The 144179-nt window shown below is 43.7% G+C and overlaps 2 protein-coding genes and 1 long non-coding RNA gene across 6 annotated transcripts; 1 reads left to right on the forward strand and 2 right to left on the reverse strand.

Moving 5' to 3' along the window:
- Positions 1 to 4912: 4912 nt before the first annotated feature.
- LOC141107161 (uncharacterized) lies at positions 4913 to 11989 on the reverse strand. Its single transcript, XR_012235801.1, has 2 exons — positions 11752 to 11989; positions 4913 to 6320 (listed from the first exon to the last, which is right to left on the reverse strand). It is a non-coding gene; the product is annotated as an uncharacterized lncRNA (long non-coding RNA).
- Positions 11990 to 17429: 5440 nt separating this feature from the next.
- On the forward strand, positions 17430 to 112674 carry MAP3K10 (mitogen-activated protein kinase kinase kinase 10). Of its 4 annotated transcripts, none has more exons than XM_073598493.1 (12): positions 17430 to 17548; positions 17647 to 17731; positions 19226 to 20300; positions 57896 to 58076; positions 62875 to 63023; positions 67407 to 67582; positions 69038 to 69278; positions 84619 to 84741; positions 88333 to 88471; positions 98564 to 98676; positions 106072 to 106794; positions 111760 to 112674. In XM_073598493.1, the coding sequence occupies exons 3-12, from the start codon at positions 19559 to 19561 to the stop codon at positions 112152 to 112154; spliced, it is 2982 nt and encodes a 993-aa protein (XP_073454594.1). In that variant the 5' UTR covers positions 17430 to 17548; positions 17647 to 17731; positions 19226 to 19558; the 3' UTR covers positions 112155 to 112674. The 4 variants fall into 4 exon arrangements, with proteins under 4 accessions (XP_073454594.1, XP_073454593.1, XP_073454595.1 ...); XM_073598494.1 differs by having other exon boundaries at positions 17485 to 17502; XM_073598492.1 differs by having other exon boundaries at positions 17437 to 17731.
- Positions 112675 to 133337: 20663 nt separating this feature from the next.
- On the reverse strand, positions 133338 to 140724 carry TTC9B (tetratricopeptide repeat domain 9B; the record flags this gene model as incomplete). The annotated part of the gene is given in 2 exon segments (XM_073598497.1): positions 133338 to 134307; positions 140542 to 140724. Coding segments are annotated over 2 exon segments (278 nt in total), but the record flags the coding sequence as incomplete, so codon positions are not given.
- Between the last annotated feature and the right edge of the window lie 3455 nt (positions 140725 to 144179).

The raw sequence follows: 144179 nt of genomic DNA on the forward strand, positions 1-144179 counted from the left end.
ATGATATTAGGTAAAAAAGAAGGATGAAAGCCATAATTTGCCCAGAAGGGTGACTGGTTGGTAGAACTGTGCACAGAGTTATTATATGCAAATTCCGCACAAGGTAATAATGAAATCCATTCATCTTGAGAAAACCAACAAAAACATAGTAGATATTGCTCTAACGTTTGGTTTGTCCTTTCGGTTTGACCATTACTTTGTAGATGGTAGGCTGTGGACAAGCATATCTTGATTGACAGTAATTTGCATAGGTTTTTCCAAAACCTAGAGGTGAATTGCACACCTCTGTCTGACACTATGTTGTCTGGTATGCCGTGTAATCAGACAATTTCCTTTATAAAGATCTTTGCTGTGTCCATGGCAGAGGGTGTGCCCATCATTGGCAAGAAGTGCGCCATTTTGGACAGGCGGTCCACCACTACCAGGATAGTTGTGAAATCCTCTGAGGAGGGCAAATCCACTATGAAGTCCATGGAAATCTTTTTCCATGGTTGTTCCGGGACTGGCAATGGTCTTAACAGGCTCCAAGATCTGGTGTTGGACCCCTTATTCCGCTGGCAGGTTGTACAAGAGTTGACGTATTCCTTACAGTCAGATCTCAGAGTGGGCCACCATAAGTACCACTGGATAAGTTCGGTCGTCTTTCGGACCCCAAAGTGGCCAGCCAGCCAGTTTTTAACACTTGTAGCCTGGCTTGCTGTGGGACGAAAATCCTGTCTTGGTGCCATAGGAGCCCCTCCTGACTTCTTAGGGAAGAGACTTCTGCTTCTGTACACTGAGTGGAGGCCTGCTCAATTGAGGATCTTAAATCAGGCTGGATCAAGAGGAAATTTTGAGGGGACAAAATTGTACTGGGTGTGATCTCTTCAGGAGTGTCCGGGGACATTCGGGACAAGGCATCCGCTTTTCTGTTTTTTGACCCTGGGCGATAGGTTATGTGGAAATTGAACCTTGAAAAAAATAGGGCCCATCGAGCCTGTCGGGGTCTTAACCATTTGGCTGTGCGGAGGTACTCTAAATTCTTATGGTCCGTAAAAATTAAGATGGGATGAGTGGCACCTTCCAGGAGATATGTCCATTCCTCTAGAGCAGTTTTATTTGCTAAGAGTTCCCGGTCCCCCACATCGTAGTTCCTCTCTGGAGGGTACATCTTCCGCGAAGAGAAAACAACGGGGTGCAGTAATGCTTTGGGGCCCTGACGTTAGGATAGTACCGCCCCTGTGGCCACTTCCAAAACATCAACTTCCAAGATGTAAGGCATGGTGGGATCAGGATGCTGTAAGATTGATGCAGAGGTAAAGAAGGTTTTTAGTTGGTCAAAGGCGGTCTGTGCTGCTACGGACCACTGGAATTTGGTATGTTGGCGGGTTATCTGAGTAATAGGTGCTACAATGGTGGAAAAATTCTTTATAAATCTCCTGTAAAAATTTGCAAAACCGATGAACCTCTGAACACCCTTCTTGTCAGATGGAACTGGCCAATCAAGGATAGCCTTCAATTTTTGTGGGTCCATAGCTATCCCACCTGTGGTGATGATGAGTCCCAGGAATTGGATTGACCCCTTTTCGAAGTCGCATTTTCGGCCCTAACAAATAACCTGTGTGTTCTGAGAATGCACAGCACTTTCTTAACATGCGTTCTGTGAAGTTCCAGAGTGGCTGAGAATGTCGTTGAGATAGACGACCACGAAGTGATCTAAGTATTCCCGGAAAATGTCATTTATAAAGTGCTGAAATGTAGCTGGGGCATTGCATAATCCAAACAGCATTACTAAATATTCGAAATGTCCAAATCTTGTTCTGAACGCTGTTTTCCACTCGTCCCCCTCCCGGATACGGACGAGGTTGCAGGCTCCATGTAGGTCAAGTTTGGTAAAGATATGGGCTGTACGGAAGCTCTGGAAGAGTTCGGGGATGAGAGGAAGCGTATAGCGATTTTTAAGGGTAATTTTATTTAGTTCCCTGTAATCTACACAGCGGCTGAAGGCGAGCCCTGATCAGAGGAAGTGGGTGATTCTGGCAGGAGCTGCAGGCGCCCCTTTAACTGAAGGTATCCCTCCTGAAGCTTCTGGATGACTTGGGTAAGGGCTATGATTTTTTAAAATACAGCTTCCATCGGGGAGCCACCTCCGTCAGCCTCTGGCTTGTTTATACTGTCAGGAGCTTGGTAGGAGGCCGAGATGCTGAGAGGGCTCTCTTTGCGGCCGAGCGCACAACCTTGAAGATGACACAGGTATGCGGTGCCCACGGAAGCACGGGTTGCCTGGTTGGTGAAGCTGGTTGCCAGAAACTTGGTAGGACAGGCAACGTTACTGGAAGCAGGCGTGCTTAGGAGGTCCAGTGGATGGGGACCAGTGGAATGTTCAGGTAGCAAAAAAAGAAAAACAGAAGGATAGAAAAGTTCCTCTTCCATTTTTTTTTTGGATCTGGATGGACTCGGAAGCTCCATAAGCATAGGCTTACCTGGAGCTTACCTGGAGCTTCTGATCGGATGCACCTATCATTTTTTCAACCCGTGTGAAAGGCCCCTTAACCACTTTATGCATGCGCTATAGCTGAAAGATGGCTACAGCGCGGGCTTCCAGTGCCAGGAGGGCACCAATAGACATCCTCCTATGATTTTGCTGCTCATGCGCCACTTGCGGCGCGTGGGCGGCACACTCTGTGATCGTTGAGACCTTTGGACTCGGCTGATCACAGAGCAGGGTAAAGGGCCAATCATATGATCACATGATCAGCTGGCTGCCAATGACAGTTGATCACGAAAGAAAACAAAAGCTGGTTATCGCCTTTTTTTCTCCTCACGATCAGCGCGAGGAGAGAAGACAGAAGCCGGTTCTGTTACAGGGACACCGGTCCTTTCAGCACCCATCAGTGCAAACCGGTACCCCCTATCAGTTCCCACCAGTGCCACCTATAAGTGCCCTGCTAATCACTGCCCACCAGTGCCTCATTATCGGTGTCACCTATCAGTGCTGCCTACCAGTGCTGCCTATCAGTGCCGCCTACCAGTGCCCTTCAGTGCAGCCTATCAGTGCCACCTATCAATACAGCCTCATAAATGCCCATCAGTGCTGCCTCATCAGTGCCCATCAGTGCCTATCAGTGGCCATCAGTGCAGCCTATCAGTGCTGCCTATCAGGGCCATCTCTCAGTGCCCTTCAGTGCAGCCTATCAGTGCCACCTATCAATACAGCCTCATAAATGCCCATCAGTGCCGCCTCATCAGTGCCCATCAGTGCCTATCAGTGGCCATCAGTGCAGCCTATCAGTGTCCATCAGAGAAGGAGAAAAATTACCTGTTTGCAAAATTTTATAACAAACTATTAAAAATGTTTTTTTTTTTTTTCAAAATTTTTGATCTTTTTTTGTTTCTTTAGCAAAAAATAAAAAACCCAGTGAGAATTAAATACCACCAAAAGCAGGCTCTATTTATGTGAAAAAAAAGATAAAATTGTAGTTTGGGTACAGTGTTGCATGACTGCATCATTTTCATTCAAATTGTATCAATTCAATTGAGCTGAAAGCTGAAAATTGGCCTGGGCAGGAAGGGGGTATAAGTGCCCAGTAAGCAAGTGGTTAACATTGGCAAAAATGTGTGCTCTGCATCCCTTCTGGCTGTAATAACTTGATTAAAGAGCACTCCATATGAGAATGCCGAGGATCTGATGCCGCTGCTGAACAGGTAGGCTGAGTTTAGTAACTATACCGTCTGGTCACACAAGAGTTAATGGTACGTAGAAGTGCTTGGGTGTAGCTATGGTGACCTGAAGACTGGCGGAATGTGGAGGAACCTGCTCCTACCAATAGCAACAGACTATGGTTCCTGTCTGACCGAAACTAGGTCCCTTTAGCGTGGAACTGAGCATGACAAAAATACTTTGCAACGTGGCAGTGGATTAAGAAGTTTACTGTTGCCCTTTCTTGGGCTAGATAAGCTGTGGGAAAAATAAGCCTCTGTGGAATTTATTGATGTTGTTTAGTCATATGTGTAAAATAGGTTACAGTAGCCTTACTATTCTTTAAATACACTTAATGTCAAAGAGTATCTTAAAGGGGCTGAACATGAAATATATTATTATATTATTATATAGGATTTATATAGCGCCAACAGTTTGCACAGCGCTTTACAACCTGAGGGCAGACAGTACAGTCACAATACAATTCAATACAGGAGGAATCAGAGAGCCTTGCTCGGTAGAGCCTACAATCTAGGAGGGGGGATAAGTATATTTTAAAAGTGGGCATCAGATATATTTTTTTAAAGTGAAATTTGCATGAAATATAGGGGTTGATTTACTAAAACGGGAGAATGCAAAATCTGGTGCCGCTCTGCATAGAAACCAATCGGCTTCCAGGTTTTTTCTGTCAAAACTTAATTGAACAAGCTGAAGTTAGAAGCTGTTTGGCTACCGTGCACAGCTGCACCAGAGTTTGCACTCCAACATGACTGGTGTGCAGTCATGTTGGAACAGGAAGGAGCCATCCACAAACTGTTCCCAAATTGTCCAAAATGTCTTGGTATGCTGATGCCTTAAGAGTTCCCTTCACTGGAATTAAGACATTAAGCCCCTGAAAAACAACCCCACACCATAACCCCCCTCCACCAAACTATTTGGGCCAGTGCACAAAGCCTCACCTCAACCCGATAGAAAACCTTTGGGATGAATTAGAGCAGAGACTGTGAACCAGGCCTTCTAGTCCACATTAGTGCCTGACCTCACAAATGCGCTTCTAGAAGAATGGTCAAACATTCCCTTAGATACACTCCTAAACCTTGTGGACAGCCTTCCTATTGTAGCAAGGCCTAATGGTGACCTCCAGAGTCAGGAAGAGCTGACATTCCTTCTTTGTAGAATGGGTTACCAGGTATGGTGGGTGTGATGCAAGTAGTAATGATGGGCGCCAGTCACTTTTTGAATGCGAACAAGAGATTTATTGTCTCTTAACAGAACTGTGGGAGAGAGGGTTAGGGCCAGGGCACCCTTGAGTAGATGCAATGTTAATTGGCAGACTTCGAGGCTTCTATAGGTAGACAGTTATACAGTGGAAGGCCTCCAGCCAGATAACACTTCTGTATAGGTAGGACCGCTGTCTCCTAAGGCAACTAATGTGGCAACAGTCAATAAAAGTAGATGTACATAATTTTTGTGAACACAGAATAGTCCTTTACTTATCTCACAGTATGTCACTGTAGATCTTCACTTACTGAGCTCCCAGTCTCTCACTAGACTTCCAGATCCCAGTCATCACTGGATACCCTGAGCTCTTCCACAGCTATCCCGCTGTATACTCCTCAAGCGTCACCCCCCCTATCCTGCTGGGTCCCTGGCTTGGCACTCACTGATGCTTTCCCACTTCTTCACTGTCCCCGGTTGGTGAGAAGACTGCTCGAGCTTACTCACTGTAGTCTTTGGTAGTAAGATGGATGGTGCCTTAGTGGCGACAGCTTCCCTTCTACCTACGACCACAATGGGTTCCCCGTCCGGCTGAACCTTCTCAACTCGGTTGGACTCCAATCCTGCTTCTCCTGCTCCTGGATAGGTCTCAGGCAGCCTAGCAGCCAGGTGTCCCCGGGATAGGCCTCAGGCTTCCGGCCTAGCAGCCCTGGACGACATAACGCACGTCCACCCAGACAGCCCTCCAGGTTGCACAGAACACCGATCACCTGACTCCACCCAATAAATAGGCTCTCCCAGCAGGCCAAGGGACTAAAGAAACCCCTGCCAATTGGCTGAGACACCCCATCCATTCGTGATCTGACCTTGCTAACCACCTGTCATTCTAATGTCACCAGACACGGTGCCACCTAGTGACAGAAGAGAAAGGTGCAGCAATTCCAGAATTAGAGAGGAATCAGTTGATCTTCTAACAATTAACCAGGAAAATTACTACCTGGCAAATTTATGTAGCAAGGTCCCAGGCCTCCTTTCGTCTAATGAGGACCTCCAGGGCCAGAGATAGCTGACATCCTTCTATACATGGTGGGTTGCATGGCATAGTGGGTCTAATGCAAGGTAGATCGATTGGGCGCCAGACACTTCTTGAATGCGAAAGAGATTTTATTTCTCTTAACAGAACTTTGGGAGAGGGTTAGGGCCAGGACACCCTTAGGTAGTTGCAAGATTAATTGGCAGACTCAGAGACTTCAACAGGCCATGCAGGGAAAGGCATCAAGCAAGGTACCACATCTGCCCGTGTAGGAATGCTGTCTCGAGTCCTCTAAGACCTTACAGCTCACAGTGCAGTGTTCTTAGTGTTGTCGTCAGGTTGGATCCCTGTCTCTCCTTATCCAAGGAAGATGCACCAACACAGCAACACCTGAAAGAGAATAAACAGCAATGCAAATGCATCCTATTCTATTGTAACATGGTGCAATAAATACATACGTGATTGAATAATTTTCAATTGTCCTCAGCCAAAGACAGCTTAGCAGTGTAAATACACCCTCTAAAATATCTGTGGTATATACATATTGAAAGCAGACCCCATTCTCAGCCGAGAATGCCACCTCCTTTCCTAATCAAAAATAAATTTTACTTAGCACATTCTATTAAATGCTCATTATGCGCATAAAGTTCACTCAGGTCAGCGCCACTCACGCCACCTGGTGACCAACACTAGGAACAGTTCTGATGCATGGGTTAGTCCGTTATTCACATGATTGATAGGAATTTGCCTCGTTATCACAACCTATTCTAACTAACTACACACCCAGTGTCCATGACGTGTCACAGTCCATCAATTTCACTCGGGGTGGACAATACTTCCCAGCAGTTTTCCTTCTTCTTTAGAGACAACTCCTGGGACAAGAAGACACAGCTGCATTTCAGGCAACAAGCAGCCAGGCCATGGTGCAAGGGACTGCACTTCGGGACATAGGTCCCCTTGCAGAGGGATCCTCAGTCTGTCCACATGACAGCCAGGGACAAAGAAGATTTTATTCATTACTTGAGAAACAACAAGGCCAAGGGATTTAAGAAAACCCCTGCCCATTGGCTGGGATACCCCATATACCCAAAATCTGACCTTGCATTATCCTTCTCATATCTAATGCCACCAAGTACCCGGGCCACATACCACGTACCAAGTACCAGTGGCAAAAGAGAGAAGTGCAGCCATTACAGACTTAAGCCTTGTACACACGGTACGATTGTTGGCCAACCGAGCGTCTGATTTTTGTCAAAAGGGTGTGTGCCAGAATCTTGTTTTGCATACTAATGTTACACAATTGTCGTGCCACAAACACGAACGTAGTGACGTACTACGAAGAATTTCAGCTCTCGAGCGCCACCCTTTAAGCCCTTTCTGCTAATTTTGTGTTTGGTGAGCATTGATTCCGAGCATGCGTGTTTGTATATTTGACTTTTGTGTAACGGATTTGTGTACTGACCGTACAAAAATCAGACATAGAGCCGCTGTCCGCCAAAAAATTTTCTAGCCTGCCATCCAACATTTATTGTCCAAAAATTTAACAAAAATTGTCAAAAGGAGCGTACTAACGGTAAGAATTTAGGACAACAGTCTGTCAACAGACAATCCCCTTCCAACAATCGAACCGTGTGTACGAGGCTTTAGAGTGAAATCAATTGATCCTCAACAATTAGCCAAGGCAGCTATACCTGGCAGGTAAATTTAGGAGCAACCCTGCCTAAACACCAGGGTGCTACATTTCATTTGTTAGTAACCCTGCCTAAACACACTGCCTAAATACCTCTGCAATGTATGAAGGGACTCTGATGTAAGGGGGACTTGGATGGGGACTCTTTTATTCAATTATAAAAACTGATTTTTTTCGATATGCAAATTTTTGTAAAATATACAATGTGGCCTTCAAATTGGAAGTTTTGAAGACCCCTGGCCTATGCAAAAAAAAAATATATATTTAAAACTGACCTTCAAGTGGGACTATATTCACCTTACCTACAGCACTGTGGCATCCAAAAGCTTCTGACATCTTTCCAAATCCTCTCCTGGGTTTCGGATCTTTGGCCATTTAGATTGGCTGTGTTGGGTTGATACATCCAGGTACTCAGCAGATGCTGGGATTGTACTATGAGCTGCACATGCTCAGCTCAATGTACATTGTCAAAAAGATTACAAACAGACAAGTAAGATACTTTATTGCAGAAGAGACACAATTGGGTTGATTTACTAAAGGCAAGTACTTTGCACTTTGCATGTGCAGTTGCTCCAGAGCTTAGTAAATGAGGTAAAGCTTCACTTTGCAAAGAATACCCAATCACATGCAGGCCAGGGTCCCCATAGATCCCCCTTTAGAGCAGGGTCCCCATATATCCCTCTTTAGAGCAGGGTCCTCATAAATCCCCCTTTGGAGCAGGCCAGGGTCCTCATAGATCCACCTTTAGAGCAGGGTCCCCATAGACCCCCCTTTAGAGCAGGCTAGAGTCCCCATAGATCCACCTTTAGAGCAGGCTAGAGTCCCCATAGATCCACCTTTAGAGCAGGGTCCCCATAGATCCCCCTTTAGAGCAGGCTAGAGTCCCCATAGATCCGCTTTTAGAGCAGGGTTCCCATAGACCCCCCTTTAGAGCAGGGCCCCCCATAGATCTCCCTTACATTATGACCTGGTTCTTCTAATGTAGCTATAGGAATAGGACACATACACGACTCACGACCAGGAAGCTGGGGGCCGGGGCACAGAGACCAGGCATGGGCAGGTTTAGAGGAGGAAGTTCAAATCTCCTCCTCTAAAGGTCAGGGCCTGGGGGTGGGGCAAGCACCTTATTGGTTGATAGGATGCAGGCGATCCTACCATCCAGCGGGCAGGGGCAGGGGAGGTGGATCAATGGATGCTGTGACTGTCAGACAGCATATTCATCTGTCCTGCTTCTCTGACCAACTCCCCGCAGCCCAATGCAAAACGGGTGGATTGGGCAGCTGCGGACCCTGCAAGGAGCGCCCACGGACACCAGTGTCTGTGTACAGACACCTTGCCAATCCCTGATGATGGAAGTCAGCAGAGCTTCCCTCATTTACTAAGCTCTGAAGCAACTGCAGTCTATTTGTCTTTAGTAAATAAATCAATCAACCCCTTTATGTCCCATTCCCTGCAGAAAGCATCTTCTGTCGAGCAATTGCAATGGGCACGGGTGAACTCGCCAACTGGTATGGCCCTGATGGTGTGGAAGCATGGAAAGCATGCAAAGTGGCATTACCAGATTGCTACTGCAAAGTACACCAGATTATTATTATATTATATTAGTAAATGCTATGGGGGCCACAGGAGGTCATTACAAGAGGTAGGTGAGAGCAGCAATGAGGGTGGAGGGGGATGTAGAGGAGAATGTTCAACTTGTAAGGATGGAAGGGGAGAGGATGTGTGCTGTGTAGCTGGCCAAACACTATACAATCCCATCATACAATCTCTGTACACTCTCCTTTATGCTGAACATACACCATACAATCTGATTGTACAATCTGGACACACACTATACAACAGTGGCGGCTGGCGGTTAATTTTTTGGGTGGGGGTGGCAAACAAACCTTGTCCCCTCACTCACAACACCCCCCCATGTTGCTCGATCGATCCCCTGTTCGATTGCCCACTCGCTCACCCACCAGGCCGCCCGCCAGCCCCGCACTTACCCCATCCAGGTCATGGCTTTGGCTGCTTCCCCCCTGCATCTACTCCTGAGTCCCAGTGGTCACTTCTCCTCCCGGCAAATCGGGTCTTAGGACTCCCAGGCAATCAGGTCTCAGGACTCCCGGCCAATTGGGCCATGGGACCCGCTTCCTGATTCTCCGGGAGGAGTAGCAGGAAGACATTAGCGAATATAAATTAACTATTGTCACACAAGTGGGTGGGCTCAGGGCGCAGTGCTCTGCGCCCTGAGCCCACCCTTTTTGAAGCCAATTAGAGCCTCAGGCTCTAATCATGTGCTTAAAAATAAAAAAAACATTGAAATCCATGCGTCCGGTGCCCTGCATAGAGATTAGGGGCGGGGTGCATAGATTACATATAGCCACTGCTATACAATCTTATGGTACAGTTTCTGCATAACCGCCTGTAGATTTACCAAAACTATATTTGTATCCAATCTGGCAGGCCTTTGCACTACCGTTGAAGGTAGATCTAAAGGAGATTGTACAATCGAATTGTATGGTTTATGGCCAGCTTTAGGGGGAACAAGAATGACAAGCATGGTGCAGTGTAGGGATTAATAGAACACAGGACAAGTAGGGGTAAGGGCAAGGAGGAGAAGGCAAATGACAGAGTTTGGTGTATTTTGTCATATGATTCCTCTATGGCAGTGGTCTTCAAACTGCGGCCTGGGGGCCAGATGTGGCCCTTTGCTTGCCTTTAACAGGCCCTTGGGACACTATTCCTCCCACTGATACAAGTCACTATTCCTTCTGCACCAACAATGGGGCATAATTCTTGTCACTGATACCAACAATAGGGCACTATTCCGACCACTGAGCCCAACAATGTGGCACTATTCTTTCCACTGATACCAATGATGGGACTCAATTCTACCTACTGACACCAATGATGGGCCACTATTCTTCCCACTGAGCCCAACAATGGAGCGCTAATTCTTCCATATGATACAAGGCACTATTCCTTCTACACCAACAAAGGGGCATCATTTTTGTCACTGATACCAACAATAGGGCACTATTCCTACCACTGAGCCCAACAATGGGGCACTATTCTTCCCACTGAGCCTAACAGTGGGGCACTATTCCTACCACTGAGCCCAACAATGATGGGACTCTATTCCTCCCACTGACACCAACTGCAGGGCCCTATTTTTCCCACTGGCACCTATGATGGGGCACTATTTCTTCCCCTGATACCAACAATGGGGCACTATTCTTCCACTAATACCAATGATGGGGCATTATTTACTCCCATTGACGCAGGACATTTTATATGCACAAACCCCCTCAAACTCTAAAGGACAGTAAACTGGCCCTTTATCCTGAAAGTTTAGAGACCCCTGCTCTATGGTGTACATGGTGTAAAAGCTGATTATATACCAAAGCTCCTCACACACCTTACAATCCAATTGTACAATCCTCTTTAAATTTATCATCAAGTATGTAATGCAAGGTCCTGCCTCACTGTATACAGATTAATTGGATGGTTTAGGTAGGTCCTCGTGTTACTTAGTTTTGGTAGATTTGACCACTTGAGCTCCAGTAGGTTTAACCCCCGCTCCATGACCAGGACATTTTTTGCTAATGGTAATTGCGCGGTCATACAACGCTGTACCCGAATGACATTTATTTTTTTTACACAAATGGTGGTATTTGATCACCTGTTTTTTTTTTTTGTTTTTTTTATAGACCAACAATTTTGAAAAAAACAAACAATATTTTTTACTTTCTGCTATAAAACACATCCAATAAAAAAAACAATCAAACAATTTCTTCATAAATTTAGGCCAAAATGAATTCTGCTACAGCTATAAAAAAATTCCTAATAAGTGTACATTGAGTGGTTTGTGTGAAAGTTAAAGCGTCAGTAACAATCTATGGTATATATACTGGATTTTTCATTTTTTTGTACTAGTAATGGTGGTGATCAGCGACTTATAGTGGGACTGGTTTTGAGATCTTAGCGCATGTGTAGAGGTGCGTTTTTTTTTTCTAGCCATGGGCATTGTGTGTTTCTTTTGTGCATTTTCAATGCGTTGTTTTTTCTAAAATATGGCGTGCATAAAGTTAACCACCATTGATCAAGACATGTTAAAGCAGAACCAAAATTCTCAAAATAACTCACCTCCTCATTCCAGCAATGTAACGGCCCTTGCTGGCCGCTGTCATCTTCTCATTGGCTACTTCTGGGTGCCAGGTTTTCAGGCCTCCATAATTTCTGGCACCATCCGATTGTGCTGGGAATGCAGTGTGCATTAAATAGCAGACTGCAGGAGTGCCATTAATTGTTCCCTGCAGGAAACTGAATGAGCTGCTGTGACCGCGCAATCGTGAGCTACACCACCCGCAATAGTGTGAACCTAGCCAAATACGTGCTGCCAACTTTGCCATGCATTTTAATCTGCTGCTATTAACTTTTATGGGCCTCCCAATGCATTAACCACTTCAGCTCCGGAAGGTTTTTGCGATACGGCACTGCGTTACTTTAACTGACAATTGCCCGGACGTGCGAAGCTATACCCAAATTAAATATTTGTCCTTTTTTCCCCCCACAAATAGAGTTTTCTTTTGGTGGCACCTCTGATCAAATTATTCTTATTTATCGCGCTATAAACAAAAAAAGCCTGACAATTTTGAGAAAAAAACAATATTTTTTACTTTCTGCTATAAAACATACCCAATTAAAAAAAATGTAAGAAATCTAATTTCTTCATCAGTTTAAGCCAATATGTGTTCTGCTACATATTTTTGGTAAAAGAAAAACCTCAATAAGCGTATTTATTGATTTGCGCAAAAGTTATAGCATCTACAAACTGTGGGATTTTTTTTTTTTCTTTCAATTTTTTTTTTTTTTTACTAGCAATGGCGGCGATCAGCGACTTTTAATGGGACTGCGATATTGTGGTGGACAAATCGGACACCTAACTGACACTTTTGACACTTTTTGGGGACCAGTGACACAAATACAGTGATCAATGCTAAAAAATATGCACTGCGCCCCAAGCCCACCCACTTGTGACATTAGCGAATCAACATTAGCTATTGTCTTCCTGCTTCTCATCCCGACCAGATTGGCCTGGATGAGAAGCCAGGGAAGCCGCCCACGACCTGGCGGGGGGGTGGGGGGGTGTTCATTTGCCCCCCCCCCAAAAAAAGGGATGGAGCACCAGCCGATCTGGCGCGGAGCGGCCACCCTGCCGCATTATATCTGCATGGGGCGGTCGTGAAGAGCTTAAAGCACAGAAAAAATGGATGACATGTTTTTATGTTTTTCAAAATGCACTGCATTGCTGCCAGGAGATAGGAACAGGCACTATTTTTTATTGTAGGGAACTTGTTTTTGTTTTTGAGTGTTGCAACACATGCATTGCAATGCAACAGTGTGAATGGACCCAAAAGCAAGCTCTGCATTCAATCGGTCATCTTTACAATTATGTGACTTCTCTCCATTAAAAAAAAAAAAAAAATACAATACTGTTATTAATTTAAAAATAACAACAATAGTCATAATAATAATAATAATAATAATAATAACATTTAAATAATTATAATATACCTTAGATTTTAAGCTGCTTTTCAGGCAGTTCAATACATATATGTAAAGCGCTGCGTAAATTGATTGTTTCTATATAAGTACGTGTAATAAATAAAGAAATCAAATATAATGATAATGATGATGTTGGCCTGGATGCAGTTATCACTTCTGTCACTAGATGTCGCTCCTCCAGCAGCCTGTGCTCATCCACCTGTTCACAGAGCACAGAGCACTGAGCACAGCCCATCCAGCCTCCTCCATTGTTTGCATTCACCTGCTATGCATTGACACAGGATGGAGCTGCTCCATTCCCAGCCTGCCCATCACCACCCCCTGCACTCAGCAATCCCAGCCAAGACTACACCTCCCAGAAGGCTCTACTCTGCCAGGGGAGGACCCAGCTCACTGCCTGTTCCTGAGCAAAGGTTGTTCATTAGGGAAGCAGGTTGATGTTGGGGATATCCAGGGTTACATGAGATCAGATAGGAGGAGGGCAGGCTGACTACTAATCCACATTTCAGAGGAGGGCAGGGCTAATTGCATCTCTAATTAGACCTTTTTTTGGGCCATTGCAATTATCTGTCCTGATGATAGGGATGTTCCTTTCCATGACTGTCCAGCTCAGCCAGTTTCTGGCAGTTAACCCTTTACTGTAGGTACTCTGTGTTTGTGATCAGGACGGGTTTTGTCCCTGGACATTTTACTGTTAGGGCTCATTCACATGTGCTGCCCCTCTGAAAAATGTTCCGTGGTGGATTGCTTTTCAGAGGTCATTTGATACGCTGTAAATGCTGCCCCATCGCATGTATTGCATGCGACTGCAAAGCAGCTCCATGTTGCGTTTGGCGGCGGTATGAGACGCTGTTTACTTTTTGCCATAGCATATGTACAGACATTGAACGGTTGCATGCTCTGGCTCCGGGAGGAGGTTGGGGGGTAAAAACGCAGCTGAAATACCTGGTTCTGCCGCCCCCTAGCCACACATGTGAACAAAGCCTTAGGAAATCCTGATTTTTCTTACATCCGTCCATTATTATTATTACCTCCCCACAGGCAGCGGGGCTCAGGAGCGAGCCTGCATGAGTACCCCCCTTAGCAAGCAGCTTGCTATGGGGGGAGGAGCACAGGCAGGGGCCCCCGCAAGAGGAGTATCGGGGCTGCTCTGTTTAAAACCATTTCACACAGCAGGTAAGTATAACATGTTTGTTATCCTTTTTTTTTTTTTTTCTGACGGTTTACAGTCATTTTAAGGTAAAAAAACCTTCTGCCAGTGCGTCCAGGAGCAGCAGCGGTAAGTAAAAAAATACTTACCTGTGCCAGATCTCAATCCATTGCTGTGCCTGAGATCAGCAGCTCTCTCCCGCCTCATTGGACATGGAGGCAGCAGTGGGAGCCATTGGCTCCTGCTGCTGTCAATCACAGCCAGTGAGGAGGGGGCAGGGCTTAGCAGCTCTGTGTGTGTGCCCTTATGCATGCCCCTCTAGCAAGCGGCTTGCTATGGGGGCACTCAGCAGGGGGGAGGAACCAGGAGCGCCAGCGGAGGACCCCAGGAGAGGAGGATCGGGGCTGCTCTGTGCAAAACCATTACACAGAGCAGGTAAGTATAACATCTTATTTAAAAAAAAAAAAAAAATCCTTTACAATCACTTTAAAGTAGCAATTTTTTTCATTTTGGATACAGCAAGGGAGGGTTATAACCCGTCTTTTTTTTTTTTGCCCTGTGTCCTTATTGGGGAGATCTCCCTTCACTTCCTGTCACATAACCACAACAGGAAGTGAGAGGAAATCCCTCCAAAGTGAGGAAATCCTGGTTCTCACCAGAACTAGTGTCCCCATTGGAAAATAAACCTTCAATTCCTGTTCTGGTGTCAACCTAAAATTTGGGATTTTCTTTCACTTGCAATGATAACGGTAAACAGGACTAATAGAGAGGATGAATGCAATAATCGCATTTAAAATCCGAGAGGCTGATTATACCCAAGTTGATCGATCAACTTGGGTAGATTCAGCATGCCCATGCATGGCTCAAATTATGAGATTCAAACCATCTATGGCCGCCTTAAGGCCGCTTTCACACCTACGCATTTTTGCTGTGCTACAAAAAAAGCATGCCCTTAACCCTACATTCACACCTAGGCGCTTTTTGGTTCTTTATTTGTTTTGCAGAATTGCACTACGGTCCATTTAACATGGTTTGCTATGGATGTAGTTCATATCTGTGCGTTTTGCAGCGCTGCATTTTGGAAAGAGTCAGGGACTTGTTTTTTCCAGCTGCAGATTGCGTTTTGCATGTAATAGAGTTCAATAGAGCCACACCAGAAAGAAAAATGCAAGTGTTGCGTTTTTGATGCATTTTGCATTTTTATCACCTGTGTATGATAATCCACACCTACCCCTATTCTCATCAAATCGCAAAACTCAAACGCAGCCGCACAGATGTGAATTTAGAATCCAATGGGACTCTTCACACCACTGCGCTGCATTTGGGCTGTCTTTAGGAATCCATTGTCACCCGTAGCAGATCGCACGCCCAGTGCGTTTAGAATGTGGAGCGGGAAATACGCACAAAACGCAGGTTTCCAGCACTGTGTTCCAAACTTACTGGGTGTGCGCAGATCACAAACTTTTGCCTGCACCTGATCACATGGCACTGCAGTAAAATCAGGCCCTTGAGCCGTAGTTTTACTGCATCCCAACCTCCCACCTGAAGCCTACAATACAGTTGGAGGGGGCTGATTGCGTGCCCCAGCTGCGGTAAATTGAATGCGGTATGTCGAGTTGACAGGTGGCACCGCCTGTCAAAAGGCTCATGTACGTGTGCTTTGATCCCTGAAGGGCGATCTGTGTTCAGATTTCTCTTCAGAGAGCATTTGACAAGCGGTGAGAAGCCATTATATCACCGCCTGCTTTAACCCCTTGAACCCCACATTGCATGCAGTTGGGGGTGCTTGCAGAGCGGCACCATTCACTTGAATAGGTCACGTTCAGCGCGCGCTACACCCACCAAAAGTGTCAGGAAGTATAATTTCTGCTGCAGCGATGAAGCAAAGCATCAGCATGTGTACACCCCATCTGCTGCCTTCGCAGCTAAAGGAGAAGCAGTTGGGGCGTTTTAAAAACATGGCTCAACCACAGGATTTTTTCGCTCCTCATTCGCCAGTGTAATGAGCCCGAACTCCGTCATTCAAGGCAATGGGGCTGCACTTCAAATGGTTGGCTCATGGTTGCAGCACATTAGTCCTGTTAAAAAAAGGGGGCATTCAGGAAGCAGCACAATCGCCTCCTGAATGCCTGACAGCAGCTGCTTAGCTGCACTCTGAAATGCGACCCACTGCGGATCGCTTTTCAGAGAATGGGCAAGTGCAAACTTCGCCAAAAAGTCATCCACCGCAGCTGGCTTTTCGGAGGGGCAGTAGAGCCTTCTGCCCATGTGAATGGGCCCTAACACAGGCACTCTTATACTGAAATGCATTATTTTTTTATTATTATTATACAGGATTTATATAGCGCCAACAATGTGCACAGATTGCAAATTAAAGGGAGGCCGTACAGCTACAATACGGTTTAATACAAGAGAGATCAGAGGACCCTGCTCGCAAGAGCTTACAATCTAAAAGGGAGAGGCAAGTGACACAAAAGGTAATAAGCTCTCTGTATATAAATGAATGAAATATAGTTATATTTACTGTATATAACATATAATAAATATATTAAATATAATAATGTATAAAAATATAAAGTATTTAGAAATAAATGAAATATATTATTATTATACAGGATTTATATAGCGCCAACAGTTTGTGCAGCGCTTTACAACATGAGGGCAGACAGTACAGTTACAATACAAATCAATACAGGAGGGATCAGAGGGCCCTGCTCGTTAGAGCTTACAATATTTATATGTATATAAAGAATATTAAATAAATATATTAAATATAATAATAATAATAATAATATATAGTATTTAGAAATGAATGAAATATTTTAATAAAAAATATTAAAAATAAAGTATATTAACGTATATTATATTCTCGTAAGCTGCAATATTTATATACATGTATTATTATAATAATGAGCGATTACAGGGACGTGCAAGATCTGTACGTTTTATAACAAATGACAATGATCTCTGACATGTCACATTGACAGTGCTTGTTTTATTGAAAGCTTCCTGGGCCCACAGCGAGCACACACGGCACAGTCTGCTGGTCACAATGTGCAATTGTCTGGTTGCAGCACAGACCAAACTACAACTCCCACAATGCAGTGCGACAGAGGCAGGGAGGTGAGGGGGGTGGCTGTGTATCTGTTCTGCCTGGAACAGCTGACAGCCTGTGTAAGGTGAATGGAAACCATTACCCTGGGGAAAGGGGCTGAATTCCTGCAGGTGATGGAGGGGGACGTCTATCATCTGCACCTTGTCCTGGAGGGGGGACACACCATGATGCTGCATACCTTATGATAACTGTAATGATGTTTTCACAGGAAAGATACCGGCTGCTATTGCTGATCCTTCCATGCTGCATCTCTCTGTAAGCTGGGTGCAAGGCGCTCGGAATGGACCTAGCAGGTGAGCATTCATCACAATTCTGTATATTAATGTTACCTTTTAATTTATAGTAAAGACCGGGGATGAAAGTCATTTGTAGTCGTATTGTATTCTAAAAATACTATCCAATTGGAGATTTGTCTATATTAGCTACAGGAACCTGCATCTTATTTTCTCCTGAATATAATAGGACAAATAAGATAGCCTCTGGACTATAGGACTATCTCTCTCTCTCTCACTCTATATTAAATGCAATATCCATCCCAGATCCTATCTGGATAATAATATCTACTCTGGAGATCTCTGCGAAGCCAGATCAATAATATCTAGCCAGCAGATCACTGAGTATTAAATGTATGAAGCAGCACTGTCCTGATAATGTCCACTCAGCAGATATCTTTATTACATATAGAAGCTGTCAGATCTGGTCGTGAGAAAACTTTCCAATTAGAAAATCTCTATTAGATATCAAAACCAGCACTGGGTTATCCTGCCTTGGTAATGATGGCTAGTTACGGGTTCCTCCATGTTCTGGCAGATCTGGCCTTGTTAATGATGGTTGCTAGAAGTTCTTCCGTGTTCTGGCTAATCTGGTCTTGTTAATAATGGATGGCTAGAAGTTCTTCAGTGTTCTGACTGATCCAGTCTTGTTAATGGTGGTTAGTTAGACGTTCTGACTGATCCAGTCTTGTTAATGGTGGTTAGTTAGACATTCTTCCATGTACTGGCTGATCCAGTCTTGTTAATGGTGGTTAGTTAGATGTTCTTCCATGTACTGGCTGATCCAGACTTGTTAATTGTGGTTAGTTAGACGTCCTTCCTTGTTCTGGCTGATCTGGCCTTTTAATGGTGATTAGTTAGAAGTTCTTACATGTTTTGATTGATCCGGATTAATAGAGTGGCTGGACTGTAGCTATTGGTAGTAAAAAATCCCCTGGCATCAGTGCCCCTTTTATTGGGAAACATAGTGATAGTGTCAGTAGAGGGTATGGTTCCCTGTCATTGGGGTCAGTTGGTGTAATAGTGCCCCAAGGGCCAGATAAAGGCAAGCAAGGGGTCACATCTGGCCCCCGGGGCACAGTTTGGAGACCACTGCTCTAGATGATCCTATCTTGTTAATGATGATTAGTTAGAAGTTCTTCCATGTGCTGTACTGTTTACCTACCATTCAGGAGGACTTGTAGTTCTACATAGTCATATTTGTGACATCCCAAAGATCTCTGAATGTTCGGTATCTCACAAATGTAACTCGAAGCTGTGTGACAGGTAGACCCGCCAGTGTCACACACCAGCATCGTATTTCTTTAGATCAAATAAACAAAGACATGGCGTTAACTCTTTCACGAGGTTGATGTCACAACTGAAGAAGCCGTACACCGGCAAACATACAGGTAAACACAAGCACTCTGATATGAGTTGTGGACACACAAGAAAAAAAAAAAAATTCATTCATTTGAAGTTGTCTCTGATGGTTGTACTGAGGATTTACCTTATGATTTTCTTAATCCCTTACAGTTTCTGTTTGAAGCTCAAGGCTTTCTGCACCAGGATTTATAGACAGTTTGAGACACTTTTTTTTAAGTCCTCTTTCCAAGCTGACGCACCTGAAAAGTTTGGACAACGTGACCTGGCCTTGCTCAACTACGAAACCAATTTGCTAAGCAGAATGTTTCTGTTCGGCAGTGGGCGGTAAGATGACCGATGGAGACGTTTCATGGTATGTTCGGGAACCATTTTATGGACAGCTGGTCCTGGACGTCTTTAAATGTCTTTATGATGGATACATGGTTCTTGTCCATGCTTGGGATTACCATGGAGTAAACTAGTATCCTACCTTAAGCAGCAGGTATGGATGGCCTTCCAAAACCTGTGCCTATGTTGTGGCAAAACCCTAAAGACCCAAATGAAAATGGGATGTGGCATGAGGTACAGAGTTATGGGGTGTCCAACCCTTTGTGGACGGCCGTTTTTGACTACGAGGCAACAGCAGAAGAGGAATTGACGTTGCGGAGGGGGGACCTGGTGGAGATCCTCTCCAAGGACGCCACAGTCTCCGGAGATGAGGGTTGGTGGACAGGAAAGGTTAGAGACAAAGTGGGCATATTTCCCAGTAACTATGTGGTCAGTGACCTTAAGTATACCACTTTGAGAAATGCCCCAAGAGACTTCCCACACCCACTTCCAATAAAGTTTGAAGAGCTGGAACTCGAGGAGATCATTGGTGTAGGGGGTTTTGGGAAGGTCTACAAGGGAATATGGAGAGAAGAGGAGGTGGCAGTTAAGGCGGTACGTCATGACCCTGATGAAGATATCAATGTTACAGCTGAAAATGTCAGGCAAGAGGCCAAGCTGTTTTGCATGCTACGACACCCCAACATTATAGCTTTGAAAGGAGTGTGCTTGTCACCCCCTCATCTATGCCTAGTCATGGAGTTTGCCCGAGGGGGACCATTACACCGGGCTCTGGCAGGAAAAAAGGTCCCAGCTCATGTATTGGTCAACTGGGCAGTGCAGATTGCTCGAGGCATGAAGTATCTCCACGACGAAGCAATTGTACCTGTCATCCATAGAGACCTGAAGTCCAGCAACAGTAAGTATTCACTAAGAACAGTGTTTATTGGTGTATTAAACTGTATTTTACTTTAGTGCGAATACTGCTACTCCCTGTACTCAAAGACGCACAGTTTAACTATTCCTATTTAAATGGTTCTGGCTATAGGTCAGATCTTAAAGGGCAAGTTCATTTCATTAACCAAAAAAAAAATTCAGTTTCAAAGTTATACTTCAGAGATTCTCAACCAGGGTTCAGTGAAACCCTAGGGTTCCTTGAGAGGTTGGTAGGGGTTCCTTGAGCTGTGGCTGATTGATGTCCTATCTTATGGGGCCTCCATGGTTCCAGGTCTAACGCAACTTGGCAGAACCAGTGTGATGACATCAGTGAACATTCAGCTGGCTGTGGCATTCTGACCACCTATGTGAGAATTTAATCATTCCTATTGACCACCAATCCAAGGGACCTTCTTTCTACTGATCCCTGTTGAATTTTTTTTAGCAGGAGTTCCCTGAAACGTGAATATTATTTCAAGGGTTCTGTTGTAAGACGGTTGAGAAAGGCTGATCCACTTAGTCAATGTAACAATTATCCCTTGGTATATCATTTTGTAATAAATGCTTACCTAGTACAGTGATATAGGACTTACTGCTACTGTAGTCTTCGCTGAGGTTGGCTCACCACCTTTTGCGTTGCGGTAACGTTTGTTAAAACCTGCACTTTTATGTGCGTTACTGCAACACACGGTAATTGCTTCACCCCAATGCACGTATACAGTAACAAACACACCTGCACTACAACGCACAGATGTGAATGCTTTATGCGCAGTGATGCGTTATGTTGCATTGGGGCTGTGTTGGCAACCTATTCAGAGTAAATGGGCTGCTTTAAAACAATTTGCGTGAACATGCTAAGGATTAAAATAACCATTCTCAACCAGGGTTCCTTGAGCTCTGTCTGATTGACCTTCTATTTCATGAAGCCTGCTAAGTTGCAGGGCCAACATCACTTGGTAAAATCAGAGGCCTACTCCCAATGATCTTTAGCTGTCTGTAAGGGTGGCGTTCTGACTACACTGTAAGGGGGAGCATCTTCCCACTGACCCCGATAAATTGGTTTTAGCAGGGGTTCCCAGAGAGCTGAAAATGATTTTAAAGGTTCTTTTGGAATAGAAAGGAATGAGAGAGGATGGAGCAAAGCATTAAAGGAGAAGAGGGTAGGACGGGGTAAAATAGGACCTTGGTATGTAAAGCATAGCAGCCAATATCTGCCTGACCAAACCTTACCAAGCCTGCTGGTTCACTTGTTGGCACTGCTGTAAACTCAGTAATGTTGTTAGGCCCTGGTACATTTTTTAGGATTATAGTGGACCTTTTGTATCATAAGGCTCAATTCAGAAACTTTAGCACAGGGAAAGGGATCTTTATTTTTAGCCATGTGGCTGTTATTTTGCAAACCTCACTGAAGACGGCTAAAAATAACTGTTACATTTCTGAAAATAAGTATCCTTATCTTGATGTGTTATCCTTGCAGATTTAGTTTATAGTGTGATATCTGCTTTTTCTAACCTCCTTCTGAACATACTAGTTGCCTGGATGTAATACTGGTCCAAAAGCTTCAATACCTTCTGGGTTACTAATGTAGAAAAAAGCGCGCAGAAAGTGACGTTAGAATGAAATTACTATCCTTGCACACTTGCTTTCGGTCAGTGACTTCGAAAATCCTAAAGCCAGTAGCCATGATAGCCAAGCAACTGGCAAGTCCAGAGGGAGAGGCCATTGCAGCCTCTTTTCCTTTTCCTTTCCGTTTCCGTTGCTTATCCGTTGCTCATCCGTTGCTTTTCCGTTTGCTTTTTCTTTCCTTTTTCCTTTCCTTTCCTTTTTTCCAGCTGAGCAGGCCACAGACAGTTAGTAGCCCTTGTGGCAAAGGCCAGAACTCAGACTGCTTGTCTTGGCCTGGGAAAGACTTTTGTTGCTGCAGCTTTTTCTTTTCTGGAGGGACGGAGTCGTTTTATTGCCATGGACAGCACTGGTCCTTGATATTTGAGTATGGATACAGTCCAATGCTATAAACTATGCGCGCTCTGAAATAAAATGTTAACCCAGAGGTCAATTTCTGAGATTATTTACTGGCGTTGGTGTGACTTTAGACTTTTTTTTTGCCTTATACACGGTTGTGCTCTGAGTTTATTATAGCATGGAATGTATACAATGTTGGTTTCATTGTAATAAAACACACTACCGTGTATATTTTTTATTACCTATAGATGTCACGTTGGCTATCTTGGAGTGACATTCTCAGAATTCCAGCTTGTTGAATCTGAAGTCCAGGCCAATGATAGATATAAATGCCTTAATGCAGTTTGCTAAGCCTTTGAGAATAAGTAAACGTATTTTACATTTATCAATTACAATTATCAAAACTATCTTATGCTCCTCTCCTGTCATCTGCAGAAGGGGAGCTGACACCCTTGTATTCTTTAAAGAAGAACTAGACCTTTCAATCCTTTACAGCCAAGGAAGCTGCCATCTTGGCTTCTGTTTGATCTGCAGTTGCCATAGTACTGCACATGTGATCATTTATGACACCAGTCATTTGATGGCTTGATAGTTCAGGTGAGAGCACAAGCAACTGTGACAGTTATTATTCACAGTGTGTCCTAAACAGTGGCGGCTGGTGTTTTTTTTTTTTTTTTGAGGGGAGGGGGGGCGGCTTCAAACAGCCAACCCCCCCCCACCTCAGTTAGCTGCCAACTCCCCCCTCCCACGCTGTTGGCCGGGTCACCCCCCCCCCCCCCCAATACGCTATTGTCACACAACTGGGTAGGCTCAGGGCGCACCCTTTTTTTGAAGCCTATTAGACCCTCTGGCTCTAATCGTGCTTGGAAAAAAAAAAACATTGGAATCCATGCGTCCGGCACCACACATGTAGATTGGGGGGCCGGACGCATGGATAGGGGGGCGGCGCCCATGTGCACCTAATGGATGGGTCGCCACTGGTCCTAAATAGAACTGTTTTGGAAAGCGGTTAAATTGATGGGTTTAGTTCTGCTTTAAATTGAAGGTCTCATTCACAGGGGATTTTAGTGCCAGAGGTGCATCCTAAACAGTGGCGGCTGGTGTGGTGTGTTTTTTTTTTTTTTTTTTTTTTTGGGGGGGGGGGTGGCAAATGGCTGTTTTCTTAGGTGGATGCGGATAACTGCGGCCACTCAACTTGTATAGGGCAATGACAGGCTGACATTGCTGACCTCTCTTCTTTAGAAAATCATATTTGCCTGGCTCTAATGATCTGCTACATGTTTGTCTTCAAAGCATTTTGGGTCACTGCACTGGAACAAGTATAAAGCTAAAAATTTCTGACAGTTAGGCCTTGTTCCCACTTAGTTTAAATACTGATGCTGAACAAATACACCTATAGCGTTAATGCGTGGTGTAATGGTGCGTTTGACGTGTGCTAAAAATGCTTCCCAAACACCCTATGCACATTTAATTCCCAATAAAGGCCTGCTAAAGAAGTACCCTAAACACCTTTTTTTTCTTTTTTTTTTCCTTTCTGTGAACAAGGCCTAATGCACCGCAAATGTGCCACAAACGCACTGCAAACGTGTGCTGGCAAGCTACTATTGCATTGAATGGAAGGTGTTGAGATGCTTCATGTGACATCAGCTTCATGTGACATGTAGCTTAATATTTGAAGCGCAATGACGCAACGCAAGCACTTCATTGCGACCTTAGAAAGCATGTAGAGCTGCTGGAAGCTCAAGGCACATAACGCTGCCCCACCGGAACTCAGAGCAGGCATCCAATTTCACTGATCCAGAACTGCTGATGAGATGCTGCTCTACCGAACCGATATTTGAGAGTTTGGGTATAGCCTAAGCCAGCGCTACTCCACTGACCAAGTCCAACCCAGCCCAGCAGGGCTTACTGTTGTAGAGGTCGCTTCATGTTTTGATAAAGTGAACAGCTCTGTGAGATGACTAAATTATCAATTGCAAACTGCTTTACTAGGCACTTAAGGGGTGTTAACCACTTGACCAGGCCATTTTTTGTGATACGGCACTGCGTTACTTTAACTGACAATTGCACGGTCGTGCGACACTGTACCCAAAAAAAGATTATGTTCTTTTTACCCACAAATACAGCTTTCTTTTGGTGGTGTTTGATCACCTCTGCATTTTTTATTTTTTGCGCTATAAACAAAAAAAGGCCAACAATTTTGAAAAAAAAAAAAAAAACATTTTTTTTACTTTCTGCTATAAAACATATCCAGTAAATTTTTTTTTTAAAATATAAAAATTCTTCATCAATTTAGGTCAATATGTATTCTGTTATATATTTTTGGTAAAAAACAATAAGCGTCTATTGATTGTTTGTTTGTTTTTTGCGCAAAAGTTATTGCGTCTACAAACTATGGGATATATTTATGGATTTTTTTAGTTATTTTTTTTTTACTAGTAATGGTAGCGATCAGCGACTTATAGCGGGACTGTGATATTGTGGTGGACAAATCGGACCCTAACTGCCACTTTTTTTGGGAACTACTGACACTTATACTGTGATCAGTGCTAAAAATATGCATTGTCACTGTACTAATGACACTGGCTAAAAACGGGTTAACATCAGGGGCGATCAAAGGGTTAACTGTGTGCTTAGCCTGTTTTTTTTAGTATAGTGTGGGAGGTGCTTTTACTATGAGAAGACATGGATCCTTGTCCCTGCTTTGCAGGAACATAGAATTTATGCCTTCCCTACTTGTTTACATGGGCAGACTGCCGTTCTGCCTCTGCACAGAATGATCGGCAGGTGCTGGTGGACATCGAGTCACCGGTACCTGCTGATCGGCTCCTGCTTTGTATAATCACAGAAGGACTGAGCCGCCGTCGGCGGCGGCGTGCATTTGCGCCCGCAAGAGCCGGATCACCTATATACAGTATCTCACAAAAGCGAGATAAATTTTTGTAAATATTTTATTCTATCATTTCATGTGACAACACTGAAGAAATGACACTTTGCTTCAATGTAAAGTAGTGAGTGTAAAGCTTGTATAACAGTGTAAATTTGCTGTCCCCTCAAAATAACTCAACACACAGCTATAAATGTCTAAACCGCTGGCAACAAAAGTGAGTACACCCCTAAGTGAAAATGTCCAAATTGGGCCCAAAGTGTCAATATTTTGTGTGGCCACCATTATTTTCCAGCACTGCCTTAATCCTCTTGGGAATGGAGTTCACCAGAGATTCACAGGTTGTCACTGGAGTCCTCTTCCACTCCTCCATGACGACATCACGGAGCTGGTGGATATTAGAGACCTTGCGCTCCTCCACCTTCCGTTTGAGGATGTCCCACAGATGCTTAATAGGGTTTAAATCTGGAAACATGCTTGGCCAGTCCATCACCTTTTACTCTCAGCTTTTTTAGCAAGGCAGTGGGCGTCTTGGAGGTGTGTTTGGGGTTGTTATGATGTTGGAATACTGCCCTGCGGCCCAGTCTCCGAAGGGAGGGGATCATGCTCTGCTTCAGTATGTCTCAGTACATGTTGGCATTCATGGCTCCCTCAATAAAGTGTAGCTCCCCAGTGCCGGCAGCACTCATGCAGCCCCAGACCATGACACTCCCACCACCATGCTTGACTGTAGGCAAGACACACTTGTCTTTGTACTCCTCACCTGGTTTCCGTCACACATGCTTGTCACCATCTGAACCAAATAAGTTTATCTTGGTCTTAGATCACAGGACATGGTTCCAGTAATCCATGTCCTTTAGTCTGCTTGTCTTCTGCAAACTATTTGCGGGCTTTCTTGTGCATCATCTTTAGAAGAGGCTTCCCTCTGGGACGAAGACCATGCAGTCCAATTTGATGCAGTGTGCGGCGTATGGTCTGAGCACTGACAGGCTGACCCCCCCCATCCCTTCAACCTCTGTAGCAATGCTGGCTGCACTCATACGTCTATTTCCCGAAGACAACCTCTGGATATGACGCTGAGCACGTGCACTCAACTTCTTTGGTCAACCATGCCGAGGCCTGTTATGAGTAGAACCTGTCCTGTTAAACCGCCGTATGGGCTTGACCACCATGCTGCAGCTTAGTTTCAGGGTCTTGGCCTAGGCTATAAGAAGATTGCCATCTTTATGTAGCGCAACAATTCTTTTTTTCAGATCCTCGGAGAGTTCTTTCCCATGAGGTGCCATGTTGAACTTCCAGTGACCAGTATGATAGAGTGAGACCGATAACACCAAATTTAACACACCTGCTCCCCATTCACACCTGAGACCTTGTAACACTAATGGGTCACATAACACCAGGGAGGGAAAAGGGCTAATTGGGCCAAATTTGGACATTTTCACTTAGGGGTGTACTCACTTTTGTTATCAGTGGTTTAGATATTAATGGCTGTGTGAGTTAATTTGAAGGGACAGCAAATTTACACTGTTATACAAGCTGTACACTCACTACTTTACATTGTAGCAAAGTGTCATTTCTTCAGTGTTGTCACATGAAAAGATAGAATAAAATATTTACAAAAATATGAGGGGTGTACTCACTTTTGTGAGATACTGTATACATGATCTGGCGCACAGTAAAACTGCTATAGGGCAGTCAGCAAATGGTTAAACAAGCGCCTCAAACGCCTGCTTTTGATCCCAGTGTGAGCACCACCTAAATGTAATTTCATATTCTCATTGCGCACATTACTGGATTAGGCTCAGAAGTAGCAGGTGACAAAGGGGTCTTGCACGACTCTGAAACATATATTATATAATATAATATAGTAAAAATTTATGTGCAGCGCTAACGAAAATTAATCAAAGTGAAAATTCCTATACAAAAACAATTTAACCACTTGACAACTGGGCACTTAAACCCCCTTCCTAACCAGACCAATTTTCAGCTTTTGGTGCTCTCACATTTTGAATGACAATTACTCAGTCATGCAACACTGTATCTATATGAAATTTTTGTCCTTTTTTTCACACAAATGGAGCTTTCTTTTGGTGGTATTTAATCACCGCTGGGTTCTTTATTTTTTGCGCCGTAAAAGAAAAAAGACCGAAAAATCTGTAAAAAAATGCATTTTTCTTCATTTCTGTTATAATATTTTGCAAATTAGTAATTTTTCTTCATATATTTTGGCCAAAATTTATACCGCTACATATCTTTGGTAAAATTAACCCAAATCGGTGGATATTATTTGGTCTTTGTGAAAGTTATAGAGTCCAAAAGCTATGGTGCGAATATCTGAAAATTGATCACACCTGAAGTACTGACGGCCTATCTAATTTCTTGAGACCCTAACATTCCAGAAAAGTACAAATACCCCCCAAATGACCCCTTTTTGGAAAGAAGACATTCCAAGGTATTTAGAAAGATGCATGGTGAGTTTTTTGAAGTTGTCATTTTTTCCCACAATTCTTTGCAAAATCAAGGTTTTTTTTTTACTTTTTTTTTTTCCCACAAAATTGTCATATTAGCAGGTTATTTCTCACACACCGCATATGCATACCACAAATTACACCCCAAAACACATTCTGCTATTACTCCTGAGTACGGCGATACCACATGTGTGAGACTTTTACACAGCGTGGCCACATACAGAGGCCCAACATGCAGGGGAGCACCTTCAGGCGTTCTGGAGCACCCAGGCCAATTCTGACATTTCTCTCCTACATGTAAAAATCATCATTTATTAGCTAGAAAATTACATAGAACCCCAAAACATTATATATGTTTTTTTAGCAAAGACCCTAGAGAATACAATGGCGGTCGTTGCAACTTTTTATCTCGCATGGTATTTGCGCAGCAATTTTTTTAACGCGTTTTTTTTGGAAAAAAAACTGTTTTGTGCTTTACAAAAACCAAAACAGTAAAGTTAGCCTAATGTTTTTGCATAATGTGAAAGATGAAGTTACGCCGAGTAAATAGATACCCAACATGTCACCTTTCAAAATTGCACGCGCTTGTGGAATGGCGCCAAACTTTACTACTCAAAAATCCCCATAGGCGACGCTTTAAAATTTTTTACTGGTTACATGTTTTGAGTTACAGAGGAGGTCTAGGGCCAAAATTATTGCTCTCGCTCTACCGATCGCAGCGATACCTCACATGTGTGGTTTGAACACCGTTTTCATATGTGGGCGGGACTTACGTATGCGTTCGCTTCTGCATGCGAGCACACAGGGACAGGGGCGCTTTAAAAAAATTTTTTTTTTTTTATTGTTCATTTTACTTTATTTTAGTTTGATGCTTTTTTCCAAAAAAAAAAAATTTTTGACCACTTTTATTCCTATTACAAGGAATATAAACATCCTTGTAATAGGAATATGGCATGATAGGTCCTCTTTACAGTGAGATATGGGGTCAATAAGACCCCACATCTTACCTCTAGGCTGGGAAGCCTGAAATAAAAAAAAAAAAAACGATCCTGGCTTCGATCGTAGCGGTGAGTGCCTCCCGTAAGAACGATCAAGCAGTGGAACAGCTGCTATGATCATTCTCATGGTGTAGGGAATCGCCGGCTGAAAAAGCTGATATCTGAATGATGCCTGTAGCTGCAACCATCATTCAGATATCCCCGCACAAAGTCAAGGACGTTGTATGACGGCCGGCGGGCGGGAAGTGGTTAAAACGCTTTTTTTTTTTTTTTTTAACACAAAGTTGTCCATTTATACAATATTTCTACCACATAACATGTACATACCAAAAATGACACCCCAAAATAGATTCTCCTGCTCCTCCTGAGTACTGTGATACCACATGTGTGAGACTTCCACAGCCTGGCCACATACAGAGGGCGAGTACAGCTGAGCATGGCTCAGCATGGCGGGATATTGCGGGGTATGTCGGGGTATTGCGGGGTATGTCGGGGTATTGCGGGGTATGGCGGGGGCATGGCAGAGTATGGCGGGGGCATGGCAGAGTATTGCACAGCATTGCAGAGCATTGCACAGCATTGCATAGTATTGTGGGGGTATTGTAGAGTATTGCACAGCATTGCATAGTAGTGAGGGATGGCTGAGCATGGATGGATGGATGGCTGGATGTCTCTGTGCAGCGCTGTGGGCACTACGCATACAGCCCACAGCGCTGCAGCCAGCCATCCATCCCCCTCCCCGCTCACTGTGTACCGATCAGTACACAGGAGGGGAGGAGAGGAACCGGCGTCATCAGATGACGTCGGTCTGTTTACATGTGATCACATGGTAAACGGCCGCGATCAGCGGCCATTTACCGGGATCCGTGATGCGCCGGGTCCTCTGGACCCGGCGGTCACGGATGTGTTCGGGTGCGCGCCCCAGGGGGCGCGCGAGAGGGGAATTCTGGGAGGACGTCATAGTACGTCCTCCCAGAGTTATCCAACCGCCCTGCAGCCGTCATTCGGCTATGGGCCGGTTGGTAAGTGGTTAATATTAAAAAGACATCCAATATAAAGGGCACAAAATAGTGTGAGATCCAAAAGTCTGGACAGCCGCACTCCAAAATGACCCATCTTTGTTCAGTCATAAAAGCAACAACACATCACAGCAACATGACACTGTAAGGGATGAGAAAAGTCTACGCATTTTGTACTACATCAGTGCTTAAAGGAGTAGTACAACCAAAGCTTGTTTGGCTGTACTTCTCCTATGGATCTGTACTCCTGTGACACATTTTCAGCAGACAGCAGGCTGAAACCTGCTGTTGGCTGACGTCACAGAGCCGATCCAGGCTGGGGAAAGATCATGACCATATGGTCGGCATCCGCCCAGATGCCTGGACCGGCACGCAGCTCAGCCTCTCAGCGAGCCACTGAGAGCCTAAGCCAGCTGCTTTCACCCCTCCACAGCCTGGCACTCCAGTGAGCATGGGGGGGGGCAGAGCAGAGAGGCAGTGACTGACATTCACCAGGTCTCTGCTCATGGAGCACTGAGAACTGAGCGATCAGCGGTGTTTGATCACTCGGTTCTCAGCCTGTAGAGCTGGCGGGGGACAGATGCAGCATCAGACCAGTACTGCATCCACCTAGGCAAGTATGATTCCAAAAAAAACCCTCAACTTCTTTCAATCAATTGTGCTGGTATAGAGCGAAACGCGTAGACTTTTCTCATGCCCCATAGTGTTGTGTTGCTTATATGGAAAATAGCGCTGACAATAAGTTTTGATAACGACTACTTCCACTTTGTCTCAAGCTCTAACCCTGCCCCTTCATCAAACACAGCTTGAAGCAATATGATAGGCTAGGAAAGAAAAGGCTAGATGATGAGGTGGGCTCTTTCTGACTTGCTGCAGCTTTTAATGTACGCAATGAGAAGCTCACAGTGTGCAGTAAAATCAGAGTAAGCAATTAAGTATAGGAGAGGGGCTTGTACTACTGTGCAAGACTGAAGGGAAGGCCCAGGTTTGGATTTAATTATATGTAAACCCAATCAGTAAAATCTCATGGAAGCTTTAACATTTTCATGTAATTTCAAAAGTAATTTTCAATATTTTAACCACTCCCTGCGATATAGCAAAATGACGGCCGGGAAGTGGTTTCATTATCCTGACTGGGCGTCCTATGACGTTCAGCAGGATAAGCCGCGATTGCACACCCGCGGAGGCATGCAGCATGGCGATCAGTGGTGTGGTGTGTCAGTCTGACACACGGCATCTCCGATCGAGGTAAAGAGTGTCCAGTCACAGCAGATCACAGTGTAAACAGGAAAAGCCGTGTACTTCTTGCACTGACAGACACAAGTAGAGGAGAGCCGATCGGCTGCTCTCCTGATGGGGGGGGGGGGGGGGTCAGCACTGATTGATTATCAGTGCAACCCCCCACGAGGATGCCAACCCATGACCACCAGGTAAGCCCACTAGAGCCCACCAGGGATGGCAATCATTGCCCATTAGGGATGGCACTCTGTGCCCATCAGTGATGCCTGCCAGCGCCTCTGATCAGTGCTGCCTATCAGTGCCATCTATCAGTAGTGCCCATCAGTGCTGCCCATACGTGCCCTCCAGTGCCACCTATCAGTGCCATCTCATCAGTGCCCATCAGTGCAGCCTCATCAGTGCCTATCAGTGAAGGAGAAAACTTATTTACAAAGTTTTGTAACAGAAACGAAGAAATACATTTTTTTTTCAAAATTTTCGGTCTTTTTTTTTTTTTTTATTTGTACCGCAAAAAATAAACCCCCCCAGAGGTCATTAAATGCCACCACAAGAAAGATTTATTTGTGGGGAAAAAAAATTATAAAAAATTTGTTTGGGTACAGATTCGCATGGCCGCGCAATTATCATTCAAAGTGTGATAGCACTGAAATTTGGTCTGGGCAGGAAGGTATATAAGTGCCCTGTATTGAAGTGGTTAAAAGGCCCATTGACACCAGTGAGTGTGCTTTAAGATCTGTATATTACGTACCCCCTAGTGTATGTTGTGTAGGGGGGGTGTGATGCGTTGTAACTTTTTTTTTTTTTACTTTATTGAAATGTAAAAAAAATACCATTCATTCAACTTTATGCATTGTGCACTGTTGTGTAAAAATGCATCCTGTCCGTGAATTTTTTTAGCACACACCATTACAGTACTGTGGTGTGAATGGAAACAATGGTGCACAGGGCAGCACAGCAGCTTACTGGTTAGCACTCCTACCTTGCAGCACTGGGGTTCTCGGTTCAGGTCCCAACCAGGAATGAAATGTCATTTTGTGACCTTCAAAAAAGGGGAAAAAAAAAAAGTAAAACAGTGCAATGTATAATCTCCTTTTGCAGGTTTCCCCCATGTGCTCCAGTTTCCTCTCACACTGATGTGAATGTACAATATGTAAAGGTATTTAGAATTATATAAATACCTGTATTAAATAAAACATTTTTAAAAAGTTGCCTTGACCGTGCTATAACGCCAATCCACTGCCTATTGTGTAAATGAGCCCTAAATCTGAATCCTTCAGTAAAATAACATCTGACAACATTTTGTCCTTGGCTAACAGGTGTGCTCCTGCGTTGTCCCCCTGCGTTGTCCCCCATTTTATATAGGCTTCCGATGGAGACAAGTGGCTGTTTTAAACACATTATGCTGGCCTGGGCCACTGTTGTCCCCATCAGGAAACTCACCCTGAGAAATGCCATCACTGGAGTGTAGGCATGTAGGCAGGAAGTGGCTACAAAAAGCCCATTTTAGCAAACAAAATGGATTTACATCTATCGGGGGCTGCTGCAGACAGTGCACGACCACTGGTGTGCGCTATGCGGGAGCAATGAGGGGTAATACAATGCACTGTTTGGGCGCATTGCCTTGTTTACTTTTTTTCTTTCTAACTTTATGTGAAGTGTCACAAAATGACAAGTCTCAGCACAGCAAATTGTTGTGATATGTAGTGCTGTGCGATGCACTGCGAAAAAATGATGCCTGCTTTGATTTATCGCAGCGCACACCAACGCAGTGTTTTGGGTTAAACATGCTCTATTCAAAGCAAGGGTCTTTTGCATTGTTTCTGCATTGGGCGTTGTTCTGAATCTGTGGAGTTCCCACTGTTAACAATTTTTTTTTTTTTTTTTTTTTTTAGGATGAATATGTTTTGTTTATAAAGATTATTTATAGTACTCCACTGTTCTGTGTTGAATCGGCGCTCGATTGCCAATTTTCATAGAGGAATATATCTTATATTCCTCTTTGCTGGCAGTTTCCATAGTGCTTGTGGGCATGTGAAGCCCACAAGTACTATCTTCCGGGCTCTGGTGCAGCTGAGCGACCAGCATGCACCACCCGTTCTCGCGCATGCGCCGTATGTACGGCGCAGCGCCATACACTCCTGATGTTGCCATCACAAGGGGCGGCGGCGTTGGAAGTGCCCGCCCCCGTTGTGATGGCAACGAAGCCCTCGGCACTGCCCACTGACTCCTGGGAAGTGATGACAAGCATCTCCCAGGAGCACTAGCGAGCATGGGCGCCGAGGGAAATGACGGCAGGCGCCAGGGAGAGGAAGAGGCAGATTACAAGGGACCCCCTAGCAACAGACATGAAAAGGAGAGTAAAAAAAAAAAAATTTTTTTTCCAAATGTTATTGTTTTTAATGCAGCTGAATAATGCAAAAATAATTTTAGGAGTGGAACTCCACTTGAAGCTGAGCATGCCACCCCACCGATACTATCAGTCAGACCCAACATAAGTACCTAAAATAACATGATTCCGACCCCAGAATGTTGCCATGACAAGGTTTGGTTGTGGGAGAGTTTTTAATGTGTTATTTTGAGATCCTCAATGACAGCTGAGCCTCTCACACCTATCACTCCCACATCATCTCCTTTTCTGTGCTGCCATGGAAACAGTCAAACAGTAGAGGCCTACAATGCTACATAAAGCCTAAACATAATACTCCCAAAATACCCATCCAAGTCATAAAGTCCACATATATAGTATGTGTCTGGAGTTCCGCTTTAGGAACAGCGTACTTTCTATAAATGTATCAGCATACTAACAGATCATAGTATAATAACCTGCTTCTGATTTGTGTGTGTGTGTGTGTGTTATACTATAGTGGCTTATTTATACACATATTGCACTCTGAGGAGCAACTTGCAGTGGATCGTTTTTCAAAAGGTGTTCGACAGGTGGTGAGGAGGCATTATGTCACCTCACTGTCTGTTTCAACCCCTAAAAACCCGCATTACAGCCATGTGCATTGCACACAGTGGTACACAGCTCCATTCGGTTGAATGGTCTGCATTTAGGTGGTACTGCTCGCCAAACATGACCGGGGGGGAATAATTTTTGCTGCGATGCGTTGTACACCATTATTCACTGCCTCTACAGCTTAAAAGGATGGTTCATCTTTACAAAAAAAACTGCCTATGATGTTTGTAGATTAACCACTTCAATACCGGGCCTATTCTGGCACTCCTCTCCTACACAAAAATCATAATTTTTTGCTAGAAAATTACTCAGAACCCCCAAACTCATGGAATGGCGCCAAACTTCGGTATTTAAAAATCTCCATAAACGACTCTGAAAATTTTTACAGGTTACCAGTTAAGAGTTACAGAGGAGGTCTAGTGCTAGAATTGTTGCACACGCTCTAACGCACGCGACGATACCTCACATGTGTGGTTTGAACGGCGTTTACATATGTGGGCGGGACTTGCGTGTGCATTCGCTTCTGAACGCAAGTTACTGGGGACAGGGGCGTTTTAAAATTTTTTTTTTTTTTTTTTTTAATTTTACGTAATTCTTTTTATTTTTACACTTTTTTTTTACATTGTTTTTTAATTTTTTTGATCGCTTTTATTAATATTACAAGGAATGTAAACATCCCTTGTAATAGGAATCTATTGTGACATGTCCTCTTTATGGAGAGATGCCGGGTCAATAAGACCCTACATCTCTCCTCCAGGCTGGAAAGCATGAGATCGAGAAAAAAAATTCACTGATCTCACACTGACAGCCACGATCGTGGCTTTGTTTACATCCGGGAACCCGGGCGTGACGTCATAACGTCGCGCCCGGGCCTCCGACGGTCATAGAGATGACTGGTAACCATCTGATCACCGGAAATCTCTATCGTCGTCATCCGGCGCCGGCCGATTCTTTCTCCGGGCCCCCCCCAATGGCACTGGAGAGCCCGGAGAAGCACCGGATGGCGGCGGGAGGGGGGGTGACGTCAAGCCACGAAACTGTCGCTATGATCATTCTTATCGTGCACAGAATCGCCGGCTGGAAAGAATGATATCTGAATGATGCCTGTAGCTGCAGGCATCATTTAGATATCCCCGCACAAAGTCAAGGACGTCACATGACTGTGCGGTATTGAAGTGTTTAAATCAAACTGTGCAGCTCTGACTAAAGTTTAATAATACCCTTACTATAGGTGTAGACCATTTACATACCTCCCGAAGCCTTACCCAGAATGTTGCTAAGTACTACAAAATCACACCGCTCTGAGCAGAAAAGCAAAATGATGAGATGGACGGTGGTACACCTAGTCCAAGTGCTCTGGCTCAGGATGTCCCTCCCACATCCAGAAACAAACCACAAAAGTACAGAAGAGTTGCGTGTTCTTTTTATCATGGTCACACAACAACAATTAAAATGGAAGACTGAATTTCCAGTGGTGCCGACTCTTCTATGTACTTTTGTTGCTAAGTACTCCCAGGACATTGCTAAGTGAGGCCTAGTCATCACTGGTCACCTCCACCATCACAGGAGTGAGCTCTTTCTCTGATTCAAAGCCCCTCACATGCTCTTTCTCTCCCATGATGCAGTAGCTCTGAGTTCAGCATTTAAGAGCTCACTCCTGTGATGGTGGAGGTGCGCAGTGATGACTAGGCCTCAATTAGCAATGTCCTGGGAGTATTCCAGACAGACTTCATAAGGTATGTAAATGGCCTACACCTATAGCAAGGGTTTTATATAACTTTAGTCAAAGTTGTTTGTTTTTATCTACAGATGCCCCTTATCTGCATAGGTAGTTTGGTGGTAAAGGTGAACTATCCCTTTAAGGTGGCGCTATTGTGGGGTAGTGGCGGTAAAAACACAGATTAACTGCCTGCTTTGTGCCCCCAGCTGCAAGAGTAAACAAACCCTAAGGGCCCATTCACACCAGAAACTGCACATAATTGCCTGTTTTTGACTGCATATTTACATGCATTTGAAGCACGCTTGCTCTGTGCTTGAATGCATTTTGCATGCGTTATGCACTGCATTTGAAGTGCATTTTTCTATATGTTTTAGGGCTTGACTTTCTTGGCTTAAAGGGTGCGGTCCAGTGCATCTAGAGTGCGCTTGTGGTGCAGAAAAATGCAGCATGCTCTACTTTTTTTTTTTTTTTTTTTTTTTAACAGCGGTGAACTGCACTGCAATGATGTGAACTATACCCATAGGATTACTTGATTTTGGGCTGTCTGTGCAGTTGGAGTGCAGTTCAAAATGCATCCAACTGCATTCGGTGTGAAAGGGCCCTAAGAGTATATTCATTCCCAAGAAAAAGGGTAAAGAAAGAGGCGCCTTCTAAGTATGAACTGTAGAAACCTTATGGTACTATAAAAATGCTCACATTGAGGTTAAAACGATCAGCATGAGGAAAATCCTGCAGGGTGCATCTCCTTGCTCGCTGGTTCAACAGGCTGTGTCACTCAGGAAGCCATAGAAAGCCGTTCACCGGCTCTGTACACTCTGTGGCTCAGATGGTAATGCAGAGGAGAGGTCTGAGGCGCTCGTGGACCGCAGCAGCGTCTGACGTCACCGAAAGTGTTGCAACGCCATTTCTGAGCCTGCACACGTGTTCCTTTGTCCTCAGGTTCTCTGGCATCATTTCAACTACAGTTTGCGCCAGAACCACCCCCATTTCCATTTTATTCATTCCCAACGCTTGACAACAAAAAAAATAACGGTTCTGTATGTATGCAGTTCACACCAGCGCGGTGCATTTGCCTTGCGTTGCAAAAAGTACAGCATGTACTACTTTTTTTAAAGACATCGCAGTGCAATGTGTTCAAATGCACCAAAGTGCATATAAATGCAACGTGCTGCAAGGCAAACAAGATAAAAAAAAAATGCATCGCATGTGAAATGCTTACAAAAAATGCATCAGGTACGCAGTAATGGATGCGTTGTGGTGTGAATGAGCCCTAAGGGCTTGTTCACGCAGTACATACTGCCATCCCTTAAAATGGGAACCCACCGCACAGCAACTGCGTCCATTGCATGCAGTTGCGGGACGGTTGTGGTGCTACCGTATTCATTTCAATGGGTCGCATTCGGCTGTACCACCTGCTGAATGCAACACGCCTTTTAATTTTTGCTGTGCCTGCGAAGCAAATAATCACAGCTGCAGAATGGGTACAGTCCTTAGCATCTGCATTGCCACGTTTTAGGGGGGCAGTTGGGGGCTGTAAAACCGTGGCTCAACCACCTACTTTTACTGCCCCTGGCCTGTGTGAATAAGCCCTAACAGCGAGTCTCTGATTCATATACATTGTACTGTTTTCCTATCTGCATACTCTACACTTGTTACGTTTATTTATTAGTATGTCATTGACTTTCCTAAGAAGCTGATAGGCTGCATTCTCAGGAAGACTAACTGGCTTTTCAAAATGGTCGCTACACTATGCAGGAACGACAGATGGACCTCAAGGATGTTGGAATGCTTCCAGCAGTGTGTTCTTCATATAGTTTCAGATATATTCACTGCAGTACTTACTTCTATAGCTAAGCCCAACACTGGGTGACTTCTCTTTTGGCATGTACAGTATGGAGGGCTTAGGCTGCATTCACACTTTAGCGCAAATCTGGCTGCGATCTGAAAGTGCTGATGTGTGAATGGCAAATCGCAGGACTCGCATTTGAATGACACCTCAAATCGTGGCGCAGGTCTGCCGCGATTGTCGCACGACAAAATGCGCTGCAATCGCGGCAACACGCATCGCGGGAAGCATGTCGCTCAAATCAAAGTTCAGGAGCTACTTGTGGGTGACATGCTTCACGCGATGCGTCCCACACCGCGATTAGAGGTGTCATTCAAATGAATGGCATCTCAAATGTGAGTCCCGTGATTTGTCATTCACACATCAGCGCTTTCAAATCGCGGGCAGATTCGCGGCAAATCTGCCCGCGATTCAAAACACTGGAGTGCAAACGCACCCTTAGGAGTGGTTTGTCTGCTTTGTAGTGATTTCATGTTTCCTTTGGAAAAAAAAACTGCTTAAATAAGATTAAAAAATAGAAGCCGCACTCCAAAACTTGGCTCTTCTTTTCTGTGTTTAATTGTCCAAAAAAGACTGCATACATTGATCTCGCCACCCGAAGCCAACCTTATTGACGCGTTTCACCACTTCTGGCTTGCTCCCCCATCCTTGTGAGCAAGCTAGCAGTAGACTTGCATCAAGGAAGGTTGGTTTCGGGTGGAGATATCAATGTATGCAGTCTCTTTTAACAAATTAAGCACAGAAAGAAGAGCTGAGCTCTGAAGTGCGGCTTCTGTACGTATTTTTAATACTTTTGACTGAGAGCAGAGACAGGCTATGATAGCCAGTACCAGGGCTGTCCGTGTAGGATGGAGGGAACAAGCCTGGAGCAGAGTCATGGGTTTGGGTATGTTTTTAGCTTAAAAAGATTGTTTTCATGGCTGCTCCTGCCGTACTTCCCACCCCTGCCGACATACATGGTGTATGTATACTAGACACTAGTGGTGGCGTTGTCTCTGCCTCCATCTATGTGTATTCAATGACAAAACACAGCCTCTGATGACTCTGTGGCCAACTGTTTTATGAATGGTCAACGGGGATGAAGGTATGGACATGACACCAGTGTTGGTATAACCATACATGCAGACTAGCATTAGAGGGGTACTGGAAATACAGTAGGAGCTATACTATCTGTGGAAACTGAAAACAATTTTTTTAAGCTTCAATTAAAAAGCATATAGTAAAAAGGGACGCTCCTGATGACAAAACACGTTGGGCGGTGCTTTGTGTCATTTCTGGTCTGCTCACTTCCAGTCCATTGCACACAGACACTAGTCCCACTGGTTTTATGCTTTGTAGCTTGTTCAATACAAGCCAAACCTCATTGTCAGTGTTTTTAACCTTTTTTATTCAAATAAAGAAACAATATTACACTATTGGGACATTGCTCTTTGGTCTGTTCTATGTAATCCATACGATGGTTTGTGGAGGAGAGGAAAACAACACCTGGGGACACCTTAAAAGGAGAGAGAGGAGCCTTGGATGAGCCATCTTAAAGCGCATTTAGACCCACTTACATTATTAAGGGGTCATGGATTGCTGGTGAGTGTTCAAAAGGGGAGCACGTGAGAACACTGGCATGAATTTAAAGCACTTTATTTTCGAAGTAATACAAGAGACACTAAAGCACTTTAATTTTATGCACTTTATTTGGAATTTCTTTGCATGTGAATAATGTTTGAACTGTATATTGGCTAAAATTTGTGTAATAGGAACATTTTATTTTATATTGGGGGAATTGCATAACCACATTATTGGAAAAGGGGGAGATGTACTGTAGTACTGGATTCTCATTTATGGAAATGGAAAAAAAAGTTTTTGCGCTTTTTACATACATTTTTTATTTTAGGTGAGATTGTTTATTCACAGCAGGGGAGGTGCATTGTAGTGCCGAACACACGTTTTTGTACATTTAGTATAACATTTTTATCTTTTATTTTTATTTTAATGGGATTAATTGTTAATTTGGTTACAGTAGGAGGAGGTTTAGTGTGGTGCCGCAACTGTATATATTTATATAGTAAAGTAAACCTCCCCCTCCCCCCTTTAAAAACGTATTCTGTTCTGTTTGCCCCCTCCCTTTAAAATTAATTTTGGTTATGTTTAAAGGGGTAGTTCACCCTTACCAAAAACTGCCTATGAAGATAAGGGGTGTCTGTAGATAAAAACAAACTGTACAGCTTTGACTAAAGTTGAATAATTTCCTTGATATAGATGTAGGCCATTTATGTACCTCATGAAGCCTGACTGGAATACTCCCAGGCAGGGTGGATTTGATTTAAATCAAGTCGATTTTAAATCGTGATTTAAATAATGATTTAACTCGCTAGTAAAAAGGCTTGATTTAAATCAATTCAATTTAAGTCATAATTTTTAAAGAGCAACTGTCATCTCTGTCCCACAGCGTCTCCTCCTCTGACCCGCTGTTGACTCACCGACAGTCCCATTCACTTTATTGAGACAGCTGGTGATGCGGCAGTGACACAACAAGGTGAGGGACGTGGCGGCAGCAGGTGAGTGGATGCCCGCTAACAGGCGCTGCCATGACGGATCTGAAATGACAGGTGCTCTTTAAATGTAAGGACATATTCTTGCTGGTAGTTAGAATCTTTTAATATTTGCAAACAAAATGAAGTTTTCCTATTTAGACTAATGAGCTGTCAAGTTAGTAAAATAGCGATATCAGAACAGATTCAATAATACAGTTTGTAGTGTACATAGATTTGCAAAACAATGTTTGATTTTTATCCACCCTGCTCCCAAGTGAGGCCTAGTCATTACTGCTCACCTCCACCATCACAGGAGCAAACTTCCAGACTCTGAGCTCAGAACTACTGCATCAGGCTAGAGAAAGAGAGCATGTGAGGGGGTTTGAATCAGAGAAAAAGCTCCCTCCTGTGATGGTGGAGGTGACCAGTAATGACTAGGCCTTACTTAGCAATGTCCTGGGAGTATTCTTGTCAGGATTCATAAAGTATGTAAATATGGGTGTAAGATATTTACGTACTTCATGAAGACTGACAGAAATACTCCCAGGACATTGCTAAGAGAGACCTAGTCGTTACTTGTCACCTCCACCATCACAGGAGTGAGCTCTCATATGCTAAGGTCAGAGCTACTGCATGGTGGAGGTGAGCAGTAATGACTAGGCCTCATTTAGCAACATCCTGGGAGTATTCCAGTCAGGCTTCATGAGGTACAGAAATGGCCTACACCTATAGCAAGGGCAATATTTCAACTTTAGTCAGAGCTTTACAGCTGTTTTTTATCTACAGACTCCCCTTATCTGCATAGACAGTTTTTTTGTGAAGGTAAACGAACCCTTTAAACCACTTCCCGCCCCGCCTATATCAGAATGACGGCTGAGCGGTGGTTCAGTTATCCTGACTGGACGTCACATGATGTCCTTCAGGATAACAGCCGCCGCACGCCAGTGGGGGCACGCATCGCAGCGATCGGTGGTGCGGTGTGTCAGTCTGCACAGCCCCCCCCCCTCAGATGCCCACCCAGGACCATCATCATGCCGCCCAGGACCACCAGGGAAGGGGGCAACATATGGATGGCTAGGTATGTACCCCATGGCCATCCACATATGAAAAAATATGCACAATAGATGCCAATCAGTGCCCACAAATGGGCACTCACTGGCAACATTATGGTCCAGATAAAACAAGTGATGCCCAGCAATGCCACCCATCGGTGTCCATCAGTGCCCACCTATCAGTGCCACCCATAAGTACCCATCATTGCCGCCTATGAGTCCCCATCAGTGGTGCCTATCGGTGCCCATCAGTGCTGCCTTATCAGTGCTGCCATATTAATGCCCGTCATTGAAGAAGAAAACTTACTTATTTACAAAAAAATTTAACAGAAATAAAGAAAAACTTTATTTTTTTTCAAAATTTTCTGTCTTTTTTTATTTGTTGCGCAAAAAGTAAAAATCGCAGAGGTGATCAAATACCACCAAAAGAAAGCTCTATTTGTGAGAAAAAAATGATAACAAATTTGTTTGGGTACAGTGTAGCATGACCGCACAATTGTCATTCAAATTGCGACAGCGCTGAAAGCTGAAAATTTGCTTGAGCAGGAAGGTGCGTAAGTGCCTGGTATTGAAGTGGTTAAATTTTTTTTTTTTTTTTAATTCTTTCTTGTTGTTCCAAAATCCTGCCTGCACAGAGTCCTGATCTCAACCCGAAAGAATACCTTTGGGATGAATTAGAGTGGAGACTACGAGCCAGGCCTCCTTGTCCATCAGTGCCTGACCTCACAAATGCACTTCTGGAAAAATGGTCAAACATTCCATTAGACACAGTCCTAAACCTTGTGGACAACCTTCCCAGAGAAGTTGAAGCTGCAAAGAGTGGGCTAACTCAATATTGAACCCTACGGACTAAGACTGGGATGCCCTTAAAGTTCATGTGTGCGTAAAGGCAGGCGTCCCAATACTTTTGTTAATCTAGTGTATGTGCGGCTGCGGTTTGCAGTCCAGGGTATGGTGTGTTTCTGTTCACTGGTTCAGGTGTGACTTCAGGTGCAAATTTTTGCCTGAATTTGCACCTGGACCGGACCCAAAAACACACAGGACCCTTTTTAAAACCGCACCATGGCCACTCTGAACACGTGAAAATCAGCTCCATTGAGAGCCGGTCACATTCACATGTCATGCGGTTTAAAACGCACCCAATTTGCATATATTTGATCCCAGCCTTATTCTTTGGCAGCTCCCTAATCACGTTTGCAGGTCATCTTCCACATGAGTCGTACATGACCTCACTTTGTTATTCAATACAACCCGTGCCAGGTCAGGTAAGGTACATGGGCCATGCGAGATCTGCCGTTGTGTGTTTTTTGTTCAGAAGGAAGCTCAGGTGCTGTATGGTGCCCTTGCTGATGTCACGTATGTGCCATATGTGACCTGATACAGTTTGTATTGAAAAATAATTAATAAACTAAACAAGGTTATATATGGGGTATGCACAAGATCAGGCTTGAAGACACTGGTGACCTAGTCTTTCTAGGAGGCACCTGAGAGGCCCTGGCTTCCTCACCAGTGTCCACTGCAAACTGAGAAATGGGAATAAAGGTCCACTTTAAAGAACTACATTTAACCAGTAAATAATTTTACACTTTCTCTGGAAAGCAGCTAATATGCAATCAAGTCTGTGTACCCCTCAATTATGTTGTCTTTGCTGACCCCTCCATTACATTATCCTGTCTGTCAGTAGAGCCCAACCTGAGAGCAGTAGCTCCAGTTGTGTGTGTCGGGTGTTGACATTGCATAATTCCTGACATTTTCTGCCCTAGCAGGTACTTCCAGCTCATCTTATATGGAAATATTTAACCACTTGCTTACTGAGCACTTAAACCCCCCTAATGTCCCCTATTTAACCACTTGCTTACTGGGCACTTAAACCCCCCTAATGTCCAGACCAATTTTCAGCTTTTAGCGCTGTCGCACTTTGGATGACAATTGCGCGGTCATACAACACTGTACCCAAATAAAATTGTTATCATTTTTTCCCTACAAATAGAGCTTTCTTTTGATGGTATTTGATCACCTCTGCGGTTTTTAGTTTTTGTTAAAAAAAATTAAAAAGACAGAATTTAAAAAAAAATATATATTTTTTTAAATTTTGTTATAAAATTTTGCAAACAGGTAATTTTTCTCCTTCGTTGATGTACGCTGATGAGGCGGCACTGATGGGCACTGATGTGTGGTGGTGATGGGCACTGATGGGTGGCGGTGATGGGCACTGATTGATGGCAGCACTGCTAGGTGGCACTGATTGGTACCAATTGACAGGTGGCACTTGTGGGCATTGACAGGTGGCACTTGTGGGCATTGACAGGTGGCACTTGTGGGCACTGGCAGGTGGCAATAATAGATGGCACCTGTTGGCACAGATGAGGCATATGTACCTCCTTTCCCTTCAGGACCGATGTCCCTTTGACATAAGCTGTCAGCGTGAGGAGAAAACGAAACCGATCACCGAGGTTTTGTTTATATCATGTGATCAGCTGTCATTGGCTGACAGCTGATCACATGGTAAGGGGCCGGGACCGGCCCCTTACTCGGATCTGTGATCATCCGAGTCTCCGTGACTCGGTGGTCACATCGCGCACACCGCGTGCCCTGCAGCGTGCGCGCGGTGCGTGTGCACAGGGGAGGACGTCCCATGACGGCCTCCCGGAAATTGAGGTCCGCGCTGTAGCCGTCATTCGGCTATAGCCCGGACCTCAAGTGGTTAAAGTGACATCAAACTCTGGTTTAAAAAAAACAAAAAAAAAACATTCTATACAAGTATGTATAATGAACTCAGGAAAGTCCCTTCTATTGTTCTCAGCCTCTTCCAAATCTCCAGATTTCTTTTGTTTTTACTGTTGTGATCTGACTTCCATGTTAGAGGGTGGCTACCTTCCTTCTCAATGGTCCCCACTGTATGTAGAAGCAAAGCCATCCTCTCTTGCTCACTCCCAGGATGGACTATGGGATGTGTAATGTTCCAAACAGAAGGGAGGAGAAAGGAGAGGTTCAGGAGCTCACAGAGGACATTACAAGAAGGCAAAAAACTGTAAGAGTTTCATGAAAGAATAGATTACAGGATCCTTTTTGTAGTGGATATGTATGGATTATATTTGGAAAATAAGGATATTGTTCAGTGTTACTTCATTTTCTAAGTGTTGGATTGCACCCTGCAGTGTGTATGAAGCTCTTCAGTACCAGTTATGGTGTGTAGGTGCTTGGCTGCCTGACTCCTGCAGTTTGTCCAGTTCAAGGCTTTCTTTTCACCTCTACCTTTCCCGATAATCTACATACTGTAGACAAACCTTTCTCAACCATGGTTCCTCTAGGGGTTTCTAAGGGTTCCTGAAGCAATGAGCAATTTCTGCCCTTCAGCCAAGTTACCACTGACGCCAATGATCTTTATGGCTATTTCTGAGGGCTTTTTTTTTTTTTTTTTTGCAATGATCACCAATGGTAAGGAGCATTCTTTCTACTGACCACCAATGTAAGGGGTATGCTTCCTGCTGATCACCAATGTAAGGAACATTCTTCTCACTGACCACCAATGGAATGAACATTCTTCCCACTGACCACCAATGGAATGAACATTCTTCCCACTGACCACCAATTTAAGGAGTATTCCTCCCAATGACCACCCATGTAAGGAGCATTCTTCCAACTGATCACCAACATATAATAATCATTTTTCCCATTGACCACCAATTTAACTAGCATTCTTCCCAATGACCACCCATATAAGGAGCATTCTTTACACTGACCACCAACGTAATGGACATTTTGCCCATGAACCACCAATGTAAGGAACATTCTTCCCACTGACCCCCAATGTAAGGAACATTCTTCCCACTGACCCCCAATGTAAGGAACATTCTTCCCACTGACCCCCAATTTAAGGAACATTCTTCCCACTGACCCCCAATGTAAGGAACATTCTTCCCACTGACCCCCAATGTAAGGAACATACTTCCCACTGACCCCCAATGTAAGGAACATTCTTCCCAATGACCCCCCTTTATAAGGAACATTCTTCCAACTGATCACCAATGTAAGGAACATTCTTCCAACTGATCACCAATGTAAGGAACATTCTTCCCACTGACCCCCAATGTAAGGAACATTCTTCCCAATGACCACCCTTGTAAGGAACATTCTTCCAACTGATCACCAATGTAAGGAACATTCTTCCCAATGACCACCCTTGTAAGGAACATTCTTCCAAATGATCACCAATGTAAGGAACATTCTTCCCAATGACCACCCTTGTAAGGAACATTCTTCCACTGACCATAACACACCATGAGCATCACACATCATGACCTGTAGGTATGGTAATTATTTTTATTTTAGTTATTTAGTTCTCTAAAGCCTCATACACACAATGAGAATATCAGACAAATCTCTTTTTTTTTTTTTTTTGTTTTTTTTTCATGCTAGTCTCATATTGAAAATCAAGAGGTTACTAAACTTAAGAAAATTCTTGTATGACACTATACAACCTTGGAAGTGATGTAATGTGTTGTAATGTATTCTTTCATTTCCAAGCAAGTGTAGTCTTGCTCTTGCGATTTAATTTTCTTCGGACGCATATTGTACTGATTAAAATGAAAATCATACGATCTGGTATCATATGAGAAAATTGTTTGTCCCTTTTAGATAATTTTGGATGAACTGTCTTGATCAGCTGTGTACTAATGATCAGATTATCATACGATCGCTGCGAAAGCGGTATTTTTCATCCGATTTTCTGATCGTGTGTACTAGGGTTTCCTCCTCCATGTTTAAAAAGGTTGGGAAAGGCTGCTGTAGATTCATACGGCGTCCATTTTCAGTTTTACTTGTTCTGTCCCCATGTAATTACATTCCTGCGTCCCACTTCTAGTAAACATTTGGACTGCACAGATTTAGTGTTTATTATGGCAGAAGGCCCGCTGCCAGCTCTCAGGTGTGACCTTTATGATATTGATCTACTTTCGGTTCACTGTACACATGGGTCACTTGCACTAGTGTGAGCAGCACAGCACTGGATTAAAAGAGGAGACAGGTAAGTATTTAGGGGAGGGTTGGGAAAGTTGATACTGGAATGTTTGAGCTGCGTTGAACCGCGTTTTTATCGCCCCTCAACCACTGCCCTCTTTTGCTGCAGAGGCAGCAGAGCAGCTGGGTGTGTACACATGCTGCGGCCGCAGTGCTTTGCTTTTGGCATTTAGGGGGTTAAAACGGGTAGTGAGGAGGCAATGAAACACCAAATGTTCTCTGAAGAGCGTTTCAAACACAGATTGCTCTTCAAAAACCAAAGCACATGTGAACAAGCCCTAACTCACTCTGCAAGCCTGATTTTATATGTATCTATATATAGATAGATATATTTATATATAGATATAGATAGATCTATAAATAGATATGTTTTTATATACAATATCTCATAAAAGTGAATACACCCCTCACATTTTTGTAAATATTTTATTATATCTTTTCTCGTCAAATGTGTTTATTATTTTTTAAATATAACAAAGATTTACAAATTGAGTACATATAAGGATGGTTGTACAGTATTAAAATAGCAATAGAGCTAAACATATCGATTTATGAACAGGATGAGTATGTAACAATATAAAAATGTAATGAGTAGAGCAACAAATGAACCAAGTATTACATTGAAAGCATTATAAAATTCTATTCTATTCTATTTGTTAATTTTGATAGAGCAGTAATAAGATCAATCTAATAGGTATCTATTAAAAAAACGGAAGAGATAATCTGTTTATAAGTACCACACAATATGAAAAGAAAGGTAGAAAACAAAAAATAGGAGTAGATAGAAGAGGGTAGAAAAAAGGGGGGTTTACAAGTGGTGATGTTATATCTTTTCATGTGACAACACTGAAGAAATGACACTTTGCTACAATGTAAAGTAAAGAGTGTACAGCATGTATAAGGCCCCTTTCACACGGCAAGCCGGCTCAGAACCGCCTGTCCGTTTTTCAGGCAGATCCGATCGGGCCACTCCTATGGGGGGACGGATGTCAGCGGAGATGTGTGTGCTGACACCCGTCTGCCATCCGCTAAAATCAGACGTATGGCGATACGTTGCAAACGGACATGCAATCTGTTTTTGTCCGATCTCTCCATAGGAATTAGCGGTGCTCTGAAAGGCCCATCCCCGCTCAGTGAGCAGAGACGGACCTGTCACTCTGCTGGCTCAGCGGAGAATAACAGAGCGATCTCCTGCTGAGATGGCGGACTCCGCTAAACGGATCCGCCACGTGTGAATGAGGCCTAACAGTGTAAATTTGCTGTCCCCTCAAAATAACTCAACACACAGCCATTAATGTCTAAACCGCTGGCAACAAAAGTGCGTACACCCCTAAGTGAAAATGTCCAAATTGGGCCTAAAGTGTCAATATTTTGTGTGGCTACCATTATTTTCCAGCACTGCCTTAACCCTCTTGGGCATGGAGTGCACCAGAGCTTCACATGTTGACACTGGAGTCCTCTTCCACTCCTCCATGACGACATCACAAAGCTGGTGGATGTTAGAGACCTTGCGCTCCGCCACCTTCCGTTTGAGGATGCCCCACAGATGCTCAATAGTGTTTGTCTGGAGACATGCTTAGCCAGTCCATCACCTTTACCTTCTGCTTCTTTAGCAAGGCAGTGGTCGACTTGGAGGTGTGTTTGGGGTCTTTATCATGTTGGAGTACTGCCCTGCGGCCTAGTCTCCGAAGTGAGGGGATCATGCTCTGCTTCAGTATGTCACAGTACATGTTGGCATTCATGGTTCCCTCAATGAACTGTAGCTCCCCAGTGCCGGCAGTACTCACGCAGCCCCAGACCATGACACTCCCACCACCATGCTTGACTGTAGGCAAGACACTCTTGTCTTTGTACTCCTCACCTGGTTGCCGCCACACACGCTTGACACCATCTGAACCAAATAAGTTTATCTTGGTCTCATCAGACCACAGGACATGGTTCCAGTAATCCATGTCCTTAGTCTGCTTGTCTTCAGCAAACTGTTTGTGGGCTTTCCTGTGCATCATCTTTAGATTCCTTCCTTCTGGGACAACAGCCATGCAGTCCAATTTGATGCAGTGTGCAGCGTATGGTCTGAGCACTGACAGGCTGACCCCTCACCCCTTCAACCTCTGCAGCAATGCTGGCATCACTCATACGTCTGTTTCCCAAAGACAACCTCTGGATATGACGCTGAGCACGTGCACTCAACTTCTTTGGTCGACCATGGCGAGGCCTGTTCTGAGTGGAACCTGTCCTGGTAAACCGCTGTGTGGTCTTGGCCACCGTGCTGCAGCTCAGTTTCAGGGTCTAGACAATATTCTTATAGCCTAGGCCATCTTTATGTAGAGCAACAATTCTTTTTTTCAGGTCCTCAGTTCTTTGCAATGAGGTGCCATGTTGAACTTGTGACCAGTATGAGAGAGTGAGAGCGATAACACCAGATTTAACACACCTGCTCCCCATTCACATCTGAGAACTTGTAACACTAACGAGACACATAATACCGGGGAGGGAAAATGGCTAATTGGGCCCAATTTGAAAATTTTCCCTTGGGGGTGTACTCACTTTTGTTGCCAGCGGTTTAGACTTTTAAAGCGGAGTTCCACCCAAAAGTGGAACTTCTGCTTAAATGTTTCCTCCCCCCTTCCTCCGGTGTCACATTTGGCACCTTTCCGGGGGTAGGGGAGAGCGGGGACCTGTTCGGCCCCCTCCTCCTTCCTTCACCGCCAAGCCAATCAGAAAGTGCAGAGTGCTTCGCGCATGCGTAGTAGGGAACTGGCCGTGAAACCGAAAAGGCTTCCCTTACCTGGAATGACGGCGGCTGACAGTCGATCCGAAGATTGGCTGGGGTGCCGACATCACAGGCTCCCTGGACAGGTAAGTGTCCGTTTTTACCCCAAGGTGGAACTCCGCTTTAATGGCTGTGTTGAGTCCTGACCTCAACCCGATAGAACACCTTTGGGATGAATTAGAGCACAGACTGCGATCCAGGCCTTCTTGTCCAACATCAGTGCCTGACCTCACAAATGTGCTTCTGGAGGAGTGGTCAAACATTCCCATAGACGCACTCCTAAACAGTGGCGGCTGGTGCTCTATTGGTCAAGGGGGACGACAGACGGAGCTGACACCCCCCGTTGCTCCAGCCTGCACTGCAACCACACACACCCACACCCCCGTGGCGGCTTCCCCCCCTTAGTTTCTCCGTGTCCCAGGATGCGTCTCCTAGGCCATACGCCTCCTCCTCGGCGACCAATAGGAGGGCTTTTCCTTTCAGGCCAATCGGGAAACGAGTCTCACGACCCACTTCCTGATTGGCCTGGAGGAGAATCAATGTGATAATAGCGAAAATTCTTTTGCTATTGTCACACGACTGGGTGGGCCCCCGAGCGCAGTGCTCTGCGCCCTGAGCACACCCTTTTTTGAAGCCTATTAATGAAGTGCTTCAACCCCCCCCCACACCATTGGAATCCATGGTCCAGCACCCTGTATGTAGATTAGGGGGCTTAATGGACAGGCCGCCACTGCTCCCAAACCTTGTGGACAGCCTTCCCAGAAGAGTTGAAGCTGTTATAGCTGCAAAGGGTGGGCCAACTCAATATTGAACCCTACGGACTAAGACTGGGATGCCATTAAAGTTCATATGCGTGTAAAGGCAGGCGTCCCAATACTTTTGATATGTATGTACATCAGCACAAATATAGTGACACCAGAGGAGGAAAGAGGGACAGAGGGGATTGGTTCAAAAAAGAAAGAATCCCTCCAAGTGCGTGACAGCTGGGTTCTCTGCCTAATAATGGCCATACACATAACAATTTGATAAATCGGAATCGAGTCATATGATCAAATGTATGAACTATGGAAAAGAAGTGTCTTCGATTGATTTGGAGCAAAATTGATCAATTTCATTGTAAATATTCTGATCAGGACAGACGGAAAAACGGATCGTAGGAAACAAAATAGATCAAAGCGATCAGTAAGTGTGTAGCGCATCACATGATCTCTAAATGCGATTATTTTTTTTTTTTAATTATTGATTTTATTAATTTTTTTTTTTTTTTTTACTTGTTCAAGTATTTTATTAAAGATTGTCATAAAACATTGAATAAAGTGTATAAGAAGAAGAGTTTTACATCGTTACATGAATATAAACTCATTACAGGAAAATATATTACTAGTTGAATATGACATTTCCATTCTTAAAAGTTTTTCTTAACAATTAAATCATGGCTGGTTTCTGCAATACATTTCTATGATTCTATCTAATTAAGAGTCTACCCAATAGATATAGATTTATGTAAAGTCATTAGTCTTGATTTTTTTTTTTTTTAATCAAAACATATTTGAAAGCAATTTTTATTAAACACCAACAGCATTCACCGATTGTATCCATATTTTTGTTTTGATTTGTAGGTAACAAATAATGCCTTTTGCTCATGGCCTGCTTGACCAGAGAGCAGTTCGGGAAAGGACGTGTTTCCTGCACCACATTCAAAATGCACTCACTGCCTTTGTGATCTGCTGCAGGTGCCAGTACATTGTTAAAGGCACCTCAAAGGAAGATCGCAAACGCAGTGCGTTTACCGTCACCAGATCGTTTGGTACCGCAGTATCACTGGATTTGGTGCGGCACGTTTTTCAAAAGTAGTGCGTGCAATACTTGTTTGTGCAATTTTAGCCAATTCAAATGACTGAGTTAAAAATTGCACTGCAGGGGAATGACACAGGAACATATAACTCCAATCCTGTGCGATTCCGGTGTGAACCGGCCTTGAGGCTGAGTTCACACTAATGCAATGCGTCACATCGCATGAGATTCGCACAGGAATTGCACGGTATATGCAGTTCTGTACGGTGCAATTTGAGCCCATCATCATATTTTTTTTTTTTATAGCTCAAATCACTCCGCATCAGCACGAAAAAGGCACCTTTTTTGCCGCACTGGAATCTGATTGCATGGATGTTCATACCCATGCAATCCGATACTAGCAAACGCATTGCATTCTGCGACTTGCTTTTGAAGTGTCTTTTAACTTTTATATATAGTAGGAAGTGCAGCGCAATATGATCACAAAACAATATATACTAATATAAAGTCCAGTGAAGGTCCTTAATAAAACTGTTGGACTACAAGTCTCACACCCGCAGTAGATTGCATGAACAAAGTGCAATTGCTTTGTGGTGCCATGAGGAAAGCGATTCCTGTGCTTTTTCTCAATCCTTATGTTTTTGGTGTAGCGTCTAGCCCTGCTGCCAGCAGTTCAGCAGGAATTCTGCATTCATAGAAATAGTCCCTGAGAGCCTACAACCCTAAACACAAGTGCCGCGCCCATCCGCGGCGTATTTTCAAACTAGATAGTGAGTATAGGGTTCGATCGTGCTGAAAATTAATTAGTGCATTGGTGCCTGATCGATCGTCCAATCTTTTTCTGGCGGAGAATAAATCAATCGATTGTATGTAAAATCATTCCCTGTGTGGCCACCGTAAGAGTGTGGGGTTGATTTAATAAAGGCAAACAGACTGCGCACTTTGCAAAGTGCAGTTGCTCCAGAGCTTAGTAAATAAGCAGAAACTCTGCTGACTTCCATCATCCAATCATGTGCAAACACAAATGCAGTTTTTTAAAAATTTTCTTGCACGTGATTGGGTATTCAAAGTGAAGTTTTATCTATTTTACATTTACTACTTTGTGCATTTTGCAATCTATTTGCCATTAGTAAATCAAGCCCAATGTCTGAATTCCCCCTAGACATGTTCAGAAGCCTGTCTTTCACCTTTCCCTGTCTATGGCCGGTCCCAGGCAGGACGCAATAGTTCTCCGCACGTCAAGGTGTAGTGGTGTGGGGGGGAGGTGTGTCCTCTGGCCTGTTCTAGTATCAGTACAAGCTGACTTTTCACACACTCCTCTCTGCAGAAACCTGTTTGACTTTCTCCTTTGTAGTCTGTCCCGGCATTAACCCCTTCCCTGCCGCGGCGTTCATTCTTTTTATTGGCCCTCTGCGTGGCGGCTTTCTTCTCTCTGTGTGTGCAAACAAATTGGAAGCTGCTTGTTGTTTGATCAGTGCCCAGGAGAAGTGGAAGCCGGTGCTGAAACAGAATCGCAGATTTTTATAGGCTGCTGGCAAGGGTTAATGGCCTTCCTGTTATTTGTGTATACCTGTCCTGTATTTTGCATGAATGTTCTACACAGCTGTGTGTGTGTGTGTGTGTGTTTGTGTGTGTCGGTGTGCCTGAACAACCTGAATATCTGGATGGGAATAGCTTAGCTAAAATTGGAACGGTTTGTTTTCAACTGTCAAAAAAGGAAGGAGAAATGCAGACTAAATTAAATCTTGGCTTATTCAGTAAAACAAAAAGCGCCAGTGATTTACAGAGTGCAACACCACATAGCAAACAGTCAGATTTCAGCTTGCATCACGAAAGGGTGAAGCATGCTTGCTCGGACCCACTATCATCTTGGGCAGCACTGTATCTAAGTGGTTAGCACTTCCGCTTGGCAGCACTGAGGTCCATAGGCGTGCGCACGGGATGTGCCAAGTGTGCCTGGGCACACCCTAATCACCCTATGCAATGCAGATTCCCCCTGCTGAACCCCCGTGGCAGCTGAGGCTACAGAGAAAGGGACTAGGAAATCTCGGTCCTCAGTCCCTTTCTGTGCTATTTCACCAATGCCCCTCAATGGGGCTCCTAACACATTGTAAAATAATAAAATGTTATGAAAAAAATATTTTTAAAAAATTGTAAAAAATAACGAAATAAAATAATAAAAACAAAAAACGATTGACACCAAACTCATCCCTACTAACACCATCCACTGCTCTACTGACACCATCCACTGCTCTACTGATTTTGCCCCCTGCTCAACTGAGACCGGCCCCTGCTCAACTGAGACCGGCCCCTGCTCAACTGAGACCGGCCCCTGCTCAACTGAGACCGGCCCCTGCTCAACTGAGACCGGCCCCTGCTCAACTGAGACCGGCCCCTGCTCTACTGACATCACCCACTGCTCTAAAAAGAGATACCCTCTTTTTAGAGGCACCCAGCTCCCACTTCCGGCGCCGTAGAGCCCTGGGAGGAAGTTCCCCTCTCCACCCCTCACTCACTGCAATCTTCTGGGACACATCACAGGTCCCAGTAAATTGCAACATGCAGTGCGGGTCTCAAAGTTACATAGTTGGTGAGGTTGAAAAAAGACACAAGTCCAACCTATGTGTGTGATTATATGTCAGTATTACATTGTATATCCCTGTATGTTGTGGTCGTTCAGGTGCTTATCTAATCGTTTTTTTAAACTATCGATGTTCCCCGCTGAGACCACCACCTGTAGAAGGGAATTCCACATCCTTGCCGCTCTTACAGTAAAGAATCCTCTACGTAGTTTAAGGTTAAACCTCTTTTCTCCTAATTATAATGAGTGGCCACGTGTCTTGTTAAACTCCCTCCCGCGAGACCTCAGGCTGCAGGGTCTCTGTCTGGGCCCCATGTTGTTCTCACTCAAGATCTGGCGGTCCTGCCTCTCCAGATTCTCTCTGTCTTCCCCATGCCCCCCCCCCTTTCTAATGTACTGTTTAATCCTTTAATTCTTGATAGCCTCTCACATATCCAAATGTTCCCCTGGGCTAAGGAGGGTCTGTTTGAACTCCGACACTTTGTGACCTCCAATCAAATAGACATATCCCAAAACATTTGTTATATTCATACCTCCAAATAACTCACTTTCTTTTGAAACTCTCCCCCACACTCGCCCTCACCAAACCATTGCCCTTTGAACTTTTATGCTCCCAGGGACCATACCAAACATGACTCATTTCTAGTATATACCAAATTCTCCAGGAGAATACCCCACTCTCAATGGAACCTCACTCTTCCATGCGCAAATGGCCACAACACATTCAACAACAAATTTCTGTCACACAGTGGGCTAAAATCTGGTCTTCAACCTCTAAGATATCTAGATGTGTGTCCCAAAGGGAGACCGCATATAAAGTCTTACCAGTCACCAGGTCACCAGTATGGTATTTGTATATTGAAATCATATCCCCTCTCAAGCATCTCTTCTCCAGAGAGAATAAGTTCAGTGCTCACAACCTTTCCTCATAACTAATATCCTCCAGACCCTTTATTAGCTTAGTTGCCCTTCTTTGTACTCACTCTATTTCTAGTACATCCTTCCTGAGAACTGCTGCCCAGAACTGGACAAGCATACTCCAGGTGTGGCCGGACCAGAGTCTTGTAGAGCTGGAGAATTACTGTTTTATCTCTTCAGTTGATCCCCTTTTTAATGCATGCCTCCAATATTCTGTTTGCTTTGTTAGCAGCAGCATGGCATTGCAGGCCATTGCTGAGCCTATCATCTACTAGGACCCCCAGGTCTTTTTCCATCCTAGATTCACCCAGAGGTTCTCCCCCAAGTGTATACATTGCATTCATATTTTTGCCACCCAAATGCATTATTTTACATTTTTCTACATTAAACCTCATTTGCCATGTTGTTGCCCTCCCCATTCATTTGTTCAGATCTTTTTGCAAGGTTTCCACATCCTGCGGAGAAGTTATTGCCCTGCTTAGCTTAGTATCGTCCGCAAATACAGGGATTGAACTGTTTACCTCATCCTCCAGGTCGCTTATGAACAAATTAAATAAGATTGGTCCCAGCACAGAACCCTGGGGGGCCCCACTACCCACCTCTGACCATTCTGAGTACTCCCCATTTATCACCACCCTCTGAACTCGCCCTTGTAGCCAGTTTTCAATCCATGTACTCACCCTTTGGTCCATGCCAACGGACCTTGTTTTGTAAACGTTTATGGGGAACAGTGTGAAATGCTTTTGCAAGATCCAGATACACCACATCTATGGGCCTTCCTTTATTTAGATGGCAACTCACCTCCTCATAGAAGGTTAATAGATTGGTTTGGCAAGAAAGATTCTTCATGAATCCATGCTGATTACTGCTAATGATACCGTTTTCGTTACTAAAATCTTGTATATAGTCCCTTAACATCCCCTCCAAGAGCTTGCATACTATTGATGTTAGGCTAACTGGTCTGTAATTTCCAGGGATGCATTTTGAGCCCTTTTTAAATATTGGTGCTACATTGGCTTTTCTCCAATCGGTTGGTACCATTCCAGTCAGTAGACTGTCAGTAAAAATTAGGAACAATGGTCTGGTAATTTCCCTAAGTACCCTCGGATGCAAGCCATCTGGTCTTGGTGATTTATTAATGTTAAATTTTCCCAAGTCCAATTTTAATTCTGTCCTCTGTTAACCATGGAGGTGCTTCTTGTGATGTGTCATAAGGATTAACACTGCAGTTTTGGTTACTGAAGCCTCCCGATTCCCTGAGAAGACTGAGGAGAAGAATAAATTCAATACCTTCGCCATCTCCCCATCCTTTGTAACAAGATGTTAAGAGTTAAGCCATCCAGGACTTTTGTTCGCTCTTTTAAATTTATAACCCAATGGGATGCATTGGCTAATGACCTTATTTAATATGCTCTTAAAGCAAACCCATCTCTACTCCGTGTTCTTTGTTCCTAAGATTTTATCCCAATTCATGCCTTCTAGCAAGGCTCGTAGTTTAGGGAAGTTGGCTCTTTTGAAACTCATTGTCTTTGTATTCCCCTTATGTTTCCTATTTGTGTGATTTATACTGAAGCCAATTGACCTGTGATCGCTGTTTCGTAAATTGCCCGTATTTCCACATCCGTGATCAGGTCTGTATTGTTGGGTCTCACGCACGCGCAGTGCGTGCCCGGCTGTGAAGCCACAGCCGGGTGCCCACAGTTACAATGCCGGCGCCATAGAGAGGAGGGTAGAGGAGCTGGGCTTTGTTTGCCCACATCGCTGGACCGTGGGACAGTGTCCGATTATTAAAAGTCAGCAGCTACACTTTTTGTAGCTGCTGACTTTTAAATCGGTGGAATTACGCTTTAATTTACTTCAGTCTAAATTAGCCTTACTATGTGTATTCATGAATGTGAGTTAGGGACATTAAATTGTAAGCTCCTTGAGAGTAGGGACCAAGGTGAATGTACAATATATACTGTATGTAAAGCACTGCATGAATTGTCGGCGATATATAAGTACCTGTAATAAATTTAATAAATCTTGACTGGCTGTCACAGTGGTTACAGGATCAGGAACTGGTCCCACTGGCTCCCCATTATTAGTAGAGACCAAGAGCTGTCTTCGACAGCTCAATCACTGTGCTGGAAATGCTGCGTTAATGCTGACCCTGTTTGCCACTGCACATATGCGTAAAATGGGCAGCAAGATAATAAATTCGACCTGAACCCAAAAAAAAAAGTAATATTTTGCAGCTTACCAGTGCTTAGATGTGTTTCTTTATTTGGTGGAATTCCCCATCAAAGAGTCTCCACCTACAGACTGCTCCTCTGTTGCATTTTGCCCTTAGTCAGAGAGATCCGATTCTGTCGCGTTTCAACCTTATGGTCTGAGGCCTGATTTACACTGTTGCGACATGCACTCCAAATTTCAGCGCACAAGTCGCTCCCCATTAAGTGCAATAGAACCGTTCTAATGAGAGCAACTTGAGTCGCTCCGACTTAGAAAAATGTTTCTGCACTACTTTTGGTGCGACTTCGGCACGACTTGCATTGACTTCTGTTAAAGAAGTCGTGTGCAAGTCGTGCCGAAGTCACGCTGGGATGTCGGCTTTAAAGTTGCAGCAGTGTGAACCGAGCCTGACTCGTAAAGATGCCATCTCTGCTACATTTCATCCTTATTGACTTAGTCTTAGAGATGCCATCCTGGTCACGTTTGTCCCTTGTGGACCTAGTTGTAAAGATGCCCTCACTGCAGCTTTTCACTCATATGGAATGGACTTAGTCGTAGAAATCCCAGTCCTGCGACTAAGCCCGTAAGGGTGAAACATGTCAGAGAGTGGCAGTATGTAGATAGGGACTCTCAGTGTACTTGCCAACTGTTTGTTTCAATACAGAATAAAAACCAGCCTGCCTTTACATGAATCAAATGTATGGCCAGCCTAAGGCAGCCTATCTCAATTTTTTAACAAGGAGGAACCCTTTTCTGTCTCAGGGAACCCCTGCTAATAAACTACAACTCACAGTACTATAACATGCTGGTCATAGGTGTGCACAGCCTATTGCATTAGGGTGTGCACCCCAAAGCTCAAACACACATGCCTTTCTCTGCAGCCTCAGATGCACAGGGCAGTGAATGAATGGGAAGCGCTCCATGCTGAGCTGCTTCCTGTTCATTTGCAAACTGAAGCATAGTAAACACAGTTTACTATGCTTTGGTTATGAATGAACATGGTAAATGACATATTTACTGCCCCCTTCCCCTGCTCTCCATCCTGAAACATCCCCCACATCAGCCGAGGGAGAGGACAGGAGGGAAGCCAGCAGCACTGTGGGGCTGGGGGTCAACTGGGAGGGGGCGGGGGGACTCGGGCAATAGGGGGAATTGGCAACGCACCTAGTGAACTCCCCCTGTGAACGCCTATGCAGCTGGTCACTGGAAAGAAGGCTCATTACATTTGTGGTCATAGGGAAGAATGCTCCTTTAAAGATAACTAAAATGATTATTGGTGTCCATGTTTACTCATCTGAGAGGAAGAAATTGCTAATTTTATCAAGGACCCCCTAGCAACCTCTGGAGGAATCCATGGGTTCTAACTTCAAAGGAATCCTGGTTAAGAAAGGATGATCTAAGATTTAAAAAAAAAACAAAAAACTTTTTTGTTAGTGCCCTTTTTTTGTTTTCTCCCTCTGAGTACTGCGCTCTTTTCTTCTATCATGTTCCTTTTCAAAACATTTGCATGACACTCAGCTCAGAGCAATGTTCTTGGTGTCATCGGGACAGGAAACTAAGGGTAATCTTCCAAATGTTCCTGTTTTCTCTCCCTATTGCAGTCCTAATACTTGAGAGGATCGAGAACAATGACTTATTTAATAAAACCTTGAAGATCACAGACTTTGGTCTAGCCAGGGAATGGCAGAAGACCACGAAGATGAGTGCTGCAGGTACCTACGCTTGGATGGCCCCAGAAGTGATTCGTCTCTCTCTCTTCTCCAAGAGTAGCGATGTGTGGAGGTAATGGAGCTTAACATTGTTATCAATATACTCTGAACTTTATTAAACTTTAAGGTCTCAGTTGTTGACTGCATGCATTGTTCTTGCCATTTCTCATGTGCTTCTCAATATTTAAAGCTTCAGAGAAGGCAGTAAACATGTAGCGCATTGTACGAGGTGCAAAAATCTCATAGCGATCAATCCTCAGTCATTTTTCATCAATTAATCTTCCGTAAACGGACAGGTTATCAAGTGTTATGGGTTAATCCGATTAACCCATCATCCTTGCTCTTGGCAGTGCCTTACTGAATCTCTTTTACTCCAACAGTATTTAAAGGAGAAGTACAGACAAAGCTGGTTTGGCTGTACTTCTCCTGTGGATCACAGAAATGCAGTTCATTCTGCACTCCTGTGACCCGTTTTCAGCAGACAGCGGGCTGAAGTCTGCTGTCGGCTGACATCACAGAGTCGGTCCAGGCTCAGCTTAGATCACTCGTTTCTCAGACTTAGAGTTGCCAAGAGACAGATGCAGCATGGGTAAGTATGAATCTGCAAAAGAATAAAACCCCATACTTCTCTTTTAATGCCCAACTCCAACATAAACTATTTAAACAATTTTGGGCAGAGAGGGTTAGCAATTGAACCATTGTCAGGTCTCTGCTAAGGGTACCAGCAATTACTGTCCCAGTGACTATTGCTCTTTCCATTTCTTGCCCAGCTATCAAAGACTATTTCTAAATATTCCCATCACGCATGTTCCTGGGCAAGGCATCAAGTAAGATGGGGCTTTAGCAACTGCAAGCAGGTTGACTAGTGTCAGCAAGCACTCAAATTAATGTCACTAGCACATCAAGAATCTATAATCAATAGTCAATAGTTTTCATTTAAAGTGATCATATTATAATAAGTGCAGATACAATCTTTTAAGGCCACGCAGGACCCTGAGCTTTGAAATATTACTCCTTCGCTTATTGTGATGTGATTGCTTTAAAGGATGATTGAACTTTTGGAAGCTGTGCCCCCCCAAAAAAAGCAGGCACAGGACAAATGACTAGTCACCAGTATTGCCAGTGGTCTCCCTGTATCTAACCTTTCCCCATTACTGACCTGCTATGCCTTCTTATGTACTGTGTCTCTGTGTGGAAACAGTCATCTTGATAGAGGCAGGGCAATGACTTATGTCAGAGTGTCCAGCAAGAACAGTGAGCAGCACAGTAGTGACCTCCCCAAATCTCACTTCAAATCTCCTGATACTAATAGTCAGAGACAGCAGTGCCTTAGGTCTCACACTGCTGATATACAGATCATAAGGCTGTAAGCCCTGCAGTGCCTAGGCACACTCACATACCAATATGTTTACTGCTGTTTTAGGTACTGTTAAAGTGGTTATAAAACCTATACATTTTTTACTTTAATTTATTCTGTGCATTAAGGTAAAAAATGTTTAGGCATCAGTATTCCCCTTACCCCCCTCCCCCCTTATACTAACCCGAGCCCTCAATCAATCCAGCACTGTGCACGTCTGCAGCTCTTCTGTCCCCTCACTTCTTAGCGCTAAAAATAGCACCTGTAAATTTTTAGCACTAAAAATAGCACCTGTAAAACAGCTGAAAGGTGCCTCTGATGCCTCCCCAGTGTGAAAGCCTGAGTGCTTTCACACTGGGGTGGTGCGCTAGTGGGACGTAAAAAAAAGTCCTGTTTGGGAGCTGTGTATACATCGCTCGCAAAACGCCCTGCCCATTGAAATGAATGGGCAGTGCTGCCAAAGTGCCTGCAAAACGCTTTGGCAGTGCCGCAACATGGGAGCTTTTAACCCTTTGTTCGGTCACTAGGGGGGGTTAAAAGTGCCCCGCTAGCGGCCGAAAAGTGCCGCTAAAACTAACGCGGTGCGGCCCCAGTGTGAAAGTGGTCTTAATGAATGCTTGGAGTTTTTATTATGGATCCATGGTGTACTGGCGATGTACACTCTTGTCTTGCGTTATCACAGACTGTCCCAAAGATTTGGGACAGTCTGTGATAAGGGAAAATTGTATGAAATCTTCCCAAAAGGGCCATAGGGCCATGGTCATCAGTATAAACTTGGCAGAAGTATTTACTCTTCCGAACCCAATCCTAAACCAAAAAAATAATCTTTTGGCTGGAACTGGGCTTCAGCATTATTCCTACAGTAGAAGACCAGACACACATTTTCCCTATTATCACAGACAATGAGTTAAATGATCATGAAAATGCTGCATCTATGGTAGGACATTTTTGTAAATGAGTTGCCAGTTAGTCTCTGGCCCTAATCAACTTGACTGAATGTACCAAGGAGATACTTCTGCAAGATTCATTCATCTGTGGAAAGGAGCAGGATAGCTCAGAACCAACATTGTGTCATAAAAAGTACACAAAGCATACCTTGCCTACAGTTTACCAACATATACAATAAATCTAAATTAAAATAATTATCACTGATCTTTAATTGTTCTGGGCATGGTAGTGTGTTTATGGATCAGCAAGGTAGGTAGATATAACAGCATTCCCCTTATCTACGTCACCAGTCATACATGCTGCACCACTAATTCCTTCTTATTGCCTAAACCAGAGCCATCAGCCTTTGTAAACCAAATACAAGTCCTGCATATCAGCAGGCACTACAAGGATATTTTTTTTTCAGTATGCCCCTGTGACCTGGTTTCACTTTGTTATCTTGGACTTCATCTGTTTTTACCGTGGAATAAAACCTTGACCCTGGAGTTGAGTTAGCAGTGGGTGGGCAAGGCTTATTCATGAAGCCGAGAAAGCTGAGCATGGAGTAACCAAGTACACCTAGCATCAGATTGGCACACATAATAGGCTTTTCTGTATAGTCCAGGTAAATACACCTGCAGTTGGGCAGGAGTTCCCCTTTTAAAATTTAAAAATGGCTAAAAACTTTGCTTCAGGGTACATTCACACAGGGTACATTCACAGCTGAACTCGCACGATTTCAAACCTGCATTTCAGTGCAAGTTCGGGGGCGATTACAAAGACATCTGTGCGGGTTCATGCACAGATGTCTATTGAAATCGCCCCCGAAGTCCCCAAAAGTAGTGCAGGATCTTCTTTTGGAAATCAGTGCAGTGCCGCAAAGTTGGCGTCGCACTGTTTGGGAAAGTGCCGTTGCTGGCATTAAGCTGTGATTTGGCATGCGATTTGACATATCAAATCGGACCGATGTGAATGGGGGCTTTTAAGGTAATGGAAAGAAGTATCCAGCACTGCCTTCTTAATGCTGATTTAGTTTATTGATTATCAGATATACAAAGCACTCAAAGTTTCTGTCCTTCACTTGGATGTTTTTCAAGCTTGCAAATGAAACCTTGTATCTTCTATATGACCCTAAAGTGGAAAATTGAATTTACCTTACAAAATAGCATTGTTTTTTTGAAACACAATATATTTATATTTTCACAGTTCCAAACCAAAACCCAAAAACCCAGTTCCAACGCAAAATACGTTTATTCTCCTTTTTAGAGTAGTACCGTATATACTCGAGTATAAGCCGACCCGAATATAAGCCAAGGCACCTAATTTTACCACAAAAAAACTGGGAAAACTTATTGACTCGAGTATAAGCCTAGGGTGAGAAATGGGCAGCTACTGTAAGTGGAAAAGAGGGTCAACAATGCCCATTTGCATGCCTCACTGTGCCCATTTGCAGCCATAGGTCCCCCGAACTTAAAACTCGGTAGTTAAGGGTTCCTAGATGCCCCCTAGCTGCAGCCAAAATTGGGGTCTCTGGACCCAAAGGGTCCCGAAATGACATTGCTGCAGATGGACACAGTTGACCGACTTTGGGGCGCCGTATCTTGGGGCCACTTGGTGCTAGGAAACCCAAATTTGGTGTGCAAACCCAGTGGAACTAGCACTACAACAAACAACATAGGGTTCCTAGCACCAAGTGGCCCCAAGATACGGGGCCCCAAAGTCGGTTCGGAAAATGTCATTCTCTGCTGCAGAAAAGTGCTTGACTCGAGTATAAGCCGAGGGGGGCATTTTCAGCGCAAAAAATGTGCTGAAAAACTCGGCTTATACTCGAGTATATACAGTAAGTGGAGTAATTTTGTTCATCAAGATTTCTTGGTTTATTTGCTATGTGGTTAGGTGTATTGACCATTGCACCTACACTATATAGCCTAAAGATATCTGGACATCCCTATAAATCATTGAGTTCAAGTGTTTCTAGTGAAGGGTACTGATCATGCTACAGCATACAAAGATATAGATTGTAGATAATCGTGCTCTTCTAACCTTATGGTAACACATTGGGGAAGGCTATTTTTTGTTCCAGTATGACTGTGCCCCTGTGCACAAAGTCCCCTTCATAAAGATGAGTATGGTGTGGAGGAACAGGAGCAGCCTTTGTAGATCCCTGACTGTAACCCTACTGAACACCTTTGTGGAGATGAATTGAAATATAGATGGCAAGGCAGGACTTTTCAACTAATCACAAATGCTCTTTTGGCTAAATGAGCACAAATTTCCACAGACACAAAATCTTGTGGAAAGTCCTCTCAGAAGAGGGGAGAGTATTATAACTGAAAGAGGGGCTGTGGATTTGAATAATTTTGGAATGGGATATCCACCAAGCTCAGTTGTTATGGTCAGGTGTCTACGAAAGTTAAACTATATGGTGTAGCAGGGATGTAGGACAGATTATGGAGCCAACTATTCATGTTGCACATTAGTCCTCATCATTACAAGCAATGTAAAATATAGCTTCTCCGGAGACTGTGAAATTTGCTGTCTGTCGTGTGACAGGTCAGAGTACTTAGTATTTCTTTTTGGATTTCAGTTTTGGCGTTCTCCTCTGGGAACTGCTGACTGGGGAAGTTCCATATCGGGAAATTGATGCTCTGGCTGTTGCCTATGGGGTTGCAATGAACAAACTGACACTTCCAATTCCATCAACTTGTCCGGACCCATTTGTTCAGATACTGGAAGGTAATCATATTTTATCCCCTTTGATTATATCACAAGGATTTACAAGAGAACTGTAGGTAAACATAAACCACTTCCATTTACTCCAGTCGTGTTCTTTGAAACATTCTGTTTATTTTGTTCAGGACTTTTTTCTTATTTAGTCTGATAAAATTGAAATATAGCATGTTAATATTTAGCACTCCTTATTCATTTTCGCAAGCAGGAGGTTTCACATTTTTTATTTCCTCTATGCCAACTGTTGTAAAAAGCTAGTTAGTTACAGGTTAATGAGTCAGAGCAGTATGTCATCCTATGTTTCTGTTGACTTGCTAAGATGGCTCAGTGTAAGGTTTTAGTTTTGTCAGCCTGAGCCTCAAAGCAGGCTGTTTCTGCGCTAACCCATATTGCTCTAAGACTCCTTTGTCATGAGCTAAATATATATTTGGAACTGAATTTCAGTTTACTAGCCAAATCAATGAAACAGGACCTACAAAGGTGGGACAGAGGAGGGTTTATCTGGTTCAACCACAATAGCATCATTAAAATATACATGCATCTCAAAAAATTAGAATATCATCAAAAAGGTAATTTATTTTAGTAATTCAATTAAAAAAGTGAAACTCAAATATATTTTATAGATTCATTACACACAGATTGATATGTTTCAAGCATTTCTTTCTTTTAATATTGATAATTATGGCTTAAAGCTAGTGAAAACCCAAAATTCAGTATCTCAGAAAGTTAGAATATTACATAAGACCATCAGTGCAGAGTGGCATTGAGGTGATGAGCCTGTGGCACTGCTGAGATGTTATGAAAAGCCCAGGTTGCTTTGATACCGGCCTTCAGCTTGTCTTCATTGTTGGGTCTAGTGTCTCATCTTCCTCTTGACAATACCCCAGTGTGGACAGGTGCCAAGACATGATGGAAAATGACATCAGCATCTCCATAAAGCTGGTCAGCAGAGAGAATCATGAAGTGCTCTAGAATTTCCTGCTAGAGGGCTATGTTGACTTTGGACTTAATAAAACGCAGTGGACCAACACCAGCAGATGACATGGATCCTCAAATCATCATTGACTGACCTGGGGAAACTTCACACTGGATCTCATGGTCCCAGAGTCTGGAGGAAGAGTGGAGGGGCACAGAATCTAAGTTGCATGAGGTCCAGTGACCTCATAATGGCCCTGAATAATCAAGATGAGAAATATTGGCACATATGGACACCATGGTTTGTCTATAAAGATCAAACTTTTTTAACGTCTTAGTAGAGGTGCGCTGTGGGCCCTCGACTTGTATCTAAATTGTAGAACTACTCTTGGATGCAGAAAGAGGACGGGGGTATCTAGGCGTCTCCCCCTTCGTAGCCGCCTTCACCCTTTTTTCCCTCCTCTACCCCCTCCCTATATTATGTCAATGCTCATAAACACCAACTCCTTCCTATTTCTTTTTCTTTCACTTTTTCTGTATTTCAACATTTTTCTTCATCATTTTCCTTTTACCTTTGCCCCTATGTGTTATACGACTTCTAAAGAATAAATAAACTAAGGGGAAATGACAGTCGTAAACTCTCTACAGTAAATTGTCCATAGTCCGCTTTAAACCCTCACAAGCATTGTACTTTACGTGTCTGTTATTTAATGTCATTGCCATTTTTCTGGACTGTCTTTTTCTCTTAAATACAAAATTTATAAATCTATATTTAAAAAAACAAAAATTTTATATTATAATATTATCATTATGATATATGCATACGCATGCCCCCTAGACATTGTAAATAATTAAATCAGCTCTATTAGACTGTGACGGAGTGTTTTGACATGAGGTCGTCACCCACATCAGGGTTGGACCGCAGACATATACTGTATGTCTGCTTTGGTAAGTGCCAGCATGCCCCTCTCAGCCCCATGGGATAAAGTCAGGGAATTATCACAATGGATGGGGACTAGGTTGTGTCTGATCTCCACTACATGGGAGTGAATATTTTTTATTGGTCCTCCAGTTGGCGATGGGTGGATGCAGCCTGAAATAGAATCTATAGTCTAACAAGTTATGCTGCTCACTATTTGCTAGCACTGCTACTAAAAAATAATAAATAAGATGGAACACTTGAAGGACAACCCCCCACACACACACACACCACTGCAAGAGTTAAATGCTCTTTTAGTCTAAAAGTGCAAGAATAGGACAAGAAGTACGGCAGGTTCCCTCCATCCCTTGCAGCGTCCCCTCTAAGCCGCTTTCAGCAGGTGTTGAATATTCGCCTCCTTCACATACAATGTAAGGTTAATAGCCCTGCGCTGTAGGTGATGAAGTCAAGAGACCGCCCACATACCAGAGCTTCGGGCAGAACTGAACAGCGCTAGAGCCTGGATATGAGATGCAGCTTTATCTATGCAACCTTAGACTAAATGCACATTTAACCTGAATGGAGCTGGAGGCCCCACTGCAAGTTCAACTTTAGATCCTTCTTATTAACACATAGTTTTACTTTAAGGCAAAAACAAACTGAAGAAACCCACAGCAGCTAATTGGAAATCGCCTCCTAATTTTTTTTTGGTAAAAAATGTATTTTGTTGCTGCGGGTGATTTTTAGGTTTATCAAATTAGGATGTACAATTTTACAACAGAACAATTGGCTTTTGAACATTGATGGCACTGCCCAATTCTGCCACATCTTATCAGCCAATGATAGCAGTTCTGCAGTCAAAGAAAGGAATCTACATTGGATGGTAGAAGAGAAGAGGTAGGGAACTCGCCTATGGCTGCTATCCATGTGTCCTACCTTTGCTCCGTTCTTGTGCTGTAGCCTCCGTCAGCTTCTTCAGTATTCAACACTGCTAGAAGTGCCCGATGCCTGTACCTCAGCTATACAGTGTGATAGGGGTTGAAGGAAGGGACCACAGCATGCAATGGGGGAAACGGGCATCTGACATGCCTGCAAGTGTGTTTTATACTGCAGATTCATTAGCAATCTTAACTATTTGAAGGAGTAAAGAACGCCCTATTGCACTGCCCAATTCAGGGCCTATTCGCGTATCAGCAGAAGCTTGCAACTTACCTATGCATAGCCGCCAAGCGCGTAATCGCTAAAGCATGGAAGACCCCTTCTGTATCGTTTGCAGCGATGAAGAGCAACCTGACCACCATGATGATTGATGGAAAAATGTCCAGTATCTTGCTTGATTCCCACGCTAGATTTCTGAAAGTGTGTGCTCCCTGGTAGTCGTATGCCCTCCCCCACCCTGCGTCCGACCAGTCTGGGTATCCTATAATGGAATGTAACACCACCCAAGCCTGCAGGTCCCCCTTTCCCTATCCTTTTCTCAAATTCCCAACTTCCCTCTTTGGAAACTACTCCCATTCCCCCCCGCCCCCGTTTTCTAGTTCCCCCTTCTCCCCCCCCTCTTTCTTTCTCCTTTTTCGCTCCTTTTCTTCGGTGACCAGCTTGCCCCTCTTGTCTCCTCATGGTATGCCCCTAGGCATTCAGGCTTAGGCTCCATCTGTGAGGTCGGTTAGTTGACATTTTGCCCTGCTAAAAATGTATAGTTGCACAAGATATTACTCGTGCCTATATGTCTTGTTTCCTGGTCATTGTTGTATAACCCTATGCGTGGGTAATAGGCTGTCTTGTTACTTTCATGTGCAACAATAAAAATGATTGTACTAGGAGGAGTAAAGAACAGCCAGCGGGCCCGGTAAGTATTCAATGGGTGCACTTTAAAGAGACACTTTAAAGAGACTATGGGGTTGATTTACTAAAACTGGAGAGTGAAAAATCTGGTGCAGCTGTGCATGGTAGCCAATCAGCTTCTAACTCCAGCTTGTTCAATTAAGCTTTGCCAATAAGACCTGGGAGCTGATTGGTTACTATGCAGAGCTGCACCAGAGTTTGCATTCTCTAGTTTTAGTAAATCAACCCCATGGTCTGGTCTCTAAAGTTTTAAAACCATTGCATTATAAGTGTATATTCCTCTATTTGGCAGCCTCAGAAAGCCTTTTTGGCATTTGGCTCTTCTGGGAGTGTTGGATGCCTGTGCCCACCAGCAGGGGTTTAGGGGGATCAAATGACTTAATTGTAGAGGGTACACAGAATTCCAGCAATCTCAGATACTTTGAATGCCAACGACACTGGTGGAGGGTACACGGCAGGATCCAAAGGGAAGTAGGGCACACAAACTACCTCTTCTTTTATAGTTAACTTCCTTTTTCATTCCTTAATAGACCTCACAGTTTGTTCAGGTTAGCTTGTTTTTCATTTATGCTGTATATGGTATGCCTTTGTTATAGAATTCCATCAGCAATTTGATTCAGTTACTGTAGTTTGCAATATACTGTACCTGCCAGTATTCCGATCTTTGTTATAACATTAAGCAATTTTAAGGTCTGTGATTGTGGTTACAGCCTGTTGGAACCCTGATCCTCACAGCCGCCCCACCTTCTCCACCATTTTGGATCTGCTGATCACCATAGAGCAATCGGCCATGTTTCAGATGCCCTTGGAATCTTTCCATTCCCTGCAGGAAGACTGGAGACTGGAGATTCATCAGATGTTCGATGAACTCAGAACCAAAGAGAAGGTGATTGGAGATGTGTATATACTGAGCATGAAGTAGACATATTTTGTTTGAATACTTTATATAGTTTAGTTATTTGGGTGTGTGATCACATGGGCAACCTGAGGCATACATGATTTTGAGCTTGCGTCATTCGTTTTTCAAAAGGTAATAGGTTATTTCAAGCAAACACAGATTTAGAGTTAATAATGTTATTAAGGTATCATGCCGCCTTAGGCACAGCTAAATTGTGACGCTCAATATGCACAAGCCTCACCTCTTGCATTGATAATGCAGTTATTTTAGTAATCTCGAAAACTAAAATGCATTGCTGGTTATTGCATGCTGTTCTTGATCATTACCTCTACTGATACAAGACACCATTCCTCCCACTGACCCCAATGATAAGGCACCATTCCTCCCGCTGGCACCAATGATGGGGCACCATTCCTCCCGCTGGCACCAATGATGGGGCACCATTCCTCCCGCTGGCACCAATGATGGGGCACCATTCCTCCCGCTGGCACCAATGATAGGGCACCATTCCTCCCACTGGCACCAATGATGGGACAACAATGATGGGGCACCATTCCTCCCACTGGCGCCAATGATGGGGCACCATTCCTCCCACTGGCACCAGTGATGGGGCACCATTCCTCCCACTGGCACCAGTGATGGAGCACCATTCCTCCCACTGGCACCAGTGATGGAGCACCATTCCTCCCACTGGCACCAGTGATGGAGCACCATTCCTCCCACTGGCACCAGTGATGGAGCACCATTCCTCCCACTGGCACCAGTGATGGAGCACCATTCCTCCCACTGGCACCAGTGATGGAGCACCATTCCTCCCACTGGCACCAGTGATGGAGCACCATTCCTCCCACTGGCACCAGTGATGGAGCACCATTCCTCCCACTGGCACCAGTGATGGAGCACCATTCCTCCCACTGGCACCAGTGATGGAGCACCATTCCTCCCACTGGCACCAGTGATGGAGCACCATTCCTCCCACTGGCACCAGTGATGGAGCACCATTCCTCCCACTGGCACCAGTGATGGAGCACCATTCAATGACCTCAATGATAAGGCACCATTCCTCCCAATGACCTCAATGATAAGGCACCATTCCTCCCACTGACACCAACGATGGGACACTATTCCTTCCATTGATATAATCAATTGGGACAGTTTCTACTCCCACTTGCCACACTCCAGCCCTCCTAAAGTCTGAAGGACCATAAATTGGCCTTTTGTTTAGAAAGTTTGGAGACCCCTGATCTATAATATGTTTTTTGACTTTTCTCAACATCCATTGCCTTCACTTCCCCCTATATTCTGCAGGGGATGACATAAAACTGATTAAACCTGTGGACTTTGGCACAGTAGTGTTAACTTAATAGCATTACCAGGTCACCGAATAATGTGGCTTGTTGCATGGATTTGCTGATTAAAGTTGCTAACCTTGCATCTTATTAGGAGTTGCGTAGCCGGGAGGAGGAGCTGGTGCGTGCAGCTGAGGAGCAGAGGAACCTGGAGGAAATGCTTCGCAGGAGGGAACAAGAGCTGGCAGAGAGAGAGTTTGACATTGTTGAGCGGGAGCTGAATATCATCATGTACCAAATGTACCAGGAGAAACCCAAGGTGAAAAAACGGAAGGGCAATTTCAAGAAGAATCGCCTGAAGCACAAGGATGGCAATCGGATCAGCTTACCCTCAGGTAGACTGAAAAGTGATGGTGTGACCATTCTTATTTCTCTGGAGTTGGAGATGTATGTGATTGGTTGTTTAAGACAGCAAGAGCAGTTCTTCTTTCAGTTAGGTATTTAGTCAGTTTACCCATTAAAGTTAAAACCTTTTCTCTTCATGTTGGATAGGGTTGGGAAGGGCTATTCTGTGTCCCCAATGGTCTGATAGGTGTGTGATAGCACTGGACCAATGTAAGTAGAGATTAATTGAAACGTAGTAATTCAATACTGAAAAAAGTGCATTTTCCTAACCAAAATGTAATTTGTGGTCAAGGTAGGTACCCAGTTCTGGGCTTAGGCTGTTGCCGCTCTGGTCATGATGAGAACGGTATCATTAGCAGTAATCGGCATGGATTCATGAAGAATCGTTCTTGCCAAACCAATCTATTAACCTTCTATGAGGAGGTGAGTTGCCATCTATATAAAGGAAGGCCCGTAGACGTGGTGTATCTGGATTTTGCAAAAGCATTTGACACAGTTCCCCATATTAGTTTACTGTACAAAATAAGGTCCATTGGCATGGACTGTAGGGTGAGTGCATGGATTGAAAACTGGCTACAAGGGTGAGTTCAGAGGGTGGTGATAAATGGGCAGCACTCGGAATGGTCAGGGGGGTGGGTCGTGGTGTCCCGCAGGGTTCTGTGCTGGGACCAATCCTGATAAATTTGTTCATAAACGACCTGGAGGATGAGGTAAAGGTAAACAGTTCAATCTCTGTATTTGCGGACGATAGTAAGTTAAGCAGGGCAATAACTTCTCCGCAGGATGTGGAAACCTTGCAAAATGATCTGAACAATATAATGGGGTGGCCAACTACATGGAAAATGAGGTTCAATGTAGAAAAATGTAAAATAATGCATTTGGGTGGCAAAAATATGAATGCAATCTATACACTGGGGGGAATCTAGGATGGAAATGGACCTGGGGGACCTAGTAGATGATAGGCTCAGCAATGGCATGCAATGCCAAGCTGCTGCTAACAAAGCAAACAGAATATTGGCGGCATGCATTAAAAAGGGGATTAACTCCAGAGATAAAATGATAATTCTCCCACTCTACAAGACTCTGGTCCGACCGCACCTGGAGTATACAGTCCAGTTCTGGGCACCAGTCCTCAGGAAGGATGTACTTGAATTGGAGCGAGTACAAAGAAGGGCAACAAATCTAATAAAGGGTCTGGAGGATATTAGTTATGAGGAAAGGTTGCGAGCACTGAACTTATTCTCTCTGGAGAAGAGACGCTTGATAGGGGATATGATTTCAATATACAAATACCATACTGGTGACCCCACAATAGGGATAAAACTTTTTCATGGAAGGGAGTTTAACAAGACTCGTGACCACTCATTAAAATGAGAAGAAAAGAGGTTTAACCTTAAACTAGGTAGAGGGTTCTTTACTGTAAGAGCGGCAAGCATGTGGAATTCCCTTCCACAGACGGTGGTCTCAGCGGGGGGGCATCGATAGTTTCCAAAAACTTTTATTTAAGCACCTGAATGACCACGACATACAGGGATATACAAGGTAATACTAACATATAATCACACACATAGGTTGGACTTGATGGACTTGTGTCTTTTTTCGACCTCACCTACTATGTAACTACGTATGATACTCAACAGAAGGACAGGTTCTAGGTATGTGGTTAGGAGCACCTACTACCAACTTCCATCTTGCTTGAAATTAATTTAAAAGTTCTATTTGTTAAGAACATCGATACAGCCAATGAATTTTTGGTGAAAGGATTCCTCCTCCTTCGGGGCTTGAGAGCCTGAATTGTGGGTGAATGCTAGTGTGTCCTGTCAGCAATGTAACCAGCTGGTTGAAGATTTACCCTTGCTGTTTGTCTTGGGGCCACTGTCATTGGAACAGGAAGTGTTGGTAAATCAAAAATTATAGTTGCCACCAAACAGGATAATAGGAGAATTCCGCTAACTTTAGAGAGATTCCATCTCATATCCTGCTGTGCCTCTTTAGCAGGAAGTGAAGGAAACTGCAAAAAAAAAAAAAAAATTAAGGAGTTTTTCGGTTACACCTTATTCTATGGAAAAAAAAAAAGTTGTGGATTTATATATTAAGCTCCGGAAGGTTTTACCCCCTTCATGACCAGGGCATTTTTTGCTATTCTGCACTGCCCTATTTTAACTGGCATTTATGCGTTCATGCATCGCTGTATCCAAATTAAATTTATATAATTTTTCTCACACAAATAGAGCTTTCTTTTGTTTGTATTTGATCACCACTGGGGTTTTTATTATGTAATCAAAAAAAAGACCAAAAATTTTGAAAAAAAACAATTTTTTTACTTTCTGCTATAAAACATATCTGATAAAAAAAAAAAAAAAATTTCTTTATACATTTAGGCCAAAATGTATTCTGCTACATGTCTTTGGTAAAAAAAATCGGAATAAGTGTATATTGATTGTTTTGTGTGAAAGTTATAGCGTCTACAAACTAGGGTATAAATCCTGAAATTTTTATTTCTTTTTTTTTTTTTTTTTTACTAGTAATGGCAGTGATTAAGGATGCACTGATACCATTTTTTTAAAGGAGAAATACAGCCAACGCTTGTTTGCACTCCTTGTTCTGCACTCCTGTGACCCATTTTCAGCATGCAGCGGGCTGAAGCATGCTGTCAGCTGATTTCACTGAGCCAGTCCAGGCTTGGGCACGATTGCGACCATATGGTTGGGATCTGCTCACATGCCTGGACTGGCACCCAGCTCAGCCTCTCAGCGAGCCACTGAGACCATGAGCCCGCTGCTCCCTCCCCCCTCTGCAGCCCAGTGCTCCAGTAGGTAGGGGGGCAGAGCAGAGAGCTGGTGACTGTCAAACTGTCAGGGAGCTGTGAGAACCGAGCGATCGGCGGTGTTTGATCACTCTGTTCTATATGTTAGAGCCGGAGGGGGATAGATGCATCATCTACCAGTGCTTAGGTAAGTATGATTAAAAAAAAAAAAGATTCCCATACTTCTCTTTTAAGAACGAGTACAAGTACCGATACTTTTTACTCAAGTACTCGCAGATACCAATTACCGATGACTATTTTTGATGAATTTATTTTTTACACATAACGCCCAGCTCACCTGCCTCTGCCCTTTCCTGCAGATACTTTGCCATACAAAATGAATGGCTCCAATCGCACTGCAAATTATCCCATGTGATTTGAACAGGAATGCAGTGCAATTTCTATTTAAATCGTATGCAGTTTCCTGCACCGCAATAGTGTCAAGAGGGACTCAAGGTATTGGTTGTAGTATCGGAGCATTTGGCAGTACAAGTACTTGTGAAAATGCTTAGTATTGGCACCGATTCAAGGATTTTTAGTGGGACTGTGATAGTGTGACAATCTGACACTGGGTGGGAACTGACTAACTGCCACTGACATCACCAGTGACACTAACACAGTGATAAATACTATACACTGTCACTGTACTAATGACACTGGGAAGGGGTTAACATCTTAACTGTGTGCCTAACATTGTGTAATGGGTGCTACTTTTACTAATCGATGTGGTTGTTTGTTTTTTTTTTCTTCGCTGCTTTGCCTGGAGAAGAAGACAGCCATATCGCTGCTCAGTGTGCAGAGCCCTGTGTTGTTAGTAAACACAGGGCTCTGTACTGTGATTCGCTAAGCTGATCAGCAAGTCCCAGTCATAAATCATTGGCCAGGACCTGCTGGCCAACTTGTCCTGTACCGAGTGACCGCACAAATCTGGCGGCGCGTGCGCTCTTATACCCAGAAATGCCAGATCACGTACATGTATGTGATCCAGCGCAGAGCTGCCGCCTTGCCACAGTATTTTTACAATAGGGCGGTCCACAAGTGGTTAAGGGATTTATTACGCAGATAATTTTGGAACAATTTTTGATTAAATACTCTAATATTCAGAGTGCTATGATTACGTTGTATTAATCCTCCACCATCAACTGTTCATTTTTGGTTTTGCTGGAGTCAGTCTGCCTGTAACTGCAGACTTGCTTCAGAAGCTTCAATATGAAATCCCAGTGGCCTGAAATACTCCAGGGAAAGATCTCCTCCCCTTCCAGCTGCTGCCCAACACAGTTTAAAATCTGGTTTCAGCAACTATACACTCTGATGCTTTGGGATCTTCTGTGAATATTATTATAAGGGGAATAATCAATATATAGAAACTTGACGTTAGGCCAGTATGTGCATTGAAGCATTTATCTGAACACCCTTCTCATACATGTGCCTGGAAGTATTCAGTATAATTAGGAGCACCAAAAGCTTCCATTTGCTATCTGTGTGCATGACCCTTAAATTGATTGTAAATGCAATTTAAAAATAAAATAACAAACCTGTTTATACATGGAATTGCACAAAGTGGCCCTGATCCTCCTTTTCCGTTATCCCCTGCCAGCACTCCTGGCTTCTTCCCTTCTCAGCGTGCCCCATAGCAAGCTGCTTGCTATGGGGCCACACCTGTGGACTTGCTCCCGAGCTGCACTACCTGCGTCCATAGACACAGACAGCACGGCTCAGCCCCGCCCCGCTCCCTCTTCACAGGTTTTGCTGACAGCAGTGGGAGCCAATGGCTCTCATTGGCTCAGCAGATTCTGTGAGAGTGGGGAGGGGGCCGCTACAGGTGGGCACTTCGCTGGATCAAGCGAGGTAAGTATAAGGCGAGGGGAGGGGTTGAAGGGGATACTGCTACCTAAACATTTTTTACCTTAACTACTTCCAGACCGCCTACCACACATTTACTGTGGCAAGGCGGCCCGGCTGCATGAAATGACATGCGTACGCCATTTGGACAGAAGGGGAGCCAATCAGTGGGTCCGGCGGATGCCATGTCCGCCAGCCACCCGCAATCATTCCCCAGAGAGACAGATTGGCAATCTTCCTATGTAAACAAGGCAGATCGCCATTCTGACAGGGGAGAACATAGAGATCTTGTGTTCCTGCTAAGCAGGAACACGGATTTCTGTGTTCTGCCAGTCAGAGAAACCCCCACACAGTTAGCAAGCACCCCCCAAGGACACATTTAACCCTTTGATCACCCCCTGGTGTTAACCCCTGCCTTGCCAGTGTCATTAGTACAGTTAGTGTGTATATTTTTAGCACTTATCACTGTATTAGTGTCACTGGTCCCCAAAAAAGTGTCAAAAAATGTCATGAATCGTTGATCGCCACCATTGCTAGTAAGAAAAATTAATACAAATTCCATAAAAATTTCCCATAATTTGTAGACGCTATAACTTTTGCGCAAACCAATCAATGTGCACTTATTGGGATTTTTTTTACCAAAAAAAAAAAAATGTAGCAGAATACATATTGGCCTAAATTGATGAAGAAATTCGGTTTTTGATTTTTTTATTGAATGTGTTTTATAGCAGAAAGTAAAATAAATAAATACTATATATATATATATATATATATATATATATATAATATACTGTATATATTTGTATTACATATATTTTTTTTTTTTCAAAATTGTCAGTCTTTTTTTGTTCATAAAATAATGCAAAAAATAAAAGCCGCAGAGATGGCCAAATACCACCAAAAGAAAGCTCTATTTGTGGGGAAAAAAAAAGGACAACAACCTTTTTTGGGTATAGCAACGCACGACCGCGCACCTGTCAGTTAAAGTAATACAGTGCCGTAGTGCAAAAAATGACCGGTCATGAAGGGGGTAAAACCTTCCCCCTTCCCGAGGCTGAAATGGTTAATGCAGGTAATGCATTAGGGTAAAAAAAAAAAGTTAGACTTTATAACCACTTTAAAGCCGATCATACAATCTGATTGTATTATCTTTGTACTGTCTGCTTTATTGCCAAGTCTTACTTAAACAGTCCATTTCACTTTTATTCAATCAGACAGACCCTTGTACTGCCTAAATGTGAGCAGACCCAATGGAGGTGGTTCAGTTATCTTGCAATATGTATGATGAGGTTAAGTAGCAGGTAGTATTTATTTATTTTAATACCAACTAGACAAAATCTACCCATGCAGTGTGACCCCCCTGCATTGGAAGGGTTAAATAACTTTTTACCTTTTAGGCCAAAAAGTTAAATTTTGGTTTAATCTGACCTGAGCACCTTCTTCCACATGTTGGCTTTCTTTCACCAATGGTTTTCTTCTTGCCACTCTTCCATAAAGACCAGATTTGTGGAGTGCACGACTAATAGTTGTCCTGTGGACAGATTCTCCCACCTGAGCTGTGGATCTCTGCAGCTCCTCCAGAGTTACCATGGGTCTCTTGGCTGCTTCTTTGATTAATGCTCTCCCTGCCTGGCCTGTCAGTTTAGGTGGACGGCCATGTCTTGGTAGGTTTGCAGTTATTCCATACTCATTCCATTTTGGGATGAAGGATTGAACAGTGCTCCGTGAGATGTTCAAAGCTTAGGATATTATTTTATAACCTAACCCTGCTTTATACTTCTCCACAGCTTTATCCCTGACCTATCTGGTGTGTTCCTTGGCCTTCATGATGCTGTTTGTTCACTAAGGTTCTCTAACAAACCTCTGGGGGCTTCACAGTATAGCTGTATTCATACTCAGATTAAATTACACACAGGTGGAATCTATTTACTAATTAGATGACTTCTATAGGCAATTGGTTCCACTAGAATTTAATTAGGGGTATCGGAGTAAAGGGGGCTGAATACAAATGCACGCCACACTTTTCAGATATTTGTAAAAAAAAATTGAACCCATTTATCATTTTCCTTCCACTTCACAATTATGTGCCACTTTGTGTTGGTCTATCACATAAAATCCCAATAAAATACATTTACGTTTTTAGTTGTAACATGACAAAATGTGGAAAATGTTCAGGGGTGTGAATACTTTTTCAAGGCACTGTACCGATTTATTGTATGAAATAGCAGATTGGGTGAGCACATGCATGCCACCGGCGGCTCGCTTCCGCTGTGATTACATACAGCAGACGCCTATCAGTGGGTGCAGGATACTCAATGTCCTCTGGCACCCACCAATCATCAGTCAGAGAGAACTGCAATCTGCCTATTCAACCAAGGTAGATCACCGTTCTGACAGGAGGAAAGGGATGAGACTTGTGTCCCTGCAAAGCAGGGAATAAATTCCATCTCTTCCCCTAATAAAAGTACTTCACACAGTATACAAAAAACACTGGTTAGGCACACAATTAACCCTTTGACCACCCCTGATATTACACCCTTCCCAGCCGGTGTCATTAGTACAGTGACGGTGCATATTTTTTAGCACTGATCATTGTATTAGTGTCACTGGTTCCCAAAAAGTATCAGAATGTCTGCTGCAATATGGCAGCCCTGCTATAAGTCGCTAATCGCTGCCATTACTAGTAAAAAAAAAAAAAAAAAATTAAAAATATCCCATAAGTTTGTAGACACTATAAATTTTGGGCAAACCAATCAACATACGCTTATTGGGATTTTTTTTTATCAAAAACATGTAGCAGAATAAATATTGTCTAAATTTATGAAGAAATTCGATTATTTTTTTTTAAACTTTATTGGATGTGTTTTGTAGCAGAAAGTAAAACATTGTTTATTTTATTTAAAAAAAAAAAAAAATTGTCGATCTGTTTTGTTTATAGTGAAAAAAAAAAAAAAGGCAGTGGTTCTCAAGTACCACCAAAAAAAAAAAAACTCTATTTGTGGGGGAAAAAAAATACACAATTTTTATTTGGGTACAGTGTTACATGACCGCACAATCGTCAGTTAAGGTAACGCAGTGCCCTATCACAAAAAATGGCCTGGTCATGAATGGGGGGGGGGGGGGGGTAAATCTTCTGCAGGTTAAAGTATATGTAAACGATCTAAGATAAGATCTCTCATGTCACACATTTGAGTTGCTGCTGTTCTATTTTCATTTTAATCAATTTTTCACTTGGAAGCGCGGTTTCTTTCCCATATGTAAATGATCACCTTGTAAAACAACCCATTCAGTTTAAAATAGAAATGAAGGACAAGACATTTTTTGTATAGATATAGAAAAATATCTATAAATACATTTTCTCCCCTTTTTTCATAGGTGATCACATTCCCTCTGTTTTCAGCTCCAAAGCTGTTGGAGGATCAGTACACTGATCTTCCCAGTGAATGGCTGGGGGGGGGGGGTCAGGACAAGTCTGATCATTGGAGGAGGGCTGGCTCAGTTCCTAGCACAGCTAGGACTGACCATGTTGTGCTCCAAAGCCTAATGTGGTCAGTTTTTAATGGAAAAGCAGAGGGACTGTCAGGAACACCAGGGATTTCACACAAAGAAAGCAACACGTGACACATTTTTATCTACAGAAACGCAGATTTGATGAAGTCATATGAGTTTCTGCAGGGAACGCTCTTTTATCTGCTCGGCGATATGTTCCAGTGCACTCCACCCCCCCTGTCTGCACACTTGGCTCATTGATTGAGCATTATTTGTGGTTCTATCAGTCACATTGCCTTACATTTATTGTGCATTTTTTAGCAGCTGTCATTCGTTTCTTATGTGCTGAAGGTCATTCAGTCTCCATTATATAATCTGGAGGAATAAAAAAAATCTGGAAACGTTATTTAATGTGATCCCTGTTATAAGCCGGAGGCACAGTTGTATAGCAGGGTCTCCTTTTAAAGAGGACCACCCCCTCCAAAAAAATGGCAATAATATCCAATAAAATATACGTAAACATCTACACGTACCTATAGCCATGCAGCTTTTCTTTGCTATTGTGCGCTTTTCAGGCTGCCTCTGTGTCCCTGCAACAATGGAGTTGAGTAATGCTGTATGGCACATGCATGAGATGAAGAGTATGATGTCATGTGCTTTATATTACGCATGTGCAGTACGAGAATACTGCAAGATCTCACACCTTCTTTCCTCTACATCCATTCAAAATCCAGAATTTATGAAGCTTGTCTGAGTGTTCAGAAAAAAGGGGGTGGAGAGCTGAATTTACACACTGCAGATTTCAGTGAGGAGAGCTCTAAGAGCTGATTGGAGGGAAGAGACACACCCCCTTCATACAGCACACAGGAACCCCAGCTGAGACTGTCAATCAGCTAGAGTTCCCTCCCCTGTCACCTTTTTTCTCTTGGTGTCAGGAAAACTTGTCAGAAGTGACTCTTGCTGATAGCAGAGGAACAGGGAAGAAGACAGGAATGACACTTAGTGCTCTTAATTGAGACAAGTACACACATGTCTGAGGTTTACAACCACTTTAAATCAAAAATATGTTGATTTTTTTTAACCGCTTCCGGACCAGCCGCCGCAGTTATACTGCAGCAGGTTGACTCCCCTGCGCGAGCCGTCGTAGCTGTATGTTGGCTCTTTAACCCCTTCCCGACCAGCCGCCGCAGTTGTACTGTGGCAGGTTGGCTCCCCTGGGCGAAACGACGTAACTGTATGTCGGTTCGCCTGTTGAGCGCTAGGGGGCACGCTCTGCCACGCCAGAGCCGATGCGAGTGTCGCGCCCGCTGGGCAACCGCGATCGCTCATGACAGAGCGAGAACCGGGATCTGTGTGTGTAAACACACAGATCCCAGTTTTCTCAGGGGAGAGGAGAGAGATCAGGTGTTCATACTAAGTATGAACACCGATCTCTCTCCTCCCCTAGTTTGTCCCATCCCCCCACAGTTAGAACACACATAGGGAACACAGTTAACCCCTTGATCGCCCCCTAGTGTTAACCCCTTCCCTGCCAGATTGCTGTATAAATGTCACTGGTCCCAAAAATGTGTCAAAAGTGTCCGATTTAAATCACTGATCACCGCCATTACTAGTAAAAAAATAAATAAATAAATAATAAAAATGTCATAAAACTATCCCTATTTTGTAGACGCTATAACTTTTGCGCAAACCAATCAATATATGCTTATTGGGATTTTTACCAAAAATATGTAGAAGAATACATATCGGCCTAAACAGGAAAAAAATGTATTTTTTAAAAATTTGGGATATTTACTATAGCAAAAAGTTATGCAGCGTACACACGGTCGGACTTTTCGACCGGACTGGTCCGACGGACCGAGTCCGGCGGACAATCTGATCGTGTGTGGGCTTCATCGGACCTTCAGCTGACTTTTCTAGTCGAAAATCTGACGGACTTTAGATTTGGAACATGTTTCAAATCTTTACGTCGTAACTCCGCCGGACCCAGAAATCCTCTTGTCTGTATGCTAGTCCGACGGACAAAAACTGACGCTAGGGCAGCTATTGGCTACTGGCTATCAACTTCCTTATTTTAGTCCGGTGTACGTCATCACGTACGAATCCATCGGACTTTGGTGTGATCGTGTGTAGGCAAGTCCGGTCGTTAAAAAGTCAGTCGAAAGTCCGCCCGTGTGTACGCGGCTTAAAAGATATTGTGTTTTTTTTTTTTTTTTTTCAAAAATGTCGCTTTTTTGATTATAGCACAAAAAATAAAAACCGCAGAGGTGATCAATACCACCAAAAGAAAGAAAGAAAGCTCTATTTGTGGGGAAAAAACGGACGTAAATTTTGTTTGGGTACAACATCGCACGACCGCGCAATTGTTAAAGCGACACAGTACCCTTTCACAAAAAATGGCCTGGTCAGGAAGGGGGTAAATTCTTCCGGGGCTGAAGTGGTTAATAAAAACAATGTTAGATGATTTTACATCAGCATGACCAGAGTCCTGTGTATCCTTCCTTGAATCTTGGTGTGCTTTGTGTATTTCTTCCAGATCTGCGCAGTAATCCAGTGTGAGACCTCTGTGTAGGAGCTTCCTGTAATAAAGACCACTCACTGCTGATCTCTCTCCTTGTGCAGGGTGCAGGTCTTGTCTCTGCCCCCTTCTGAAGTTTTCTGCTGGCCACCTCTGGTGGGTGGGGCCTGCGGGGCCCCTCCCACAGCTCTGCTCTCTCTGCACAGGCTTTGTACAGCACAGTGATTATTGGCACTGGTAGTTTTACATTGTAGTATCTGGGTTTGCAAAGGCTTTTGGCGCACACAAGGTGGATTTATATAGGTTTTGGTTCAGATATTCTGAAAGCCATGGGTGTCGGCTGCCTGAATACAATAACATAGTGATCACGTATACTCAGTTACTATTGGGTTGTTTAGCACAAAGTAAATTTTATGTAATTTGCACATGTCTTAAATTATTTATTTTCTAATGTAGTTATTGAATTTAAACATAGAGATATAGATTGGCCAGTAGAGGGAGCAAACAGTTTACATTTTCTCTGCCTCTTTTCTAATAAATGCCGAGATAAGAAATCAGCCGCACAGGGAGAGCATTGTTTTCAATGACACAGAAGCAGTAAAGCACAACCACTATGTAGCTCTGTGTAGCTCAAGTAGCAAGCAGAACTTGCATTTGTAATGAGAAAATATGGCTGCCCCCATGTACATTACAAACCATATGCAGAAAACCCTTCTTTTTTTAAACTATTAACACTCGTAGAATTATTAACCTCAATTTTACCTCTTTTGACATAAAATACTGTGCAAAAGTTTTTTAGGCAGGTGTGATAAAATGCTGTAAATGAAGAATGCTTTCACAAATAGAAATGTTTATTTTTATCAATTAGCGAAATTGAAAGTAAATGAAAAGAGGAGAAATCAAAATCAAATCAATATTTGGTGTGACCACCCTTTGCCTCCAAAACAGCATCAATTCTTCTAGGTACACTTGCACACAGTTTTTGAAGAAACTCGGCAGGTAGGTTGTTTCATACATCTTGGAGAACTAACCACAGATTTTCTGTGGATGTACGCTGCCTCCAACTCTTCTGTCTCTTCATGGGCACTGACACCGAGGAGGACTGCTACACGTAGGTGCCTCCACTTTCACAGGACACGTCTCACCTGGGACTGCTGGATATTATCCTTCTGCTATGTAGCCTATACCTGAAGCTCTAGCATTTTTTTCTGTCCCAAGCATTTTTCCATAAGCATTCATTGTTTTTTGGTGGAACCTCTAAGTGTAGTAATACGGTTACATCTAATGAAGGTACAACATTTAGCAACTCACATGGTTGATAATTAAAAGAGGCACATCCAAGTATGCTGGCATCCGGGGTAAGGCTGTCCACATAGATCATCCTCCGCACCGCCGGCTCTCACCGCTGTCAGTCTGCAATCGTGACCAGGAAGACTACCCTGCAGTAAAGCAATTTAAAAGCAAGGCTTGAAGCCCTCATGGAGCGCAGAGTGGAAAGGAATAATGTTGATGGCGGTGCAGAGGACGGTGTATGTGGACAGCTTTACCCCGGATCCCTGCATACTTGGATGTGCCCGTTTTAATCATCAACCATGTGAGTTGCTAAATGTTGTACCTTTACCTTTACCATTAAGGCCCCTTTCACACTGGGGCGGTAGGGGGCGTCGGCGGTAAAACAGCGCTATTTTTAGCGCTGTTTTACTGCGGTATTCGGCCACTAGCGGTGCGGTTTTCACCCCCCGCTGGCAGCCGAAAAAGGGTTAAAACCCCTCGTACATCGCGGCTATAGCCGCGGTATTACCGCGGTATAGCCGCGCTGTCCCATTGATTTCAATGGGCAGGAGCGGTGAAGGAGCGGTGAATACACCGCTCCTTCACCGCTCCAAAGATGGGGCTCGCAGGACTTTTTTTACCGTCCTGCCAGCGCACCGCTTCAGTGTGAAAGCCCTCGGGCTTTCACACTGAACAAACAGCGGAGGCTGTTTAGGGGCGGTTTGCAGGCGCTATTTTTAGCGCAATAACGCCTGCAAACCGCCCCAGTGTGAAAGGGGCCTTAATGTAACCATATTGCTACACTTAGAGGCGCCTCTCTTCTCTTCCTAATCCCCTTGTGGAGGCTGCCATTAGTGGATGGACATTTTAGGGTTACACAACCTGGTCACATTGCTATAATCTTTTTATATGGATTATAAACTGAAGGACCTATAAATAAATGGTTGTGGAACCATCTGAGTTTCCATTATTTCTTATGGGGAAAATCCCTTTGATATACGAGTGCTTTGGATCACAAGCATGTTTCTGGAATGAATTATACTCGCAATCCAAGGTTTTACTGTATTCTGGTCTTGTCCAGCTATAGCAGAATTTTGGAGAGAGGTTATAAGGGTAATCACTACAGTTGCATCAGTTGTTTTAGAACAGGATGCAGAGATTTGTCTTTTGGGTCTGGTAAGAAATAATATCCCCACTAGGGCAAAGAAAACACAAGTAAGTCTGTTGCTTTTTTCTACGTGAGAAAGGCAATAGTACTGAATTGGAAAAAAACAGAAGCTCCCTCGTTAGCCTTTTGGAAATATTTAGTAAGTGACAACTTGCCGCTGTACAGAGAAACATATTGTAATAGAGGATGCGAGGAAAAATGTGAGAGAGTTTGGTCAAGCTGGATAGCAGAACCTACAATGGCTTCTGGGAAATCCAAACAGCTAGAATAATAAGAAAGAAAGTAATGTGATGTTGGATATGAAAGTCAAAGGGAACAACAAACCACGCCATCAACACAAAGGTTTAGGGGGAAGAATGAATGTTTTTATTTGCTGTATTTAATATTAAGAAAAATTTCTTGTGAAAGCTCCTGCGAGAGTGGGAAAGTTAAAGATTGAAACTATGGGGGTTATTTACCAAAGGCAAATCCACTTTGTACTGCAAGTGCACTTGGAAGTGCAGTTGCTTTAAATCTAAGGGGAAGATCTGAAATGAGGGGAAGCTCTGCTGATTTTATCATCCAATCATATACAAGCTAAAATGCTGTTTTTTATTTTCCCTGCATGTCCCCCTCGGATCTACAGCGACTTTACTTTCAAGTGCACTTGTAGTGCAAAGTGAATTTTCCTTTAGTAAATAACCCCCTATATGTTTTAACATGTTTTTCTGTTGGAAAATTAATAAAGAGATAAAAAAAAAAACAAAAAAAAAAAAAAAGAATCAATGCTGCTTTGAAGGCAAAGGGTGGTCACACCAAATATTGATTTGTTTTGGATTTCTCTTCTATTCATTTACTTTCCATTTTGTTAATTGATAAAAATTATTTATGAACACTTCTATTTCTGATAGCATTCTTCATTTACAGCATTTTTTCACACATGCCTAAGACTTCCCATTGAAAGCAATGGAAAACACTGCAAAAACGCACCCCCGATCAATGATAGGCTCAGGCGTGTTCAGATCGTACCCGCCGGGAGGCGGTCACTGCACACTGCCAATCATAGGCTGCGTGTGCAACTGCGGGCCCGGGAAATGCCTCACTGCCTATGATTGGTGGTGTGCAGTGAGGGCTTCCTGGCGGTATGATTCAGAAACGTGTTTTGGTGCGTTTTTTGAGTCGCATATCCTTTAACAACTGCTGTAAAATCGTGCCAAAAATGCATATGCGTTTCTGCAGTGGATCGGTGTCGACCTTTTGTAAACTGTCTGCCCCTATTGGAGAAGTTCATTTTATTAGTTGCCCTATGTTGCTTTGAAAACGTACACATCAAAGAGTTAATTGGCACAGCAGTGGGCAGTCAAGTGGCAGGCTAAAAATGGGTGGCTGAGCCATGGTTTTACTGCCCCCTGGCCAGTCACCTGAAGTGTAAAATAACAGCTGGATAGGACTGTACTCATGCCACAGCCATGATCATTAGCTTTGCGGCCAGAGCAACTCAAGGTGCAGAGTTTGATAGGCGTATGCGGATAGAACGCCTTCCTGCTGCCTGTCAAATGCTCTCTGAAAAGCGATCTGAACATATATTGCTCTTCAGAGGGCACCACAATCCACCACAATCCACACTGGCTGTGGAAGAACCCATATGGCTTGAAAAGCATATGGGCTCATTAGGCATGCAATGTGTGAATAAGAGATTACAGATCTCCAGCTCTCTACATAAATACTGAATGGAGGAGAGATGGAACACCACTACTCATGTGAACAAAAGATTAGACCTTAGACTATGTATAAGGAGTAGTAGAGTAGGCTTTGTAAGTAACAGTTTGTATTATGAAATACATGTCACCATACGTAGCTTGGGGTGCCGCTCTAGGCAGACATCCAAAAGGTTCGGTGACTCCCACTGTTGAGAAAGGAGCCCATTCCAGGCTCAATACAACACCTGGGAAGAAAATATGAAACTGCCGCACACCAGCACAGCTCGAGTGCAGGATCAGTAAACACAGCTTCATCCAGGCCGTTGGCTGATGCATTTTGCCCCACCTTCAGGCCTTAGTCATGTGGGTGAGGCAAAATGCGTCGTGGGTGTGCCCTACATCGAGCTGCGTTGAAGCCATATTCACTGGTCTAGCACTCGGGCTGCGCTGTTGTGCAGCATTTTCATATTTTCTTCCCAGATGAAACGCATTTTTTTGGGGGGGGGGTTTATTGTTTTTATTTAAACTGTCTTAACTATTTTTGTTCTGTCTGCAGGATTTGAACACAAGATCACCGTACAGGCATCACCGACTCTAGACAAGTGCAAAGGTCAGGGGTCAAGCAGTTACAGCCCCCCTGGGAGCCCCCTGATTATCCCAAGACTCCGAGCCATTCGATGTGAGTTTAACTATATGCAGAAAATATAGGTGTAAATGAATTTATGTACATTAAATGCAAGCCTTTAAGGCATCTATTCATAAAAATGTGTGTAGCCATTTGTCCCGCTAATCTGCATGCCCATTCCTTCAGAATGGGGTAAAAATGAATGTCCTTTAGGCAGGGCTGGACTGAGACAAAAATTTGGCCCTGGACTTCATCCAGACCGGCCCACTTTAATTTTGAAAACACGCACAAAAACAGTATATAAACTATACGCAATTGCGCACTAAAACATAAGTAGCATAACATAAGGAGTCCTCACTCACCTCCTTTTTATTATTTCACTTCTCCTCTGTATTTTTCTCCTACAGCTACAATGCTACAGCCTCATTGGCTGGAATTTCAGAAACTGGCATTGCTGCACAGCCATTGGCTGCCTTTCAGCAATGCTGTGGCGCTGAGGCAGGGTCCCCAGAGAGCCTCCCCCTTACATCAGGGTCCCCAGAGAGCCTCCCCCTTACATCAGGGTCCCCAGAGAGCCTCCCCCTTACATCAGGGTCCCCAGAGAGCCTCCTCCTTACATCAGGGTCCCCAGAGAGCCTCCTCCTTACATCAGGGTCCCCAGAGAGCCTCCCCCTTACATCAGGGTCCCCAGAGAGCCTCCCCCTTACATCAGGGTCCCCAGAGAGCCTCCCCCTTACATCAGGGTCCCCAGAGAGCCCCCCCCCTTACATCAGGGTCCCCAGAGAGCCCCCCCTTACATCAGGGTCCCCAGAGAGCCCCCCCCTTACATCAGGGTCCCCAGAGAGCCCCCCCCTTACATCAGGGTCCCCAGAGAGCCTTCCCCTTACATCAGGGTCCCCAGAGAGCCTCCCCCTTACATCAGGGTCCCCAGAGAGCCTCCCCCTTACATCAGGGTCCCCAGAGAGCCTCCCCCTTACATCAGGGTCCCCAGAGAGCCTCCCCCTTACATCAGGGTCCCCAGAGAGCCTCCCCCTTACATCAGGGTCCCCAGAGAGCCTCCCCCTTACATCAGGGTCCCCAGAGAGCCTCCCCCCTTACATGGGGGTCCCCAGAGAGGCTCCCCCACTTACATCGGGGTCCCCAGAGAGCCCCCCCACTTACATCAGGGTCCCCAAAGAGCCCCCCTCCCACTTACATCAGGGTCCCCAGAGAGCCGCTCCTCACATCAGGCCCAGGTCACAGTGAGAGCGGAACAGCGGTGATGCAAGGCAGCCGGAGAGGGATAATCCCCCCCCGGCTCTCCTGGTGCTGCCGGCCCAACTCGTGGTCCAGGTGCAGAGAGGCCATGGCAATGACCGTCTCTGAGAAAGTTGGGGCTATGGGCCCCAGATTCAGAGCTATAGCCCCAAAAGCAACACACTAGCGATGCCACTGGGCAGTACAGCTGTGCTCATATTAATGGCTGCGCGAGCCGCACAGCCATTACTTTGACAGGATATCACTGAAACTGTCCCACTGACCCATGGGTCCACCGGGAAACTCCCGGTAGTCCCGATAGCCAGTACATGCCTGCCTTCAGGCTATTTTCTCCTTTGAAAAAATGTTATTTTATTATGTACAGTGATAAAATACGAGGAGCATAAAAAATATATGTTTTTGTAACAAGGGGTACAGTGTAATTTTAGAGCATGCTAGAGGGAAATGGCAAATAAATGTAACCAATGGTATACAGATTCCTGTTCAACTGGCCAAAATTCGTTCTGTGGGTGGCCCTGTTGGCTCAACAAAAGTAAATCGGTCCCAATGCATAGACAGGACCATTTTCAATTAGTTGCAGTTGTGTATGCTGAAAAAAAAGTAGGACGTGTTCTACTTTTTTAATCGTAGCACATTGCAATTCAGTACTCTACATCACAACCCACTGCCGTAACTAAAGGTTGAATTGTTTTGTTATTTTAATAAAGTTGAATTTACAGCGTGTCAGCACCACTCTCTTTACAGTACACATCAGCAGGCTTGTATTCATTAGAAAAAAATGCAAGGTGTTCTGTGAATGGTGAGCGCCTCAGTGTGCAGAGGGGAAGCTGCTCGGCACAGGACCCTGAAGATCGCAGCTATTACTGTAGTAGTGCCAACTACTACAGTGGTTGCCAGCTTCTCTAGCCACCCCTTAGGTCCAGATCAGGGTCCACAGCCTTGTTCTGGGCAGGACACAGAGGCACAGTCCACCGCTGGATCCTGGGGAAGCACCTCCTGCAGGGGGAAAGATCAGGTAAGTAAAACTGGTTGTCCTCTCACCTTGACAAAACAAGCCCCACTGCAAGGGATACCTTTTTTTTTTTTTTCTTTTTTTTATTTGCCCAGAGTTGGGCTTTAAAGTTGATGTAAACCTGATTTACAAAAATTTGACCTAAGCGCATATATCTGTAGTGTTTTTTCTTATCGCTCTCCAAAACACTAAGTTCCTTGTCTTCCTGCTGTTTCGTTGCTCTGTTATCAGCATGATAACGTCTGACAAGTTCTCCATCAGCCAAGATGAAACCAGCCTGAAATTTGTGTTGTGGGAGGTTGCTATAAATAGATTAGCAGAATGCTTGCCTTGTCACAGCACAGCTCTGCACATTCCTTCCTTCCTTCCTTCCTTTGCCTATGTGGTGTGGGGTGGGTGCCTTTCCTCCAATCAGCTGTCACACAGTGTATGTCAAGAATCTACTCCCAGTGCTGAACAGGAAGAGAAAATCTCTAACACATATGTAAAGGTTTACATCCACTTTATTATTATTATTATTATACAGGATTTATATAGCGGAAACAGTTTACGCAGCACTTTATAACATTAGGGAGGACAGTACAAGTACAATACAATTCAATACAGGAGGAATCAGAGGGCCCTGCTCGTTAGAGCTTACAATCTAGGAGGGAGGGTCAAGTTATACAAAAGGGTAATAGCTGTGGGGGATGAGCTAATGGAGAAAATAGTGCAGTTGTTAGATGGAGGCAGGATAGGCTTCTCTGAAGAGGAAAGTTTTCAGGGATCGCCTAAAAGTGGATACATTTGGAGACAGTCTGACAGATTGGGGTAGGGAATTCCAGAGGATGGGCGAGGCTCGGGAGAAGTCCTGGAGGCGGATATGGGAGGAGGTGACGAGGGAGCTAGAGAGCAGGAGGTCCTGGGAGGAACGGAGAGGACGATTAGGTTGGTATTTTGAGATTAGGTTAGTGATGTAGCTGGGGGCAGAGTTGTGGATGGCTTTGTAACTTATTGTTAGTATTTTGAATTTAATTCATTGGGTGAGTGGCAGCCAATGGAGGGATTGGCAGAGAGGGGTAGCAGACACTGAGCGGTTTGTAAGGTGGATGAGTCTGGGAGCAGCATTCATGATGGACTGAAGGGGGAATAGTCTATTTAAAGGTAAGCCAATGAGGAGGGAGTTGCAGTAGTGGAGGCGAGAGATAACCAGGGAGTGAATCAGTTTAAGAATTTTTTTTTTTTGTCTCCATAAGCTTTATTTATTTATTTTCATTTAATTCTAAGCACAAGGTTTATATTTTTTGCTATATTGACACTAGTCTTGTATTGTGTTTTCATAAATGTATAATTTTTCTAGTACCAAACAATAAGCTTTCTTTTGTGTTCTATCGCAGTGACCCCCGTGGATGGCAGTAAGACCTGGGGGCGGAGCTCTGTGCAAAAAAAAGAGGAGGTGGCTTCGACCAAGAAGAAAGGGAGGACATGGGGCCCAAGTTCTACACAGCCAAAGGAGAGAGTCGGCGGGGAGGAAAGGTGACCATCCAACATGTTCAACCCACTGCTGAATTCATAGAGGGGTCGCTCTACATATATTGGAGGCGATTCTGTAAAGCATTTGCAACACTTTTGTGGATGTCATGTTAGAACATCCTTCACAATATTCATGAAATCCAATGTGCACACTTGAAACTAAACACCTGGGGGTTGATTTACCAAAACTGGAGAGTGCAAAATCTGGTGCAGCTGTGCATGGTAGCCAATCGGCTTCCAGGTTTTTTTTTTTTTTTTGTCAAAGCTTAAAGTGGAAGTCCACCCTAACACTAAAATCTCTAAATCTACAGGCATCCACGATCTAAGACTAACCTATCTAACCCTGTAAAGAAGAAATCAGTATACATACCTTTTTTTTAGAAACCAATCAGCTTCCAGGTTTTTTGTCAAAGCTTAATTAACCGCTTCCCGTTCGCTGGAAATGACGTCCTCGGCTTTGAGCGGGGATATCTGAATGATGCCTGTAGCTACAGGCATCATTCAGATATCGTCTTTTAGAGCCGGCAAATCTGTGCACCATAAGAACGATCATAGTGGCTGTTCCACCGCTTAATCGTTCTTACGGGAGGTGAGAGGGGACGTCCCACCGCCCTCCGGTGCTTCTACCGGCTCACCGATACGATCAGTGAGTCGGACACAGGATCCACCAGCCCCGGATGTTGAGCATAGAGGTTTCTGGAGGACCAGATGGTCGCCGGAATCTCTATGATTGTTAGGCCATCCATGTCACGCCCGGCCTCTGTATTCAAAAAACCGGCGCCGCTTCGGCTGGGAAACGGTGATCGTTTTTTTTGTTTTGTTTTGTTTTTTTTCCAGGCTTCCCAGCCTAGCGGTGAGATGTGGGGTCTTATTGACCCCATATCTCACTGTAAAGAGCACCTGTCATGCCATATTCCTATTACAAGGGATGTTTACATTCCTTGTAAAAGAAATAAAAGTTGTCAAAAAATTTTTTTGGGGGGAAAAAAATGTCAAGCTAAAATAAATAAAGTAAAATTAACAATAAAAAAAAAAAAAAAAATTTTTTAAAACACCCCTGTCCCCGTGAGCTCGCACGCAGAAGCGAACGCATACGTAACTCCTGATCACATATGAAAACGGTGTTCAAACCACACGTGAGGTATCACCACAAGCGTTAGATCGAGAGCAATAATTTTGGTCCTAGACGTCCTCTGTAACGCAAAACATGTAACCAGTACAAATTTTGAAAGCGTCGCCTAAGGGATTTTTAAGTAGCGAAGTTTGGCGCCATTCCACGAGCGTGTGCAATTTTGAAGTGTGACATGTTAGGTATCTGTTTACTCGGCGTAACTTCATCTTTCACATTATGCAAAAACATTGGGCTAACGTTACTGTTTTGTTTTTTTTTTTTAAAGCACAAAACTGTTTTTTTTTTCCCAAAAAAAACGCATTCGAAAAATTGCTGCGCAAATACGGTGTGAGATAAAAAGTTGCAATGACCACCATTGTATTCTCCAGGGTCTTTGCAAAAAAAAACATATATAATGTTTGGGGGTTCTATGTAATTTTCTAGCAAAATAATTATGATTTTTACATGTAGGAGAGAAATGTCAGAATTGGCCCGGTAGGCAAGTCGTATTAGGCCCCTTTCACACGATCTCTCCATGATAGCCTATGGGGCGACGGAAGTCAGCGGAGACATGTCCTCTGACATCCGACCCAGTCTGATGCACAAAAAGCACACGGATGGCCCTACGTCCGGATCCGTCGCTATCAGATCGGGTGAGATCTGATGAAAACGGACATGCTGTCCATTTTCATCCGATCCCTCCATAGGCAGCAGCGGCGCTCAACAAGCCCCTCCCCGCTCAGCGAGCAGAGAGGGACCTGTCATCCGCCGGCTCAGCGGAGATCAACAGAGAGAACTCCCGCTGAGCCAGCGGACCGAGGCGGACTCCGTGGAAGCGGAATCCGCCTCGTGAGAATGAGGCCTTAAACAAGCTGAAGTTTGAAGCTGATTGGATACCATGCACAGCTGCACCAGATTTTGCACTTTCCAGTTTTAGTAAATTCCCCCCATAGTGTAATAAAAAGTGAGCACAGAAAAAGTGCACAGGGTGTACACATGGTGGTCCTTCAAAGGGAAAGGACCCTGGCCCTGATCCCCCGGGGGTGCAAGACTACGTTTTGCTGTGTGAAAAATGTAAAAATAAATAAGTGTTGTGGGTGCCAAAATTCTGCACTATGGCGGGCTTTCCAGCCGGTATAAGAAATTCCTCTAGTCTCAGCCAAAATGTCCAGCCCAGGAGGCCGTGTGAAAAAAAAAAGCATGCAGAAATACTGTGACTATGGATCCATATTAAAACTATAATATTTCTGGCACCCTTGCTAAGGGCTTATTCACATTATTATGTGCATAAAAACTCATTAAAAAAAAAACTGCATAGATATGCTTTGACATCAGATTTCATTGACATGCATTTTTTTTTTCATGAGTTTTTTACCCTATGCCCTTTGTCACCATTTCCTTTTTCCCTTTCTTGTTTTGGGTTCACCTTCCTTTTTTGTGCATTTTACATGCATTTATTTCTGTTGAAGTGCGAAAAAATCACAGCTCCGCAGCGGCGCTTGGGGCACATAGAAAGCAGATGTTATCTGCGTGCCCTTACAGAGACCTGCGTTGTATTTTTATTAATTTTTTTCTGGTTGTATTTTTTATTTATTTTTTGGTTGAACTAGATGGACTTGTGTCTTTTTTCAACCTGACTAACTATATCTTTACTAGTGCTGAATGTCTGTGCACACAGTGTAAAGTAACCCATAGTACTCATTCACGCTTGTGCGGAGATTGGTGATTTTCTACTCTAGAAAGCAGCATTTTTTTCTATGTGCCTTGTTCATACTTAGGGCTAGTTCATTCTAGATGCGTTTCTGCATGCGCACTTTTGACACTTTTTTTTATGCATTCTGGTGTGTTTTTGATGCATTCCAGATGTTTTTTTCCTCCTTTCTTTTTTTTTTTTTTTTTTTTTGTCATCTTCCTGTTTTTTTTTTTTTTTTTTCACTCTACTGTGGTATGTTTTTGATGCATTTTATTGCGTTCCAATACAGTTCTGTTCAGGAAATATGCAGCATGTTCTACTTATTTTTTTTCTTTTTTTTTTTCTGGAACCGGAACGCACTAAAACTGAAAGCACTAATGTGAATTATGCCACTGAAAACCATGTAACCTACTTTCTATGCATTTTGGATGCAGAAAAAAAGCACTGGAAAAGCATGTGGTATGAACTAGCCCTTAAAGCAGAACTACACTGCATCCGAACACCACATACCAAAAATGCTATTTAATTCATTTTTAATATTCAAAGCAAACTCCCCCATCCATCCATGTCTTCATGCTTTATTGAGAAATCCCTTAAAAAAAAAAAAAAAAAATTTCTAGCCACAGCCATCTTGAGTAAGGGCAGATGATGTGTGTATCAATTACTTCCTGGAATCCATCTGCCCTTAGCTCAGGCATGCAGGCAGGCAGGATGGTGTGCTTAGGTAAGAAATGTATGACAGCGTTTTGGCCTAGGCCAGAAACCAGGACGCAAATGAAGAGATGTAAAAAAAAAAAAAATTAAAGCAAGTAAATATAATATTCCTTCTAATTACTATTGCAAGCAGCATAAGGATTACAAAAATGTTAATTTTGGTTGAGAGAGTAAAGTTCTGCTCTGAATGCCACCTTTGGGTGAGATGTGGTGTGAAAATCCACAACATGTCTGCATTTTTCCATCTTGCACCGCGGCTCATCCGCAGCTGTGTGCCATCCTGGGTGCATAGTAATTACACATGTCACAAAGCACAGGCTGGCAAGAATGCCAGAGCCAAGACTACAGTATCTGCACAGGGAAATGGAACATTTTACCATGCAGATAGTGTGAACCAGCCTTTGAGGACCCATCAGTTGAAGGTCTGGGAAGGAGTAGTGCAATGTGTGTTTAAGTGCATCGCATTGTGTACTTTTTTAAAAAAAAAAAAAAAAAAAACTTTATTGTCAAAATGAGCGAGCTGCAGTGTGTATAATTATGCGTTATGCCGAGCCTTGAACTTTGGCCCATTGCGGATAATTGCATACTGTATGCTTTTTTCCTCACCGCACTGCTTGGCACCCAGGGCAAAACTGGCAAGTTGGTTCACTCTAACTGCACAGTAAAAGGCTGCATTTTACTATGCATTAGTTCTGACATTCTTACCAGTTTGTACATTGTCGCATTTCATTTGTTTCTATGCACCCAGAATTGCATAAAGGTATGGAGCTACGGCCCCCGTTCACACTGAATGCGGCTTTGAAATTGTGCGACTTCACTTGAAATCGCATGATTTCAAAGCCACATGTAGGTGCCACTTCAGCTTCGACTTGGCTGACATCTGTGCGGCATCATGCACAGATTTCTATGCAAGTAGCACCTGAAATCGCCAAAAATAGTGCAGGAACTTCTTTTTCATATTGGTGCGGCACTGGTTTGAATGATTCCATTGCCAACAATAGGGTGCAACTCGATCTGATCTGTCAAATCATATGACAAGTCTCACCGGTGTGAACGGTATGTGAAGGTTCCATTCTGCCACCCAGCTTATTGTGTTTTCTTTGTTGTTGGAATAGTGTGTATCTGTAGTACAGTCAGTAATATGTCTTCTTCAGCCTCTTGCCCCCAGCGTCATCATGCGTTGTTTAGCTATGATGTGTGATTTTGTTGGCATGATACAAGAGATAGAAGGGGCAGTACAAGGTAACCAGCCTGGGGGCGGGGCAAGAGGGTTAAATCTGATTGACCCTGGAGTTAATGGGTTAAATTGTTCCATTTGGAGGTTTCTGTAGCTCATCAAAAGCAGCTCACAATAAAACCATATCCTGATTTGTCCTAAAAATACTATTTTCACCTAAAAAATGATTTTCTTAGACGTATCAACCAGTTTTGCTCTTTGTTGCTCAGAACATGGCCTAGAAAGGTCCCTGGGATGCTACGACAGCAAACAGAAAAATGTCCGCTGCATCTGCCTTCACACACTGGAGCATCCCTCCAATTACTGGCTCCCGTTTTTAAACCCAGTGTTGTCTGTTGTGGGGGTGTGTGTGGCCCCCGTCCAATCCGCTATCACTTCACACGGAGAAAATTGAGCCCTTTTAGGACACGCAGGAAGCAGTGGGAGGTGGGGGGAATTTTTCCTCTTTTCACAAACCTGCAGCTGTGGTTTGGTGGAATTGTAATTATGACTTTTACTTGTTCTGCATTCTCTAAGAACATACTGGGAGGTAACTATATATACATTCTCTGTAGACGGCCGCAAGAGAGGATGGACTTTATGACAAGTTTAAAAAAAATACATTTGATGGTTTATACTTGTACTAATAAAATAAATGGAAACCTTAATGTAAATCAAACAGTTATCTTCTATATTGTGTTTATTGTTTGGATAATACCTTTACACAATATAATGCAAATTCTCTTACATATCTTTCATATATTCTACCAGTGAAATATTATTTTCTTTTTTTTTTCTTTTTTTTATTACGTTTCCCTTCATCATTATCCTGTCTCTCCCTGAATCTGGTCACTTTTTAGAATATTGCTCTATGTATATGTGTATGTATATATGTGTTAATATATATATATATATATATATATATATATATATATATATATATATGTGTGTGTGGATAGATAGATAGATATAGATATATATCTATAGCTATAGCAAGGTCCCAGGCCTCCTTCGGTCTAATGAGAACCTCCAGGGCCACAGATAGCTGACATCCTTCTGTATATAGTGGGTTGCAAGGCATAGTAGGTGTAATGCAAGGTAGATTTAAGGGGCGCCAGACACTTCTTGAATGCAAAAGAGATTTTAATTTCTCCTAAAAGAACTTTGGGAAAGAGGGTTAGGGCCAGGACACCCTTAGGTAGTTGCAAGATTAATTGGCAGACTCAGAGACTTCAACAGGAGGAAAGTCATGCAGGTAAAGTCATCCAGCAAGACGCCACATCTGCATGTGTAGAAATGCTGTCTCCTATGGCAACAGTCTTTAACAGTTCCTAACACAAAGTGCAACAGTTCCTTCACTTCCACTACAATCATTTCTTGTAGTCCTTCAGCCCACTGAGCTCCTCAGTAGTCTCTCACTAGACTACTGATTTACTGCCACTGAATCCCTTGAGCTCCTCCAATTCTCACGGTGGTATCTTCCTCAAGGGTCACCCCCGCCTCTCTGCTGGGTCCCTAGCTTGGCACTCAAGATACTCCTCAAGCTTCCACCCACTGGCCTGCTCAGTCCCTGGCTTGACACACAAGGCTGCTCTGCAAGGGTTGCCTCTGCTGGCTGGGTTCCTGGCTTAATACCCACTGAAGTTTCCCGATTCTTCACGGTCCCGGTTGGTGAGAATAATGCTCCGGTACTTGCTTCAGCTACTCACTGTGGTAATAAGGTGGTTGGTCCCTTAGTGGCGACAGCTTCCCCTCTACCTCCGACCATGACAGGTACTCTGGCCGGCAGAACAGTCACTTCTGGTTGGACTACAAGCCGCAATCCTAACCCTGCGCTGCTCTCTTGATTCTGGATAGACCCTCAGACAGCCTGGCAGCCAGATGTGGCCGGAATAGGCCCAAACTCCGGCCTAGCAGCCCGAGCAGTACAACACACGTCCACCCAGACAGCTGTCCAGGTGGCACAGCACCTTGATCACCTGACTCCAGCCAAATATATAGGTTTTCCCAGCAGGCCAAGGGATTTAAGAAAATCCCTGCCCATTGGCTGGGATACCCCATATACCCGTAATCTGACCTTGCTTTGCCCTTCCCATATCTAATGCCACCAGGTACCATTGCCACCTAGCGGCAAAAAAGAGAAGTGTAGCAATTACAGACTTATGCCCTGTACACATGGTCGGACATTGATCGGACATTCCGACAACAAAATCCTGGGATTTTTTCCAACGGATGTTGGCTCAAACTTGTCTTGCATACACACGGTCACACAAAGTTGTCGGAAAATCCGATCGTTCTGAACGCGGTGACGTAAAACACATACGTTGGGACTATAAACGGGGCAGTAGCCAATAGCTTTCATCTCTTTATTTATTCTGAGCATGCGTGGCACTTTGTGCGTCTGATTTGTGTACACACGATCGGAATTTCCGACAACAAAATGTCGGAAAATTTTATAGCCTGCTCTCAAACTTTGTGTGTCAGAAAATCCGATGGAAAATGTGTGATGGAGCCTACACACGGTCAGAATTTCCGACAACAAGGTCCTATCACACATTTTCCGTTGGAAAATCCGACCGTGTGTACGGGGCATTAGAGTGAAATCAATTGATCCTCAACAATTAGCCAAGGTAGCTAAACCTGGCAGGAAAATTTAAGAGCAACCCTGCCTAAACACCAGAGTGCTCTATCTATCTATCGATAGCTTGATCTATCGAGATAGAGATATATATATATATATATCTCTATCAGTATCTCACAAAAGGGAGTACACCCCTCACATTTTTGTAAATATTTTATTATATCTTTTCATGTGACAGCACTGAAGAAATGACACTTTGCTACAATGTAAAGTAGTGAGTGTACAGCGTGTATAACAGTGTAAATTTGCTATCCCCTCAAAATAACTCCACACACGGCCATTAATGTCTAAACTGCTGGCAACAAAAGTGAGTACACCCCTAAGGGAAAATGTCCAAATTCGACCCAATTAGCCACTCATTCATTAGTGTTACAAAGTATCAGGTGTGAATGGGCAGCAGGTGTGTTAAATTTGGTGTGATCGCGCTCACTCTCTCATACTGGTCACTGGAAGTTCAACATGGCACCTCATGGCAAAGAACTCTCTGAGGATCTGAAAAAAAGAATTGTTGCTCTACATAAAGATGCCCTAGGCTATAAGAAGATTGCCAAGACCCTGAAACTGAGCTGCAGCACGGTGGCCAAGACCATACAGCGGTTTAACAGGACAGGTTCCACTCAGAACAGGCCTCACCATAGTCAACCAAAGAAGTTGAGTGTACGTGCTCAGCATCATATCCAGAGGTTGTCTTTGGGAAATAGACGTATGAGTGCTGCCAGCATTGCTGCAGAGTTTGAAGTTGTGGGGGGTCAGCCTGTCAGTGCTCAGACCAACAAGAGAGCCCGCAAACAGTTTGCTGAAGACAAGCAGACTAAGGACATGGCTTACTGGAACCATGTCCTGTGTTCTGATGAGACCAAGATAAACTTATTTGGTTCAGATGTTTTCAAGCGTGTGTGGAAGAAACCAGGTGAGAAGTACAAAGACAAGTGTGTCTTGCCTACAGTCAAGCGTGCTGAGAGTGTCTGGTCTGGGGCTGCATGAGTGCTGCTGGCACTGGGGAGCTACAGTTTATTGAGGGAACCATGAATGCCAACATGTACTGTGACATACTGAAGCAGAGCATAATCCCCTCCCTTCAGAGACTGGGCTGCAGGGCAGGATTCCAACATAAGGACCCCAAACATACCTCCAAGACGATCACTGCCTTGCCAAAGAAGCTGAGGGTATAGGTGATGGACTAGCCAAGCATGTCTCAAGACCTAAACCCTATTGAGCATCTTCCAATTGCTTGGGCATCCTCAAACAGAAGGTGGAGGAGCGCAAGGTCTCTAACATCCATAAGCTCCGTGATGTCGTCATAGAGGAGTAGAAGAGGACTCCAGTGGCAACCTGTAAAGCTCTGGTGAACTTCATGCCCAAGAGGATTAAGGCAGTGCTGGAAAATAATGGTGACCACACAAAATATTGACACTTTGGGCCCAATTTGGACATTTTCACTTTGGGGTGTACTCACTTTTGTTGCCAGCGGTTTAGACATTAATGGCTGTGTGTTGAGTTATTTTGAGGGGACAGCAAATTTACACTGTTATACAAGCTGTACACTCACTACTTTACATTGTAGCAAAGTGTCATTTCTTCAGTGTTGTCACATGAAAAGATATAATAAAATACAAAAATGTGAGGGGTGTATTTACTTTTGTGAGATATGTGTAAATATATATATATATATATATATATATAGTCCCAGAAATCGACATGGCATTCCAAAATGCTTAATATTCACATTTATTTTCCAATATTTATGGTGCATATTTTGTACAATATGATTTTGTTGTATTGATTACAGTTAAAATAAAGGATCTAATCTACATAATAATGTACATACAGAGGAAGATGGATATGGCATTCCCTACCCTTCATCACGTTCATGGTATATGTGATGAAGGGTGGGACACGCAAAACGCTCTTCCTTTAAATGTAAATTCTGATGTACCCTAAATGTTGAGAAATACATTTAGATATCCAGCTTTTTTGGAGGGCCGCGTCTGTTTGTGGGATCTGCTGACAGAGAACACACACTACTGAAGTTTGAAAAACTCCTCTGCATCTCATCCCAGCTGTATGTGTGCATGTGTGTGTGTACAGTATGTGAATTTTTTTCATTTTTTTTCATGCCACATGACAAATGGATTTATAAAACCTGCAGGTATCTAAGCCCAAAGTATGTCATGTTGGGACGCAATGGAAATTTAATGAATATATCTTAATGGAAAATGCCCATGCATAGAAATCTATATCACCAGCATGCCAGTAATATCTGAAGTCCTGCAATGTATTTAAATCTATGGATCCAATACAGTAGTGTAAATGCAGGAAGAATACCATGGGTGGTCCACTATCTGTCTTTCTGTAATCTTTCTGTAGGTTTATAATGAATTGTGCAGGTGAATGGAGTGCTGGTAACTGGGATTTCTTAGCGTGATGTTGCTGTCCTTTTTTTTTTTTTTTTTTTGCCAGTCACCCTCCAATGGGCATGGTTGTAACAAGTGTGAAGTGGGGATTTACACAATAGCTGTGGTGATGCAGCCATGTCTTTAGGAATAAAGGTGGAAGCTTTAGGGAACTAATGACCCCCTAGACCCTCGCCATTGTTTACCATAAGACCCTATGCTAGAGGGGCCTTCCTATAAGTAGGCAACTGGTAGAATTATGTGTCCTTATGATATGGTCACCTGTTTCCATCCTGCAAATTAAAAAATTCTTTGTCCTCCTCACAGGCTGAAGGCACTTGGAGAAGGCAGCAAGCAGTGGTCTAACAGTGCCCCCAACCTCGGAAAGTCACCTAAGCACGCACCTATTAGTGTGGGTTTTGCAAGTCTGACAGAAATGGGTAAGATTTAGAAGGACTTATATCCTTTAAGCTGATTTAGAGAATGATTTTATGTAATACATGGGCAGCACAGTGGCTAAGTGGTTAGCACTTCCGCCGGCAGCACTAGGGTTGTTGGTTCAAATCCCATCCACACCATTACCTGCATTGCATGTTCTACCTGTGCCTGAGTGGGTTTCCTCTGGGTCCTCCGGTTTCCTCCCACACTCCAAAGACCTGCTCGTGGGTTAATTGACTCCTGTCTAAATTGGCTCTATTATGTGTATGCATGAATGTGAGTTAGGGACCTTAGATTGTAAGCTCCTTGTGGGCAGGGACCAATTTGAATGTATAATATATATATATATATATATATATATATATATATATATATATATATATATATATATATATATATATATATATATATATAGTGCTGCGTAAATTGACTGCGCTATATAAGTACCTGTAATAATAAATAATAAAATATTGCACCATGCGGAACAGGTGCAGTGTGTGAATTTGTCCTACAGTTAGACTAATCCAATAGCCTGCAGTTTCTGTAATAAGTTCCCCCTCTAGTGGTCAGATTTAGTTTTGCATCTAATCATGTCTAAAGCTGGTCATACACCGAGCGAATTTCTTCCTGTTCCTAATGAACCAGTCGAAATTCCAATCAGTGGGTAGCCCTCTCACCACCCTCCCGCCTGACATCATACAATTGAAAAATTGAAGCAGCTGGATGGAAACTTTACAGCTGAACAGCAGCTGCATCCACTCAGGTATTCTGACAGCTGCTGACGCTGGCTATCAGAATACAATAGGAGCAGCGGGAGATATGTCCATCTCCGCTGTATATGGTGGATGGAGCAATCTACAGGAATATGATCAACTTAAGGAGCGAGAGCAAACCATTAATAAGAACCGCCATGCAGTTGCACATTTGTGGTCTCTTGTTTTTTTTTTTTTTGTTTTTTTTTTTGTTTTTTTTTTCATGAATTTGTAGAAAAGTCTGCATACATGTTTAATTTTAGCCGATGCCTGGGCATCATACAATCAACCAAGCACCAGACAGGAGTTGGGATGTTTGGAGGGACCCTGGGGTTGGGAAGGAGCCTGTTTGCCTTAGCAGTATGTCTACAGTTGCACATGTCCTGGATGGTGTTGTCTGGATGCCCCATTATGAGCTTGACTTAGCCCATGCTCAACATGCATTGTACCCATCCACACTTGTATACATGTCTGCTCAGTCGCACTACGCTCTACGACCTGCACTCAAAAAAAGTACATGAGCTTTTATTTGAATCTGTTCTATGTTTTTTTTTCCCCTTTAAGCTGGCCATAGATGGTTTGAATGTTGGCCATTTTAGTAGGGATTCGAACCATGTATGGGCAGACTGATTGTACACAAGTTGATTGATCGATCAACTTGGGTACAACCAGCCCTTCACATTGTTCATGCGATTATTTCCAGCGGCTCTATCGGGTGGGGGGAAGGCTGCTGCACTTTGCAGACATTTGGAGAACAGTGGTTCAGGACAAATGGGTCACCTTGACTATATCCTGCAGTTACAAATTGGAGCTATGGGGGGTTCCCCCTCAGAGGTTTCTAAGATCCAGCGTTCCCTCGGATCCTCCAAAAACAAACTTACTGTTTCAGGCACTACATCATTTAGTGCATCAAGGAGTGATTGTACAGGTTCCTGTATCTAAAAGGGGCACAGGGTTTTCTTCAAACCTGTTTATGGTTCAAAAACCAAATGGTGACACAAGGCCCTTGCGAAGCAGAGAAGGGTCCCACCGCTCAGGTAGGCACAAGCCAATGGAGATAAGAGCCAGTGTAGTTGTTCTCCTTCAAGGGGGAAGAGTCCCAGGTGCTGGCTGATGCAAGATGAAGCAGGACAATCAAGAAAAGCTGGAAGCCGCACACCGGTGTAATGATGAATGCTTTTATTGATGAAAAGCTAAATCATAGCGGAACACAAAAACACTACAGCAGAGGCGTACAGACACAGCTGACGCATTTCACACTCACGATGAGTGCTTACTCATAGGCCCATGTTGGATCTAAGATCCCTGAACCAGTATCTACTCATCCAGTCCTTTTGGATGGAGTCTGTCCGCTCAGTTGTAGCCTTGCTCCAGATGGGAGACTTTCTAGCCTCCATCAATATAAAGGACGCATATTTACACGTACCTATCTTTCAGCCTCATCAGAGGTTCCTGAGATTTGCAGTAGAGGAACGTCATTTTCAGTTTGTGGCTCTACCCTTCGGGCTTGCCACAGCTCCCCGGGTGTTCACAAAGGTCCTAGCACCAGTACTGGTTCTTTTAAGGGCCCAAGGGATCTTGGTGCTCAGGTATCTGGACGACCTCCTACTCAGAGATTACTCACTACAGGCTCTACTACAGTGCGGTATTTGGAAAGCTTAGGTTGGATCATATATATCGAAAAGTCAGCCTTGAGACCAGCTCAAAGTCTGAAGTATTTAGGTCTGATCCTAGATACAGTCCAAGCAAGGGTATTTTTGCCAACCCATAAAGATCTGTGCCCTGAAGGATCAGGTGCGTCAGAAAAGGGGCACCAGACAACCCTCCAGGAAGTCTTTTAGGAAGGATGGTGTCCTCCGAGGCTGTGCCCTATGCCCAGTTCCATTCCAGGCCTATACAACAAGACATCTTGTTGGCTTGGAACAGGAGAGGACAAGCCCTGGATTATCCAATGTTCTTTTCTCCTCGGGCATGCTTAAGCCTAAACTGGTGGTTGCAGGATCAGAACCTGCGCAAGGGAAGATCCTTCCTCCCGGTAACTTGGAGAGTACTGACTACAGATGCCAGTCTCTCAGGCTGGGGAGTGACCCTAAAGGGGCTCACAGCTCAGGGGAAATGGTCAAGGACAGAACAGATCCTGTCCATTAACATCCTGGAGTTACGGGCAGTAAGTCTGACCCTACGGTCCTGGACGGTGGAGCTTCAAGACTGCCCTATCAGGGTTCAGTCTGACAATGCCACTGCAGTGGCCTATATAAACCACCAAGGTGGTACCAGGAGTCATTCAGCTCTGAAGGAGGTGAACCACATACTAGCCTGGGCAGAGGGACATGTGCCGATTCTATCGGCAGTCCATATCCCGGGAGTAGGAAACGGGAAGGCAGATTATCTCAGCTTCCAGCAGATCTGCCCGGGGGAATGGTCCCTACACCCAGGGGTGTTCCTGGAAATTTGCCAGCATTGGGGATGGCCAGAGGTCGACCTATTGGCATCCAGGTTCAACAACAAGCTACAACAGTTTGTAATTAAATAATAAATGATACACTATAAACTCACCCTCACCAATAGTGCAATCAAATAGCAGCGCTAAAAATACTACAATAATCTCAAAGAAAAAATATGCGTGATCACTAAATGTGATACCTAAACAAACAGCTGTTATTCACAGCACTATGTAAACAAGTGTTACTAATAAACAGACATAATGTGAACCATCTGTGTAATAATCTTATATCAAAAGAAAAAATAAACATATAAAGTCCAAAATTGGGTGAAACGTAGTGAGTAATGGTGATAACATCAAATATATAGTCTTCAGTGATAATATCTTCCACCACACCGCTGTGATTGTGACTTCCACTCCCCTTCAGCGAGTAAACTCACCAGCTCTTTTTGCCTTACACTCTCGTGTTCGGCTCACAGGCTTTTCCCACACAGTAGGGGGCAAAGTGATAACCTCCAATCAATCTCCGTTTAGTTATCCAGAGTTTATATACAAAAGCTCTCTCCACATGAAAGAAAGGAAAAGCGATCCAATAGTGCAGTAACGCAAAGAACTTTAATAAAAAATAACACTCTCCTCCACCATTGAACTCACATTTCACAAATTTCAATCAAGCGAATATGCACAGCAATCATGGTCATCACCAAAAAAATACTCCAAACGGTAAACTGGACGTATGGTGGTCACGGCGGACCCAGGTAATCTAATGGACGGTGACACTCTCACCCGTTCCCTGGAGTCTCCCGTAGCCGCTTCCCCGCTCACTCGTATGGCGCTCCCATGAATAAGTCCTCCGTGACGAAACATGTCGGGGCGTGGCTATACGGCAATCGAAGAAGCTTGACGTAAGACGCTGTGACAGGGAGCGCCATACAAGTGAGCGGGGAAGCGGCTACGGGAGACTCCAGGGAACGGGTGAGAGTGTCACCGTCCATTAGATTACCTGGGTCCGCCGTGACCACCATACGTCCAGTTTACCGTTTGGAGTATTTTTTTGGTGATGACCATGATTGCTGTGCATATTCGCTTGATTGAAATTTGTGAAATGTGAGTTCAATGGTGGAGGAGAGTGTTATTTTTTATTAAAGTTCTTTGCGTTACTGCACTATTGGATCGCTTTTCCTTTCTTTCATGTGGAGAGAGCATTTGTATATAAACTCTGGATAACTAAACGGAGATTGATTGGAGGTTATCACTTTGCCCCCTACTGTGTGGGAAAAGCCTGTGAGCCGAACACGAGAGTGTAAGGCAAAAAGAGCTGGTGAGTTTACTCGCTGAAGGGGAGTGGAAGTCACAATCACAGCGGTGTGGTGGAACATATTATCACTGAAGACTATATATTTGATGTTATCACCATTACTCACTACGTTTCACCCAATTTTGGACTTTATATGTTTATTTTTTCTTTTGATATAAGATTATTACACAGATGGTTCACATTATGTCTGTTTATTAGTAACACTTGTTTACATAGTGCTGTGAATAACAGCTGTTTGTTTAGGTATCACATTTAGTGATCACGCATATTTTTTCTTTGAGATTATTGTAGTATTTTTAGCGCTGCTATTTGATTGCACTATTGGTGAGGGTGAGTTTATAGTGTATCATTTATTATTTAATTACACAGTTTTGAATTTTTAAGTGGCTGCTTAGGGTGAGGTGCTAGTCCCATGAGCGCAGTGTTTGGCACATAGGAAGGGGCGGGTTACCTGTGTACCATATCAGTAATACAACAGTTTGTAACCCGAACAAGGGATCCTCTGGCAATCGGAGCAGATGCTCTGGTAGTTCTATGGAGACAGTACTCCCTGGTTTATGCTTTCCGCCCGATCCCTCTCCTTTCTCATTTGTTGCACAGGATTCGGAGAGAGGGGGTTCCAGACATTCTGGTGGCACCAGCCCGGCCCAAAAGGCCCTGGTTCCCGGAGATTGTGAGACTGGCTCTAGACGGGCCCTGGACGCTTCCATGTCGCCCCAATCTACTGTCCCAAGGTCCTATATTCCACCCCAATTTACAGTCTCTAAATTTGATGGCATGGTTTTTGGAGCCAGGGTGTTGAAGGACCGTGGCATCTTGGGACCAGTGGTGTCTACCCTAGTGAATGCTAGAAAAGCTGTCACTAGGAAGATCTATCATAAGGTCTGGAAGACTTCTATTGCTTGATGTGAAGCCAGAAAATGGCATCCTTGGAAATACGTGATTGGGAGAATTCTCTTTTCTACACTCAGCTGTGGAAATCAGATTGGCTTTGAGTACAATCAGAGGTCAGATTTCGGCCCTGTCAGTATTCTTCCAAAGGCCTTAAGCCTCCCATTCGCCGGTCCGAACCTTAATGCAAGGGGCAACTCGTTTGCTTCCCCCCCATTAGGTCACCTGTGTGTCCTTGGGACTTGAACTTGGTGCTGTCTGTGTTACAGAGACAACAATTTGAGACTATCAATTCCATTAGACTTGCTGTCACCGAAGCTAGCCTTCCTGATGGCCATCACCTTGGCTAGAAGGGTGTCAGAGTTGGTGGCCCTTTCGTGCAAGGAACCATACTTGATCCTTCACCATGACAGGGTCGTGTTACGACCTGTTCTATCCTTATTGCCAAAAGTGGTGATAGCCTTTCATTTAAATCGGGACATTATTTTGTCTTCTTTTTTTCTCTCAGCCTCGTTCGGCGGAAGAGAAACGACTGAATTCCTTAGACGTTGTCAGGGCAGTCAAAGTTTATTTGTCTAGATCTGCGGAGATCCGAGGATCGGACTCCTTTTTTGTTTTACCAAAAGGACCCAGGAAGGGGCAGGTAGCATAGAAACTCACTGAAAACTGAGCATGTGCAAAGTTGCAACTACAGCTGCAAAATCCCTAGCTGCACTGGGGACATGGACAGAAGGTGGAGATAGAGAGCAGCAGGATCAACCAGGTTTTTTTTGCAGAATACAGAAAATTAAACTCATAGTGACTGAGTGAGTATGAACAGCATGTAATACACCATTTATTGATTGTTTTTTTTTGTATGTGGGTTTAGTGACACTTTAAGGTGCATGACCGCAGACTGCTGTTTTTAGTCTTTACTATTTGGTGGTATCAACTTTCAGGAGAGCATACAGGTATATTGCAGTTACAATAAGTCAGTGTATACAAATATTTAAACTTGAGTTCCAAATTTATGTTTTGCATATTGTTCCTTCTTCAATAAAGTGGCCTACCAAAGTGCTGATGATCCATTTTTTCAGTTCCTGTTTCTGCAGTCTGGGGTTTTACACTTCGCAAGGTCAGCTTCGGTTCAGAATACACAGCTAACCGCTTATTAGTGTTTTCTGCATGCTTGGCTGCATTGCATTCATTTAGTAGACAACAGTGGGAAATGTTAAATGAAATATCTATATGAAGCCTATTTTACATGTTTCTCTTCTAGTAATTTCTACTTTCACCTTATAGCTCAACTGTGGGAAATTTTAAAGTCCTCCCTTGAAGTGGGCTGAACCCGCACTGCAAGGGTTTACTGCTGCATTAGTCTAGGGGAGAGGAGAAGCATTTTTACTTGCCTAATTCCCTGCTCCCCTGACTGATGGCACTCCCCCATACGAACCCTGCATTGTTTTCGATGTCAGAACCTAAGACTGCTGAAGCATAGAGAAGATGCTACGGGGACTGGTCTAGTAACATGGAGGATCGGGTCAGTAGATCTTCTTTTCTAAGTGACTATTTATTTTATTTTGACCTGCATGGCCAAAGGAAAGGCTCTCTTTAAGCAGCTTCATGAGTCAGTACTGGTTTTAAAGAAATATTTTTTATATAGCACGTTCCTCCCATGGGCCTCAGTGCTTTTATGTGCTGTTGGGGTAGATAGAGACAACCATCTTGGGCACACTCAGTAGAATATCATACTGGGGCCAATGTCTAGTCAGGAGCCAATTAACCTACGAGCATTTCTTTGGAGCTTGGGAGGAGAACCGGAATAAAACCACTTAAGTACAGGGAGAAAATGCAAACTCCATGCAGATAGTGTCCTGACCGAGACTCGAACTGAAGACCCTAGTGCTGCAAGGTAGGAGCGCTAACCACTAGGCCACTGTGTTGATATGTGCTGTTAGCACCCATACATCTGTAATGACCAGTTCACTTTTACCTTTTCGTTTTCTCATTCCAGAGGAATATGCGGATAATGAAGGCTCGGTTCCCCAATCCCCATACTCCACACAGTCCTACCTCAGTCTGCCCCTCCAGTCCGATGCTAGGAGTAATAATGAAGACTCAAGCCTTTCTGCAGCATCGTCTTCGGACAGTCCCAAGCGTAACTCCCAGTCCCGCAGAAAAAGTGAACTGGTGTTGTTGGGATGCGCATCTCTTCTGGCAGCTGTAGCACTCGGCAGTGATCTCTCAGAGTTGGTGCCCCAAGAAGAGAAAAGAAAGGGCATTTTTCAATGGGCAGCAAAAGGCATGAAGCGTAGCGGTAATTCTCCCAGCCACTCCTTGTCTAAAGAGGAGCCAGTCATACCTCCCAGTTCAGTCACGCTCATCTCATTGTCTTCCATCTCAGACTGTAACTCTACCAGGTCCCTTATACGCTCAGATAGTGATGACACTGGACTGGCCAATGATAGCGTGCCCTGTGAGCAGCTTGCGGACGAGGATCCCAGTAGGGAGCAGGCTGCCCCTGGCCGGAATCCACTAGTGGACTACAAATTGGAAAGTTTTAAGAGGGACCCACGACAGTCCTTGACTCCTACTCACGTTACAGCCGCCAGAGCTAATGCCACCGCAACCAGGGGTCACAGAAGGACACCATCTGATGGGGCCATACGGCAGGTGACACCGGGTCATAGACGTTCACCTTCAGATGGCAGCACACCATCACAGCAGTGTGACAATGGTCAGTATGAAATCCTGTGAGATCGAGGTTACACAATTGCAACTGTAATTTATTTTTGTTATGTTGGCAATATTGGTACACAATTTAATTTAATTTTGTTGTTAATTCATTTTAATTCTTTTATATGTATTTTTATATTAGAATTTGTGAAAATACCTACATTTGCAATCAACTTTACATTTATCCAGTTCACAGCGGCATTGACACTAGCAGAAGTTCATGTAGTGTAAAGACGGCACACAACCAAAACTGAATGTGAAATCACGGTGAAAGGCAGCCTCAGCTTTGACACCTCCTAATGGGTCATAGTGACTAGCAGAAGTTGGAGCAGCACCGTGAGTCAATCAGAGCTCCATTCTTTTGCACATTTACAGGTGCATCTCAAAATATTAGAATATCATCAAAAACATAATTTATTTCAGTAATTTAATTCAAAAAGTGAGACTCCTATATTATTTAGATTCATTACACACAATGTGATATATTTCAAGCATTTCTTTATTTTAATTTTGATGATTATGGCTTACAGCTAGTGAAAACCTAAAATTCTGTATCTCAGAAAATTACATAAGACCAATAAAAAAAAAAAAAAAAAAAAAGGATTTGCTACATACTACAGTATGTCCATGCACATATTATACACTCAATACTTGGTCGGGGCTCTTTTTGCATGAATTACTGCATCAATTCAGCGTGGCATGGAGGTGATCAGCCTGTGGCACTGCTGAGGTGTTATGGAAGCCCAGGTTGCTTTGATAGCAGCCTTAAGCTCATCTGCATTGTTGGGTCTGGTGTCTCATCTTTCTCTTGACAATACCCCACAGATTCTCTATGGGGTTTAGGTCAGACGAGTTTGTTGGCCAATCAAGCACAGTGATACCATGATCATTTAAACGAGGTATTGGTACTTTTGGCAGTGTGGGCAGGTGCCAAGTCCTGCTGAAAAAATGATATTGGCATCTCCATAAAGCTGGTCGGCAAAGAGAAGCATGAAGGGGCTGCGGTGACTTTGGACTTGATAAAACATAGTGGACCAACACCAGCAGATAACCTGGCTCCCTAAATCATCACTGACTGTGGAAACTTCATACTGGACCTCATGCAACTTGGATACTGTGCCTCTCCACTCTTCCTCCAGACTCTGGGACCTTGATTTCCAAATGAAATGCAAAATTTACTTTCATCTGAAATTAGGACTTTCGACCACTGAGCAACAGTCCAGTCCTTTTTTCTCCTTAGCCCAGGTAAGACGCTTCTGACGTTGTCTCTGATTCAGGAGTGGCTTGACACAAGGAATGCGCCAGATGTAGTCCATGTCCTGGAAACGTCTGTGTGTATTATCCCAAACAGAGCACATTTTACATGGCTCTTGAAGCACTGACACTGGCCGTAGTCCACTCCTTGTGAATCTCCCCCAAATTCTTGAATGGCCTTTGCTCAACAATCCTCTCAAGGCTGTGGTTATCTCTGTTGCTTGTGCACCTTTTTCTACCACACTTTTTCCTTACACTCAACTTTACATTAATATGCTTGGATACAGAACTCTGTGAACGGCCTACTTCTTTAGCAATGACCTTTTTTGACTTAGCCTCCTCGTGGAGGGTGCCAATGACTGTCTTCTGGACAACTGTCAAATTGGCAGCCTTCCCAATGATTGTGTAACCTACTGAACCAGACGGAGAGATCATTTAAAGGCTCAGGAAACCTTTACAGGTGTTTTGTGTTAATTAGCTGATTAGAGTGACACAATGAGTCTACAATAATGGACTTTTTCACGATATTCTAATCTTCTGAGAAACTGAATTTTGGGTTTTCGCTAGCTGTAACAATAATCATCAAATTTAAATAAAGAAATGCTTGAAATATATCACTCTGTGTGTAATGAATCTATATAATATGAGTTTAACTTTTTGAATTAAATTATTGAAATAAATTAACTTTTTGATGATATTCAAATTTTTTAAGATGCACCTGTATATTGGTGGAGAAAGTAGTGCCCAGATACAATGACTATGTAGTTTTGCTTAGGAGCAGGGGAAAAAAGTGAGGTCTTCAAACTGGCAGCACTGTCTAGCAGTGGTGCTTGGATCACAAGGCTGGCTGGACAGAATAACAAATCCTTTGCCAAGGAGAGTCATTTCTTGAAGTTGTATTTCAACATGTGCATGTAGGTGTTTGCATGAAATATAGCTTTATAAATCAAAAGGGTTCCGTATCCAAGTCTAGCAATGAGCCAATTCCAGTTACTGTTTGATGCACAAATCTCTTAATGTAAACAGAAAATTTCCTTTACCTACCCTAAATGAGACAAATCCTCCTTCCCTTGTATCTCACATGCTCCCCCTCCCAGACACTGCAGCTCACAGTGGGAGGGTTTTAGCAACAGAAGCAGTTCTGTCAGTCTAGGTGCTGATTGACAAGCTACAGGCTTGTGAATGAGCAGCGACAAGGCTGACGGCCACACCCCCTGGAACATTTTTAATTCCACTGTAGTGCAAGCAGGCACAGCCTACATGCAAGTGGCAACTCTTTAAGGGGAGCAATGCAGCATCATTGTCGCCCAATCGCAGGAAGCCGCATTAGGTGGAGGCATTTATGGGACTTTGCAGAGGAGCTAAGCAAAAGCTGTAAGTGCAAATACACTTTTGATTAACTGCTGCAGCACATATTTTTTAATGGGAGGCCATAGTTCTACTTTACCTCTTACCAAACATGGCAAGCAAGGTGGGCTTTAATGACCAGGCGCCACACATATCCATCCATGGCAGCATGACATTGTATACTGAGAGCGTACTCACTACATACTCCACGAACACCGACCAAGCTGTCACCAATAGCTCTCGCTCAAAGCTTCTGATCAAAAACCAGCAGGATAGGCTCCTGGTCATGTGACCAGTGTGATAGCCAATCACAGCAGTCACGTGATACAGAGGTCACGCTGCCTCCTAGGCATTAAAGCCCACTTAAAAGGGTTAAGAACTGTGTCAGGGACTGTGTATAATATATATATATATATATATATATATATATACATACATACATACATACAATATGCTTTAGTACCCAGTGGCAATCATTGTGCCCCATTGACTTTGATATTTTTGTTAATGCTAGGTTCATAGGTGTGTGCCTGGGCACACCCTAATCACTCTGTGCAGTTCCGACTCCCCTACTGCCCGGGCTACCCTCTTTTCCCCTCTCCCCTTGGCTGCTGCGGGAGATGTTTCAGGATGGAGAGCAGGGGAAAGGGCTAGTCAATGTGTCATTTACTGGCCCCTTCCTTTTTTAAATGAACACTGTGAACACTGTGTTAATTTACAAACTGAAGCATAGTAAACACAGTCCACTATGCTTCAGGGTGTTTGAACTTTGGGGTGCACACCCTAATGCAATAGGCTGCGCGCGCCTATGACTAGGTTCCCTCTATGGTTCAAAAAAACCTCAGTGGTGGGTTATGAAGAATATTACTGCACTACTGTTACCATGGTTATAGGTATATATTACTACAGCAACAGAACCCAAGTAAAAATCTGGGCCCCATGAAAAGACATGTATTTAAGTGGACCTAACGTCGGATATATATTTTTATGTTAAGTGGATGTATGTTAAGTATTGTGTAGGTTTTAACACTTTCAGGGCCTTATTAGATCTCAGCGGTCACAGTACTCTTCCTGACACTGCCTCTATATGCTTTATTCTCCAGAAGGATGGTGCCATCTTTGCTAAGGCAATATCCAGGGTCACCATTTACTCCCTGGATGGAGATGCTGGCTCAGATGACATGATCATATAAATGATGGTGCTTGTTCAAAAATGTCTGATACAGATCAGTCCCTGATGAAGCCTCTCACCTTGCAACATGCTACAAAGTTAGTGTTACAGTCTGATGACTGGGCGAGTGGAGAATGAGAAAATGCTTCCTCCTGCCTGCAGCAGACGGATTACATATCAGCCTAGGCAAAGTCACTTGACTAAAGCTCAATGGTGCCTTTTTAATGGTAAAAGGGTCAAGCTTTCAAGCCCTTTTGAAAAACTGTATTGTTGCTCTAAATCAGGGGTCTCCAAACTATCTGAACAAAGGGCCAGTTTACCGTCCTTCAGACTTTGAGGCGGCTGGACTGTGGCCAGTGTGAATAGAAATGCCCTGGCGTCAATGGGAGTAACAAATACAATACCCCATCATTGGTATTAGTGGGAAGAATATTGTCTCATTGTTTGTATTAGGGGAAAAAATGGTGCCCCATCATTGGTGTCATTTGGAGGAATAGTGCCCCATTGTTGGTATCAGGGGCAGGCATTGTGTCCCATCATTGATGTCAGTGGGAGGAATAGTGTCTCATTGTTGGTATTATGGAAAGAAATAGTGCCTCATCATTGGTTTAAGTGCGAGGAACAGTGCCGCATTGTTGATGTCAGGGCAAGGAATAGTGCCCCATATATAGTGTCGATGGGAAAAGGAGGGCCCGGAAGTTGGTGTCAGTGGGAGGAATACTGTCCCATTATTGGTATCAGTGGGAAGAATAGTCCCCTATTGTTGGGCTCAGTGGTAGGAATAGTGCCCCATTGTTGGGCTCAGTGGCAGGAATAGTGCCCCATTGGGCTCAGTGGTAGGAATAGTGCCCCATTGTTGGGCTCAGTGGTAGGAATAGTGCCCCATTGTTGGGCTCAGTGGTAGGAATAGTGCCCTATTGTTGATATCAGTGACAAGAATTATGCCCCATCGTTGGTGTAGAAGGAATCGTGCATTCTATCAGTGGAAGGAATAGTGTCCCAAAAGCCTGATAAAGGCAAGCAAAGGGCCACAGTTTGGAGACCACTGCTCTAAATTGTGAAATGTCAGAAATGTATTTATTTAGACTTATAAAGTTACTGAAGGGTCTACGTTGAACTGTGATGCTTTGATCTACATGTGCTAATCTGTGCTGGTTTAGTAGGAATAACTTGTTTTGTTTTTTTCTCCCATAGATTCCAAAGAGCTCACTCCGTTCCCACTTTTGCCAGACCCCCGCTTCGTATTTCCCCCTCCAGCGCGACGCAAACCCCAAGACAAGGATTCTGCAGTTGAAAGGCCCACCACCCTAGAATTTGCCCCCAGGCCTCGCCCTTCTGCCGGCCGCCCAAGACTAGACCCTTGGAAATTTGTGTCCCTTTCTCGGACTCACAGCTCATCTCCATCTGGCAGCGGAGGGGATGCCAGCTCGAGTGGATCTGCAGATGGTGTTCAGGTGGGAGGTGCAGAGGAGACCCTTCTGGACATGGAAGTGGAAGGACAAAGATTGGACAACACTGTCCCCTTGTGTGGGGGAGGGATCCGGCCACAGATTGACCCTTATTTTAATTTGGGGGCAGATGTTTCTTAATATAATAGTCTGCTGGATCAGAGCATTATCTGAAGGAAAGAAGCAACCCTTATGAATGTATTATGAAGTTGTAAAACAACGGGTATAAAACGATATTATTAACTGATAAAACGAAGCGGGGTACCCCCACTATAGTCAGTTAAAACTGAAGGTGTCAATAAGCGAATACTCAACTGCAGGCTTAAGAAACGACCAACTCGTCTTACGACTATTTTCCTCATGGTTATTCTATGGGCCCCTCTGTAGATGAGGATTTGATTTTTATTTCTGTGAAAACAACTGAGCCTCCGCTTGCCTCACCTGTGTTTACAGCTTATCCTTACCACCTGCCCTGTTAGGGGGGGGAGCTTGGTAGATCCTGCTGGACCCTGGGATGTCACTGGTTTAAACTGCGTATAGCATGGCAATAGGCAAGGGTCTTGGCAGTTCTAGTAACTTAAAGGGTGACAGACCCACCATAACTTGCTCCATCATTGTCTTAATGGTGACTGAAGTATTAATAAAGAATTTGACCACTCTCCTTTCCAGTGTATGTGGCATAAATGCATCTACAGCAGCGTTATGTGATTATCTTACAGATTCAAGAATCTTCTAGTTAGATGGTTTAGAAATATACCGATATCCAAGTGCCAATGTGCAAAATGAAAAACGAGGTGTTGATTTACTAAAGCTGGAGAATGCAAAATCTGCCACCGCTGTGCATGGTAGTCAATCAGCTTCTAACTTCAGCTTGTTCAGTTAAAGGAGAAGTCCACCCTAACACTAAAATCTCTAAGTCTACAGGCATCCACAATCTAATACTAACCTATCTAGCCCTGTAAAGAAGAAATCGCTATACATACCTTTTTTTTAAGCCGCTCCTGGCTGGGCCCATGCTGAGCTGTCAGCAGTGGCTTTGCTGTGGAAACATGTGCAGAGGAGGCAGCCAACAACTGAAGCCCCATAGTAACTTCATGGGTGATGCCACTTGCCATTCATTTTATTTTTGTCAGTTGTCTCCTCTGCAGAGCTTCCGCCGCTGGAGACCGGACGGCTTCAAAAAAAGGTATGTATACTCATTTCTTCTTTACATGGCTAGATAGGTTAGTCTTAGATCGTGGATGCCTGTAAATTTAGAGATTTTAGCGCTAGGGTGGACTTCCACTTTAAGCTTTGACAAAAAAACATGGAAGCCGATTGGCTACCATGCACAGCTGCACCAGATTTTGCACTCTCCAGTTTTAGTAAATAAACCCCATAGTCTCCAATGTTGATGCTTGCCAGTCATTCGCTCCTGAGCTCTTATGACTTTTAACTTCCCTTGAAGATTTTTGTGGTGGCCTCTTAGAAGTTCACCTTGGAATACCTGGAGGGTCTTTAAACTCTATCTCTAGCTCAACTTTTTTCTAGTCTTGGATAGAATGTAAAAGGGTTGGAAATCTATTGCAGATTTATTGCTGTCCAGGACTCTGCAAGATTCACCCTCTCTTTGGCAGGTTCACATGCCTTGCACACAAGTGCTTAAAGGGTTCCTCCACTTTAATGAGAAACAAAAATGAGCAAATAAAAAAGTATAGCGTGTACAATTGTGACTCAAGTCATGTTGTAATTGAATGTCATTAAAAATGACCTTTCCTTTTCAATTTGCAGCTCTGTATTTTTCTGTCAAATGCAATATGGCTACCTGCGGGTGTTCTGTACCCAGATGGTGTACCAAACGCCCCCTGAAAATTTAATTTCCTGCTTGAGTGATTGGCTCACTGATTTTCCCCAGAAGTCTGCACTGAGATACAAATCAGATTTTGGGCATCCCGTGCCACACTTACCCTTAACGCAGATGATCAGGCAAGATAGCTGGCTTTTGTGTTCTTCACCTATAACAGCCCCCTTCCCCAAGCAGGCCTACCGGTACTCGGTTGCCCCCAGGCCTTCTACACAATGCTGTCGTGCCTGGCTGCCATGCCAGGGCAGGTGCAAACTGAGCACTGTAAACAGGTACTTGCGTTTGGCAGACAGGCAGAGTGGTTCAATCACAGTCCAGTTACAAGGCAGGCAAGGTTCAGAATAGTGAGAGTCAAATCCGTAGTCAAAAGGGAGGCAGGGTTCTGAGAATAGTCAACATCTGATCTCAGGTCTTTAACAAGGGAATTCAGACAGTAGAGCAGACAAACAGAGCTTGATTGCGTATTACACAAGCTATCACAAGCATGAGACTGCAGGCTTGGCTGGCTTACATTAGGTTCTCCACCCAGGGTCTGGCCACATCAATCACCTTGCAAGTGGAGAAACAGACAGGGAAAATGTATCACAGCCAAAATCAGGATACTGGAATGAGACCAGCAGCTATCAAGGATCATTCCTGCCTCCACCCACCAACTCACTCACTGCCCAGGAGATCGCCAATCATTTCAAACAGAAGATTGATACAATTCACAAGGAGATCTCTACTGTTCAGATACCCTCCATGCTTTACATTTCATGCCCACAGGTGCAATCATTACTTCCCTCTTTCAACCCCACCACTATAGACGAGGTTGCTAAACTACTTGTTAACGTCCATCTTACCACCTGCCCTCTGGATCCTGTTTCCTCGCAAATGCTACGTTCACCCTCTGGCTCTATTCTACACTCTCCAAACCACATCTTCAATCTCTCCCCCAAATCTTTAAAACATGCACTAGTCACCCCCATACTTAAAAAGCCCTCACTGGACCCATCCAATCTCAACAATATACGCCCCATCTCCTTGCTCCCCTTTTTATCCAAACTCCTTGAACGTCTGGTCTACAACCAACTAAGCGACCACCTTGCTGATATTAGCCTTCTTGATCCCCTTCAGGCTGGATTTCTTATCATACATCAGGGGACACAGAGCCATAGTAATTACTATGTGGATTTAATAGGCCACCTTCAGGTGATGTAAACTTACACACCCTAAATTAAAAAGTGCACTCCCTATACAACCCCTCCCACTGGTGGGAGTACCTCAGTTTTTTCTCCAGTATCTAAGGTTTGGTCACGAGTAAAGATGTGCTGAGCTCCTCTGGAGCAATCCTTGCTGGGGCTGGCTATGCAGATGGATCCATTCAGAGTGTCTGATCTTGGCCGTATTGAATGGTACCCGGGCTTCGTATCCGAAGAAATTAGGTTTTTGCCTGTAAATGCTCTCCTTTGGGAAGCTAGACCCTGGGATGCAGTACTTTTGGTGTTAAGGCCATAAAGTTTTTACTGCAAGGGTGCTATTGCAGGCCCAGGATTGTAGGTTTTCCTTTTAGGATCCCCAGCTCCTGAAGTTTTAACAGAGCCCACCGTGAAGGGTGAAGATTGGGTCTGTTGGTTTACCACAGAAAACCCTGCGGCGGGAAAGTTAAGTGGAGTTTTCTAAGAAATTTAAAAAAATTTTTCTTATGAAATGTCTCCTTTAAATTTAAATTTGTATTTTGCAAAAACTATGGAGGGACACAAGAGCAAAGGTGGTATTTAAGATTTTGATGACATGGGTTTTTTTTTCCTCTGACACATTTACTGCTGCATCAGGCTGAGCCTTAATAGCGGTGTTGAAGCTGATCTATTGCTCAAGCAGTGCATGCGATTTCTTCTGATGGTACCTTTGCTTTGTGCATCAGGCTAAGGTCAGAAGGGGGGTTAAAACACACCCAGAAATAGAGCTAAAGGAGTCCCCCTCTAGCTCTGGTAGGCCTACTCATTTCTACAGATGGCATCCTCCCCTGAGAAGGAGTGACTGGTTAGAGTGAGCATCAGGGGCATGAAATGTTTGCAATTGTTTTCAACACTGCAGTCCCTGTGTATTTTACCAAAGGTTATTTTTTCCCTCAGCCATGATGGGTTTTTAATAAAAAAAAGTTTAGCGACTTTAATCGCACAGGTTCTTTTTCATTGCCCAGGACCCTCAAACTGGGGAACTAGGGGTGGGAGAAAATGAATCCCCTCAGGGGACCGTGGTGAGGCTGATGAATCCTCTTCTGAGGTGTCAAATGTGAGAGAACCAGCTGGTTTCAATGTCTTGCTGAGTGGTCCACTCCACATTTATACTCCCTTAACTGAGTCTTTGGATTCGCTAAAGCCTCTTCAAACTGCGCATGCTTTTTCCTGTCCATTTATTGTCGGAAAAGCCTTTCTTGTATCTGAGATCTCCCAGATAAATGTTATTTTTTTTCCTCCTAAGAAAGTTTTTACACTTTATCCTATGGTGGAGGAAATTCACTAAGTACGGTATACTAGCAATTAACGCAGTATTTCCTCTGTGAATAAGAGCTGTTATTCGACAGACAATGCTCAAATGCTTAGGCATCCAACAAATAAAGTTGGAATTCCTGTTAAAAAAAACTGACAGTAATTGCTTAATCGTTGTGAGGCCAGTTTAACAGGTGTTCTAGGTATCCTGCTCAGCAGGCCCGGGATCTGTCAGCTTTATGCTTGCAATAATTGCTTGCGAGTTCCTTTTGTAGAAACTCCACAAGGTCCTCGTGCAGGTGCTTGCTTATAAACTAGCCAAATGCACAACTGCTGAGAGGCCTACGGCGGTTTGTACCTGTATAGGAGACCACCTGGGAATACCAGGTGCTATACACGGTTCTGTGCACATTGCTGCTAAACACATGACTGCAGGAACGCACATCAGCGGAGGATAAACTTCCTTTTACCATGCCAAAACTCCTGGCTAGTCTTCCTTTTGCGGTAAAACAGCTATTTGAGGATGTTTGGATAATTCATCCAAAGAAATATATATATTTTTTTAAAAGCTCCTTTTTGTGCCAGGGGCATCAGCTTTCAGGCAGTCACAATGGCTTCCGCCTTTAGGTTCAGTAGGTAATTCTCAGAGTTAACCCCAGGGACAAAAAGAGGTCTTGGGGGAGGAAAACCTACAAGATACTGTTGCCTCCTTATGAGGAGGCGCCCCGCTAGCTCAATAGGGGGAATTCTTCTGCAGTTCTCATGGATCTGACAGGAAGACGAATGGGGGACTTCCTCAATAGCTCCAAACTGGAGTTCCAAGAGTTCCCGTCTCCTTGTTTTTTCTCAGATCAAACGTTCCTAAGGATCCAGAGAAAAAGAAGTCTTTCTCTCCGCATGGAATTTATCCAATCAGTAGTCTCCTTCCTACAAGGGGGGAGAACTTCTGGCGTCTGTCGACATCAAGGATGCTTATCTCCACGTGCCGATCTTCCCCGCTCACCAGAAATATTCTACACTTCGAGGTAGAAAATCTTCATTTCCAGTTTGTAGCTCTACCTTTTCGGGCTAGCTACTGCACTTCGAGTGTGTATAAATATCCTGGCTCCTCCTTTAGCCAGGTTAAGGGCTCAAAGTATAACGATACTAGCCTACTTAGACGATCTACTCTTGATAGGTCAATCAGTAGCCCGTTTAAACCAAGGTCTGGTTACCTCAGTCAGCTACCTGGAATACTTGGGTTGGATCCTCAACCTAGTAAGATCCTCCTTAAAACCATCAAGGAGATTGCAGTACTTAGGGCTGATCATAGATACAGTCCACTAAAGGGTATTTTTACCCCAGGAAAGAATCGGTTCCTTAAAGAAACTGATTCGGTGGGTCAAAACAAAGAAGAATCCTTCTATTTATCTTTGCATGTGTTTATTGGGAAAGATGGTGGCTTCTTCGAGGCCGTTCCTTATGCGAAGTTCCATTCAAGACTTCTGCAAAACAGTATCCTGTCAAACTCTGGACTTCCCATTGCGTTTATCCGCCAAAGTGCGTCAGAGCCTCAATTGATGGTCGATATCCAAGAATCTTCAAAAAGGAAGATCCTTTCTACTGGTTACCTGGAAAGTGGTAACAGATGCCAGCCCTTTGGGCTGAGGAGCAGTCCTGGAAGAAGCGTCTGTCCAAGGGAAATGGTGCAGATCAGAGATGACCTTGCCCATCAATATTCTAGAAGATTCGGGCAGTACGCCTGGCCCTGGAGGCCTGGACGCTCAGACTACAAAATTGTCCTGTCAGGATCCAATCCAACAATGCCACAGCTGTGGCTTATATCAATCACCAAGGGGGCACGAGAAGTCGTGCGGCTCAGAAAGAGGTGAATTATTTTCTGTCTTGGGCAGAAAAAAACATTCCTTGTCTATCAGTTATTTTCATTCCAGGAATGGAGAATTGGCAGGCGGACTACTGGAGTCGCCAACTATTGTTTCCGGGAGAATGGTTCCTTCACCCCGGCATCGTTCTGTCAATATGCCAAGGATGGGGAGTTCCGGACATGGGTCTATTGGCGTCTGGGTTCAACAACAACATCGACAACTTTTTTGTCAAGGACAAGGGATCCGATGGCATACGAAACAGATGCCTTGGTATTTCCATAGGATCAGTTTTCTCTGATCTATGCTTTCCGTCCTGTTCTGCTTCTGCTCCTTCTTTGCAGGATCAAGCAAGAAGGGAAGGAGGTGATTCTGGTGGCCCAGGAGATCTTGGTTTGCCGAGATCATAAGGATGGTGGTAGGGAACCCTTGGTCCCTACCGCTGTGGCCAGACCTTCTTTTGCAAGGTCCGGTATTCCATCCTTCCTTGCAAACGCTAAGTTTAACGGTTTGGCTATTGAGACCCACATTCTAAAATAAGACCGTGGGCTATCAGCTTCAGTAGTTTCTACTTTGGTTATGCTAGGAAGCCGGCCTCCAATGTCATATACTAATGAGTCTGCAAGGCATATGTCTCCTGGTATGAATCCAGGGGTTGGCACCCCAGGAAATATGTCATGGGTAGGATCCTTCAGTTCCTACAGACGGGGTTCGTATTTTTATTCAGGGGGAAACGTGGATTAATCCTCCAGTTAGGTCACCCCTGAACCCTTGGGACTTAAAATTAATCCTGTCGGCTTTACAAAAACAGCCTTTTTGAGCCAATACGGGATTTTCCCTTTGTCCTCTTGACGAGGAACATATTTTTCCTGGTTGCCATATCTTCCGCAAGAAGAGTATCAGGGTTGGCTGCTCTTTCTTGTAAAGAGTCATTTTTGATTATTTTTAAGGACAAGGTTGTTTTGCGGCCTCATCCTAATTTCCTTCCAAAGGTAGTGTCAGGTTTTTTTCATTTAATGCAGGATATTGTTCTACCTTCATTTTTTTTCAGAACCTCGTTCTCTAAAAGAAAGGTCACTACATTCTCTTGATGTGGTGAGAGCGGTCAAGGTGTATTTAAAGGTGACCGCTCAGATGCATAAAAACAGTTGTTTTTTGTTTGTGTTGCCTGACGGTCCTAAAAGAGGACAGGCAGCATCGGAATCTACGATTGCTAGATGGATTTGTCAAGTGATTGTTCAAGCTTTTGGCTTGAAGAAGAGATTTCCTCCTTTTTCATTTTAAAGCGCACTCCACCAGGGCCGTTAGTGCTTCTTGGGCAGTGCATCACCACTACATTCTCTTGATGTGGTGAGAGCAGTCTACTTAAAGACGACTGCTCAGATTCGGAAAACGGATGTTTTGTTCGTATTGCCTGAAGGTCCTAAAAGAGGACAGGCAGCATGGAAATCTACTATTCTAAATGGATTTGACAAGTAATCGTTCTAGCTTATGGTTTAAAGAGGTAGTTTCTACACTCTTAAATTAAAACGCACTCCTCTAGGGCTGTTAGTGCTTCGTGGGCAGTGCATCACCAAGCCTCCATGGCTCAGATCTGCAAGGCCGCAACTTTGTCTTCAATCCATACATTTACCAGATTCTATCAAGTAGATGTAAAAGATCACGAGGATATCGCCTTTGGGCGCAGTGTACTGCATGCTGCAGTATGAGTCCTCTAGTCTCTTGGTGCCCTACTATTGTTGTGTCTCCCTCCCTTCAGTTGGCATTGCTATGGGACATCCCACATAGTAATTACTATGGCTCTGTGTCCCCTGATGTATGATAAGAAAATAGGATTTTTATAACAGTTTACCTGTAAAATCCTTTTCTTTGAAGTACATCAGGGGACAGAGGTCCCTTCCTTCTTTGGTATACACCTATATTGCTTTGGTACAAAACTGAGGTACTCCCACCGGTGGGAGGGGTTATATAGGGAGTGCACTTTTTAAGTTAGGGCGTGCCAGTGTCCATCACCTGAAGGTGGATTATTAAACCCACATAGTAATTACTATGGATCTGTGTCCCCTTATGTACTTCAAAGAAAAGGATTTTACAGGTAAGCTGTTATAAAAATCCTATTTTCGTCCCCAACTCTCCTAAAACTAACAATCTACTAAGGACCAAAACCGATGGACACTATTCTGTATTCCTACTCCTGGACCTTTCTGCTACCTTTGATACAGTTGACCACACCCTCCTCCTCAAAAAACTCCATGCCTTTGGTCTCCGTGACTGTACTCTTCGCTGGTTCTCTTCCTACTTATCCAACCGAACCTTTAGCGTTACTTACAATTCTACTTCCACCTCTCCTCTTCCTTTCTCTATTGGGGTCCCATAAGGTTTTGTTCTTGGATCTCTCCTATTCTATCCTTAACCTATTCAATCTACACCTCCTCTCTGGGTCAGCTGATGGCCTCCCATGGCTTCCAATACCACCTCTACGCTGACGACACCCAGATCCATTTCTCTACCCCTCAACTCACTCCTTCAGTCTCCTCACGTATCACTAACTATTAGATATACCAGTTTGGATGTCACACCACTTCCTCAAACTCAATCTATCCAAAACCGAACTTTATCATTTTTCCTCCCCCTGATCTCTCTGTCAAAATCAATGGCACAACTATAAGCCCATCCCCGCATGCCAAGGTCCTAGATGTAGTCTTGGACTCTGAACTCTCCTTTAAGCCCCATGTCCAATCACTGTCCAAATCTTGCCGCCTCAACCTCCGAAACATCTCCAAAATACGCCCCTTTCTAACCAATGACACAACAAAGCTCTTAATTCACTCCCTGGTCATCTCCTGCCTTGACTACTGCAACTCCCTCCTCATTGGCTTACCTCTACATAGTCTTTCCCCCCTTCAATCCATCATGAATGCTGCTGCCAGACTCATCCACCTTACCAATCGCTCTGTCCATCCCTCCACTGGCTTCCGCTCACCCAACAAATTAAATTCAAAATACTAACAACTACTTACAAAGCCATCCACAACTATGCCCCTAGCTACATCACTAGCCTAGTCTCAAAATACCAACCTAATCGTTCTCTTCGTTCTTCTCAGGACCTCCTGCTCTTTAACTCCCTCATCACCTCCTCCCATGCTGTCCTCCAGGACTTTTCCAGAGCCTCTCCAATCCTATGGAACTCCTTACCCCAATCTGTTCATTTATCTCCTACTCTATTTGCTTCCCTGAAAACCCTCCTCTTCAGAGAAGCCTTTCCTATCCACACCTACCAACTGTATTTTCATTTTCTCCATCTGATCATCCCCCACAGCTATTACCTTTTCGTTCCACTTGACCCTCCCTTCTAGATTGTAAGCTCTAATGAGCAGGGCCATCTGATCCCACCTGTATTGAATTGCATTGTACTGTCTGCTCCCATGTTGTAAAGCGCTGTGCAAACTGTTGTTGCTATATAAATCCTGAAGAATAATAATTATAATAATTCAATCCTGGTAGCTCATTGAGAATTACATGCCATCAGCCGCAATAGCTGACAGAACTTGTAGGCATTCGTTCACAGGAACCTCTGGGGGAATCTAAGATGGAAAAGGACCTGGGGGTCCTAGTAGATGATAGGATCGGCAATGGCATGCAATGCCAAGCTGCTGCTAACAAAGCAAACAGAATATTGGCATTAAAAAGGGGATCAACTCCAGAAATAAAATGGTAATTTTCCCACTCTACAAGACTCTGGTTCAGCCGCACCAAGAGTATGCTGTCCAGTTTTGGGCACCAGTCCTCAGGAAGGATGTACTGGAATCGGAGAGAGTACAAAGAAGGGCAACAAAGCTAATAAAGAGAGGGGATAAGATTTCAATTTACAAATACCATACTGGTGACCTCACAATAGGGATAAAACTTTTTCTCAGAAGGGAGTTTAACAAGACACGTGGCCACTCATTAAAATTAGAAGAAAAGAGGTTTAACCTTAAACTATGTAGAGGGTTCTTTACTGTAAGAGCGGCAAGGATGTGGAATTCCCTTCCACAGGTGGTGGTCTCAGCGGGGACCATCGATAGTTTCAAGAAACTATTAGATAAGCACCTGAACGACCACAACATACAGGGATATACAATGTAATACTGACATATAATCACACACATAGGTTGGACTTGATGGACTTGTGTCTTTTTTCAACCTCACCTACTATGTAACTATGTAATATATATATATAAGACCCAGCATCTCCTGCAAGTCAAAGTGTGTATAAGGTCAACCAGGGATATCCATAAATCTGCTGGTTTTACTGCTATAAAGGCTCTGCTGTTTATATTGAATAATTTGTTGATGGACACTGAAGTCACTGAAGGACAGCATTCCATAGACATAGTTTTACTTATATGTCCCGATAAATTATATGAAGAAAAGACTTTTATAATCGCGCTTGTGTATGTACAAAATAATTATATAAATGACCAAAAGCTGCAACAGCATCGGGAGATATTCTATCACAGTAAATGCAAATTCACAAATATATCTGTTGCGCTAATGGCAAAATGAATACTCAACTTGTTATATAATCACAAAATAATGTACAAAAAATGATTAAACTCTACTGAATAACAACAAAAATTATCACAATAATGAAGTCTATATAGTGAAAAACAGTCCACTTTGACTATGTGTATTAAATCCACCGCAATTGCTTTCAAAGACTATCCATGTGAGTACCACCAGTGTCAGAGACAGATGTAAGCTTACCAGCTAATGTTGACCCTCTATAAGAAGCAAAGTCAAAAAGTGCTTGTGTTCAATTTATTTGGATCAGTGACGTGCGGTGAGGTCAGTGGGTGGTGAGGCACTAGCTAGTATCAGAGCCAGATACACACAGGTTACATATTCACCAGTTAGGTATTCAATTCTCATTATGTAGGCGAATAGAAACTGAACCATTCTTTGATTATATAGATTATACAATATATAGCACCTTCATTCGTTCTCATTGTGTACTAATTTAACCAGCATAAAGACTTGATTTAGCATATGTAAACAGCGTTCAAACCACCCATGTGAGGTATCGCTGTGAACATTAGAGCGATTGCAATAATTCTAGCACTAGACCTCCTCTCTAACTCTAAACATGTAACCTGTAAAAAATTTTAAAGCATCGCCTATGGAGATTTTTAAGTACTGAGGTTTGGCGCCATTGCACAAGTGTGCACAATTTTAAAGCGTGACATGTTAGGTATCTATACCCGGGGTAACATCTTTCACATTATACAAAAAAATCAGGTTAACTTTAGTGTGTTTTTTTTTTTAATCAATGAAACCCCCCCCCCAAAAAAATGAAGGCCTACTTTGAGAAACTTGGATCACAATTGAGGGCAATGATGTTTAACATGTTTGAGGTTAGGGCTCTGTGTAGGCCGCTGTGAGTATCTCCACACCAAACCCATCATCCATGCCTTTAGGGAGCTGCACAGGAGAATAGTCAAGCTAAAACTTAAAAGGGCCTTTACCAAGCTCTTATGGCAAGGCTGGAAGCACACAACTGTCTACAATACCTTTTTGTTATGTAGTATTAAGAGTCTGTTCACACTACTGCACTGGTAACGTGTGCATGAACGTATCTTGCGATGAGGACCCAGTCATTCTGAATGACACCACCTTCACTTGCTCTGTGCATGTGCATTCCACATGCACCTGTTTTTGGTGTGTTATGGTACATTAGACAATCCATCCAGATGATGCACATTAACACAGCACAACAGCATGAATGGGCCTCAACAGTATTCTTTTCACTAGAATTACCTGAACTCAATCATTTGGAGGGCTATCCAGATAATTTTTGGCTGTAATATTTAAAAGCCTATACAAAAAGGGTCAGCAAGTCATGTAATAAATGAAAAGAATTTGACTCTATTTGTGGGAGGGGCCTGTTATCTATAACAACCCCCTTCTCTTTCTGTGGATGGCCATTTTATTGCTTGCCATATTGAACCATTGGCCTGTGATGAAGTCCTTTCCGACAGATAACTATTCACAAAGTGAATGACTTCATTACCTCCATTTGACATATAAAATAGTCAAAAATGTGATTAAATTTGAGAGGTGGAAAAATGTTAAGGTGCTAATTTTATGGTTTTAATGGCAGGGGCGCGGGCATTGCTGTTTTTTTTCCCCAATCTTCTGTACATATTACTATCCCTGTATGGAATTGTTCACATAAGGAAAAAAGTTACTGTATTTTGAAATATAATATATTCTGAACTGTGTTACATGTGCCTTTTTAAACATTTTGGTGATAATTGGATTGGTTAATTTTTGAACAGTGACCACCCATGTACTTTCAAGACTTAATTTCCACCAGTTTCTAAGGAAAATAGGGCCCCTTTCACAGGGGTGTTCTGGCAGCACATTTTTGATTTGCGATTACATGGATAAAAAATAGTCTTGAGTTTAATCCTATGGATGGCCAGATGTGAAAGATCGTGCATCCACCTAAATCCTGGTCTCTCAAGTCCATTGGACTGAATGCAACAAGTTTGCATCCAGGTCTGGTTCCTTCCTCCAACTCCTATGTCCCTTGTGAGTGCTTTTGTGATAAAGGGTTCATAGGCTTTCTCTGGTGCCACACGGCATGGTTCCATCCTTCAACCCCTAGGTCCCTGCTGAGTCCTGTAGTGACAAAGGGTTTAGTGAACACCTTTGTCTCCTGCCATGCGTCACGGTTCCATCCCCTCACCCCTATATCCCTGCTGAGTCCTGTAACGACAAAGGGTTCAGAGTGATAGAGAGCACAAAATAGAGCTGCCACTTAAATATCAAATCATATATAAACAGAATCCACCCTCCAATGGTGCAGATGGATAGCGGCGCTAACTATAGCAATGATGAAAAAATTGCTTGAAACCACACCGTTCTTAGTACCTTGGGGTGAGTTAGAGATGTGCTGAATCTCAAAGGTGATGAATGATAACTTAGTCACTCTTATAACACATAAAGTATTAGTGATCTAAATGAATAGAACACTCCAGTGTGTACAACAAAATAAATACCCCCCAATATTCCAACTATAATGTGATGAATATATATTACTATACACCATGTGACAATAAATACAAGTAGTTCCTACAACATATAATCACTTGAAAAATATATATGAAAACTAAAAAAAATAAAATAAATAAATAAAGTCCAAAGTGAAACCAAAAAAATCCAAAAATAGTCCACAAAAACAGTGATGATAATGTGTGACAAGAAAACACCACTCCAAGGAGAAAGTGCAGGTATCCTCAAAACCGTTCTGCTGTGATCCGTAAATTTCACCACACCTCAGTGACATGATTCCACTCCCTTCTGAAATTCAAACTCACCACCTATTAAGGCCTCCCACTCTCGTGTTTGGCCGAACAGAGCCTCAACCCACTCTCATGGGGGGTTAGCATGCGTTCCATATCTCCACTGCTACACACTGGCTTTCCTCCTCATAATCGTGAAATCATATATGAGATAAAAGAAATGCTCCAATAGTGTAGTATCGTTAAAAAGATCAATTTATTCACACTAAAACTGCATCAAATGAACTCACATTCAAGTAAAAACTGGTAGGCAAAACACCCTTCACAGTAGTATGGAAAACAGCACGGCACACTGAACAGGATACAAAGCGAAACCACAACACACGGCCATGGCGGACCCAGGGAGTATGGAAGCTGGAGTGCGTCTCACCCGCCTGCAGCGACCTGTCCCTCGGCCGATCCCCGCTCCGTCACCCGTCACTCCTTCCTCTAATCTTAGTGTTAGATTGCCAGACAGCTACGCCCCAACATGTTTCATGACCAGCACTTATTCATGGGTTTCCATGGGTTCATCCTGTGACCACGTCCGCTTGTGACGAAACGACGTAGGGAGGAGGAGCCACGTCCTGACGTCACCGCTAATCGTGTAGTCCCGGAAGCTACGGGTTGAATGTGGAGCCGGCCGGATTATCCTTTATGCTGTTCCTATATGCTGCTATTTTTCTACTGATCCGTAAGTGTTCATTTGGCTAAGTTTTATTCAATAAATGTCGTATGGTTTTACGCTATGTGGAGCATTTTGTTGTTTCTTATGACAAACACGTTACTCTGCAATACTCCACTGGGATATATGACGAGGAGCCTGTTGGATGAGATGCCATCTATTGCCTGTCTGTGAGATCCCGGGCTGGGGTTACAGCCGTCTGCTCAGTGCGGTCCCCTATAATCAGGGACCAACTCTTTCTGGTAAGTGGCAGCAATTTCTCAAGGTGGAGGTCTCATCTATGCACGTTTGTTCACTGCAACGAGAACTTTCATCACTCATCACTTTTGGGGATTTATTTTCATGTATGGACTAATTTTTGCAATTTATGTCACTTTACTGTGGATTAATTGGATGGGCATTGTTCTAATCATTATATGTGTTCACGTGGTTGACTTATAGGTGTACTTTAACACCATTTGGGTCCTTTCAACAATTATTTATTCAATTTAACTCTATGACACTTACTTGTGGTTTATATCTCACTGTATTAGCGCAACTTTTTTCCTATTATTCTGTTCTGTGCTGTATAACACGCTGCTTCAATTTATTTAGATTGTTAGCGCAGTATTTTTTATTTATAATCTAACACTAAGATTAGAGGAAGGAGTGACGGGTGACGGAGCGGGGATCGGCCGAGGGACGGGTCGCTGCAGGCGGGTGAGACGCACTCCAGCTTCCATACTCCCTGGGTCCGCCGTGGCCGTGTGTTGTGGTTTCGCTTTGTATCCTGTTCAGTGTGCCGTGCTGTTTTCCATACTACTGTGAAGTGTGTTTTGCCTACCAGTTTTTACTTGAATGTGAGTTCATTTGACGCAGTTTTAGTGTGAATAAATTGATCTTTTTAACGATACTACACTATTGGAGCATTTCTTTTATCTCATATATGATTTTAAGATTATGAGGAGGAAAGCCAGTGTGTAGCAGTGGAGATATGGAACGCATGCTAACCCCCATGAGAGTGGGTTGAGGCTCTGTTCGGCCAAACACGAGAGTGGGAGGCCTTAATAGGTGGTGAGTTTGAATTTCAGAAGGGAGTGGAATCATGTCACTGAGGTGTGGTGAAATTTACGGATCACAGCAGAACGGTTTTGAGGATACCTGCACTTTCTTCTTGGAGTGGTGTTTTCTTGTCACACATTATCATCACTGTTTTTGTGGACTATTTTTGGATTTTTTTGGTTTCACTTTGGACTTTGTTTATTTATTTTATTTTTTTTAGTTTTCATATATATTTTTCAAGTGATTATATGTTGTAGAAACTACTTGTATTTATTGTCACGTGGTGTATAGTAATATATATTCATCACATTATAGTTGGAATATTGGGGGGTATTTATTTTGTTGTACACACTGGAGTGTTCTATTCATTTAGATCACTAATACTTTATGTGTTATAAGAGTGAGTGCTAAGTTATCATTCATCACCTTTGAGATTCAGCACATCTCTAACTCACCCCAAGGTACGAAGAACGGTGTGGTTTCAAGCAATTTTTTCATCATTGCTATAGTTAGCGCCGCTATCCATCTGCACCATTGGAGGGTGGATTCTGTTTATATAAGTTTGTTTTATTGCAAAAATGTTTCTACTGTAATAGAGAGCCGTCCTGCTTGCAATTTTTTTTTTGTAGGTTTAGCACATTTGAAGCATACAGAGTGAGAAGTCAGAAGTATGTAACAATGTCCCTTACACTGGTGTCAATGGACATAAAAAAAAACCCCACAGTTGTCAACATTTGAAAGCAGCGGCCCCTTAAAGCAGAGAAAAAAATATGGTGCCTTACTGAGCCCCCTGCCACCTGCCTAGTAGGGATAAGACACAAAATGTGGCACATTTGTTGGCATAGCCAATTAATTGGGTGTTGCTTCACAGTGTATGGCTTGTAGTACCTTTCCCTGTTTGCTTTGCTATGGTTTAGAAAAAAATAGGACATGGGGATACACTGAATAGAATGTGGGTGTAAAATAAGCTCAATTGTTGGTGTCAGTGCCAGCAATAATGACACCCAGCATGTGTCAAGGCAAGCAATAACCTCCTGCAAGTGTCAGGGCAGGCAATAATCCCAGCAATAATAATTACCACCAGCACTGGTGCTCAATAGTTTTACTTACCTGAGCATCCGATCCAACAAAGTTGCTTCTCTCCTCCACTGCCCGAAATATAATTTTCCTGTCGTGCAGGAGATCACCTCGCCAAACAGAGGGGCAAAGCAACAAAATTGGAGGCTGTGTTCTGGAATGCACAGCCAAGTCTGAACCTCATGGTAGCACAGTACCTGTGATAAGAGTTCATGATGACATGATAGAGCTTATATGACAATTATTAATTGGATTTGCATTTAATTTAAATCTAGAAATAACCTTTAGGTCTCTTTCAGACAGCAGTGCTTACTGTCCTCTAAAAAGTGATCTGCAGCAATTTTACATTGCTGCAACTGCGAGCCAAGTGTTTGGTTGACCTCAGTGGGCGAGTTTCACAAGTGGTGCCGTCTGTCAAGCTCTGCAGCCTGGGTTAAAAAATGCAGAGGACATGAAGCAAATTATTTTAAAGCGGGAGTCCAGCGAAAATTTTTTTTTTAGATGTCAGCAGCTGCAAATACTGCAGCTGCTGACTTTTAAAATAAGGTCACTCACCTGCCCTGGGGTCCAGCGATGTCGGCACCCGAGACTGAACCATCCCTCGTTCCTTGGGTGCTGCCGCCGCCGCCGCCATTCTCAGTGAGGGAATCAGGAAGTGAAGCGTTGCGGCTTCACTTCCCGGTTCCCTACTGCGCATGCGCGAGTCGCGCTGCGCATTCTCAATGGTCCCCGCTATCTCCTGGGACCTGTGTCTTTCCCAGGAGACAGCGGGGGAGTGCGGGAGGGGGCGTGACTCCCGTGGGAGTCTATTCCCAGAAATGGGTGCAGATACCTTTATTATACAGGTATCTGCACCCCCCTCCCCCCTGAAAGGTGCCAATTGTGACACCGGAAGGGGGAAGGAATCCGATGAGCGGAAGTTCCACTTTTGGGTTGAACTCCGCTTTAAGTATTAAGTATTTTGTTTGGGGGGGAGCAGGTACCTGTTTTTGACAGGTACCTGCTCCCACTTCCCCCCTCCCTCCCTGCAGTTTTCTAGGACATGTCACAGGTCCCAAAAGACTGCGAGACTAGACGTGCACTCTTTTTTGCACGCTTTTTTTCATTCTTTTTTGTTTTTTTCGTTTATCGGATCATTCATTATGATCAGCATCCATTATTTTGATCATTCGTATCTTCGATTGCATTCAAATGTGTTACGTTCCATTCGTATACAGTATCTCACAAAAGTGAGTACACCCCTCACATTTTTGTAAATATTTTATTATATCTTTTCATGTGACAACACTGAAGAAATTACACTTTGCTACAATGTAAAGTAGTGAGTGTACAGCTTGTATAACAGTGTAAATTTGCTGCCCTCTCAAAATAACTCAACACACAGCCATTAATGTCTAAACTGCTGGCAACAAAAGTGAGTACACCCCTAAGTGAAAATGTCCAAATTGAGCCCAAAGTGTCAATATTTTGTGCGGCCACCATTATTTTCCTGCACTGCCTTAACCATCTTGGGCATGGAGTTCACCAGAGCTTCACAAGTTGCCACTGGAGTCCTCTTCCACTCCTCCATGATGTTAGAGACCTTGTGCTCCTCCACCTTCTGTTTGAGGATACTCCACAGATGCTCAATAGGATTTAGGTCTGAAGACATGCTTGGCCAGTCCATCACCTTTACCCTCAGCTTCTTTAGCAAGGCAGTGGTCATCTTGGAGGTGTGTTTGGGGTCGTTATCATGTTGGAATACTGCCCTGCGGCCCAGTCTCCGAAGGGAGGGGATAATGCTCTGCTTCAGTATGTCACAGTACATGTTGGCATTCATGGTTCCCTCAATGAACTGTAGCTCCCCAGTTCCTGCACCACTCATGCAGCCCCAGATCATGACACTCCCACCACAATGCATAACTGTAGGCAAGACACACTTATCTTTGTACTTCTCACCTGGTTGCCGCCACACACACACTTGACACCATCTGAACCAAATAAGTTTATCTTGGTCTCATCAGACCACAGGACATGGTTCCAGTAATCCATGTCCTTAGTCTGCTTGTCTTCAGCAAACTGTTTTGTAGGCATTCTTGTGCATCATCTTTAGAAGAGGATTCCTTCTGGGATGACAGCCATGCAGACCAATTTGATGCAGCGTGCGGCATATGGTCTGAGCACTGATAGGCTGACCCCCTTCAACCTTTGCAGCAATGCTGGCAGCACTCATACGTCTATTTCCCAAAGACAACCTCTGGATATGATGCTGAGCCCTCAACTTCTTTGGTCGACCATGGGGAGGCCTGTTCTGAGTGGAACATGTCCTGTTAAACCGCTGTATGGTCTTGGCCACCGTGCTGCAGCTCAGTTTCAGGGTCTTGGCAATCTTCTTATAAACTAGGCCATCTTAGCAACAATTATTTTTTTTCAGATCCTCAGAGAGTTCTTTGCCAATGAGGTGCCATGTTTAATTTCCAGTGACCAGTATGAGAGAGTGAGAGCGATGACACCAAATTTAACACACCTGCTCCCCATTCACACCTGAGACCTTGTAATATTAACCAGTCTCATGACACCGATTGAGGAAAAATGCCTTATTGAGCCCAATTTGGAAATTTTCACTTAGGGGTGTACTCACTTTTGTTGCCAGCAGTTTAGACATCAATGGCTGTTTGTTGAGTTATTTTGAGAGGACAGCAAATTTACACTGTTATACAAGCTGTACACTCACTACTTTACATTGTAGCAAAGTGTAATTTCTTCAGTGTTGTCACATGAAAAGATTATTATAAAATAAAATATTTACAAAAATGTGAGGGGTGTACTCACTTTTGTGAGATACTGTAGATGCGGTATTCATTACTTCAACAATTCATAACTTTGGATGCATTCATATTCGTTATGTTCCATTAGTTTAGATGCGGCATTCATTATTTTGGATAATTCGTAACTTCAAATAAATTCATATTCGTTATGTTCACAAATTTGAAAGGAAATTCCAATACCTATAATTTTATAGTTTATAACTATTATCAGAGTTTTTATTATTATTATTTATTATTAATAAGTAAAAATAATAATAAAAAAACTATAATAATGGTTCATAAGTTAATTATAATAGAAAATATGAAAAGCGAAATTATCCGCATGTTTTTCGTTCTTTCCGATTTTCTGATTTTCGTTGTTTTAGAAAAATACATTCAAAAAAATTTGTCAAATAGTCTTTGGCAAATATGCCAAATTTCGACAAAAAACTAATTTGGAACTAAACGAATTGCACATGTCCAATCGGGACCATTCACAATGTGCAGTGGACACCCGGCTGTGAAGCCGCAAGCTGTCACAGCCAGGTGCCCACAGTTAACATGCTGGCACCAAGGACCGAACACGGTCCCCATGCCCCCTTGGGTGAGCACAGCCCTGGATCCTGGTAAGGGTCTCATTAATACATGTAGCGCTGGTAGATTTGCAATCTACCATCTGATAGGTAAATTTAGTAACTTGTTCATTAGGAAGGTTAGATTTGCCTCTGTTCCAGCTTGGCTGACGTTGTGTGTGTTTCCATACTGACCGGTGGGTGTCGCTGTTACCGCTGGCTGGTGTTGGAAGGGCAACGTGTCTAAGCGTATGGATGCTCTTCTGTCCCGGAGACAACTCGGTAAGGGTGGTCCTCCGAGTTGCATTCTGGGCGAGGGTATTTATGGGACAGGCGCCATATTTTGGGGTTCGTTTTACAGCCACCTGCTGGCCCTCCTGGCCGACAGGTATGCGTTAGAGAGCTATCTCGTGGTCCTCCGTCCTGGAGGCCCACATTGCTGCGGCGCAGGGGTGGGCCCAGAAGCTTGTCTGGGGCCTACCACAGCGGCCGAGGAATGGTCCTGAGCTGTCTATCCAGAGTGAAGAAGCTGGACAACCGAGGAGATCCCAGAGGAGGACCCATCATGGAAGGATCACGCAACGTGCTGGTCTGGAGAGGGGCCTGGTGACTCGGTTGGACGACGTATCCTAAAGTAACTATACAGCATAGTGTTGCCGGGTTTGGCTTAAAGGTTCAAGCACTGTGACTGACATTCATCACAGAAAAAAACAATACATCCTGTGGCAGAGGATCGTACGGGTTCATCCCAAACAAGTCTGTGGCAGAGACTTTTGTTCGTGCTACGTACTGGCTGCTAGGCAAGTGAGAGAGGCCTATCCAGGCGTGCAAAGAGTGTGTCCCATGAGGGGAGCGCATTCTACTGTAATATTCAACTCTAAAGGACATTTGTCAAGAATCTTACTAAAAAGGTATTTGAGTTTTCCTCTGCAGTTCTCCTTCTGCCTCTTTCCTGCTACTTCCTTCGTTGATGGTTTAATAAAGCATTGAAAACATACTCAAGTGTTGGTGCGTGTATCGTCCGGAGGTAAACTCAACGGAACCCTAGACCCGGTGCCGGTGAAACAAAGGGAAGGAGAGTGAAGGTAACAAGCCCGCTTAAACCAGCAGCTCCACCGAGAGTTATTGCTACATATAGTTTTTGTAACTGCTGACTTTTCATTTTCAGAAAACTGACTGAAGCTCCACTTTAACTTCTGTGCAAATATTTTAATTTAAATATATTCCTCAATAGTCATAAAGTATATCAATGCACTTTGTATGAACCCAATCCCTTTGCAAACCTAGTTATTACCTTGTAAGGGTAGCAGTAAAACAGCCAGTGCAGAGATTAGAGCTGTGGGAGGGGCCCAGCAGACCCATCCACTACAGGCTACCTGCAGAAAACTACAGGAGGGGGCGGAGACCAGACCAGTCACCCTGCACAAGGAGAGAGAGCAGCAGTGAGCGGTCTTTATTACAGGAAGGAAAAGCTTCACACTGGATTACTACACAGATCTGGAAGAAATGCACAAAGCACTCTCAGATTCAGGTAAGAATACATATGACGAATGTATTTAGACAAAATTTGCTTATCCTGGAGTTGAGCTTTAATGGTTTGTGTCAATGGAGTATCAGTTTTTTTTTTTGTCTGTTAATGAATTATATACAAACACATGCTTTGTTTATTCTTTATTTACAAAAAGAAAGTTCTACACAACATCCTTATAATTCTGAGACCGAAGAACAAGCTACGAATTCACTTAGTATGGCGTGGGAGAGCATGTCTGTCTTGGATATGGTTCCTGTTGATGCTGAAAGTGCAGAGCGTTCGATGCGGCGGTCGTAAGGTGCGGAGGCGATATATTGGATCAGGCATCACATGTACATCCACTTTTCTGCAAAGGTCTTCATCATTCCTATGAGAAACCTTGAAATTGAAGACAATGCAATATTTTGCATTGGGGGTTCTCCGAGCACACGTGTGGGTATGTATGATGGATTCTGAATCATTATATTGTAGAGGAGTTTATAGCTGGTAGTACACTCTCCAGATCACGTTATCAGAATAACTAACCCATTGGCATCCTTGATGCTATTATGGCAGTGACCAGCAGGGGTCGATGTGTCACAGTGGGGTAGTTCCTTTTTCTCATAGGCTGATAGGAAGAATGACAGCGTAAAGTTGGGGCATTCTTTAAATCAACATGCTGCATCCAGAGCAATACTGAGCATGACCCGTTCTCTCCAATGAGGAGTATGTCTATTTATATATATATATATTTATCTATATTCTAGATACATATATACACATACTTGTGCGCATGCATTGACACATTATAGGTAGTCGAGAGGCAAATATATAAAATGATTCATATAATTTATATAAAGTGCCAGAGCTGCATTGTTATTATTTTTCTATATTGCCATCTCCTTGTAGGAAGGAGACTGGTGAGGTTTGTACCGGGCGATGCTCAGTATCAGCCACCATCCCTTGGCTCACAGGATCATGAGATACGAGTCTGGTGGAAGTCGGGATTGGGTGCCAGGTTGCGCTATCCAATCACCTCCTTCAATCCTTTCCTCTCCCGTTGGTTTGACCGCTGCACTTTCATCTCTGTCAGCTGGATGTAACGGAGAACGTTGGTATCTGGGGAGAAAAGAAAGTAATGGTTTTAAGTATAGTAAAAGAAAAAAAAAGCACTAAAAATTCCATTATTTAAAGTGGACACACACAAGCCAATCCCTAAGTGGAGGTGTAGTTGATGTGTGTGTGTGTGTATAATATATATGGGAAATGTCCACATGGATTGCATTATGGAGGATGTACTGTATATGTTGAGAGTGTGTGTTAAGAGTGTGGGGTATCCCCGCTCCATCTCAAAAGACCAACCCCCTAAGGCCCTGGTGCCCAACGTGAGGCACAAAGGCCACAAAGGCCCTTTGCCAACCCCAGCAGCCAATAGTGGAAGCACACCTTTGTAAAGAAGCTATATAAACAGTGATCTCCAGCAATCTTATGTAGCATGTTCACAGTGTCTGACTATCTCCTGCAGTGTGTCCTCAGACTCAAACCACTCCTGTTGCATGTGTGCAGTCTCTGATTTTCTCCTCTAGTATGTCTGAAGTCTCTGATCATGTCCTCTAGTACGTCTGAAGACTCTGATCTTCTACTTTAGCAGGTCTGAAGCCTGATGGTCTCCTCTAGTATGTCTGAAGACTCCGATTGTCTTCTCTAGTAGGTCTGCAGTCTCAGATTGTCTCCCCTAGTAGGTCTGAATACTCTTATTGTCTCCTCTAGTAGGTCTAAAGTCTCTGATGGTCTCCTCTAGTAGGTCTGAAGTCTCTGATGGTCTCCTCTAGTAGGTCTAAAGTCTCTGATGGTCTCCTCTAGTAGGTCTGAAGACTCCGATAGTCTCCTCTAGTAGGTCTGAAGACTCTGATTGTTTTCTCTAGTAGTTCTGAAGTCTCTGATCGTCTCCTCTAGTATGTCGGAAGTCTCTGATCGTCTCCTCAAGTAGGTCTGAAGACTCTGATCGTCTCCTCTAGTAGGTCTGAAGCCTCTGATCGTCTCCTCTAGTAGGTCTGAAAACTCTGATCGTCTCCTCTAGTAGGTCTAAAGACTCTGCCTCCTCTAGTAGTAGTGATAAGAGAGGTTCGGGAGCTTGCGTTACATTACAGAAAAACACAGTAAGAACACAGTATAAAAAATAGATTACAGGACCATTAAAACCCAACCCACTAAAACATAGGAGGGGAGAGACTGCTGGGACCAGTCTGGCAGGAGGAGTGGAGGGTTGAGTGCATAAATCTTCTTTAACAAATCCCCTAGACCTAAATGAGAAAATAACCCTCTTAGTGTGGGCCTGACTGCAAGGGATAATCGTTAAGGTTCCTAGAGTTGGACTTTAAGTAGTAGATGTGTATGGATACTCTTTTGGAGCATAAGGTCGTTTAGTGACACTTTAAGCATTCAAACAGACACAATGAATGATCATCATATTGTTTGTACTATGATTGTCTCCTATGATCGTCAGCACCATCCAGTGGCCATAATACAAGATTTTTCTGAAATACATTAATCGAAAAAAAAAAAAACGCATAATGACCACTAGATGGAGTTGACAATCACAGGAGATATTATTACAAACAATACAGCAAACATTCTGGGTACCTGTGCAAATAGTTAAGACATCCTGACTGCAAATGATTTATAGATAGACCCCATGTATTTAGAAGCTGGAGACCAGTCCAGCAGCACATATCTTATGGAGGTAGAAGCACATGTGATGTGAGATGATTACAGTAAAGAGAACCTGTGAGGAGACAAACATAGACTTGGGAGCTATCATCCAAAGTCTGGATCCACTACATGGTGAGCAACTGACGTAGAACAAGTATGCAACCAGTAAAGCCTGAACTCCCACCCTGAATACTCACTCCAAGTCAACAACTTATTGGGTGGTATTGGCAAGTTCAAGAGTACAGTCCAAACATTTGCCCCCCCCCCCCCCAAAAAAAAATATTATGTATTCCATATTACTAGGGTAAACAATAACTAAGGAATGGGTTTTGAGGCTTCTTCTACATGTCAGAAACGTGTGCAAAATTGTGAGCTTTCCCGACATGCACAGAAATGCATAGCCGTTTAGAAGACGCATGGCGGCGTCATTAACTCTTAATAGCAACCCCATCAGCTAGCACACATTTTTTCTGTGGGCCAAAATGCATTGTGCGGCATCATTATGCAAAAGAGTTGGGGACTTTTATGCGTGTCTCATGTGTACAGCGAACAGCCTATAGGGACCCTGGTGACCGCCGCTGTTGGTCCTTACCACCATGTCAGCTTGAATATGTCTTTGATGCCCTGGCAGCCTTGGGGAGTCTTGGGAAGAGTAGGGGGGCCACTTAGATTTTTGCACGTACCATATGTAGAGGTGCCATTTTTGTAGCGTTAGGCGGGTGCCTTTCCTTTTTTTGTTGATCCGGGTTTTCAATTTGTTTATGAATTTAGAGTTTGGAGTGGATAGGGTTAACAGCCATTGACCAACACTTTTTATCTTCTGTTGCCAATGCAGGAAAACACATGTTATATGCGTTTTGATGCGCTGTTGTTGACTTCTATTTGCCTCCCGACAAAACACAGAAAAATAGGACATGTTCTATTTTTAAAAACTGCAGCACTGAAATGGGAACAGATAATAATTGTATTATTGGGACTAATGCGTTTCAACCTTTTGCAAAGCATGTGTTTAAACACAGCAGTGTAAATGGGCCCTAAATATTCCATAAGGTTTGGTTTAAGGGTTCATTTACATTAGTGGCAGAACTTGCCACCACTCTGAAAAGCAGTCAGCAGTAGATGACTTTTCAGAGGACAGTTGGCAGGTAGCTGGGAGGCTGGTCTCCTCCCTGCCCATTTTATCCCTAAAAAGCCCACACCACCACACTGCAAGTTGCAGGACAGTTGCTGCACAGCCACACTCATCTGAATGGGTTGGGTTTGGTGGGCATTTCCAGCATCATGACTGCGGCATGTGTACAACCCCCTCTCCACCCATTGTGTTGGGTTAAGGTGGGCGGTCAGGGTGTAAAATTGCCTGTTTTCACTGCAAGTGTGAATGAGCCCTAAAGCTCTGTCACTAAATCAACATTAAAAAAATCAAATAAAGCCAGTCTCTAAGGAAAAGGATTTATAGTTACCCATTGCCTTGCCCGCATCACCCACTGAGAATAGAAAAAAATAAATCAAGAAAATACTGCATTATGGCCACTAGATAGCGTTAACAATCATAATAAATATTTTTCCTATTATTACCTCCATTATCGACTGAGAACAATAGGAAAAAATGAATCAAGACAATACTGCATTATGGCCACTAGATGGAGCTGACAATCGTAAATATTTTTTTCCTATTATCAGCTCAATTATCAGCTGAGAACAAATGAATCAAGAAAATACTGCATTATGGCCACTAGATGGAGCTGACAATCATAATAAATATTTTTTTCTCCTATTATCAGCTCCATTATCGGCTGAGAATAATAGAAAAAAATGAATTAAAAAAAAGAATATACTGCATTATGGCCACTAGATAAAGCTGACAATTATAGTAGTATTTTTCCCTGATGCCTACATGTCAGCATGCATGTGGTGGTATGCTGCCATGGATTGGCACCAGGAAAATACAATTATAGTAAGTACTTGATACAATTTCCCATTTTCCTGGTGCCAATATGGCAGCATACTACCACATGTATGCAGCCATGGACTGGCACCAGAAATAGAAAATTACGGTAAGTACTTGATACAATTTTCCTGGTGCCAACATGGCAGCCTACTACCACATGTATGCAGTCATTGATTGGCACCAGGAGAAGAAAATTACAGTAAGTATTTGATACAATTTTCTTTTTTTTTTCTTTTTATTATCAGTTTGGAATAAAAGGAAAAAATGAATCAGGAAAACATTAAGAATAATCTGAAAAAATGAATCAAGGATATACTGCATTATGGCCACTAGATGGAGCTGACAATCATAGTAAGTAAATATTTTTTTCCTGGTGCCAACATGGCAGCATACATGTGGTGGTATGCTGCCATGCATTGGCGCCAGGAAAAGAAAATTACGATAACTACTTGATACAATTTTCCATTTTCATTTTGCCAATATGGCAGCATACTACCGCCACGGATTGGCAACAGGGGAAGAAAATTACAGTAAGTACCGTATTTATTGGCCTATAACACACACTTTTTCCCCTTGACAATCGGGGAAATCATGTGTGCGTGTTATACGCCGATTCCTGCTGCCTGAGAGTGGAAGGAGGGGACGAGCGCCGCTGGATTACACAGAGCCGCGATCTCCTGTGTACCCAGCGCTCAGTCACACACAGTCCTGCCCCCCTGGCCTGGCATTGGACCACTGTTCTGCCTATCATATGAGCCGGGCGGGACTGCGAATGACTTAGTGCCGGGTACAGAGAAGATCGCGCATCTGTGTAATCCAGCACTGGTGAGGCTGCAGATGGGCGCTAAGCAGGCTGCAATGATGGGCATATTAGAGGCTGCAGATGGGCACTAAGCAGGCTGTAATGATGGGCATATTAGAGGCTGCAGATGGGCACTAAGCAGGATGTAATGATGGGCATATTAGAGGCTGCAAATGGGCACTAAGCAGACTGCAACGATGGGCATATTAGAGGCTGCAGATGGGCACTAAGCAGGCTGCAACGATGGGCATATTAGAGGCTGCAGATGGGCACTAAGCAGGCTGCAACGATGGGCATATTAGAGGCTGCAGATGGGCACTAAGCAGGCTGTAATGATGGGCATATTAGAGGCTGCAGATGGGCACTAAGCAGGATGTAATGATGGGCATATTAGAGGCTGCAAATGGGCACTAAGCAGACTGCAACGATGGGCATATTAGAGGCTGCAGATGGGCACTAAGCAGGCTGCAACGATGGGCATATTAGAGGCTGCAGATGGGCACTAAGCAGGCTGCAACGATGGGCATATTAGAGGCTGCAGATGGGCACTAAGCAGGCTGTAATGATGGGCATATTAGAGGCTGCAGATGGGCACTAAGCAGGCTGCAATGATGGGCATATTAGAGGCTGCAGATGGGCACTAAGCAGACTGTAATGATGGGCATATTAGAGGCTGCAGATGGGCACTAAGCAGGCTGTAATGATGGGCATATTAGAGGCTGCAGATGGGCACTAAGCAGGCTGCAATGATGGGCATATTAGAGGCTGCAGATGGGCACTAAGCAGGCTGTAATGATGGGCATATTAGAGGCTGCAGATGGGCACTAAGCAGGCTGCAACGATGGGCATATTAGAGGCTGCAGATGGGCACTAAGCAGGCTGCAATGATGGGCATATTAGAGGCTGCAGATGGGCACTAAGCAGGCTGTAAAGATGGGCATATTAGAGGCTGCAGATGGGCACTAAGCAGGCTGCAACGATGGGCATATTAGAGCTCCAGATGGGCACTAAGCAGGCTGTAATGATGGGCATATTAGAGGCTGCAGATGGGCACTAAGCAGGCTGCAACGATGGGCATATTAGAGCTGCAGATGGGCACTAAGCAGGCTGCATTGATGGGCACTGACCCTTATTTTGCTTCAAAGTACTTTATTTAAAATTTAAGGTTTTTTCCTGAAACTTCTGTCTTAAAATGAAGGTGCGTGTTATACGCCGATAAATTTATACGATTTTCTGGGATTTTTTTTCTATTATCAGCTGCATTACCAGCTCAGAATAAAAGGAAAAAACAAATCAAGAAAATACTGCATTATGGCCACTAGATGGAGCTGACAATTATAATAAATATTTTTTTCCTATTATCAGTTCCATTATCGGCTGAGAATAGAAGGAAAAAATGAATCGAGAAAATACTGCGTTATGGCCACTAGATGGAGCTGAAGACCAACATAAATATTATTTTTACTCCCATCAGCTCCATCTAGTGGCTACAAGGTGGTATTTTCCTTATTCGCTCTATTCTGTATAAATCAAAAAAATTCAACCCGGAGAGAAAATAGCCTAATATCATCCGTTTTTTACCCCAATTTGCACAAAACAAATGTATATGCAGTTTCACAGCTCTCTAATTTTTTTAAAAATACACCCCTATTGCTGCAGAGACACAACGTAGGATTTAATTAGTGAACTGCTGCATGCCTGAGCACCCTTGCATCAGAAATAAGATGCTATATAGGGTGATAACTCACTGCTGTGTTATCAAAAAGTATCCTCATTATTAAACCAAAGCCTTTATTTTCAGGACAAGACTGACCCGGGAACATTGCTCTTCTTTCTCCTATATCAGCCCCCCCCAGATATTCATTGGGGGCGGTACTAACAGTCGTCTTACCTGTTGGCTCTCGGCTGCGTGCCTCTTTGAGATAGAGCAGGGCATTGCCGTAATCCCCCAGGTGGTAGAAGGCGATGCCAGCCCGGTACGTGGCTTTGAAGTTGCTATTCTGTTTCTCCAGAACCTTCAGGCAGTATTCCTTGACTCGCTCATAATTCACCAGCTCTGACTGCAGTAAACAGGCTGAGGAGACAGCAATTGTCAGGGGAGAATGAGACAAACCCAGAGCTTCATAATGGAACAAACACAAAGGGAGAAGTGAGCCCCCCCCCCCCCCCGCAAGGTGAACCGCGTCAGGACAAAGGGATATTTATATGATGTGATGTCATAACCCCCCCCCCCCTCCCCACCGGCCCCATGGACATTCCAACATGCAGAAATAACCTGACCGGGCCTAACGTAACAGAGAACAAAGAACTGAACCGATCGCATTCCCCTGAGCGCTATAATCATCTTATCGGATCGTTTTGTAGGTATAAAATCCCCCCCAGGTCAGCTATATACCCCTGCAGGGATTTCTGCAGATCCTTACCTGCTATTATTGTTCTGGAGATATTGATGTGTGCCTCCTCTCAAGTCTTTTACGGCTCATTTACACTTGTGTTGCCCTCTGAAAAGCTATCAGTCATGGTTTGCTCTTCAGAGGGCGTTTGACGGAAGGAGGCGCCCTATGTCGCCACCTGTTTTAACCCCTAAAAGCCTGCACTGTTGCCCAACTGCATGCATCGCACACGGTTGCGGGGTGGTTGTGGCGTGACCTCATCCAGTAGTTGGATGGGTCATGTTCAGCGGGCTGTACTGCCTGCCGAGAGCGACAGTGAGGATACATTTTGCTGAGCAGTGAAGCAAAGCATTGTGGCAAATGTACATCCACGGCAGCTCACACCACATGCAGTCCAGTGCGTTTTTTGTTCTGCATCAAAAACGCATGGAAAGTAGGTTATATGATTTCCAACGGCAGTTCCAGGAAAAAAAGTAGAACATGCTGCATTTTTCCTGCACTGGACTGTACTGGAACGATGTAAAAAGCATCAAAATTGCACCAGAACGCACCAAAAACGCACTGGAACACCCATGTCATTATTTAATGCTAAGAAAAAGAGGGGGGAAATGCACTGGACTGCATCAAAAACGCACTGGAACGCATAAAAATCAAAAGGGCGCATTCAGAAGAGCATCTGGAACGCATCCAGACTGCGTTTCTATGGTGTGGACTAAGGGTAGAGTAAAAATATGGCTGAGTATTTTTACCACCCCCCCCCCCCCCAACCACAAGTGTAAACGAGGCCTTAAAGTGATTGAAAACAATCACCTTGTAAAACAACCCATTCAGTTTAAAATAAAAATAAAACTCAAAACATTTGTGTATAGATATATAAAAAAAACCCTTATAAATACCTTTTTTCCCTTTTTTTTTTATAAGTGATCATATTCCCTCTGTTCTCAGCTGCATAAGAGCTGGGGGGAGGAGAAGCAGCAGAACACTGAGCTTCCCAGTGAATGGCTATGCAGCAGGGGGCGTGTCAGGACAAGTCTGATCATTGGAAGAAAGCAAGCTGAGTTCCCAGCATAGCTAGAGAACTGACCACGATGTACTCTCCTGCTTAGTGTGGTCAGTTTTTAATTGGAAATTAGAGGGACTAGCAGGAACACCAGGGATTTCACATAAAGGAAGCAATGCAACGATAAGGGGAGACTTTCTCATACAAGAGTACATGGTACAGCAGGCACATATCATATTTAAGGTGACTGCTAAGACTTTATTATAATCACATAATCAGTTTTAGGGGAGGATTAGTTGGACAAATGTCACAAGCATTAGCCTAGCCCTCATGAATTCTGGTCATTTTGCTTAGTATGTTGGTTTCCTATGATTGTCAGCGCCATCTAATGGCCATGACGTACATATTTTCCTGAAATACCTCAATCAGGAAAATACCGCATTATGATCACTAGATGGAGCTGACGATCATAGGAAATCAGCGGATTAAACAAAACACAATCAGAATTCCTGAAGTATAGGGGAATGCTTGTGACATTCATCCCAAACTATTTTTTTAAGCATAGACCCCTATAGTATTGTAATGAGAAAATCTGCAGTTCACACCATAGAAACGCAGTCCGGATGAGTTCCAGATGCTTTTGTGCATGTGCATTTTTGGTGCATTTTTGATGCAGTCCAGTGCATTTTTCCCCCCTCTTTTTTCTTAACCTTAAATAAGGACATGTGTGTTCTGGTGCGTTTTTAATGCATTTTACAGCGTTCCAGTGCAGGAAAAATGCAGCATGTTCTACTTTTTTTTCTGGAACTCGAACGCACTGGTGTGAACTATGCCATTGAAAACCATATAACCTACTTTCCATGAGTTTTTGATTCAGAAATAAAACACACTGGACTGCATGTTGTGTGAACTGGCCCTTAGACCCCATTCACACAGGGGCAACACGACTTGCAGGTCGCCTCAGCGAGGCGACCTGCAAACGAATGCCCGGGCGACTTGCAAAACGACTTCTGCATAGAAGTCTATGCAAGTCGCCCCAAGTCGCCCCCGAAGTCGTACAGGAACCTTTTTCTAAGTCGGAGCGACTTGCGTCGCTCCCCTTAGAACGGCTCCATAGTACAGAACGGGAGGCGACTTGTCAGGCGACTAGGTCGCCTGACAAGTCGTCCCTGTGTGAATGGGGTCTTAAGGACTTAACTCACCACTATACCAGGAAATGTAAGAGAATCGCCAATTTGGGTGGGGGGTAGCTGGGGGTTTACTTTAGGGATTAGAACAAATTTGAACTTTTTTCCCTCTAGCGACGCCCTTTATAGCAGTGACAACGAGATGAGCTTATCACTGGTCTGCTTCTCCTTTCACTGTCCAGTCACGGGGCGGGTGTTACTGAACTGCAAGGGCGCCGGACGCATGGATTTCTATGTTTTTTTTTTTTTTTCTGAAGCACATGATTAGAGCCTGAAGCTCTAATTGGCTTCAAAAAAGGGTGGGCTCGGGGCGCAGAGCACTGTGCCCGGAGCCCACCCAGTTGTGTGACATTAGTGAATTAATATTCGCTAATGTCTTCCTGTTTCTCCTCCCGACCAATTGGGTCTCAGGACCCGCTTCCTGATTGGCTGGGAGGAGAAACAGGAGTCCTAAGACCCAATTGGCCGGGAGTCTAAAGACCCAATTGGCCGGAAGGAGAAGCAACGACTGCCGGGACACCCAGAAGATGGAGGGGGGAAGCCGCAGCAGCGACCTGGATGGGGTAAGTGCCGATCAATCAGTGAGCGAGCAAGCGGATTACCAAAGGGGAAGTTGGTGTGGGGTGGCAGGCTAGAGCAACCCGGGGGGGGGGGGGTAGATGTCTCAGGTATGTTTGCTGCCCCCCGGCCGAGGGAGCACCAGCCGCCACTGGCAGGGTTGTAGTCGCCATCAGGGTTACAGGAGCACAATTCAGGGCTTGTTGTCACCCTGTAACAGGAAGTCCCTGAATAAGGACCACTATGGCAGGATCATTTAGTAATCATCTCTGTCCGTTGGTCACATTGTGATGTCATCACATACAATGCAGGACCGGCAGCCCTTCCCCCAACCTGCACTATCAGAGAGAAGAGAAAATCACCGGCTGCTGGGGTAGGAAGGGAGAAGGTA

The sequence above is a fragment of the Aquarana catesbeiana genome, linkage group LG09, assembly GCF_042186555.1.
Source record: "Aquarana catesbeiana isolate 2022-GZ linkage group LG09, ASM4218655v1, whole genome shotgun sequence".
NCBI lineage: Eukaryota > Metazoa > Chordata > Amphibia > Anura > Ranidae > Aquarana > Aquarana catesbeiana.

Excerpts from the sequence above, each read along its gene's own strand:
- MAP3K10 (XM_073598493.1), top strand. The coding sequence starts at position 19,559 with ATGGATGGCCTTCCAAAACCTGTGCCTATGTTGTGGCAAAACCCTAAA. Across the intron at positions 58,077-62,874 it reads AAGAGTAGCGATGTGTGGAG|TTTTGGCGTTCTCCTCTGGG; the intron begins GTAATGGAGCTT and ends TTTGGATTTCAG. Across the intron at positions 106,795-111,759 it reads ATCACAGCAGTGTGACAATG|ATTCCAAAGAGCTCACTCCG; the intron begins GTCAGTATGAAA and ends TTTCTCCCATAG.